Source organism: Pleurodeles waltl, chromosome 2_1, assembly GCF_031143425.1.
Source record: "Pleurodeles waltl isolate 20211129_DDA chromosome 2_1, aPleWal1.hap1.20221129, whole genome shotgun sequence".
Classification (NCBI taxonomy): Eukaryota; Metazoa; Chordata; class Amphibia; order Caudata; family Salamandridae; genus Pleurodeles; species Pleurodeles waltl.
Window position 1 is genome coordinate 246,458,341 of NC_090438.1, and position 144,179 is coordinate 246,602,519.

The following is a 144,179-nucleotide window of genomic DNA, read 5'->3' on the forward strand; positions in this document are numbered from 1 at the left end:
AATGTAACTAAGTCCCTAGCAAAGTGCACTACACGTGACTAGGGCCTATTAATTAAATGGGACTAGTGGCTTGCAGCACAGATTGCACTGATTGTGCTACCCACTGAAGTACCCACTTTAAACATGCCTCATACCATGTCGACATGAGAAAGTAAAGCTCATAACAGGCCAAAAGATGCACTGTATATAAAATGTTGGGCGTGTGCTTTTAAGTTTTACATGTACTGAAAATCTCTTAAAGGTGTATTTACTAATGCAGGGCCTACCTCTCCCATAGGATACCATTGGAGTTACTTCATTTCATTTAAAGTGTAATTACCAGTTAGGAGGAGATAATACCTTCACGTCTGGTGTATCTGGAATCACAATTTAAAACCCAACTTTATGGTGAAGTCAGATGTTAAATTGCAATTCTGAAAATGCCACTTTTAGTAAGTTTGCATTTTTTGTGTTAGCAATTTGGTTCCTGCTGCTGTGTCTGATCACCTGACTGGGTGTAGCACAGGGCTTTGTGTATTCCTCCTAGACAGCAACACACAATGGGAGATTAGGTGTGTCAATGTAGGCCATCACTGGCAAGAGGAGGAGCTGGGCACAGCCTCACTTACACCAGAATATGTTATGTCCTGCCTCTACGCAATGGGCTGCATACCCCCTGTATTTCATCGCGAGGCAGGAAAGGTAGGACATCTGTGCACTTTTAAGGAGGTCTTAACAGGTCTCCCCCACTGCAAAGGCAGCACCTCAGACACCAATGCTTCAATAAATTTGTGGACCTGTGGATTCTCTGCCAGGTAGGATTGCTGTGTTGCTGAGAGGACTTCCATTTTGCCGCACTGCCACTAAGAAGGAGATGCTGCCTTGCTGGGAGGAGATGCCACTGGATAATGATGGCATAATGAATGATGACAGGGCTAATTGTAATGTCAACAATGATACCTCTAATAATGGGCCTCCAGAAAAAAGGTGCAAAATTTCTCTTTCAGATTCAGTGTCCTGTGATTTTTTAGATCATTTATGGGAACCCATGTTTGACCCCACGTTAATCCATCATTCACATTCTTCCGAATGGCTCCCTTCTGATCATGTTTCAGATTATATTTAATTTTATTTAAGACACTCCCTAGTCCTCCAGAAATAAATTTAAATCAAAGTGTCCTCGCCTGTCCCTTTATAATAAGGTGGCTGATGCCCCCATGATTGATCCAAACATTAGCTTGTATAAGACACAAAGAAAGGCACTGCTGCTACCATTGTTGAGATCCATGGATTTGGTACAATGTCGCCCAGCCTATGTGTTTTTACAATCTGTGACAACTAGTTATATTTGTAACGTTATGTCTAATTTTTTATGGGCTATTTTAAGGTGTAGAAAGATGAGAAGGGGCCTGGTGGGAGTCTGGAGTGGCCTGGACACCAATGCGGCATGAGAGGTGGCCTGGGCCGGTAGTGCCCCTGACCGGGGAACCACAGAGAGATTGTGGCGATTGGAGAGGCTTCACCTTGGCTGCCGAGAGCAGAAAGGAGGATGCCTGGGTGAAGTCAACCGGAGAGGTCCATAAGTGAGCCGTACCGCGAGGGAGCTTGACAGAGGCCTGCTTGGCCTGCGGAAGGGCCGCAGCTGGGCTGTGAAGTGCACAGCACTGAGGGAGACAAAATGGGTGCGCCACTGGTGCTCAGCGCTGTTGCCTGAAAAGGGCTGTGCAGTGCCACAGCTGGTGAGAGACGTAGGCTGGGCCTGGAGGATAAGTGAAGTGGTCAGGCTGGTGACAGCGGGGTGTAGCCCACGCGGCCTGGGGTTGGTGGCGACACATGGCGGCCCCTGTCTGTGGGACAGAGGCCCGGGCACATGTGACTCTGCACGCTCCTTGTTAAGGTAAGGTGGGGAGCCCTTCTGGTCCTCTGCTGGAACCTGGTCGAGTTGTGGAGCATCTTGGGGTGTCCCATCAGGCATCAGTGGAGACAGGAGGAGAACTACAGACAGCGCCAACAGGACAGTGAGCTGCGCGGAGACTGGGTCTATTCCGGGTGGTGAGTTGCAGCAGTGGCGGCTAAAAATACAGCTGTCTGGTGATGGCAGGAGCCCTGTCCCACGGAAGTGGTGCAGAGGCCTTGGCGTGCAACCCGGAATATATTGGCACGGAGGACGCATCCTGAAGTAGTGCCTTTGGGAGAGTATAACCTGTGCGCCAACTAAGGCTCGAAACATGGGCAAGACGGACAAAAACCAAGCCATACTACAGTTTAACCAGCGCAAATCGCAGACCTCTGCAAGGGACCGCACAGTGGCCGGTGTATCTGGAGGAGCTGATATGCCATCGGGGAGGAACCGGAACTGAGACAAATATTAGCAGCAATGCAGCAAAGCCTGACCTACATAGACAGTAAAATAGACTCCCTCTTCTTCAGAATGGACAGAATGACGGAGCAGATGGATAGGCACGTGGAATGGCTAGAGTAGTCGGAGAGGCGTATTTCAAAGGTGGAGGACGGCCAGTCAACTATGTTCTCCGGACAGGCTAAGATGGGCAAATAGCTGGTGGCCCTGCAAACGGAAGAGAATGACTTGGAGGCCAGATCCCACAGGAATAACCTACATATAGTGGGTGTAGCTGAACCTACTGCTATAGATAACATGGAGGTTTACATAGAATGCCGGCTCATCCAGCTGCTGGAGCGCGACATGTTTTACAGTCTATTTGCAATAGAAAGAGTGCATCACTCACTGGCAGGCCGGCCACCCCCGGGTGCCTCGCCGTGCCCCATGATGGCCAGATTACTAAACTACAGAGACCATGATGCTGCCGTGCAACGAGCTAGAGAACTCAAAACCCTTCTGCATTTTTTTATTTTTTTATTACAGGGAAACGGCAGCTGTAGGATCTATGTTTGGAATACTGCATGTTATACCCGGCCAGGTTGCGAGTGATGGTGGATGGCATGCCACTCCCCTTTACAGACCATAAAATCCTTGCCCAATTCTTGAAGCGAAGGATGGTTGAGGGGAGAGGACGCAAAACGGTGAACACCCTCTTGCAAAATGGGTGTGACTAGAATTTGTGCAACCGCAGGTGCCAGTAGGAGAGATTTCCTGTGTACGCTGGACAAGGGTGATACAGGGCTGGAGACAAGGCATCAGGGATGAATACCGGTGGGGAGTGGAATGTTTTTAGTGGGGCACTGGCTGTCGGCAGTGGCGCAGCATAGTATGCTACAAAACAGATGACCAGTGGTCTTATGGTGTAAGATTCAAGTACTTAGCTAATTGACCCCTACAACACAGTAGGTGGACGGCACAAGAGAGACAAAGCATAGCTGGGGAACTTCCTCACGAGCGTGTGGAACACTTGTTGGCTTAAGAGAGGGTCACTTTGGTCCATGCAAGGGTGGGGGATGGGATGTATATCTGCAGACAGGCGGGTTGGGGCAATTCCTGTTGTGGGTGGGGGGTGGATTCACAGGGAGTTATATGTTCCAATGTTTTTTTTAGCAAAGCGATTGCAGACTCACATGCGCTGGTTGGCAGACTCAGGGTTCTAAGCATTTTGTAGCTAATGGCAAATAGTAATGCATAATCAGATACCAATAAGGGTGTGAATACCATATGCATAGTCACGTGGAATGTGAGAGGTTTAAATGATGCCAGAAAGGCATGTAAGTTAGTGGCACAGAGTGGACCTAGCTCTTTTGCAAGAAACTCACCTGGTTCCGGGTAGCCCTATGCTTACCCCTAGGAGGATGCGGGGTCCAATTTTGGCCGCGGAGTTCACGTCCTATTATCAGGGGGTGATGATTGGGGCATCGAGGACCTCCCGTTTCTGCCTTCAGAAGAACAAAACAGACCCTAATGGCAGGTTTATAGGGGCACGTTGCAGTAATGGGGATGTCACATATCTCCTAATTGGGCTCTATGGGCCTCATTTAGATAACCCCCAATTTCGACCTGGCAGACAGGGCGGGCACCTGTGGGAAGCTCACTCTGATTTGGAGAGGGGACTTTAATTGCACATTGGACCCTTCCCTAGACAGGTCGGGGCACACATAGGAAACCAGCTTTGGCGGCCAGAGCGGTGACTGGGGTGGCGGCGGAGTTGGGGCTGGTCAACATATAGCGATACAGGCAACCTGCTCCGGGGGGGTCCACACACTACTCGGCAGCACATGATTTATATACACGAATCGACCTTTGGCTAGTGTCCAAAAGTATGGTAGGTAACTTGCAGGTGGAGGCTCCCTGGCGCCAAACATAGTCAGATCATTCCCCAGTTCCATTGGAGATGGCATTGAAGCCCAGGCCGATTCCTCCATTTACATTATGATTTCCCCCATACTCGCTGCTCGACTCAGCATTTCGCGACGAGCTGGCTGATGCCATAAAAGATTTTTTTCAGATCAACATTGGCTCTGTAGATAGCATATGCACTGTGTGGGAGACATTTTAAGTGTACATACGTGGGATAAACATAGCAAAGCACGCTGAGGTTCTACAATCAATTCCAGGACGTCTGGACTTTTTGGAAAAAGAGCTTGCCCAGTTAGAGCGGGAGCACCTACGCAAGTCTGACAGTCAGATCTTGGGTCGCATAGGCACCAAATTGGTGGAATTTCAGGACGCATCACTCACTGAGGTACAACATATGGGGAAATATGCAACAGCACGCATTTATGGGGAGGGTGAACGACCAGGGGCAGTGCTGGCGAACCTGGCGTGTCCCAACAGAGAGAAAGACACTATTATGGTGGTGCAGGCTGAGGATGGCAGAGAGATCACAGATCCGCAACACATAGCAAATAGGCTCTGCGCGTATTATGAGGCACTCTACACATCCAAGATTGCCCCGAATAAGGAGGCAGCGCTAGATTACCTGCTGCATATAGATTTGCCATGGCTGACAGCAGCAGACAGAGAGTCCCTTATAGCGCCTCTGTTCCTAGAAGAGATGAGCAGGGCCCAAGAAGGTATGGCCGAGGGAAAGAACCCGGGGCCTGACGGGCTGACGGGCTGACAGTAAGGTTCTATAAGGCTTTTAAAGACATATTATTCCCACATCTGAGGGCAGTCTACGCAGCGATGGCAGAGGCTGGTGATATGCCATCTTCAATGCGAGAGGCAATGTTGATTGCACTTCTGAAGCCTGGCAAACTTTGAATGCAGTGCTCGTCCTACCGCCTGTTGTCATTAATAAATGTTGACACCAACATCTATACTAAGATCCTGGCAGACCGACCGGCCATACAAAATTAATTAAGCCTGAGCAATTGGGGTTTATTCCAGGCCGTAGTCTTAGTGTTAACCTCCGTACAGTCTTTGGGGCTATACAGAATGTGAATCCAGAGACGAAAGCTGTGGCTGTTTTCTTGGATGTGAAGAGGGCCTTTAAATTTGGTGGAGTGGCATTTTATGACAGGGGTTCTACGGCATTTGGGAGTGGGGACTGTCTTTCTACAACTAGTGACAACATTGTACGTAAAGCCTTTAGCCAGACTCAGAGTTAATGGCTTGTTTCAGACACCTTTCATATTACTGGGGGTACTAGGCAGGGATGTCTCCTGTCGCCCCTGCTGTATGCGATTGTTGCGGAGCCGCTGGCATGTGCATCGCTAGAATATCATGGTTATCTGGGTCTCCGTTTCCAGAACTATAATTTGGTGATCTCTGCATATGCAGATGACACCTTACTATATATCCAAGACCCACACCATAACGTAGCACCAATATTGAGAGAGATTATAAAATACGGCACCCGTTCTGGCCTAAGGATTAACTGGGATAAGTCCATAGTGTTCCCCCTGACACCAGCCACGACTCCAGTGGATGTGGATTTCCCCCTTAGGTGGGAAACGGGATCGGTTTGGTACCTAGGCATCCGAGTCCATACAGATCCTAAGACAATAACGGTGGATAACTATGAGGTCGCGATTAAAGCACTGGTAAGAGATGTGGAGAGATGGGTCAGACTGCCGCTCTCGTTGGTGGGTCGAATAGCCCTCATGAAAATGGTGGTGCTTCTGAGATTTTTGTTCCTTTTTCAGAATCTCCCTATGTCGTTACGAAGGGCATTTTTTGCGACCTTGAGGGCTCTGCTTGTTAAGCTAGCCTGGGCAGGAAAGCAGCCAAGAGCCAAATGGCAGACCCTGACCCTACGAGATGGGTGGGCTTAACGTGCCTGATCTGAGCTGTATTACAGAGTCGCCCATGCTATGTTTGCCCAAACCTGGATACATGGCTCCCAAGACTTGCCATTTCTAAAAATAGAACGTGAGGTGGCGGCCCCAGATCCTTTGCTGAGTAGGGTCTTTCATTCCTTGTTACGAAGATATGGGGAATTTGCTTCCTTGAACACTACCACACAGGCCTGGCATAGCCTGATGGGCTCGCAGGGGCTCACCTTGCTATATTCTCTGCACTTGCCTCTGAAGTGGTGTGCATGGTACGCGTTGCAGCAAGATAAAAGTGCGGAGGAGGCCATGCATTAGCTAAATATTATGCAACTCAGGATTTTTTCTAAGATGGTAGCATGTGTACATGGGACATGGCAATGGAGCGGGCGAGTGAGACGGCTACGCTTCTGCAATATCAGTTTTATAGAGCCAGGCATGCAATGGCTGCCCTTCTGGGTGAGGAGTTGCGTGAACCACCGGACATTCAGTCCCTCTCTGTGATTATTACAGATGAGCAACCCCGGCATTTGGTGTCTAAACTCTATGCCCAGCTATAGAAGGAGTGTGTGCATGAGCTGATAAAGGCTAGATTTGAATGGCAGAGAGATCTGGGGTTGCAGTTAACGGATGAACAGTGGCAATACTGCTGTTCTATAACCCACGCAGTCTAATTGAATGGCAGACACCGCTTGATACACTTTAAATACATAAATAGGGTATATTATACACCCCTCAAACTCTGTAGATATGGGTTGCATACAGAGGACACTTGTCCAAGATGTGGGGAAGACAACAGGCAGGTTTTTCCATATGTCATGGTCCTGTCCAGACATTCAGCCATTCTGGGGACAAGTATTCACAGAACTAGAAGGCATAGGAGGGCATCAGCTGGAACGCAAGCCACTCGTGGGGCTACTAGGCTGGGACAGGGGAGTACAGAAGTCGGTTCGGTGTTTAATAGCTATTGGGCTGCTGCTGACTAAGCGTCGCAAAGCAATGTGCTGGGATCGGGGTCCGTTGGCAAATATAGAGGAGTGGCACAAGAATATGGTGTACTGCAATACGCAAACTGACATATATAACAAATTATTTCCCCCAACCAACAGGCCTGCACAATATTAGGAAGTTTATAAAAAATACCTGATTGGCAAAGAAATGGGTGAGCTGGAAGGAGAGGGTCTTGAAGATGGGACGATCTCTAACCCCTTAATACATGCTGTTACAGTTTTGTGGTTCCTTGGGGCCCGTAGGAAGCTGCAACATGTTATTTTCCCATGTGGGTAGGTGTGGGGAGAGATGGGAGAGGGTCCAAGTTGAATGGGACTGCCATTTGTTGTATTTATTGCCAAAATAAGTGGAGGCTATGGAAGACAATATTTGACTGCGTGGGCTATGTGGATATCATGTTGCGCGATGGTGCAATTGCTTTCAGTATTCAGTGTTGAAAAGCATGAATAAAGAAATATACACATTTTTTTAAAAACTATTTATTATAGTCTTTTATCATGCACTTTTATGATTTTAACACAAAATTGAATAAAGCTGATTTTGATTTGATTTGATTAGATCCAAACATGTAACAGTTTTTTTCAAAAATTTGGAAGGACCACAATAAAGGAGTAGATAGAGCCTGATCTAACTTCCAAGATAGAATTTTGAACTTGGTGGGTCCCTTGATCAAGATAATAGATCTGGCCGAGGAGGCAAAGATGGAAATGGAACAAGTAGACCCTGAAACCCATTCTAATTGGGCACAACATGCAATTTGTATGGTGGGGAATACAAATGGCTACATTTCGTGAGAAAGACATAAGAGCTTTTTATTAAAAATAGACATGAAGCTCAGTAGAATGACAACTAAGGAGGAAGAACCTCAGGCTAATGGGCTCTTGTTTGAAGATTCTTTTATAAAAGAAATGTACAAATATGTCCCAACATTTGCAACCATGTACATAGACCAGTTTTGCATGAAAAATATTTTCTGTTCTCTGATTTTTGGCAGGACTGGCAAAGGAATGGGTCACTTTGCTGGCTGTTATTCCTCATGGGGTCATCCCCTTAAAGGCTTCTACAATCAAGGCCACCAACTAGACTGTTATCAAGAGTATAAACCCTGTGGATTCGAGAACAGGGGATACAGGGCCAAAGGCGACCAATCCTCAGGTAAGAAATTCCAATTTTGGCCTTCCTCCTGCAGGAGGAAGTTTGGTGTATTATCTGGATGCTTGGTTGTCTCTAATGTCAGATCATTGGGTGATTCAGCATATTCAGGGTTATTGCATGGAGCTATACCAAATTCCAATACCAGAGTCGTGTGTAAGGTAGAAAGTAATGGGTGCGTCATTATAAAGCCTTCCCTAACCAGGCATTAAAAATTATGCTAAAAATGGCACAGTGAAATGGAAAATTCACTGTGCCATTATAACATGCCTGCCTGCATGGCAAAGGCATAATGTGGCACAAGGGGTTAAAAAGTGGTGCAATGCATGCATTGTGCCACTCTGTAAATATGGTGAAGGAGAATGGCCTCCTTAACGTAACAGTCGCATTAAAATATTATGCAAGTTTGGCACTAAAAGGCGATAGGGCCTTGTAAACCTGGCCATCGATGTCTCCTCTTTCCATTATTCCTCTATAGTGGTTTATTTTCAGGTGAATAGATATTCCAAAACTAAATTATCATCAATCCATTACCCTGTTTTTCACTCTCAACCTAAATTGTGTATTGAAAATTGTTTGAAGACTTACGTTTCATGAACTGCAGATCTCAAAAGCTCCTCCTCTTCCCAACTCCTTATTTCCTTTAAAAAAAAACATAAACATGTGTTTGCTCCTACTTTGGCCCATTGAGTTAGGTGGTCATGACTTTGGCTGGCATTTCTACCTATTCTTTTGGCACTCATTCAGTCAAAGGGGCTATTTTACTGTAGGAAACAAAATTCCTAAGAAGCAGGAGGTCTCCTCAAATTTATTTTACCTGGCTCTACAAACATAACACTTGCATTCTGTTCTTTAATACCTTTTGTGAAACATATGCACTTAAAAAGTTCCTTGGCAGGTGCACAAAGTTGTTATATGCTATCTGTTATGACGTGGCGTGGTGAGGGACTTCAATAAACAATTTTGGTTTCACCGGTCATGGGCCATGCCATCCTTCCAAATTTAGCAATGTGTATTACATATGATACAAATAGGGGTACTGCTGACATCTTAAGCCACAGGGCAGATAACTGAGTGTATCTTAAATATTACCAGAACCTCAAAATATCTATATAACACCCTGTTGAACATGTTATGCTTTATGCATTTTTCATATAACATGTTTATTGAACAAGATTTAGCTTGAGAAACATGTTTTATTCAAACCACAGATAATAATAGGCAATGATTAGAATTAGAATGTTTAGGTTTTATTTAACTTTCATAAATAAATTGATGTACAGATAGAACTTGATGAGAAGAATGGATTTATGTGATTGGCATTTACTACATTATTCTGGATTCTACTCATATGTCACATCATTTCTGGCATAATTTGCAAATTTCATAAAAATATTTCCAGGACACAAATGTATGTATATATTAGTCCTCCATGCTGGACATTCATTGTAGACAAGACAATTGTTTATCACTTTACATATGCATTAAGAAATTACAATACCTTCAGATACACTAGTAAGAAGGCTTGCCCATTTCCAGTGCTTAGTAATAAAATGGTGCTCTGTGCATTTTATTTTCCTTGGGCAAAAAGGGCAAAAATCACTTTCATTGCAGACTACAAGAAAATCGTGTTTGTTGGAAAATTCGGACTTCATGTCTGTTCAGTTATTCTGCAATACCATTTAATAAAAAGAAAGTAGATTGTTATATATGCAAATATGCATTAGAATAACCATAATGATGAAATATCAGAACTGGAAAGTTATAGTGCTGGTGAACACTAAGGCCCTCATTACAACCCTGGCGGTAAATCCTGCTTACTGCCGTGCAGAAGACTGCCAACATACCGCTGCTGTCGCGGAATTTCGATACAGGTATTACGACCCACAGCCCGGAATCTGCCACAATACAGACACCCACACAAGTCCGCCACACCAAAGGTCAGTGATAAACTAAGGATAACAAAACCGACACCGTCACACCAACAAGAATACGCCCACACTATCACGACCCACGAATCAAGGCGGTGGTCTTTCAACTGCGGTAATCCATTGGCGGTACACACCGCCGCACTCAAAATACACACACATATACAAAACACAACCACATTGGACAATTCGAAATACACACACCTGATACACATACACACACCACACCCACGCACCCAATCCAATATAAAGCACAGACCCACATCACCCACACACCCTTACTACCTGAAATCTGAAAGGAGGCCAGAGAGAGGCACTACCTAAAACAACACCAGCATCCACAGACACACAACACCATCACTTACACAACATCCACGCACCTCAAACAACACACACCAACACACACCCTCACACATCACAACAGACACCACCTCGCACATCACCCCAGGTTTTCTGAGGAGGAGCTCAGGGTCATGGTGGAGGAAGTCATCTGGGTAGAGCCACAACTATTCGGATCACAGGTGCAGCAGACCTCCATAGCAAGGAACATGGAGCTATGGTACAGAATTGTCGACAGGGTAAATACAGTGGGACAACATCCAAGAGCTAGGGATGACATCAGAAAGAGGTGGAACGACCTACGGGGGAAGGTGCGTTCTGTGGTCTCCAGACACCAGATTTCTGTACAGAGGACTGGCGGTGGACCCCCACCTCCTCCCCCACAACTAACAACATGGGTGGAGCAAGTCTTGGCAATACTGCATCCTGAGGGCCTTGCAGGAGTAGCAGGAGGACTGGACTCTGGTAAGGCAAATCTTTACTACCTTATCCCCCCACCCCACCTGCATGCCATCACATACTCCCACCCTTACCCTCACACCCATCACCCCAACAACCCACAGATACCCCACCAACACAACCCACACATCCCAAAACCAAGCCCTGCATGTAACACCAATGCATGGACACCCATCACCCAAGCATTTCAACTACAGAGATTCACTCATGCCCCAAAATCACCAATCACACAAGGACCAAGCCAATAATGCAAGCACTGGAGTAGAGGGTCAACCACCCATTGCACACAATGGCACACACAGATACAATAATTATGCATTTACACCCCAACAGGACCCCTACCCAACGTCACCGGACAGGAGGTGCCAGACATATCCAGTCTCTCCACAGAAGAGGCCCACAGTGATGACAGCAGCTCTGCACGCCTGGATCAAGATGACCAGCCCGGCCCATCTGGGACCTCGGGACAGTCGATTCCCCTGACACTGTCACAAGCCACGACAGAGCCTCCCCCCTCAGGAAACACCAGCACAGCACCCACCCAGCGGGTCCATCCATCTGTCCCCAGGACACGTCAATCAGCAGTGTGTCCACTACTACAGGGAACCCAGGCTAACCCATCAACCCAAGGAAATCAGTGACCTGGGGACAGTGGGCACACGGTTCAGGGGACAGAGGCACAGGATAACTGGGAAACTGGGAGGACTGCTGTGCAACAGGGGGAGGACAGGCCCAGGGAACCCACTCTCCACGAGGCACTCTCCAACATCATGGGAGCTTACCATCATTCCCAGGAGATGATGGCAACGGTACTGGCCAAGTTTCAGGAGACCCAGCTGCTGCAGGAGGAACACTACCTTGGGATCAGAGAGGACTTGAAGTCCATTAACACCACCCTGGTCACCATTGCAGGGGTGCTGGCAGACATTGTCAACACCAGGAGGGAGAAAGTGGCACAACAAGGGGCCCCTGACACTAGCCTGGACGATGAACATTCCTCCACCTCTGCTGGCGCTAGTGGACAGGAGGCACTGCCACCGGAACAACAGGACACCAGCACCCTGCCCCCTGCAGATGGAGAGCTTGAGGGCATCACAGCAGCCACAAGGGGGTGAGTACACTCTCATTCAGCTGACTCTGCTCCAATTCCGAGGTGTCTGGGTGGGAGAGGTGGACAGTGGGTTCCTCTAGGCCAGGGCGAACTTGGTAGGCATGGTCCCTTGCAAGGCAGGCTATGTGGCACCCCAACCCCACCAGTGGTAAGAGCCATCTAACCTAGTCAGGCTCCTGTGAATTCCAGGTGTCCAGCAATTGGTCTTAGGCCTCATACCCCATGGTCAGCTGAAATTTCTAGGAACTGTTAGTGCATGGCGTAGTGCAGAGGGCTGCTCCATGTATGTTGTGTCCGCCAATGGTAGTGGTGTTGCATGCACTGAACATGTCTTTCTTTTATCTTTCCCCCCTTTTTGTGGTCTCCCTGTTCTTGTGTGCAATAGCATCATCAGGCGGAGGAGCATTGGCACCGGAGCAGGAGGGAGTTGCAACCCACTTGGCCCTGGAGGGCGAAACAACGGAATCTGAATCCACCAGTGAGGGGAGCTCCACGGCGGGGACAGGAGCAGACAGCAGTGACAGCGACTCCTCCTCTGATGGGAGCTCCCTTGCGGCGGCGGGCACCTCTGTGCCCACTGAATCAACAGGTACAGCCGCCACCCTCTACCAGCACCGCCCTCCCAGCAGACCCTCAGCGTGTGTCCCATGCCCGCTTACCCAGGAGGATGGCATCTCCTTCGCCCCAGGCACATCAGGCCCTGCCGCAGTCAGACCTGCTTCCCTCAGTGAGGAGGCTATTGACCTCCTGAGATCCCTCACTGTTGGGCAATCTACCATTGTGAATGCTATCCATGGTGTAGAGAGGCATTTGCAACAAACAAATGCATACTTGGAGGGCATTCATTCTGGGCAGGCAGCCCAACTTAGAGCATTTCAGGCTCTGACCTCAGCACTGATGGTAGCCATTGTCCCTGTGTCCAGCCTCCCCCCTCAAACTTCTTCCACCCAGACCCAATCCCCTGTACCTCAGCCTATCCCAAGCACACCATCAGTCCAGCATGCACACTCATCAACACACAAGAGTGGCTCAGGCAAACTTAAGCACCACACATCCCACAGGCACTCACACAAGCATCATCCCCATGCAGACACAGCAAAATCCACTGCCTCCACTGTGTTCTCCTCCTCCACGTCCTCCTCCTCCCTCCCTGTCTCATCTCCACTCACACCTGCATGCACTACATCCTCAGCCACTGCCTCCATCACCAGCACGCCCTTCACCACACACCGCTCACGTGCACTCACCACCCCCACTACCATTCACACATCCCCAGTGTCCTCTCCCAGTGTGTCAGTGAGCCCTCCTCCCAAAGTAAACAAACGCAGGCACACACCCAACCAACAGCCATCCACCTCACAAAAGCCTCCGGCCCATGCACCTTCATCCATATTCAGCAGACGTACACCTCCTACAACCACTACCTCTACCTCCACTCCCAAACCCCCTCCATCTTCTGGTCCCAGTGTGTCAAAAAAATGTTTCCTGGCAAACCTTGAACTCTTCCCTTCACCTCCCCCCCGTCCTTCCCCTAGGGCCAGGCATTCCAGGTCACAGCCCAGCACCTCAGCCACCAAATCCCCAGGCACAGTGGTGCTAGCAACTGCGGGGTTATTGAGTGCGCCACACATCAGGGCTGCCAGTGTGCCACGTAGCGAGGGCAAGGACATTCCGCCACCTGCCAAGGTGAAAAAGGTACCCACATCCCAGAGGGAGAAGCCAAAAGTACCAGCCACCAAGGGCTCAGCAAAAAGCAAAGGGGATAGTGGCAAGACAACTGCGGCACAATCAAAGCTGGGGAAGGGCCAAAAGCTGAAGAGCAGGTCAGGAGAGGGCATGGTGGCACCAACTGAGGGACCAGTGTCACACTTTCTGTTCACGACCACGCCAACCTGTACAGCAGCGAACACCGCTTGCTGCTCTGCCACCACAACCGCCACCTGCACCTCCACCTGCACCGCCACCTGCACCGCCTCCGGCACGTCTACAGCCTCAACGATAGTCCCCAGCCTCTTCCCCAGTGGGCAGCCGTCCGAGGCTGCAGGAGACATCCTGCTGTGTCCCCCAGCAGGTGCTGACCCATGCACCGCCGCCAGCACAGCACCAGCACCGCCGCAAGCACCGCCGCAACACACACCGCCACAAGCACCGTCACCTGCACCGCCCCGGGCGGTCTGAAGCACTCTGGGCACCAGGCTCCCTCCAGAACCAGTGGAGAAAGGCATCCACTACCTCAGTCCTTGGCAGGATGAAGCACTCTGGGCACCAGGCCCCCTACAGAACCAGTGGAGAAAGGCATCCACTACCTCAGTCCTTGGCAGGATGAAGCACTCTGGGCACAAACCCCCCTCCAGAACAAGTGGAGAGATACATCCACTACCTCAGTCCTTGGCAGGATGAAGCACTCTGGGCAAAAAGACCCCTCCAGAACCAGTGGAGAGATACATCCACTACCTCAGTCCTTGGCAGGATGAAGCACTCTGGGCACCAGCCCCCACCCAAGAACTAGTTGAGAAAGGCATCCACTACCTCAGTCCTTGGCAGGATGAAGCACTCTGGGCACAAATCCCTCTCCAGAACCAGTGGGGACTGTTATCCACTTGTGAGACTTTGTCTTTGCACTCCACAGGATAAAGCAGTGGGCAACCCACCCACTGGAGAGACTTGTGAGACTGTGGCTTTGCACTCCTCAGGATAAAGCAGTTGGCAAACCACCCACTGGAGAGACTTGTGAGACTGTGGCTTTGCACTCCCCAGGATAAAGCAGTGAACAACCCACCCACTGGAGAGACTTGAAACACTGTGGCTTTGCACTCCCCAGGATACATCAATGGGCATGGAGCCCCCTCGTGCAGCAGTGGCGTCGTGCGTTCGTCAGGCTGAGGTGCCACCCTCCCCCTCCCCTTGAGGTGCCTGTATATTTTTGATCTGATACCCCAGCAGTGTTCTCTCCGTTTCCAGTCAGGTATCATGTGTGGGCTTTGCCCATGCATTTTGGACCCAGTGGTCCACAAACAATGATTAGTACACTATCCGGACTTGTGTAGTTGGTGTACATATTTGTATATACTGAATTTTGACTTTTGACTAATGGATTTTTATTGATTACAATGGTTACAATCATTTCCTTTTGTCCTTGCGTTCCTCCAGGGGTTGGGGGTATATATGTAATGTTGCTGTATGTATTTGTGTGTATGTTGTTGTATGTGAGGGTGAGGGTGGAGGTGTTGCGTGTTGAGGGGCATATTTATACTCCGTTTGCGCCGAATTTGCGTCGTTTTTTTCGACGCAAATTCGGCGCAAAACTAACGCCATATTTATACTTTGGCGTTAGACACGTCTAGCGCCAAAGTATGAGGAAAGAGCGTCATTTTTTTGCGTGAACGCCTTCCTTGCGTTAATGAGATGCAAGGTAGGCGTTCCCGTCTAAAAAAATAACTGCGACGCAAATGCGTCGTGTTTATACTCCCGGGCAAAAATCACGCCTGGGAGTGGGCGGGGCAAAAAAAACCACATTTGCGCCGGGTTTTAGCGCCTGGGTCAGGGCAAGGCGTTAAGGGACCTGTGGGCTCAAAATGAGCCCACAGCTGCCCTCCCATGCCCCCAGGGACCCCCCCTGCCACCCTTGCCCACCCCAGGAGGACACCCAAGGATGGAGGGACCCATCCCAGGGACATTCAGGTAAGTTCAGGTAAGTATAATTTTTTATTTTTTTTATATTTTTTTTTGGCATAGGGGGGCCTGATTTGTGCCCCCCTACATGCCTCAATGCCCAATGACCATGCCCAGGGGACATAAGTCCCCTGGGCATGGCCATTGGGCAAGGGGGCATGACTCCTGTCTTTACTAAGACAGGAGTCATGTAAATGGCGTCTGGGCGTCGTTAAAAATGGCGCAAATTGGGTGGAGGCGATTTTTTGGCGTCAACCTGACTTGCACCATTTTAAGACGCCCTAACGCCATTTTCCCCAACGCCGGCGCTGCCTGGTGTACGTGGTTTTTTTCCACGCACACCAGGCAGCGCCGGTCTGCTAGCGCCGGCTAACGCCATTCAATAAATACGGCGCCCGCATGGCGCTTCAGAATGGCGTTAGCCGGCGCAAAACTTTTTGACGCTAAACTGCGTTAGCGCAGTTTAGCGTCAAAAAATATAAATACGGGCCTAAGTGTGTGTTTCACTCTCTTTCCTCCACCCCTCCCCTGTGTTGTAGTTGCAGTACTCACTGTGGTCACTGCCGCCACTGTTCGTACTCCTGGTAGAAGAGGAGGTAAACCAACATGGACAGTGCGTGTAGTTCGTGCTCCATGGCGTCCTTGTTCCTCGTTGGGTGTGAAGAGGTGAGCGTTTTCCCTTCTGTGTACTGTTTCCGCCGTGCTTTTGATATTGTTGGTTCCGCCCTGGAAAAGGTGGCAGATAGGCCTCTTGTGATACAGTGGGTGGTACTTTGTCTCCCGCCTGTCTGTTAGCGGTGTCCGCTGCGCTGTTTGTTTCTACCACTGTGGCGGTCGGAGTGTTAAAGTGGCTGTCTATGTTGGCGATTTCCGCCACGGTCGTAATCGCATTTTCTTTCCGCTGGCCTGTTGGCGGTATTACCGCCGATTTAACACCGACCGCCAGGGTTGTAATGAGGGCCTAAATGTACTAAACACTATACAAAATTAAAACAATTGATATTTAAATTGTTCCTATGCTGCCAGAAGATCATAACATAATACATCTGTACTCATACACCCACTACCTGCCTATTAACTACAGCTAGAGAAAGGCACCATTGACAATACACAAGTAACTGCTTCAAACATGCAGCAAAGCAATATTCCACAAGACAAAAACACACCAATCCTCGAACATATAAAACCTCTGATACTTTAACCCCTTCTGTGCCGCAGACGTAGTGGTTACGTCCTGCGGCACAGTGCTGCTGTGCCGAGGACGTAACCACTACGTCCTCGGCACACAGCCCAGAGGGAGCGCTCTCGCTCCCTCTGTGTGCTTCCCCCCACCCCCCCAAAGTCAGGGATGGAAGGGGAAGCCCTTCCCCTTCCACCCCCGACCCCCCCACCCCCCCATAATGACGTCAGCGCGCGATCGCGCGCTGACTTCATTATGGGGATTTCGCCGCACAGGAAGCCATTTGCTTCCTGTGCGGCGAACGGAGAAGAGGTGAGTTCCTCTTCCCGGTGGGTGGGGGGTTTGGGCTAAAGAGGCACCGGGGGAAAGGAAAGGCTTTTCCTTTCCCCCGGTGTTTCTTTGAGCATTCCTGCTGCCCGATCGCATTGCGATCGGGCAGCAGGAATGCCCACTAGACACCAGGGATTTTTTTTTTTGTTGTTCTTCACTGTTTCTTGTTTGCGGGGAGCGGCCCCTTGGGCAAGGGTCGCTCCCCTTGTGGGGGCAATTAGTTACGGTCATTTCTGCCCCCCTTGGGGGCAGATTGGCCTACTTTTTAGGCGGATCTGTCCCCAAGGGGGGCAGAAAACACTAGATCACCAGGGTTTTTGATTTGTATGTGTATTTATGTGGGGGGGGTGCCCCCTTGGGCAAGGGGCGCCCCCCCCCAAGGGGGCAGAGAACTGTTGGCCTTTTCTGCCCCCCTTGGGGGCAAATCGGCCTATTTTTTTTAGGTCCATCTGCCCCCAAGGGGGGCAGAAGCCACTTAGGCACCAGGGATTGTGTGTGTAGTGGATGGGGGGGCGCCCCCTTGGGCAAGAGTCGCTCCCCTTTGGGGGGCATGTCTTTTAGGGCCATTCTGCCCCCCTTGAGGGCAGATCAGCCTATTATTTTTAGGCTGATCTGCCCCCAAGGGGGGCAGAAACCACTAGAACGCCAGGGATTTTTTTTTATGTGTTTATTTTTGTGGGGGGGCGTCCCCTTGGTCACGGGCGCCCCCCCCAAGGGGGGCATTGACCTGTTGGCCATTTCTACACCCCCTGGGGGCAGATGGGCCTATTTTCTTAGGCCCACCTGCCCCCAAGGGGGCAGAAGCCACTTAGGCACCAGGGATAGTGTTGTGTGTGTTTTTTTTGTTTTTTTTTGTTTGAGGGCTGTCCCCTTTGGCAAGGGTCGCTCTCCATGGGGACACAGTACTAAAGGTATTTTTTGGCTTCCTTGGGGCAGACAGGCCTATTTTTTTAGTAGGCCCATCTGCCCCTATGGCAGAATCCACTTAGGCACCAATTTCTAAAATGTTTGATGGTGGGGTGTTTGTCAACTGAAGAAGTCTTTGCATTTGTGATAAAAAATGTTTTCCTCCTTTTTGTTCTAGTTCAAAGCTTTTGCTTTATTTGCTGTGGCTCCTTGCGGTTTTGGCGGTGGTTGACCTGCAGTTTGCACAGTTGCATGTTTTAGGTAAGTAAAAACAATTTACTCCAAAGGAGTATTGTTGCCATGCATGAATGACATGTTTGTAGGGGGTGTACTAAATGCAGGATTGTGTGTGAAATTGTCCTTAGGTTTGTGCACAATGATATTTGTTTTGTCTTATTTCTAATTTGCCTTTCTTTCTTTCTTTTTAGTGGGATATCATTGGTGATTGCTGTGTAGTTGCTGGTGAATCAAGCTTTTTCAGGCAAGTGAGCGGTATAGTTTTTGAGTTTGTAACTCTTACTAACAAAGCTACACTTTGTTACTTGTCTTACACAGTGCTGGTTGTTGGTGGTGAATTTGTCCAGTTAATTTTAGCAGGAGAGATCATGGCTAGCCGCAGGATGACCGCTCAGCAGGTGGTTGGTATGCTTTTTGAGTCACAGTCTGATCATGACTATGAGACGGACTCTGCATCTGAGGCAGAGGAGGAAGTCAGAGATTCTGGCAGTGATGTTTCTGTTGGAGGGAAATCTTCTGATGATGAAGCCACACTCAGTGCAGATGAAGGTTCTGTTTTAGAGGAGGACATTGATGTGCCAATAGTGCAGCAACCTGGGGCTGAAAGGTTTCCCGTTAGAAGACCTGATGTCTGGGTTGCCCCAAACATGGAGCAGCCAGAGTTGCCTGCCTTTACTGGTCTCCCGGGGTGTAACGCCAATACAGAGAACTTTATGCCTATCAATTTCTTTGAGTTATTCATGGATGATGTATTTTTGGAAGAGATTGTTGAGCAGACTAATTTGTATGCGGAGCAGCATTTGAGGGACAACGCTGCTAGACTTAGGCCACACTCTAGAGCTGCCCAGTGGATTCCCACAAATTTGGAGGAGATAAAAAAGTTTTTGGGTTTGACTTTTTTGATGGGGTTGATAAGGAAGCCGTCACTGGCTTCTTATTGGTCTACTAGTCCCTTGATGGCAACAGCTATATTTCCAGCTACCATGAGTCGTAATCGGTATTTGCTTCTTCTTAGGATGCTGCATTTTGTTGACAATGCATTAGCCTTGCCACGAGATCACCCAGATTTGGACCGTCTTTTTAAGATTAGGCCTGTCCTTGATCATTTTGTAGATCGGTTTTCGGAGGTCTAGGTTCCAGGCAAAGAGATAAGTGTGGACGAGTCTTTGGTCCTCTTCAAGGGTCGTTTGGTTTTTAGGCAGTACATTCCTAGCAAAAGGGCACGATATGGAATTAAATTGTATATGCTGTCTGAAAGTAGGACAGGATATGTGTATAGTTTCCGTGTGTACACTGGTAGGGATTCCAATATTGACCCCCCTGGTTGTCCTCCCACTTTTGGAGTTACTGAGAAAATTGTCTGGGATCTTGGTAGACGACTGTTCAACAAAGGTCACCATTTGTATGTAGATAATTTCTACACTGGTGTGCAGTTGTTCAAGGAATTGTTTAGAGTGGACACAATTGCTTGTGGCACAATCCGTTCTAACCGGAAAGGCTATCCAAGGGAGCTTGTCTGTAAAAAACTTGAGAGGGGACAGTGCTGTGCCTTGCGGAACGAGGAGCTGCTAGCTTTGAAATTTTCAGACAAGAGGGATGTCTACATGCTAAGTACCATCCATGATGAGAGTACTTCCCCTGTGACTGTTTGGGGCCAGGTTGCTGAAGTGCGCAAACCTGTGTGCATTTTAGATTATAATAAGCACATGGGAGGTGTAGATAGAGTTGACCAGAGGTTGGAACCTTATACTGCTATTCGTAAGTCTTATGTTTGGTATAAGAAGTTAGCACTTCACCTCTTCCACTTAGCAACCTTCAATGCTTTTATTGTGTTTAGGGATAGGTCTCCAGGCTCAAAGATGACATTTGTGAAATTTCAGGAGTCAGTGATAGAGAGCCTTATTGTGGTGGAACAGGCCAGAGTTCTTAGAGAAGCAGTGGTGGAGGATGTGGCTAGATTGAAAGATCGCCACTTTGCTGAGCACATTCCTCCCACACCCAAAAAAGACTTTCCAGCTAAGAAATGTAGAGTGTGTTTTCGAAGAGGTATCCGGAGGGAGTCTCGAATGTACCGCCCAGATTGTCCTTCAAAGCCTGGGCTGTGTGTTGGTGCTTGTTTTAAGAATTACCACACCCAGAAGAATTTCTGGGAACAACCATGAGTGTAAACTCATGTCTGTTTTGTATTTTCATGTGTTTAGTTTCATGGTTAGCATTTCTGTCATGTTCTTAGTTAGAGCTTTTGTGTTTGTTGTTTTGTAATTCTTTCTACTTAGTTAGGGGTTCCTCTGTTTAAAAAAAATAAATATATATGATGCCATTGTGTGTGGAGTGGGGCTTGGCTGAGACTGTACATATTGACTTGATGTTGGCTACTGCAACACACTGCCAGCCAAACACCAGTCCACACACTCCCATCAGCTGGTGTGATTGTTGTATCAGGCATGTGGGCGTATGTAAGTGATGGGCCCTTGAGTGGCGCTGTCTGTCGATGTGAGTGTTGTAATGTGCTGGGCCCGTGGCTGGCGGTGTGAATGGCCTTGTGTGTGTCATGTATGAAAGTTGTGTGAATGGGCTGTAAAGCGGTTGGTGCCTTGTCGCGGCTTTACAGCTCACGAGCTGTGAGTCATTGGTTCAGTTTTTTGCCTTTCAGTTACTAACAGTGCTTTTCATTTTTGTGAAAGCTCTTGTTAGTAAAATTTGATCCACTGAACCATCACTCACCCTCGTGCCAAATCCAACCAGTATGTGTGGTAAAAATGACCAAACCTGCTCCGCTGTAATCAGGCGTCGCAGCACACCTATGACACACTAGGTGCCTCAGGTGGGACCCCGATGATGAAGCATGCCACCAACTTGGTTGGTGGGTGAGGGGTCTTTTTCACATAACCTAAGTGTGTTTCTTTTCAAAAATGTTGTGTTTGGCACATCACGGACGTATGTGGGCACATCAAAACGATATATTACAAAACTACCTGTGTTTGGGGGGGGAGAGGGCACCTATGTTTTTGGTCCTGTGTGCGGCCTTCATCTAGGGAAACCTACCAAACCCAGACATTTTTTAAAACTAGACACCCCAAGGAGTCCAGGGAGGAGTGGCTTGCGTGGATCCCCCAACATTTTCTTACCCAGACTCCTCTGTAAACCTCAAAATGTGCTTAAAAAAAGCATATTTTCCTGACTTTTCTTCGTACGATCACCACTCCAGCACAAAATTCCTACTCCCCAGTGTTCCCCTCAGTCTCCCAAATAAAATGAAACCTCACGTATGTGGGTCCCCAAAGCAGAGTCAGTCTAAAGATGTATAAAAGAATATACTCGCAGTACTATCCCATGTATCTCTACAAGTTTTGGGCCTTATTCTGTTGGAGGCACCTGGCCCACCCACACAAGTGAGGTATCATTTTTATCGGGAGACTTGGGGGAACGCTGGGTGGAAGGAAATTTGTGGCTCCACTCAGATTCCAGAACTTTCTGTCACCGAAATGTGTGAAAAATGCATTTTTTTTAGCCAAAATTTGAGGTTTGGAAAGGATTCTGGGTAACAGAACCTGGTCAGAGCCCCTCAAGTCACCCCATCTTGGATTCCCCTAGGTCTCTAGTTTTCAGAAATGCACAGGTTTGGTAGGTTTGCCTAGGTGCTGGCTGAGCTACAGGCCAAAAACTACAGGTAGGCACTGTTTTCAATGAAAAAATGTGATGTGTCCACGCTGCGCTTTGGGGCGTTTCCTGTCGCGGGCGCTAGGCCTACCCACACAAGTGAGGTATCATTTTTATCAGGAGACGTGGGGGAACGCTGGGTGGAAGGACAGAACCTGGTCCGAGCCACACGAATCACCCCATCTTGGATTCCCCTAGGTCTCTAGTTTTCAGAAATGCACAGGTTTGGTAGGTTTCCCTAGGTGGCGGCTGAGCTAGAGGCCAAAATCTACAGGTAGGCACTTTGCTAAAAACAGGTCTATTTTCTGTGATGTGTCCACGTTGCGCTTTGGGGCGTTTCCTGTCGCGGGCGCTAGGCCTACCCACACAAGTGAGGTATCATTTTTATCGGGAGACGTGGGGGAACGCTGGGTGGAAGGAAATTTGTGGCTCCTCTCAGATTCCAGAACTTTCTGCCACAGAAATGTGAGGAACATGTGTTTTTTTTAGCCAATTTTTGAGCTTTGCAAAGGATTCTGGGTAACAGAACCTGGTCCGAGCCCCGCCAGTCACCCCTCCTTGGATTCCCCTAGGTCTCTAGTTTTCATAAATGTACAGGTTTGGTAGGTTTCCCTAGGTGCCGGCTGAGCTAGAGGCCAAAATCTACAGGTAGTCACTTCGCAAAAAACACCTCTGTTTTCTTCCAAAATTTTGGTGGTGTCCACGTTGCGCTTTGGGGCGTTTCCTGACGCGGGCGCTAGGCCTACCCACGCAAGTGAGGTATCATTTTTATCGGGAGACGTGGGGGAACGCTGCGTGCAAGGAAATTTGTGGCTCCTCTCAGATTCCAGAACTTTCTGCCACAGAAATGTGAGGAACATGTGTTTTTTTAGCCAAATTTTGAGGTTTGCAAAGGATTCTGGGTAACAGAACCTGGTCCGAGCCACACAAATCACCCCATCTTGGATTCTCCTAGGTCTCTAGTTTTCATTAATGCACAGGTTTGGTAGGTTTCCCTAGGTGGCGGCTGAGCTAGAGGCCAAAATCTACAGGTAGGCACTTTGCTAAAAACAGGTCTGTTTTCTGTGATGTGTCCACGTTGCGCTTTGGGGCATTTCCTGTCGCGGGCGCTAGGCCTACCCGCACAAGTGAGGTATCATTTTTATCGGGAGACGTGGGGGAACGCTGGGTGGAAGGAAATTTGTGGCTCCTCTCAGATTCCAGAACTTTCTGCCACAGAAATGTGAGGAACATGTGTTTTTTTAGCCAAATTTTGAGGTTTGCAAAGGATTCTGGGTAACAGAACCTGGTCCGAGCCACACAAATCACCCCATCTTGGATTCCCCTAGGTCTCTAGTTTTCAGAAATGCACAGGTTTGGTAGGTTTCCCTAGGTGGCGGCTGAGCTAGAGGCCAAAATCTACAGGTAGGCACTTTGCTAAAAACAGGTCTGTTTTCTGTGATGTGTCCACGTTGCGCTTTGGGGCGTTTCCTGTCGCGGGCGCTAGGCCTACCCACACAAGTGAGGTATCATTTTTATCAGGAGACGTGGGGGAACGCTGGGTGGAAGGAAATTTGTGGCTCCTCTCAGATTCCAGAACTTTCTGCCACAGAAATGTGAGGAACATGTGTTTTTTTAGCCAAATTTTGAGGTTTGCAAAGGATTCTGGGTAACAGGACCTGGTCCGAGCCACACAAATCACCCCATCTTGGATTCCCCTAGGTCTCTAGTTTTCAGAAATGCACAGGTTTGGTAGGTTTCCCTAGGTGGCGGCTGAGCTAGAGGCCAAAATCTACAGGTAGGCACTTTGCTAAAAACAGGTCTGTTTTCTGTGATGTGTCCACGTTGCGCTTTGGGGCGTTTCCTGTCGCGGGCGCTAGGCCTACCCACACAAGTGAGGTATCATTTTTATCGGGAGACTTGGGGGAACGCTGGGTGGAAGGAAATTTGTGGCTCCTCTCAGATTCCAGAACATTCTGCCACAGAAATGTGAGGAACATGTGTTTTTTTAGCCAAATTTTGAGGTTTGCAAAGGATTCTGGGTAACAGAACCTGGTCCGAGCCACACAAATCACCCCATCTTGGATTCCCCTAGGTCTCTAGTTTTCAGAAATGCACAGGTTTGGTAGGTTTCCCTAGGTGGCGGCTGAGCTAGAGGCCAAAATCTACAGGTAGGCACTTTGCTAAAAACAGGTCTGTTTTCTGTGATGTGTCCACGTTGCGCTTTGGGGCGTTTCCTGTCGCGGGCGCTAGGCCTACCCACACAAGTGAGGTATCATTTTTATCGGGATACGTGGGGGAACGCTGGGTAGAAGGAAATTTGTGGCTCCTCTCAGATTCCAGAACTTTCTGCCACAGAAATGTGAGGAACATGTGTTTTTTTAGCCAAATTTTGAGGTTTGCAAAGGATTCTGGGTAACAGAACCTGTTCCGAGCCACACAAATCACCCCATCTTGGATTCCCCTAGGTCTCTAGTTTTCAGAAATGCATAGGTTTGGTAGGTTTCCCTAGGTGGTGGCTGAGCTAGAGGCCAAAATCTACAGGTAGGCACTTTGCTTAAAACAGGTCTGTTTTCTGTGATGTGTCCACGTTGCGCTTTGGGGCGTTTCCTGTCGCGGGCGCTAGGCCTACCCACACAAGTGAGGTATCATTTTTATCGGGAGACTTGGGGGAACATAGAATAGCAAAACAAGTGTTATTGCCCCTTGTCTTTCTCTACATTTTTCCCTTCCAAATGTAAGACAGTGTGTAAAAAAGACGTCTATTTGAGAAATGCCCTGTAATTCACATGCTAGTATGGGCACCCCGGAATTCAGAGATGTGCAAATAACCACTGCTTCTCAACACCTTATCTTGTGCCCATTTTGGAAATACAAAGGTTTTCTTGATAGCTATTTTTTACTCTTTATATTTCAGCAAATTAATTGCTGTATACCCGGCATAGAATGAAAACCCACTGCAGGGTGCAGGTCATTTATTGGCTCTGGGTACCTAGAGTTCTTGATGAACCTACAAGCCCTATATATCCCCGCAACCAGAAGAGTCCAGCAGACGTAACGGTATATTGCTTTCGAAAATCTGACATTGCAGGAAAAAGTTACAGAGTAAAACTTAGAGAAAAATTGATGTTTTTTTCACCTCAATTTCAATATTTTTCTTTTTCAGTTGTTATTTTCTGTAGGAAACCCTTGTAGGATCTACACAAATTACCCCTTGCTGAATTCAGAATTTTGTCTACTTTTCAGAAATGTTGCGGTTTATGGGATCCAGCATTGGTTTCATGCCCATTTCTGTCACTGACTGGAAGAAGGCTGAAAGCACAAAAAATCGTAAAAATGGGGTATGTCCCAATAAAATGCCAAAATTGGGTTGAAAAATTGGGTTTTCTGATTCAAGTCTGCCTGTTCCTGAAAGCTGGGAAGCTGGTGATTTTATCACCGCAAACCCTTTGTTGATGCCCTTTTCAGGGAAAAAACCACAAGCCTTCTTCTGCAGCCCATTTTTCCATTTTTTTTTAAAAAAATGAAATTTTCACTGTTTTTTGGCTAATTTCTTGGCCTCCTTCTGGGGAACCCACAAAGTCTGGGTACCTCTAGAATCCCTAGGATGTTGGAAAAAAAGGACGCAAATTTGGCGTGGGTAGCTTACGTGAACAAAAAGTTATGAGGGCCTAAGCGCGAACTGCTCCAAATAGCCAAAAAAAGGCTCGGCACAGGAGGGGGAAAAGGCCTGGCAGCGAAGGGGTTAAAAGAGATACTTTAAAAGAATCCATGAAACCTTTAATTTGCCATCCTGATCAATCCTCATAAAATCATTTAGACAGTGGCAATTTTCATTGTTTTGTTAGATAGCTAAAGAAATATTAACCATACTGAAAGATCCTCACGTGCATGAAGGGGATATGTGTACTGTGAAGGGAGCAACCACAGTAATGATACCATTCATAGCACTGATGTTTTCACAGTGGGCGCAATGTTTAAAGCACCTACTCTGCAAATATTTTTGTTTTCAAGAAACAAAACTGCCATTATAACAAAATCATGGCCACGATACCAGGGATTTGCTCCCTGGCCACCTAGGCCATTATTACCTGTCCTTACACATGTCCACTGTACATCAGACAGTAGACAGAGGTATGGAAAATGAGTGATAGTCACACTGCATTCAATATTGCAGCATGACCATTACTCTAACCTAGTGGCTCCTTGGTTGATGGGCCACCAAGGGCCCCTCCACTTTTAGGGAGGTAGGAGCCGTCCAGATTTGCAGTGGTACTTCACAAGGAATCTGGGAGTTATATTGAGAAAAGTACAAATAAAGAGACAATAACATGGCCAGTGTAAGAAAGTAGAGGATAGATCTACGGTGCAGGGACTGAGGAATAGATACTGGCAGGGCATAAGGACCAATCAGATTCCCCCTCCCAGGCTACAGGATGGGATGGGCACTTCCAGGGAACCACTAGCTACAAGCAACTGGAATAACTTATTGGCAAGCAATATGGTTCCTAAGGTAAGGTTCCTGGTTCTCTTGTTTGCACCTCCATTCGTATTACATTCATTTATATGACATTTCATCTCACTGATGTTCTATGTGGCATTTACCTGCAGTGTGTCACCCTACTTTCTCCTGTCTTTCTCACTTGCTGACTTGGAGTGAGTGTCTTGGTAAGGTCTGTGGTATTCACAGTCACCACTTAGAGCTTATGGTAAATCTATTGTGTCATTAGAGGTGAAGGTTGTCATTCCTATTAAACCGCTAAAGAAATGTATACTCGTTTCTTTAAAGATTTTACCCTGCTGCTGGAAAGCACATTCCATCTCCCCAGTAGCATTCACCTGGTGAAGTTCCACAGACTAGGGTCTGCAACAGTTGTATTATCTCCCTCTTCTGTCGTATAACCCTTCTATTTCTTTCATAGTGTGTTTGTTCTCCAGATATACATGATGTGTATTATAATCACTATATAGCATCACTCTCCATATAATTAGTTTTCTATCTTCTTACAAGGCTCTTCATTCTGAAATTGAAGGAAAAAGACCAAATAAACCCAAGACATGCAACAATTTTTGCTACACAGTATTAGCTGTGATTGAGACACGCGGACAGCAACATTTGATTTGTTGAGTCCATTTCAGAGTACAAAGTTATAGCTGGCCCATGAAAACTCAACTGCAATCTCAAAGTTCAACTTGTAAAGCCTGTAGCTTCATCAATTTTGAAACATTAAAGGAATGTTTTAAGCATTTTAATTCAATTCTGATGTAGCTTACCAAGCCCCAATAGCACGAACTCGATGTTCATAGCCATATAATAGTAACGTGATAAGAGAGACAGCACATTAAATAACACCAAAACAGCATTAATTTAGTAAGTGAACAAACTGTTTTCATTTGCAGTTGATACATACAGACAAAAATGGCATTCCTATAGAAATGATTAATACTGGAAATTATGGAAATGATCCTCTATCTGCATTGTGTCTGCATACAGCTACAGAGAATGTGTAATACTTTTCTCCAAATACTAACACCTTTGTTTTGTCAATGTTAGTTATGTGATTATTCAACTACACAAAAATGACTGGAAGCTGTGATGTTGCTCTGTATTTTAAATAGTCTGAGACTGAATAATGCCAAAACATAAACATATAAAAACATACTTAAATAAAGAACATCTAATTTTTGGAGATGTGTTTGTGTTATTAGTCAACAGCGAAGGTCCATTAAGGACAAACAAGATAGGCTAATTTAGGACCCTACTTAGAGATGTTGTTTATTAGTCTCTTAGAATAAAGGGTCGCATGCCACAATACTGAACATGAAAACAGTGATAGATAAAAAATGTATACATGAAAAACCTTTACATCTAAAGAAAAGGCAAAGTATATTATGAGTTAATTATTGTAATGATTGATTATATATAGACTTAACCTAATAATTTATATATTTTTAAACAACTCAAATAAAAATATTTCTTACAATTCTAAGGTGGTCATTCTGAGTTTGGCAGGCGGTGGAGGCCGTCTGCCAAACTCAACCCATCACCTGACTGCTAGTGCCGCCAGGACACCGCTGGCCCTATTCCAAGTTCACTGCAGGGCCGCGGGCAGAAACAGTGTTGCGATGCGATGAAGAGGACCTTCACATTGACGCCAAAGTGGCAGTGTAGCGGGTGCAGCAGTAATTGGTGCAGTGAAATGCACGATCGGGCTGTGCATGGGGACCCCAGGCACCCCCATTCTACCAGATTTTCCACAGCAGTGTAAACCACCATGGAAAGGCTGGCAGAATGGAAGTCGTAATCGGAGGGCACCGCTGGGACCACCTGGCTGGAGGCTGACTGCAGCCTGGCGGTGTCAGCAGTTTGACCTTGGCGGTCCGAAGGCCACCCCGATAGCCACCCCGAGTTTGGCAGTCTCAAGATCCGCCAACTCGGAATGACCCCCTAAGTCTGCAAAAAATATCTCAAACTTAAAAATATGTTTCTTAAAAATCTGGAATATAGTTTTCTTTTAACATGAAAATTATTTCACATAACATGTTTTAATAATAAAATGATTTAGGTAGTGAAAAGCATAATATCAGTTGACAGGAATATGAATACATTAAATGAAATATATTAATTAAAAACTACATATGTATAACATCGTCAAGGATATTGTGGTCAGAATGGTCAGAAATCAATTAAAAAAGATTCATGATTGCCATCCTGGTGGTTGATGTTAAACAGATTCTGCAAATGCCTATCTCTATGTGGCTGTTTTGCACAAATTATTTTTCTTAAATACGCTTTCGTTTCTATAGACATAAGCGTGGACAAAAATGACGATATATTACTAATTGAATCATCTTGATATTTGAAGCATGGATGCCTATATTAGTAGGACGACTGAGGAAACATCACAGACTAAAATTAAATAGAGCTGTTTTTTTAGCACTCATAGGGGCTACATTGAGATAATAGTTACCATTAGCAAATATCATTCAGACTACTTCAGCTGGCTCTACTTATGAAGAAGTAGTTAATTTCTCTAATAAAACAAAGTTAGTTACTACCATAACTATTTGGTGCCTGCAGCCTTTTCCGCGTGTGACATTACTGGGTATAGTTGCCAGCTGGACTTCGTTTATTCCTCCCAGACAAACCCACAATAGACAAATCAGGTGAATCTGGATGGGCCATCAGCTGGAATGAAGGGGGAATGAACCTAGGCACAGCCACATTTGCAAATGAATGGACTGAGTCCTGCCTTTACATGAAGGTTGCGTCAATGCTGCATTGGTTAGGAAGCCAGCTTGAGGCAAGCACAGGGGAGGCAGGGAACTTCAAGGACTTCCAAGGGAATTCTCCAGAACCTTTTCCTACCTCAAAGTGGGCACCTTATATAAATATTGGACCCTCAGCCACCACTTTTCAGTGCACCTCTGCACTTCTGGAAGGTTCAAAAGGACTGCTGTGCTGCTCTGCAAGAAGGACGTCTACTCTGTTTCCCTGCTGGCCATGTGCCTGCTGCACTGCTATATGAGATAAGTGCGGAACCTGCATCTTGAACCCAGGACCACTGGAGTTAATCAAGGGGATAGTTGGATTGCCTTCTAATCAGAGCCTCAGAGACAGGAATGACCTTGAACCATGCACCTAAACTCTGCTTGCTGTGAGTCCTGCCCATCAAGTGAAGCCACCCTAGTCCTGGACATTTGGAAGCCGACCTGAATGTTCTCTACCAGCCCAGCTGTGATACCCATCGTAACCGACGTAACTAACGTAACTGACGTAAAAAGACTCAGAGAACTGCAAAGCCTCACTCTGGAGCTGTTAGCCTCATAGGAATCAACTCAAAGTGCTGCAAAGCTCCACAAAACCATCAGTGCACAGCTTCGTTGAAGGTGGCACCAGACAATGGGAAGCCCCACAAAGCAACACCACAAGGGCTGTGCACCAGAACTTAAAGTATTTTGCTCAGTCACCAGACAGTGCTACATTGTGGTCAAATGGTAACTCAATTTCAATTTCCATTACTTGTATCCATGTGTAATAGCACATTCCTTTCTTAGGTTCGATATCATCCCTTGTATTGCACTAATGTAGAGTGTATAGTGAGACCTAGTATTTTTTGTTGTATGAGTATACAAAACAGTTGATGTTCAGAAATTGTATTTCCAATCAAGGCGGGATTTGTATGAATCTTTATGAGCGACTTTAGTATTACAAGCTCCCAACAGGAATGTACCATGTAAAGATGTAAACAACCACATACATCTTAAGACAACAATCGTAACTCATGGAATGAATTAATCAGCCAAGAAAGTAGGAAGTCCAATGCAATTACAGGCAAAATATCACTATATGAAATAATCCCTACATTGTATGTTATCCGCACAATTCATCATGAATATGAATTATTAGCAAATCTGTGCCCATAAGCTATAACACTGCTGTGAGTCATCCTTAACATTATGAGATACCATAATGTTCGGTGTCAGGGCAGTATACCGCAGAACATTTGCTTTTTGAGAGCTTGTTTTACTCAATTATTCTTTACCCCCATGATAGTTGTCTGATATGCAAAGTTAGCTTAGCCTTCTACCAGTCAGTGCTTAATTTGAGCCATTGGTTACCACTGGGGGCCACCAGGAATTCGTTTTTGGGAACTGACACTTATTTTTAAGCATCATTCATTTCACAAGAGCAACAGAGGGAAAAACAAACAATGAGCATAGATGAAGGAAGAAAAAGCTGGAAAAACATCACAAAGGAGGAAAGCATGAGAGGCAAGAGTGAGATAAATGGGAAGGTATAAGTCTGGTAGTAGAACAAAGAGGCATCAAAAGTTTAAGACAACCAGCCTTGGTATTCCTACAAACTTTTAATTGTACCGGCCACAATCATCTGAGAAGAGCTATGGGCGCCGGCACTCAGTATTTCCCAAATTGAACATTGCTCCCAGTGTTATCATTACACCATCCTTAGGCCTTTCTGTACATCACCGCGCATCACTCTTCATGCAGCTGAAGTACATGCCTATTGTGTTCAGTAGGCCTACTTAATTACTCTGACTGAGTACTGCAGCCTTATCTTCTGTGTATGCCAGTGTAAGCATACTAACTTAACAACTAGAATGCCAAAGCTTTTCAACATCCTATATTATTTTTTCCTGAAATGTCTGTTTCATACACCATCATACACTTCATGCTCCTTTAACTAATTCTTGCATGTCTTTTTCAAATCTGCTTTCTCTCTTTCTCCCTGTTTCCTGTCTTGCTCTTTCTTTCTTATTGTTTACCCTTCACTCTGGGTCAAAGTCAAATTTTATTGTTTATCTCTTTGCCCCAAAAGAGGGTGGCTATATGTCCCACCTGATGCCAAAACCCAAAAGTAATCACTGATCAGCACATTGTAGTTTTGCTTTTACAAAGTGCCATTGATGGGACACATTTAGTGCATTAACATGTTACATAGAGAATACATTTGGAAGGTATTGGATAGTAAGTCAGCACTTCTGCCAGGATTGTGCCAGGATGAATGGTAAAACGTGCATGACAAGTGCCAAAAACCAATGATGTAATAGATTGAAGTGGATAGTTGATGAAAAACAGCCTCCCAGAATAAAAGAAGCTAAACATGGGTGTCACATGACATTAGAGGAAAGACTATAAATTGATCACCAAGCTATTTGAGATAGAAAAGGGACTGCTGCTGCATTATTGGATGCAAGGTCCATTAGGCTCATTGTTTGGTTGTTGCTCTGGGTTCTAGACTGACCTGTGGATTGTTTTTAATTAGCTTCTCTTACTTAATTTAAAACATTTACCAATCAAATTCTATAGCACACATAGAGAAACATGAATAGCTGTTTGTAACTAACAGTCTTGAGATGTAAATTGCATAACTGAAAATGTGAGGACTTGAGGCACAGTGTTAAAGAGAGGAAAGGTGGTTGTCTTTAGGCATGAAATTCCTTAATTTGTGGAAATAGAGATAGAGGAAGCTTTTATAGTAAAAATAAATGCATGTGGCCAGTACCAGGGTGAAAGAAAGTAAGGGTTATTTGTTTCTGAAGTGTGAAAAGCAACTGTGAATTTGTGGCATGTATCCTAAAAATCACCATGGTCATAAAAAAAGGACTTCATCACTGCCTCTCTGATTACAGGGCATTTTGCCTGCCAAAATTATATTAACAGTGCTTGGTTTAGTGGATAGCAGCTTGGATTAGCATACCTTTTGACCAGTGTTCAAACCTCACCTGGAGAAAAAAACGTTTTTTGAAGTTGTTTTTCATTTTTTTTTTTTAAGTTATCCAAATGAAAGAGGTCCCATTGTAAATTGACCCCTGGCACTGTCTGAACGATTTGTGACTTATTTAGTTATGGCAGTGCATGCTAGGAATTTGTGACATGCTATGGCATGTAGAAGGGGGTGCAAGGTTTGCAGTGAAAGAAATTCCTTGATCTGTGGAATTAGAGATAGAGGAAGCTTATATAGTAAAATTAAATGCATGGGGCCAGTACCAGGGTGAAAGAGAGTAAGGGTTATTTGTTTCTGAAATGTGAAAAGCAACTGTGAACTTGTGGCACGTACCGTAAAAATCGTAATGGAAATGAAAGAAGGACTTCATCACTGTCTCTATGGTTACAAGACCATCTGCCTTCTAAACTACATATAGCAGTGTTTTGTTTAGTGGTTATCAGCATGGACTTGAGTTGCTTTTTTGACCAGGGTTCAAACCTCACCCAGAGAAAAATCGTTTTTGAAGTTGTTTTGCATATTTTTTTTAAATGTTAGCCAAATAAAAGGAGGTACCATTGTAAATCACCCCCTGGCACTTACTGGACGATTTGTGGCCTATTTAGTCATGGGAGTGTATGCTTGAAATTTGTGACATGCTGTGGAATGTTGAAGGGGGAGCAAGGTTTACAATGAAAGAAATCTCTTAGTTTGTGGAATGAGAGATAGAGGAAGCTTGTATAATAAAAAAATAAATGCATGGGGACAGTGCCTGGGTGAAGGAGATGAAGAGTTATTTGTTTATTAAGCGTGGAAAGCAACTGTGAATTTGTGGCATGTAAGATAAACATTGCCATGGGATAAAAATGCTTAAGGTATGCAAACAGGTCCTTTGGGTAGTTGGAATAGAATAGTGGTTGATATCTAGTATAATGTGCCTTGTCTATTAAAGTTCAAACCTGACAGGCATAATACTTTTTTTATTTATTTTTTCCTTTTTTTTTGCTTTATTTAGTTTACCTAAGAGAAAAAGAGCCCTTTGGAAAACACACACTATCATTATCTGCAATTATTCATGAAAAAGCATGTCAGAAAACTATGACATGCTGTGGCATATCATTACACATGGAGAGAGGAGGAGGGAGAAGGAGGGACAAATGTGGAGGAACACACCGTACTTAGCTCCCTATAACTCAAAATACACAAGAAAGTACGGGGTTCTCTTAACGAGGGCGTCGCGGATATCAGCGTAGCCCTGGGTTGTATGTGTTCCTATTTGGAAGGGTAATGTCAGTGAAATGTCAGTAGGTAAATGCAGAGTGCATGCGCGGGGAGGAACAGCGGGGGAAGGAAATTCCTTTTACGGACTAGGTGGTCTCACACACTATATAGTGTCATGCTTCATCATTTGACCACCTAGACCCACCCAGGTAGGACAGTGCCACCTGGGCGGACTCAACCTCTCTGTTAAAGGAACAGGAGGGAGTGCGTAAATAAACTTGTTTCTGGAAAGATCGGGATCCAGCTAATCTACTGAAAAAATTAAAAACACCTAGGCAGACACCTGTGAGGAGTAACAAATTTAATAGTGGTATCTGACTGGTGTAGTTAAAACGGGGGTTGGGACACCTCTGTGAGGACAAGGACTCACAGGGTCACCTAACTAATAGCCAACATGTTTCTGCCCTCAGAAGTGAGCCAATGAAGGTCTCGGGCATTCGTCAGGGCCTAGGATCCCTACGTCTCACGTTGGAGGAAATTACTCTATGTGAAAGTCAAAGAGTGTGAAATAAAAGGTCTACCTTACCCAAGGAATTACCTTGAGGCGGCCTATGGGGGATAAACAAACAATTAGAACACTAGTGGCACAAGGCACTGCAAAACCAACTAACTGCACGCGTGTCAAGGGGATGCATTCATGCACGTAACACATATGTTCATAATAGGCAAAATACATGCGTGGAGTGACCAAGTGGGTATATCTATCTATACAAGTGGACAGTCCTACCACAGCAGGGAATTACAATTCTTACCCTTTTCATAGAGGCTGTTAGCCTCTGGTATCCAGGAGGGGGAGTGTCCCCTTATAGTCAAACACTAAGGGAAGACATTGAAAGAGACGGACACAAAGACAAAGTGAGGAAGGGGAGGGAATAGGAGTAGCCAGGAACGATACAGGGGGGCACTAGGGGGGTGGTTCCCACTAGGAACCCACTATCATTGCTAAAATAAAGAGATACTGCTTAATAGAAAAAGTAGTAACCCGAAGTGGCTATAGATAATAGTCATAAAAACAGGTAGAAAGTAAGATTAAAATTGAAGAGGGAAGGCTTATCTGTGCTGCCTGTGACCCGTGCAGCCACTCACTACATCAAAGGGGACGCTCGCTGTGCGCCTATATCGTCCTCTCCTTGGACCGCTTGTGACAAGTGGCTTAGGGAGAACGGTCTATTTATGGCTGTAAGATGTTCCAGGTGCACCCTGTTAACGCGGTAATTAGAGTTCAATTCAAGTCAATCACCGCCGCGGGCCTTTTTGCGTTTCTGACCTCGATATGGTCGCCGTAATGGCGGGCGCCCCAGCAGAGCCGGGGCGCCGGCATGAATGCGAGTGAGTGCTCGGGTGGGGCCCAGCCCGGAAGAGTTGTGGTATATGCCTCACACGAGTGGAACACGTGTCACATGGCAGACTCAGGCTTCAACCTCTGTGCCGGGCACATATGAAACGTAGCAGTATTTGCCATATCTTTATATTTAAAAAAAAAGTTATTTCTCTCCGGAACAGCTCACTCACTAATCGGTAGTGCTATCCTACCTTTCTAACCTTTTTGTCCTAGTGCTTTTACCGCTATACAGTGAAGGAACTAGTGGGGATGTTTACATAGCAACTGTTATTCTGAATGCCCGTATTTGCCATTTGCTCGCTTTTGTTTTTCGTTGCAGCTTTTCATACCAACTACTGTGCACGACCTATTACTCGATTGACATCTGCATCAACGAGATAATAGCTGTATCGTTTTCACGTCTGTTTTGAAATCTGCAGGACCTGGACAACGTTCAAATTCTTTCCCACCCATATTGAACTCAACATCCTGTCAAAAGGAGCAGGTGGCTCCTTAGGGTATATTTCAACACGCCAATCATTCTTACGTTAAGTGCACCCTCTCACCATTTTGTGATTATTTCCAGGTAATATAGCCAACTAAATATTCACAGTATAGTACAGAAGGGACTATTTGTCGTGACAACTTTGTTTCACTTAGTTTGGAAAGCATCTTCCATAAAGCACACGTATATGCTTGTTCAGACTTATCAGGGACTTGACTTTATTCTAAAGAAATGGGTCCCTTGGTGGCCTAATGATAGTGCTGCAATGTTTGAGTATAATGTGGTAGGGGTTTGATTCTCCTCAGGGTTACACTTTTTAATTTTTCAATAATACGAAATATCTGATGCTAAATTCTCTTTTAGACTTAAACTTTGGAGGGAACTATGATTCAATGAGATAGTTAATTAAGATCTAAAATAGAAAATGGTGATGTGAGAAAACAGGGCTGATTGCAGAGGTCCCCTCACTTTTTGCCCCCATTTTTCACTTTTGGCTGGTGTTTTCCTGACTCTGATGGTGCTCTGGGTACCTCTAGCCAGTCCCGGGGCCTGTGCTCTGTGTAAAATCAGTATGAAAATTAGGCTAATTATAATTGGCTAAGTCAACCTACCTATAAGTCCCTAGTATATGGTCGGGCATGTAGGTTTAGGGACCCTAGCATAGGTGGTGCTCCTATAGGTGCACTTCTGAGGTGCCCAGTGTCATTTCAAAGGCTGACCTGCCTTGCTGGCTGCTTTTAAATTAAAATTACATGCAAATTTGACTTTGGAATTAAGAATAGTTCCAAGGTCTTAAACTATCTTATTATTACATATGTCACCCCTAAGGTGTGCCCTATGTGCCCTTAGGGCTGGGTCCTTGTAACTATGAGCAGGGAACTTATAAAAGTAGTTGTATTAACCCTGGTGAGATAAAATCGCCAAATTTGTTTTTCTCTCATTTTAGTGAATGGCTTCCAGAGGCTAGAATGGGGAGACTTTTTTATAATTTATAAAGTCCCCTAAAGGAGAGATACCTCAAGTTTGGTATCAAATTAATTCTTATAATAAATCCCACAAGGCAAGACTGCCCTGATGACGTGTGAAGTAGCCTGAGCTGAACAACACCAAGGAATGAGCCTGTGGGAGGAGATCGTCCCTCAGCAGATGGGGAAGCAGGAAGGGGGAAAGGCTGCCAAACTGGTCTTAAAAGGCAGGGAAGGACATTTGGAGTAGCCCAGCACCTGCCTCACATTCTGAAAACCGAGACAATTAGGCCCCCCCCTGAATAGATTAGGAGGGGGGGTGTTTAGGATTTTTAGCCACACCAGTGGTCGGGCTCAGCCAGATGCAACCTCAAAAAATCATTTTCAGCCATGATGGATTTTTGAGGAATGTTGCTCCCTGGGATTGATTTTTGCCACACTTGTATTATAAGAGTCTGTGTGAATGGTTGTATGGGTGAGTTAGCAGATGTAATTGCTTGTATGGATGTGTGAATGGGTTCGTGAATGGTTGTTTGCATGTATGGATGTAAGTTCGTTAGCTCAGGTAACTATAACTGCTGAATTTCATTGGTTTATTTTGAGTGAAATGTGAGCTTAACTATGTCTCTGTAACTTTTGATTTTTTTTCAGTGAATTTCTAAGTTTTTTTTACTTATTTTCTAAATGTAACCTCTAACCTTTGACAGTGAGTGTGAGTGCCTAGGTGTCTCAGATGGCCTGTGAGTGGGTGCATGAGTGTCTGAGTCTCTAAGGGGATTTGTGAGTGTGAAAATCTGAGTAGGTCTGTGAGTGAGTACATGCGTATGAGTGTATGAGTATCTGAATGGGTCTGTGAGTGCATGAGTCTGAGTGGGTCTGTGTAGCTGTTTGAGCCTATGTGGGTCAGTGAGTGGGTGCATGAATGTATGAGTGGATCTGTGCTTGAGTACATGATCTACCCATGTATCCAACAAGAGTCCACAGTTTTGCACAAAATGTCTACCCAACTGAAGTACTTTTGACTGTTTAGTTAGTCCGACCCTTGTTGGGTAAATGTCCTGTGTGTTCCACACTACAGTTGCAAAATGGACCACAAGGAAATATCTCCAGTGACCTTGTGTGCATTTTGCAGTGTGATTGTTTCTCTGGCCTCTTTCTCAAGAATTCTGTGATACCATAAATCCTCCGATAGAGAGACCAACAAGACTACAAAGACATACATCTCCAACAAACCAGGGTCCTTTCTCTTTGCTTTATGATGTAAGTACCTCTTTGTTCGGTAGGGATAGCCTCCTATTCCTCAGCATCAAGAACACTCCACCAAAATCAACAGTAAGAGCACTGGGGTCCCCTTTGCTAAACTGTCCATCATCCTGCAAAAGGTGGGGCGATGTTTGCATACTACTAAGGTGTGTGGGCCAAGGGAGGTGGGGCTTTAAGGTGATTTGCATATTTACATACTTGTAACAATTTTAAGGGAGAACCATGTGCTCTGCTCTTACCAAGAGGGGACAAGGAAGAACCCATTTGTCACAGATTGCGCTCCAATAGATGCAAATTGATGAAAGAAATGTTTACCTTCATGAAGGATTTCAGATAATTTTTCAATATGCAGTTGTCAAGTGAACACGCTTGCTTTGCCTTTTTCAGGCAGATAGGATTATTTGTCCTTTGCAGAAGTGGAGCTCAAACTGGGGCACCTGCTTCATTTATATTTGTTATTGCTTCCTTTTGAGGTTTCATTTCTGCAAAATGACCATCATGGCAAGAACACCTCATCTGCATGTTTATCCAACAAGTGTCCACAGTTTTGCACTACATGTCTGACCAACTGGAGTACTTTCTACTGGTTAGTTAGTAAATGCTACCTCATTGGGTAAATGGCCAGTGTCCAGGAGGGGGACCATGTGGCCCTCCACCCCTGGCTCATTTCGTCCCTAGGGTCCCCATCCCACGGGGCCCAACATTATTCAATAGAGGGGGACTGCTTGGCCCTCCTCCACAGACTGATTTCAGCCACAGGTCCCCTGGGGCCCAGCCAAATTTCCTGGGTGCCCCCCCAGGGCACCCAGTGTACAATGGGACTGTGGGGGGGAACCTCAAGGCTCCTGCGGTTCCATCCAGCTCCAGGCTGCCTGTAGGAGCCAGCATTGCTTTTACACACAGGGAGCTGCTTAAGCATGCAGCTCCCAGTCTGCAAAAGCAATAATTTAATCTCTTTCCCTGCCTGCATGTCTGCAGGTAGGGAAAGAGATGCAACCTCTGCTTCCAGTGGATGAGAGCACCTTGCCTGCTGGAAGCAGAGTGTTTGCTCTGACTAGACAGGAGCTGTCAAAGCTCCCACCAAGTCAGAGCAAACAGCCATGTCCAGGGCTCAGCAACCAGGGACATAGCAAGAAATGGCCCAGGAGGACGGCGATCCCTAGGGCCATCTATGGCTCCTAGAGGGGGGCTGCATGGCCCCTTCCTTCAATCTTAGTCCAGGATAGGTGGTCGGCCTTCCAACTTAATTTGCTATTTAGTGCCAGGGAGGACACAGTCCTTGGCATTTAGCCCTGGAGTGGTGGTAGTCCCTGGTGCTGCAGGCGGGCTGCGTTGCCCCCCCCCAAATTTGTTTGCTATTTAGCCCCAGGAGGTGGTGGTCCCTGGGGCTGTGGGGGAGGCCGTATGGGCCTCCTCATTACAAATAATTTTGCCACACGGCCCCCAGCATATTTTTCATAATCTCCCCCAGGATGTGGTAGTCCCTGGGGCTCAATGAGCCTTAAGTCGGGGGCAATGTGTGTGTGTGTGTTAAAAAAATCAGCCTTGATGTTGTCTTCTCCTAGGCTGTTTGCCTACTTTGCCTCTCTTTTGTTGATCTATTTTGTTGGCCTTAGGACTCTGGGCACTTTACCACTGCTAATCAGTGCTAAAGTGCATGTACTACCTCATCTAGGGGCCAGATGTATCAAGGTTTTTTGCATTCGCAAACAGTGCGAAAGCCCAGTTCAGAATGTATGAAAGACATTCTGAACGCAATTTTAAGGAATCGCTAAAATAGCGATTCCTTAAAATTGCGACCCTGTTTAGAGAGTCGCAAATTGCGACTCTCTAAATAAGAAATCGCAAATAAGGATTCCTTATTTGCGTTTTCTTAGCACTAGTATGAAGCCATTTCTAAATGTGATTGGGGCATTTAGGAATCGTTATTTACCACTAGGTTGAACCTGGTGGTAACCATGTGCAAAATGTAAAACTGCTTTTTAAATGCATTTTTAAAATGTACGTGTAAAGCACACATGCCCTTTTGGCATAAACAACAAGTGATGGACGGAATGCTGAACAATGTCAAACATTCACCCCCAGTACAGAGATTTGGGCCTAAATCCATCGTTTTTTTGTTTTCCATGCCATTCCAGTTTGGACCCAGCCATATGCAAATCAGTCTTGACCCTGTTCCCCATGGGAACAGTCCAGCCCAAACTGCCAGGCCAGGTCTTCCCTGGACTAGAAACAAGCATCCTGGGACCGGTTTCAGGGTTTCACCCTCATCAGCCAGGCTAGCTTGAATCCAGTGGCATGAGAAGCACAGGACACACGTCTGGTCATACTCATCTAAAAACCATTGACAAGTCTTGAACACCTATTTCATTACATATCACCCATAAGGTAGGTCCAATGTAGCCAACAGGGCAGGCTGCCATGTAATTGCATGGCAGGATAAATATCTTTGTTTCACATGTCCTTGTAGTGAAACTACCAAATTTGTTTCACTACTGTGAAGCCTAGCCCTCTCATAGGATAGTATTAGAGATTCCATATTATTACATTTGATAAAGTGTAATTCCTGATTGAAAAGGAGTAGACCTATCATGTTCAGTACCTGAGGTTGTAATATGTCCTCTTTAATGGTAAAGTCAAATTTAGTATTATAATTTGGAAAATGCCGCTTTTATAAATATGGCATTTTCCTGCTCTTAGCCGTGCGTGCCTGCAGCCTGTCTTCAATACACGTCTGAGCTGGGCTGACTGCTGGTTTCTGCATTCCCTCTAGGCAACATCGCACAAGGGAAGGGTAGGTGTGAATGAGTGGCCATCTGCATGTTGATGGGTCATCCAGGCAGGATGTGAGGAAGTAGCTGACATAACACCTGAATATGATAATCAAAATGATAATCAAAACACAATAATCAATATTCGATGTGGGCGTTTGACAACGAAACTCAGTATTCATAACTTCAATGCCAAGCACACTCCGGATGACCTCTGGTGGATCATCCTAGAAGTTGTGCAGTCACCCACGAAAACACTTTGAAGAGTCGAACAACATTGAATGTTCAGATTGGGCACACACATTCTGGGGCTGAACGATGAGATACCCTGGTTAAGTGTTGCGGGGAGTTATAGATGATTATTATGTTGTCTAGGCTCTTGACTTTCCCTGACAGTTATGGGGTCAAATCCATTTCTGTAGTACATAACACTGGTTTTGGATTTCGATACCCTTGGCATTAAGGTGGCTACCATTTCTGTAGCACATATTATGACTTGGATCTCTACACCCCCGGCATCATGGCAGCTACTTTCTGCTGAGCTGCACCTTAAAGTGATGTTTGGTAATTACATGAGACCCCGCTATTCGAGAGACAACACACCAATTTTTATAAAATTATACCTTCCACTTTTTGCAGATTTGTGCCTGAAGAAGTAGTATTATTTTGTTGCTCTTTGGGTTTTTTCGTCACTTTTTTCAATTTTTTTCTTTTTTTTCGACTTGTGAGCCTGATAAAAATCCTTTTTAGCTAATTGAAATCCATAGTTACATCTCTTCCGTTAAGAATATACTCAGAAGAACCGCCTTTTCCAATTTCAAAAGTCGGAATAATCCTTCTTACCCCATGATAGTTTTGTCATATTAGCAGTATTTTTTTATCCTTTCCTGCCACGGAATCCACAGTCCCATTTTTTGTGTCAGTAACTTCGGTGGCGTGTGTACTTGTGGGGTCTTTTTTAGTCCTCTCTCTGTTTCCGTGATCTTCTGTCCTAGTTGGTCTGTGATTGGATGGCATAACCTAGCACGTCCTTCAAAATCGGAAAGACGGCGTCTTCCCTAGGCACAACAAATCACCGGAACTCCCTCAGAGGTAAAACACGACTTGTTTTTCCCATTCTGCGTATTTTCTTTGGTGTACTGCAACAGCAGTACCCCTGCGACCAGCAGCAGCATAGAACCTGCTTGGTGGGCAATACAGGTTGCATGTGCTGTACCTTTCCGGTTGCTTTTTTCGCTTTTTTGTGTGTTTGTGTCGGTAGTTAGCGTTCTAATGAACATTACTTTTACATTAGGTATGGGGTTTCTTTAAACTCCAGAACTAGAATCGATTACCTCGCACCACCTTCTGGTCTCACTGGTCTTTAAACGCAATATTGGTTTATATGTTTATTTACATAGATCTCATGCCTGCAGTAGGGTTTCACAAATAATAAGGTGAACGAGAGTCGGTTCCCCATGCTTGATTTAACGGAACCGATTGCTTGACTTGTGGAGATGGCATCTGTTTTTCCTTGGTGTATCTGACGTATGGAGATTTTGTGTTGATGCATGCTCCTTTTTGCCTTTAGAATGCCATTCTATGCGGATGATGTGCTAATGTGGCATTGTGTGAAAATGGAGAGTCTGAGATATTTCCAGGCTATTCCTGCTTAGGCATTTACGTACAATTAGCAACTTTCTCAATTGTTGTGGGCATATTTATCCCTTCCTTCAGGAAACATGGCAAATCACCAGGACTTCCTGACTTAAAAGATACTTTGCCCCCAGATGAGGTGGTAAGTTTGCATTAACATCCTATTTTCCTTTCTGTCATTCAATTGAAGCATATCAATTTCCTGTGTCTTCTTTATCTTGCATATTTACGTTTTAATTGTGTTGGTATTTAAAAATACTAGCATCATACTTCAATCATATTGTTTTTTGATTCCAGGCTTGGGAAATGGGCAGGAGCTCAATAAATAAGTAAGTGAGTACAATCTCACCTTTAGTTACCTGTGCAATATCATTAATTGTTCCATTTTTGATTGGAGAAGAGTAATGACAGTCCTGAAGAAGCGCCAATAGATCTGTTATGATGCAAGTAGGCGCAAAGCATGTTGACTTTTTGGTAGTGACAGAAACAGCACTACCAACCACATACTTTTGAAAGAGTAAAAGGCCATTATTTAAAATATTTTTTTGAGGAGAGTTGAGTCATTTTTAATTGCACATACATTTTGTATATTTTTCCTTTTCTCTCCACTGGTTTGTTTAAGTTAACTCAGAAGTTGGCTTGGTGACCCCGTTTAGGGTCCTGTCAGACATTGCAGCCTGATGATGAAACCTGAGGGCTCCTGCTTCTGAGAGGGCCTAGCTTCTGTAGCAATCCTATTCTCATTTTCTAAGGAATTGTTTGTTATGTCTTTTGCAACAGTGTACCTTTTTTGATTATCATGTTATGAGTAGGGAGGTCATACACTGGACCAATCAACCTCCCAGTCCCCCCCTCACTTTTTGTGAATAACACCTGAATAAGCAGTGTCCCGTTTCCACACAAAGAACTGACCAACCCACTACAGTGAGTCTGGCGACAGAACATTAACAGAAGACCTCTGTGCATTTCAAAGACCCCTCTTTGAAGTAACCCCCAGTTCAAAGGCACAACTGCATAAAAGAACTGAACATTTGACACTACCAGATTAGTATATTCTGCAGCTGTGGACACTCTGCCAAGAAGGACTGCTGTGCTTCTACAAGGACTTTTACTCTGATAGACAAGATCCCGCCACCCATGGACACCTCCACTTCTCTATCGCTGCCACTATCTCTCTGTTCAATCCTTGCCCACTTCTTCTTGAGAGCCAACTTCTCTGCCTCCAAAGCTTTGTGGGCTACCTGGGCCTCAAGTTCCCTTTTCCTGAGGTCAGTTCTGCTTCCTCTTGGTCTGATACCACAGACCCTCCATTCCCTCTAGCTCTGGATGAGGCCCTAGCTGTTGAGATTACAGTAAGGCAATTATCCTCCTCCTCCTGGAGGTTGGAGAGCACATCTTCCCTCTCCCTTCCTACCTCTGAAGCTTTATCTCTTTCTGCACTACCCAGGCATCAAGGGACTTAACCATCACAGCCTTCCTAAGGTTGTTAGCAACAGATAGTACACTCTTTAGCACATTTTCCCTCTCCCTTCCTACCTCTGAAGCTTTATCTCTTTCTGCACTACCCAGGCATCAAGGGACCTAACCATCACAGCCTTCCTAAGGTTGTTAGCAACAGATAGTACCCTATTTCTGCACAGCACACTAAGCTCAGCTGTAGTAAGTGTGGGTAGGCTTGCCAGATCAAACTCCATGGTCTCCCTTATGTTTTATGTTACTCTTAGAGAAAAGCTTTAGCACCAGTTGATCAGAACAATTTAGAAAAATAAAAAAATGATGTATAGTTAGCCCAATTTAAAAAATCAAAAATACTTTTGCTCTAGGTCAATTTAGAGGATTTTTAACTTATTTCACTTAACACTGAAGTGTGCTATTAAACCAGTACTGCATCCCACCATTGTGCACCAAAAATGTTGGAAAATTGATTATTGGTAAGGGCAGGTAAGTACCTGCACTTAGCAATAGGCCATTAATCTCCACTTAGGTCCAGTTAGGTCTCAATAAATTAAACCCAGCTCAACACTTGGCAAGGAGACTAATGTGTAAAGCATTTAAAAATCACAAAACAGTGAGGCCCATATTTATACTTTTTGACGCAAAACTGCGGTAACGCAGTTTTGGTTCAAAAAAATTAGCGCCGGCTAACGCCATTCTGAAGCGCCATGCGGGCGCCGTATTTAATCAATGACGTTAGCCGGCGTTAGCCGCCGGCGCTGCCTGGTGTGCGTGGAAAAAAACGACGTACACCAGGCAGCGCCGGTGTAGGGGGATATGGGGCTTGGGCGTCAAGAAATGGGGCAAGTCAGGTTGAGGCAAATTTTTCGCCTCAACCCGATTTGCGCCATTTTTTTCACTCCCAACCCCCATAGAAATGACTCCTGTCTTAGCAAAGACAGGAGTCATGCCCCCTTGCCCAATGGCCATGCCCAGGGGACTTCTGTCCCCTGGGCATGGTCATTGGGCATAGTGGCATGTAGGGGGGCACAAATCAGGCCCCCCTATGCCACAAAAAAAAAAAAAGACTTACCTGAACTTACCTTAATGTCCCTGGGATGGGTCCCTCCAGCCTTGGGTGTCCTCCTGGGGTGGGCAAGGGTGACAGGGGGTGTCCCTGGGGGCATGGGAGGGCACCTCTGGGCTCCTTCAGAGCCCACAGGTCCCTTAACGCCTGCCTTTTGCAGGCGCTAAAAAACGGCGCAAAAGCGGCCGTATGTCATTTTTTTTTACCCGCCCACTCCCGGGCGTGATATTTGCCCGGGAGTGTAAATACGGCACACATGCCTCAGAGTCACTTTTTTAGACGTGAACGCCTACCTTGCATCTCATTAACGCAAAGTAGGTGTCCACGTAAAAAAATGATGCAAACTCCATGGACTTTGGCGCTAGACGCGTCTAACGCCAAAGTATAAATATGGAGTTAGTTTTGCGTCGGAATTGGGTAAAAAAAAACGATGCAATTCCGGCGCAAACGGAGTATAAATATGCCCCCAAATAAGTAAAACACAATAAAAATCCAACTCTGATTTATTCGGATAAGGGGAACCGGAGATATGAATTTTTAAAGAATGAATGCTTTCTAGTTCATAGAAGCAAATAGCGCTCAGAGTTAAACAAAAAAAAAATACACTGGAAAGGAACAAAGCCCAGAGTTCAGGCCACCATGAGGTAACACTGTCACACTCACTTTCAGAAGTGTTTCTTGATTCAGGAAAGTGGTCCACAGTACCAGAGAAGGGTTCAGAGGCTGTGGTTTGCCTCTTGGGGTCTGGGACTAAACCTCCCACAATGCACCTCTTCAACTTATGGAGTTGCTCCAAATGTCTGGATCTTCTTCCAGAGGTCCTTTTTGGTTCCTTGATGTGTCCACAACTTGATCCAAGGTTCCAGAAGCTGAGTTGCTCCTTGGGAGTTGGGACTACAATTCCCAGAATGCACCTGCTCAGAATCCTCAAATGGCCACGGGGCGCTGGTCAGCTAGGCTCTGCTTGAAGGACTTGATGCAGGGGACTCTGGCCAGCTCCTTTGTACCTGTAGCAAACAGGGAGTACCTCTTGAAGCAGTAGAAGACAGTCCTTTTAATGGTGAAGCCCAAGTGTGTAGCTGGTGCGGTCCTTCAGAGTGCAGTGTCCAGGTGCAGGTCCCGGGGTCCAGCAGGGCTGTCTTTCTTCTTCTGATGTTCTTCCTTGTTGGGATATGGTAGGGAACTGAGGTGTGGGTGCAGCTCACTCATCCATCCTTGCTCCTGGGTGAAAACCAAGTGGGTTTTGGTTCTCCAATCAGGGACAGGGATCCCCCTGTGATGACCACTTCCTGGGTGTGGCAAAAATCAATCCCAGGGAGCAACATTCCTCAAAAATCAATCATGGCTGAAACTGATTTTTGGAGGTTACATCTGGCTGAGCTCACCCACTGGTGTGGCTAAACAGCTTAAACACACCCTTCTCCTACCCTCTCCTAATCTAAACAAAGGGGCACCTAATTGTCTGGGTGTGCAGGATGTGAGGGAGGTGCTAGGTTGCTCCAAATGTCCTTCCTGGCCTTTCAAGACCGGTTTGGCAGCCCTCCCCCCCACCTACTTCCCCATCTGCTATGGAAGATCTCCCACAAGTGCATTCCTTTTTGTTGTTCAGCCCAGACTACTTCACACCTCATCAAGGCAGCCTAACCAAGCTTCCAAAGGCTGGCCAATCAGAGAAAGCACTACAGGGCTGAAGTTGGCAACTTTTAGGTAAAATTAAATCCAACAATGGTAAGGTAAGGTAGTTTAAGGCTTTGGAACTACTTTTAATTCCAAAGTCGAATTTGCATGTAACCTTAATTTAAAAGCATCCAGCAAGGCAGGCCTGCCTTTAAAATGACACTGGGCACCTCAGCTGTGCAGCGCCTATGCTGGGGTACCTAAACCTACCTGCCCTACCATATACTACGGACTTTTAGGTAGGTTGACTTAGCCAATTATAATTAGCCTAATTTGCATACTGATTTTACAGAGCACAGGCCCTGGAACTGGTTAGCAGTACCCAGGCCACCAGCAGTTGGGAAAACACCTGCAAAAACTGAAAAATGGGGGTAAAACGTTAGGGGGCCTCTGCAATCAGCCCTGTTTTCTCTCATTAAATCTAATTACTGATCAGTAAATTATTTTTAATCTTTAGACCACTGGTAGGTTCTATTTAAGTGCTCCCAGAAGTTAGTTGAACCCACCTTGGCTTTTAGTGGCTGTGGTTGGACCTGCTGATGAAGCATGCCACTGCTAAAGTGGGTGAGGGTCACTAAAAAATATATATATATATATTTCGCAGTAAGGAACAATAAAAAAATCTAGCTTGACGTTTTAGCAGCGTAGGTTAATTTGGGGTCTAAGGGTACTCTGCAGAGTTGGGAGTGTGTATCCCTTAATTAACCCTGGGGTTTTCTCCCCAGATAGTCCTTCCTACCCCCTGGAGTGACAGGTCCAAGACCTTGATGTCTCAAACTCATTTCACCCTCATTTTGGAATTGGAAATGCACAAAACTCAACTGCAGAGCAATTCAGTCATGTGAGCCAGGATACTGGCCGAATGCACAAATGCTTGGGTCAGGAAAAGGCCACCTTTTGGTAACGGACACATTTTCAGAATTCTAAATTAAAATTTGACTTTATATGTTTAACAAATTTAATTGATTTGAGTGCAAACCGCATATGTCTATCTGCTTTCAATCTGATGTGATCACTTATTAAATGTAATAAGGTAACTCTTTATTAGTCAATAGGTGAGAGACCATCTAACAGAACAAATTGACTTTACCAGTTTTTCACTGACAGGACATGTAAAGCTTGAGCATACATGTTGTACTTTTTAAATACAGTGTGGCCTGCCTTAGGAACATTTAGGGCCTACATTTGTGGTGATATACAAGTATTAAAAATGAAGGTTTAGGCCTGGCAAAAGGTTTATTTTGCTAGGTCAACATGACATTTTAACCCCTTTGCTACCAGGCTTTTTCTCCCTCACATGCCAGGCCTTTATTGAGCTATTTGGGGCAGTTTTTGCTTAGGCCCTCATAACTTTTTGTACACATAAGCTACCCATGCCAAATTTCCGTCCTTTTTTTACAACATCTGAGGGATTCTAAAGGTACCCAGAGTTTGTGGGTTCCCCTGAAGTAGACCAAGAAATTAGCCAAAATATAGGAAAAATGTCATTAACAAAGGGTTTGTGGTGCTAAAATCACCAGCTTCCCACCATTCAGGAACAGGAAGACTTGAATCAGAAAGCAAATTTTTCAACACAATTTTGGCATTTTAATGGGACATACCCCACTTTTACTATTTTTGTGCTTTTCACCTCCTTCCAATTAGTGACAGAAATGGGTGTGAAACCAATGCTGGATCCCGGGAAGCTAAACATTTCTGAAAAGTAGACAAAATTATAAATTCAGCAAGGTGTGTCATTTGTGTAGCTCCTACAAGGATTTCCTTCAGAAAAAAAACAGCTGAAATAAGAAAAAAAATTACATTGATGTGAAAAAACAGCCATTTTTCTTCACATTTTCCTTAACTTTTACTGCAATGTCAGATTTTTTAAAGCAACACACCGTTACATCTGCTGGACTCTTTTCGTTGTGGGGATGTATAGGGCTTGTAGGTTCACCAAGAGCCAATAAATGAGCTGCACCTTACAATGCGTTTTCATTCAATACCAGGTATACAGCAATTCATTTGGTGAAATATAAAGAGTGAAAAATAGGTATCAAGAAAACCTTTGTATTTCCAGAATGGGCACACGATAAGGTGTTGAGAAGAAGTGGTTATTTGCACATCTCTGAATTCTGGGGTCCCCATACTAGCATGTGAATTACAGGGCATTTGTCAAATAGACGTCTTTTTTTACACACTGTCTTACATTTGGAAGGAAAAAATTTAGTAAAAGACAAGGGGCAAAAACACTTGTTCTGCTATTCTGTGTTCCCCCAAGTCTCCGGATAAAAATGGTACCTCACTTGCATAGGTAGGCCTAATGCCAACTAATGGAAACACAACATTGACACATCACATTTTCCCAAAGAAACTGACGTGTTTTTTGGAAAGTGCCTAGCTGTGGATTTTGGAATCTAGCTCAGCCAGCACCTACAAAAACATACCAAACCTGTGCATCTTTGAAAACTAGACACCTAGGGGAATCCAAGATGGGGGGACTTTTGGGGCTCTCACCATGTTTTGTTACCCAGAATTCTTTGCAAACCTCATACTTTGGCCAAAAAAACACCTTTTCCTCACATTTCAGTTACAAAGTTCTGGAATCTGAGAGTAGCCAGAAATGTCTACCACCCAGTGTTCCTCCAAGCCTCTCAATAAAAAAGATACCTCACTTATGTGGGTAGGCCTAGTGCCAGCAAAAGGGAATGCCCCAAAACACTATGAGGACACATCAAATTATCAAATACAAAAACTGTTTTTGCAGGGGGTGGGGACCTGCGATTTTGGTCCTGGGCTCAGCAGCCATCTAGGGAATCCTACCAAACCCTTCTGAAAACTATCCCCAATGTTTTCTTACCCAGATCCACAGCAAACCTCAAATTTAGCTGAAAAATCTAATTTGTCCCACATTTCTGTGTGGGATCACTGCACAGGACAAGTCTCCCGGTAAAAATGATACTTAATTTGTGTAGATCGGCCAAGTGCCTGTGACAGGGAAGAGCCAAAACATGTCGAAATTGTGGGAAAACCAAAGCCGGTCCAAAAGGGCAGTTTGAAAAAAAATGTTTTTAGGCTGACAAGTGGGACAGAATTTTAATTGGTATAGAGGCGACAATGCTGGATGGTAGGAATTTTGTGGATTCCTGCAGATTCCGAAAGGCAAAGTTGGAGGTTTGCAGGACATTGTAGGTAAGAAAATGGTGTGGGGTGCATGTGAAGCACACCACCCTGGAATCAAATAGTTGTTTAGTTTTCAAATGTGTCTAGGTCTTTTTTTTTCTACATGGCAGCTTCCCAAAGTCCAAAAAGTGCAGCCCTCACCATTCCAAGTGGGATGATTTTGAAAGTTAGCCAAGATCTCATGGCCCAAATGCAAAACCAAAACCCAAAATAATCATATGTCCTCTTGATTGCCGTGGGATAAGATGTTTTAGTGTGTGGGGGGAGAGCTGAACGACTGCTACCCACTTCAGTTGGGGTGGGTGCATAACAAGGCCCATACTGGTTGGTAGCCACCACCCAACTATTTTTTTTTAAATTCCATCTAGTATACTTTTCTGCCCCCCAACCTGGGGCAGAACAACTTTGGCCCCATTTATTTGGGGTCAGAGTATGGCCATACCCCCACCATCTTTGGAAAAAAAAACTTCCCTTGGGGGCAGATGGACCCTTCCAAAAATAGACCGATATGCCCCCAAGGGGGGAAGATATGGCCAACAGTAATGTTCCCCAATGGGGAGTGACCCTTCCCCAAGGGGCTGCCCCCCAAACAAAAACACACACACCAATCCCTGGCGCCTAAGTGGTTTATGCCCTCCTGGGTCAGATCGGCCCAAATACAAATAGGATAATCCCCGAGGGGAGCAGAAATGGCCTAAAATAAATTTCTCCCCAGTGAGTCAAATTGGCACAAGAAAAAAATCCCTGGGGCCTATTGGTTTCTGCCCCCAAGGGGCGGCGGATCAGCCTAATAAAAATAGGCCGATCTGCCCCCAATCCTAAAATAAATTTGCCACCCAGGGGAATGACCCTTACCTAAGGGGTCACTCCCCATTTCCCCCCGGGGGATGATCGGCCTAATCATAATAGGCCGATCTGCCCTCAGGGGCCTAAAAATGTTTTGTCCCCCTAATATTCAATAAGAAAAAATAAAAAAAAATCCTTGTGTCTAGTGCCATTTGTGCTACCCAGTCGCATCGCGTTTGGGCAGCAGAAATGCAGAGAGACATCAAAGGAAAGAAAGACATTTCCTTTCCTTTGATGCCTCTCTTGGCCCGTCCACATGATTGCAAAAGCATTTATCCTCTGATCTGTGCTGGAAGCTCTGATGAGGTCAGTGCAAGATCATCAGATGCCATGGGGTGTCAGCGAGGGATGGGGTGGAAGGGGAAGTGATTCCCCTTCCATCCCTGCCCAGGGGACGGGGGTGTGAGGCCCTTGGGGGAGAGCTTGCGCTTCCCTGAGGGCCCCTACTTTGATGTAAGGGTTACGTCCTGGGCACCTGAGCGGTGCTGCCCAGGACGTAACCGTTAAGTCGGAGGCACCAGCATGGTTACAATTGCAATACAGGCTGCAGGTGCAGACCTGAGACATGTTTAAAAGGCTGTTAGTGGGTGGCACAATGGCTGCTGCAGGCCAACTAATTGCATTTAATTCACAGGTCCAGGATACATGTAGTAAAATTTACCAGGGACCTGCGTGTAAATTGTATTCACCAATTAGGTGTAGTCCAATTTTACAATGTTTAAAGGACAGCCCAAGCACTTTAGAACTGGTTGGCAGTGGTAAAGTGGTGGTAGTTCTTAAGCAAACAAAAATGAATTCAGTAAATCAGGAGTGGCGTAGCCAAAACATTTGGGGGTATACTGCACCCAGGCTGCCAAGTCTAAAAAGTGCATTTTAATATATACTCGAGTTTGACTTGGTGAGTTTAAAAAGCTAAGTATATTTGGGTGGATGGTCCAAAATAAAAAAAATAAAAAAAAGAATAGGCCATCTGATTAGGATGGCCTTTTAAATACTGTGGACTGGGACAGTTTCCATGGTAGCAAGCAATCTGTTTTTGCTGGCCACAACGCATGAGAAAATACCTCAGCAGTCCCACTACTTGTTGGGGGCGACCAAGGACAATCCTGGGGGAAATAATATTTATATATCATACTTCGGTAAAAATATATGCCACAGGACCCAGCCCTCCCATGAGGAACTGCAGTACTTCCATGGTCTACCACTCTCATAACGGTGGGAGCAGATGCTTGGCTGCCTGCTGGGAGTTGGGCACAGACATGGCCAGCGGAGTTGGCTGGATGTGATTTAAAAAATAAAATTAATTATAATAATAATAATATTTGCACTGAAAATACCTAAGGCTAAATTGGCATCCTTTATACATTCGGTTAAAAAACAGATATTCAGTGAGAAAAAAACAAATGGCTCCGCTTATGTTTAAAAAAAAAAAAAAAAGGCACTGAAGAAACGAAGGTTAAAGTTATGTTACATTTACATGTTGAAAAAAGGTAAGTATTGTTTGTAGTTTGAGCTAACCATAATTCATGCTCTCAGGCACATGTTATATGAAACTTTGATGACATCAATAATGACATTGGGAGTTATGTATCAATGGCATTGAGGACAACAGACAGCTGAAGGAGTATAAGGAAGCACAATGGTCATTTAAATCAAAGCTGCTGCCTATGTTTGCAGCAAGGAAAATAAACCAAACTGGTGGGGTTGGAACAGTTTTTGGTGGATGTTGTGGTGATGGATTTGGAAATAAATCGTCTTTTGAGCTTTTTCTACAGGAAATATCAAAAGACATGGTTTTGTTGATTGAGAAGGTAAAGAGACCTTAATTAAAATGCAGGGTTTGGATGCGTGAAACAGGGCCTAGAGGTAAATTTGGTAGGTAAGCATCATTTATTACCTAGAATTGATTATATGTTGTGTGAACATGTGTATTTTAGCAACAAGCATGGTTTGTGGTTGAATTTCATAACAAACGAGACTCTGAAGCTCTGCATTGCTTGATCACTTTGAAGAATGTCTTTCTTTCCTTGCTTTGTTGAGAGAAAGGTTTCAAATTAAATATCAAGTGCCTGTATGGATGATTTGTTTCCTGCAGCTCATTACCATTTCTAGGAGGAGTTTTTTGCACCTTTCAGATAGTTGAATGCATCATTTTTTTGTAAAATTTCAGGCCTGTAGTTAATTTCTCCTTACTCGTGGGTCTTTCCCTAATGCACATATGTCTTGGTGTGTTTGATGGCACAATCACTTCAGTGGTGGCCTCTCGGTCATACAGTGTCACAGCAATGAGGCAGTACAAGATTGGCACTCCTCGTTTAGTGCTTGATGCAGATAGCCCTCATTGGCATGCCGGGGTTGCCAAATCACTCCTGAACATTGGCAATGACCCTATCACTGCACGGTTGTATCCTTACACCTCACAAAGGAAATCCTCAGTAGGGGTCCCCATTGGACCTCACTTCCTACAACTATCTCCTCTTCATCCTTGGGTGCAATGGTCTTGGCAAATATGATTTTGTGTCTTATATTTCATGTTGGGGATCTGCTTCTTTTGAAGTCTACACTTTTTGTTTCTCTTTCCTCTTCAAATGCTGACTGTCTTAGCATCTCTGAAACAGATACACCCACAACACAGGCCGCAGGAGTCCCCAAGGGGGCTTCCATGTAATGTACTATTGCAGACACATTTACACTCACTGTCCAGTACTGTCACCTCCATGTATTTTGCCACCACCAGGCACATACACAACCACTAGATAGTCACACTGTGTGCACTTCACAGTATTGTACCCTATCTGTATTGTACAATGGTGGGCTATTTGTGAACACACACACTGCTAGTACACACACTCACCATGCATACCGTTCAACATTAGATGCTTTGTGTATTGTACTTCTCGTAATCACACATATACCCAGCACACTTCATTTCTCAAAACAGTGCACAACACTACATCTCTCATGTTATGTATTCCTCACAGGCATACATACAATCACTATATGCAGTAACCACACCTGTACTGCACAGCACTGCTCTATCCCAGTAATCTTCCCATTCCAGGCACGCATACATCCAGCACAGATTCACTACTACTGTGCTGTGCAGCACTCTGCATGTACTTGATGTTGGCGCAAGGTTGAGGTTAGCTCACAGCAGTGGATCCTTAAAAAAACTGAGTGAGGCTGTAGACCTCAATCCAGTGAAACAGGGTAAAAAGGACCTGTTCAGTACTACTAATTAGTACACATTGTGCTGCCACCACCACGTTTGTGCTGCCTAACTCTTGGTGAAGGTGATAGCCTTACCCTGTTATGAGGGTAGCGCTTTGTGCATCCCACCTGGCTCAACAACACCTCAATCAGTGAGATGGGCCTTTGTCAAGGCACACATGGATGATTTGTGTTTGCATATGACAACATAATCTGCATTAAGGATCCAGCCAATAGTACTGTTGGACACTCAAGACAGGGGGTACATGCCTTATACCATGCAGAAGACATTACATCACAACAGGAGAGTACAGGTCATATATGGACTTCAGATTAGTTTTGAGAGTGATAATAAAAGTATTGTTGTCTAATGTAAGTGGGGAGGGTAGAGGATTGTTACTATTGTTTCTCCATAGAGACGTTCTTAAATGAATATTATCCATCCACGGTGCATTTTGTAAATGCTTACCTTTGCTTCTTGAATTGAAAAACTGTTGCTGAAGTTCCAAGACGGACTAGGATAGCAAACTATTTTAACTAGGCTATCTGCCTTGTTTTAGAGCATCAAATAGCCTGCCATGTGGTTTTAATCTAATTGAAAAGTTCATATGGGGACTTTGAAATATTAAGAATCCCTTTCATGTTTTTTGTAAAGTTTGATTGGCTTTCAAAGCCTCCATGATGAAACAGTTTTCTATTAATTACCACCGCAGAACTGGGCTGCAGTCTATTGATGGCATGTGACTTCTGACCTAATCTGACCTCTATTCAACCTCTAGATCATTTCTGACCTACCATAACCCTCTAACTCGATTCACTACCATTTTTCTTAGATGAAGCATAAATAAGGTATAGCACAAGGTACAAATCAATTAAATAAATATGTAAATGCATAAATAGAGATATAGTTAAATTAATAGAATTCCATTAAAATTCAGGTGCTACAAATCTTTTACCATTTACTTATTCGTTATATTTTAACTTTATCCAGATTGTGATTATTGACATTTACCAGTTCCAGTACCTCAGACAGGGTTAAGCATTTGAGGTTCATCCTGCGTTAGCTTCATGTAGTTGTTCTTTTAATATGTCATGAAATTATACTCACACAATATACTGTTTATTTGCATTCACATATGTCTTCATCGGCTGGGGTCCAGCTCCCACTTGGCAGAGTTCTACCTAGCACAGTGGGAATAGGATCCCAGTTTTAATGCTCAATTTACCCCACCAAGACAATATTTTTCCCGTGGAGAAGTATTTTTCCCTACACGGCAAGGAATCTGGAGATGGCCAGTTCCCTTTTCCACCCTGCAAAGACAGTTACTTCAGGCTGGGGTTAGAATAAATCCCTCAGTTCTTTGGGTGGGAAAGGGCTGGTTTGGGAATACTCACATACGTACATTGTTGTGGGCTTTTCCAATATTCAAGGCAAACCACTCCTGGAAGCGCTTCCATCCCAACCCTTGTGTCGGATTTATGAGTGCAGACTCCCGGTAGATATAAAAAAGAGTAACTTTGGTCATAAATATACGTTTGTTTACAATTTTGAAAATGGACCATGCAGCTTAATTCCTCTGAAGCATTTCTGCTAATGATTGGTCATAAAACGAAGGATGCATATTCTCTGTAGCTCGAGTTATGATCTATGTGGAATTTTATTCCACAAAGCATTAAGGGGCATATTTAAGAGGCCCTAGAGCAACCTTAGCCCTGCCATAGCATAATTTTTTTATGCTAAGGCGACGCTACAGGGGCTTTTTTCATGTACCATATTTACAAAGCGGCGCAAAGCATTGCACCACTTTGTAAAACTTTGCGCCATATTATGCCTACACCAGGCATAATGTATGCAAGGGGGTATTCTGCTGCTAGGAAGCCCACAAAAATGGCACAGTGAAAGTGAACAGATTTCACTGCGCCATTTTTAGCATCATTTTTAATGCCTACCCAGAGCAGGCATTGAAATGAGGCTCCCATAGAAATGTATGCTAGTGTAGCAAAGCCCCAAAATCGAATGAAAAATGTTGCCGCTATTGACCGCTATAATGTACTGTTTTATAATTACAGCGCAGTCATGTTGTCATTACATACCAGTGGGGGTGGGATGCAGAAAAGGTGGCACATAAATTCTGATGGTCCTAAAATATCTCTAGATTTTAATAACTTGCATTCAAAGTGCATCTGTCACATAACGCTTATCCACTTGAAATCTAACCTGAAGCAATTTAACCTTCAAAGGCGAAAATATCATCTTTATTACCATCATCAGGTTCTCATCAACTGGCAGGATTGCCAACATTCTAAATGGTAGCCTGTGGGTGAAACCAAAGGGTAACAAGGAAGGAGTAAAACGTTGGGAGAATAGCCCATTCTATTTTTTGAGAAGGGATGAGCAAGAGTGAATGTTGCATTATTTAACACAAGTAGTATGTAGTCAAATTATAACAAATCCCCTTCCCAAACTCACTCACATCCCTTCCCATTCTTACAGCCTGTCTCGTAAGAAACCAAGTCCGATACAACTTACCCCTCCCAGAATTACTCCTTGTTCTTTCTACCTCTCCCCCTCCTTCCTGTCTTCATAGTTTAGTCTGCTGAGACCCAGGTCCATCTGTAAAGCGCATCAACAACTCTAAGGAAAAAAGCCACGAACATCTTAAATAAAAAAAAAATCTCAAGTGAGAAGCTGCTGGCCGTTTAGTTTACAACACACAGCTTGCCTGGAAAAAAAAAGGAGGAACTAAATAACAGTCACAGAGGAAAGAAGTGATCCATTTGTCTGCCGTGTTGGAAACAATTTGTAACACTCACTCTTGGGTGATGTAGACACCTAGGTTGTCTTCACTTCGAAATACAACTTCGAGAAGTGAATCTGAATCAGCGAAACCCTGCTGGCCCCTGCATTTCTATCCTTCCTCTGAAGTAGTTTTGAAGCCAGGCAGAAAATGTCACAGTAGAAGAACCTAGAGATGGTTTCTTGCTAGGATCCCGCAACTGAAAAAAATGCCCATAGGTAATCTTCAGGGGTGGCTCCTTCGTAATGATGAAGGAGCGTTTCCCCCACCACCAGCTAAGTCAGGAGATGAAAGATAAAAAATATTTAATTTTCGTTCTATGTTTCATCTGCTGGCTCAACCAGCAACGTATGAAGGGAGGGTTTGGACGGGCCGTGGGAAGGGGGAGGAGGAGAGTGTACCTAAGTGTGCATGTGTGTTTGGCTGGCCGTCTCATGCTGGCCAAACACAGATGACTACTGAGGTTTCTCCAGCCGAGTTGGAGAAACAGCACAGACCCCAGGGCTGTGTCTGAGAGCTCTGAAAAATCCTGGTGCTACTTTCATGCTAGGTTTAGCATGAAAGCAGTGCCAGGATTGATGGTAAGCCTGTGCTGGTGTCCCAGCGAATTGAAGACCAGAGGAGCAACATGGCAGGAGGAGGCGACTGGAAAAAAGATTTTTTTATTATTATTATTATTATTATTCTTATATATATATATATTTTTTTTAACACCCCCCCCCCTTTGAAGATTCATGGGCAGTTGCTGTTGCTAATCTAGACGATATCCTTAAACTTATTTGATTTACATTGCAAAAAATATTTGCAGTGTCTTAATATGTCATGCACTGTCTCCAAGCATTAAGCTTTGTACAGCATTAGACATAAAGATAAAAGGATAACTATTGACTAAAAACTGCATGGCTTTTAAAGCACGGAGACAATGTGCCCAATACACAAAGGTATCAGTTTAAGTTTATGCCTAAATTCTAACTTGATTATGAGTAGAGTTAGAGATCTGGTCCAACTTTAGATGTTAGACTAAAGTTAGACCAAGAGTGTAAACTTAAACCAAAAGTCGAACTTTACTAAGAGTAAACTTAGACGTCAGGTCTAAACTTTTGGTTTAAGTTTACCTTTGTGAATTAGGCCCAATATGTTCCCTCTCCTGGTTCATCATCATCTTAGATTTTAACCACAACTGGATATGACCAATTACTAGATAATACAATGGGGTTGATTCACAAAGGAAAGTAGGAGTACATAAATAGGATTCCTGTAGCAGTATACTTTAACTTACTTTTACATGCCTTTGATAATTTGCCAGAAAACATAAAATGTGAGTAGTCATGTAATATTAGCACAAACAGGAAGGACTGTGTGCTCTGCACTTCTTCTTATAGGTAGTTGGATGTTTCCAGATGAAGTACCAAGCCATGTAGAGTACATAAAAGAATACTCCTCCTGGAGAGTATGACCTTAAATTGCTTTCCAGAATTATATTTTTCACTTGTGTTTTGTGGACAGAGCAGATGGTGAATTAGTCAGGGCCACTGAAATTGAGGCTGGGGAGGGCAAAACTATGCAGGAGGGTTATGCTTGGTAACCCTGCCAGGGCTTTAGTTGCACTTCATTGGTGTCGGAGGCTGACCCTCTTTGTAGTGTGCAAAAGGTGGTACACTGTACAGAGGGTTCGGGCAACCACAAGTTGGTTTACAGAGGTAAAAGGTGGCCCACTAATGCTCTAACTTTTATGGTAGCTTGGTCGAGCAGTTAGACAAATCTTGGAGAAGTGCAAAGCATTTGTTGCACTCACAGTATCACTAAATAAGCACACTGTTAGAAATGGGGTCTTTGGTTGACAGTCAGGTTACCCCCTGTTCAAGCAAGGACCCTCACTCTAGTCAGGGTAACAGAGAATCACCCTCAGCTAACCCCTGCTCACCCTCTTGGTAGCTTGGATGAGCAGGAGGCTTAACTTCAGAGTGCTAGGTGTAAAGTATTTGTACCAACACACACAGTAACTTAATGAAAACAGTACAAAATGACACAAAACCAGTTTCGAAAAATAGGAAATAGTTATCTAAACAAAATAAGACCGAAACGACAAAAATCCAACATACACAAGTCAAGTTATGAATTTTTAAAGTTTAAACACAAAAATTGTGCTTAGAAATACAAAATGCTTCAATGAGGTGTTAACACAGCGTCATGACGGAGTAGTTCCCAAAAAGCTGACACCAGCGCACTGGACACGGATTCGCGTAGACCCCCCAAGTACAGTACAATTGGTGAAGTGTGAAAACAAATCTATGTGCGAAGTCGGGGATTGCGGCGTCTGTGCGAAATGTTGAATCCGCACACTTTGAGCGGCGTCGGTCATGACGTGGTACAGTGATATCCACGGAGTCATGGACTTCAGCGGGGCTACAGAGGATTCAGCCTGCGAAGGTCGCCGCGTTCCAGCGAAGATCATAGAGTCAGATGCAGGTGGCTCACCGGATTCAGCAGCGTCGTCAGTCCGAAGTCGTCCGAAGTCGATTTACTTTGATTTCCACCAGATTTCTTTTCAAGGGCCCAGGAACTGGATAGGGCACCACTTGTCAGAGAAGGAGTCTCTCCAGAGACTCCAGGTGCTGGCAGAGAGAAGTCTTTGCTGTCCCTGAGACTTCAAACAACATGAGGCAAGCTCTAAATCAAGCCCTTGGAGATTTCTTCACAAGATGGAAGGCACACGAAGTCCAGTCTTTGCCCTCTTACTCAGGCAGAAGCAGCAACTGCAGGATAGCTCCACAAAGCACAGTCACAGGCAGGGCAGCACTTCTCCTCAGCTCTTCTGCTCTTCTCCAGGCAGATGTTCCTCTTGATGTCCAGAAGTGATCTAAAGTCTGTGGTTTTGTATGCCCTTCTTATACCCAATTTCTCTAGGCGTACTTCAAAGTAAAGTCTCTTTTGAATGTGAAATCCTGCCTTGCCCAGGCCAGGCCCCAGATACTCACCAGGGGGTCGGAGACTGCATTGTGTGAGGGCAGTCACAGCCCTTTCAGGTGTAAGTGACCAAACCTCTCCTCCATCCTAGCACAGATGGCTCATCAGGATATGCATGCTACAGCCCAGCTCCCTTTGTGTCACTGTCTAGTGTGAGGTGCAACCAGCCCAACTGTCAAACTGACCCAGACAGGGAATCCACATACAGGCAGAGTCACAGAAATGGTATAAGGAAGAAAATGCTCACTTTCTAAAAGTGGCATTTTCAAACACACAATCTTAAAACCAACTTTACTAAAAGATGTATTTTTAAATTGTGAGCTCAAAGACCCCAAACTCCCCATGTCCATCCGCTCCCAAAGGGGATCTACACTTTAATCAGAGTTAAAGGTAGTCCCCATGTTAACCTATGAGAGGGATCGGCCTTGCAACAGTGAAAATGAATTTAGCAATATTTCACTTTCAAGACATATAAAACACATTACTATATGTCCTACCTTAACCATACACTGCACCCTGCCCTTGGGGCTACCTAGGGCCTACCTTAGGGGTGTCGTACATGTAAGAAAAGGGAAGGTTTAGGCCTGGCAATTGGGTCCACTTGCCAAGTCGAATTTACAGTTAAAACTGCACACACAGACACTGCAGTGGCAGGTCTGAGGCATGATTACAGAGCTACTTATGTGGGTGGCACAACCAGTGCTGCAGGCCCACTAGTAGAATTTGATTTACAGGCCTTGGCACCTCTAGTGCACCTTACTAGGGGCTTACTAGTGAACCAAATATACTAATCATGGATAAGCCAATTACATACACATTTTGTAAAGGAGCACTTGCACTTTAGCACTGGTAAAGCAGTGGTAAAGTGCTCAGAGTAACAAAAACAGCAACATCACAGTCCAGCACACATCAACAACCTGGGGAACAGAGGCAAAACGTTAAGGGAGACCATGCCAAGGATGAAAAGTCTAACAACCACACACAAAAGAAAAACTCAAAACCAATTTACAAAAATACAGCAGATTTTTATTTTAAAATAAAATCAAGACCAAGATCACCAATATCATGTAAGTACTTTTTAAGTTATGAATTTTCAAAGTGTAGAAAATGTCTGTTCTTACATAATTCCGCACCACAGGAATCAATGGAGAAATACTTTAAAAATGAAAGTATAATCAGGCAATGTGTTTACCAATATCTTTTTGCAGCGAGGTCAAGGTCATTGGCGGGTCCTGTGGACCAGCTGGAGGAGTTAGGGGTGGGGAGAAGGTTCCTAGTTTCTGCGGGAGCAACTGCAGAAGGTTGTTGAAGTTGGTGCAAGGCCACTGCGGGGGAACACTTGTAAAAGCAATGCCCAGGTGGAGTTCAAGTTAGTACGGTGGGTCCCTTGGAGTGTTGAGCTCCCAAGGCGTAGGGACTCTTAGAACACAGGTGGATCTTGGTTGAACGGCACAGGGTGGGTAGGTGCAGAGCAAACCTGTGAGCAGGAGCAGTGATCAAAGGTGCCCTTGTAAGCAGGAGGTAGGTTGCTTTGAGGGTCACTTGCAGGTCAGCAGGGGCACTCTGATGGGAGGTCCTAGTATTTTCTGACGAGTCTTGACTGGGGATTCCTCCTGTTCCTTTGTCAGTCCAAAGTGGACTATCCTGGGTGTCTCACGTTGAGCGACCAGTACCTGGGTCTTTTGCATGGTTTGTCTACTGGAGCCTGCAGTGCCACTAAATGTGGCACACTGGTAAATTTGGTCCTTACGGTCTTGCAGGTTAATGTTGGTCTAGCTGCCATGTCCGGTTCTTTGGTATGCAACCGGTCAGTGAACTGGACTTCACTGTTCTTTTGGTCTTTGTTGCAGGAGAGTGATTCCTTCACTCTGAAGCAAGATCTTCAGTTACTTTTTTTTTGTCCAGATGCTCTGGGGGTTTGTAAAATCTATCAGATGTCCGAGCAACCCCCCCCCCCCCAGCAGCGATTGTCGAGTCCTTTGTGCAGCAGGCAGGGTTTGGTGCTGACTTCCTGGAGCAGCAGGACTTCAGTTCTCAAGGCTTGGGTCTTCTTTATTGCTGGTCTTCTCATGTCTTAGGAATCTGAATCTGTGGTCTAGGAGTACCCACAAAATACTGTTTTCAGTTGGCATTTAGGGGAGTACCTAGTAGTGACCAATGGGTCACCTTAGGGTGGTTACACCTACTAAGTGACCAATTCTTGTGGGCAGAGGTCACTTCCCTACAACTGATTGGCTATTTTTCTTCAGTGCAAGATGGCAAACGATTAAAAGGGGTCACCTCACATGAAACACCTTAGGGTTGGTGCAAGCTGGGGATGACCATTCCTCCTTTAATTTGTGTGTTTTCCCACCATTGCTCCCACCAAACGTGGGGGTTTGTAATGGGGGCAGCCATCTGCTGCTAGCAGCAGGCTTAGGGGGGGTCAAGTTTCAAAGGCTATAAGCCCTTTGAAGCACACTAGCAGGGCAGTGCACATTCATGAGGAGAGAGGTGTGACACCTCCACCCAGGAAGGGCTTTGTTCTGGGACCAAGAGATCAGGAGCTCTCACTTCAGGGTTCCAGAATCTTGTCTGGTGGTGATGGGCTGGTTGCGACCAGCTAGCAACCATGCCAATGTTATTTAGCTTTGTACGGGCCCTGGGGACATTTTGCAGTAAATCCAATACTGGTACCAATTTAGATTTATCATTTAGAGTGGCCATAATGTAACTGTGAATCTTGTACTGACCAGTGTCCATCATATGCATTTAAATTGGGTGCTCTGTTACCTTACTATGTCCTAGATTTGGCAAGGATACAAAAGAAGCATATTGCTAATGCATCTGTCTCCCACATACAATACAGTGCACCCTGCTTTAGAGCTGGAAGGCCTGCCAGAGGGGTGACTTAACTATTTTGCAGGCAGTGTGTAGTGGACAGGGCACACAGGCTGTGTGCCATGTCGAGTTTGCTTTTTACGATTACACCAGGACACTCTGGATGCATTGCCCTTGAGGATGGCACAATCTCGGCTGCTGGCTCAGTGACCTAGCTTTAGTACCCCATGCATGCCCTGAGTATGTAAGTACCATTTACTAGTGATTTATGGTGGCAGCTAAATTTGTTGCCAATTGTTCCAGTGTATCATAACAGTTTTGGGAAAGAGACCTGGCCCTGGGAACAGCTTTAAGACTAAATCAAATACCAGGCAAAAAGTGGGTGTCATGACCATGTAAATATAGCAATATGCCACAGAAAGATGACCAGTCAATCTTTGCAATGGCCTCCCAGTGCTCAGCAACATCACTGTTTTTAATAACTTATGAACTGTTTGAGCTAAAACAAAATATTTTTTCATATGTGGCAGATCAACAGCTATGCGAACATTTCCAATGGGCACACAATGTTATAATTCAAGTGGCCCTCTTAGAGTACGGTAGACAAGATTCTACTGTGGCTGTGCTAGGTAAGTTACACTGGTGGCAGTGCAATTTATCAAGACCTTTCTCAGGGTTCATGGACTGCAATTATGCTGGTTCAGCTTTCCAGTGATGTTTGCACTGTCACTCGTGCAAGTCAATATTTCCACTAACATATTGTGCAAAAACAATATTTTGCACAGAACCATACACATATATGTACAAATGGTGCAAAATTAAATGTATGATGCTGCAAACCATTTAATTTGACAGTGGGGGCCATATGGACAGAATTTAGAGATTGCGAGTTCCTAATTGCAATTCTTTGAGAATCGTAACTAGAAAATCGCAGTTGCTCATGTCCAAAAATATATTAGTTGGTAATATTGATTCCTAATGGTGTGGCAATAGACCTACATCATAAATATTAATAAGGTATGTTGCACCTTGTGAATAATTAGTAATTACAGCTATCACAGTGATGGTAGCCTGTGAATGTGTTTTTAAAAATCAAGCCAGTTTTCCTTAAGGGGAAAATGGTATTAGAAAAAGTCAAATGAAATGATTAAGTTACATTTGTTTTAAGAAAAGGCAGTAGTTCCCACCCTTGAGGTATAAGTAAAAAATGATTGTTTTGCTAAAGTAATTCATACATAGCATTGCAATTCGGTATTTGGAAGAGATGCCTTAAACATGCCCCTTCCAAATACGGAATTGCTAAACACAAATTGCTATTTGCTATTCTTAACAAATCGCAATTAGGAAAATGTAATTCCTTATGTAAGCAATCTTACAACTTCTAATTAGTGATTCCTAGTCGGTCACAAAATATTAATGAGGTAGGTTGCAATTTGTGATCCACTAGAAATTGCAGCCATCACAGGAATGGTGCTAGGGTTAGCAGACCACTGTCTGTGATTGCCTTTTAATAAAGCAGTTTTTTTAGATGCAACCTGTTCTCCTGAATGGACAGAAGGATGTGTAAAAAGAAAAAAATTAAACTTTTCTTTTTTTCCTACTCAATTTGGGAATAGGTTACCATCACTTTTATAATGGTGGTAAAGTATTACTTTTTCTGACCAAATTCCAGTGAGAAAACAGTAATATATACCATGTTGATACTATATTTGACAGGGACACCCAAAGCATGCTCCTTTCAAATACTGAATTGCAAATGCAAATTGTAATTCAGTAAAAAGTTACTGAATCATATTTTACATTTTTCTACATTTGAAAACAACTTTTTTTCTGGTCACAAACTGCTCAATTCACAGAATCATGTCATTTGTGACTGGAATAATGCTTTGTACATCTGGCCCTAAATTAGATTTTACAGGTCAGTTCTTGGTCAGAACCCTTCCGTCATCACTGGGGTAATTAATATGAAAGAGTTGCACACCTACTTTAAAAAAAAAAAACTCTGGTTAGCTCAGAATACAATACTTTAAGAATATTTTCTCAGCACATTGCAGCTATGGCACAAGCATTGAGCAATCACAAGAGACGTGTGTGGTATATTCTAGCAGTACTAACAATATTAAAGTAAATGAAATAAGACAAAAAAATCCCTAACCAATTTAGAAAAAAAAAAAAGTAAAGCATCAGTTATGTCATTGTATGTGGTCAGCAAGGTCCCTGGTAAGATTTGTCTGGTCTTGATGGAGGGAAGGCCAGATAAATCAAGTGGGTCATTCTGGTCAAAGTTTTTACTTTCAGAAGTAAACTCTGAAAAGGAATTCAGAATCTAACAATGGGGAAATGTCCAAGGTTGTGGGTGGAGATGGTCCTTCAATGTTGCGTACATTATTGAGCTGCCACTGAAGCCTTTAATTTTAGATGTAAAGCCTCCAAGTAGGACAAACCCATGATTTTGAGGCTTTGCATGTCCGAAAATGTGCTGCCTTTTCCAAGTCCAAAGTGTTACCTTCAGGCTCAGTCACTGTTTTCTAAGTCTAATTCCTCTGGTGTGGAAAGACTGAAAGCTGGTGCTGAACAGGGCTGAGAGGATGCACACACCTTCTATGGGAGGATCTGCTGAAACAGTTCTGCGTGGCAAAAAACTCTGACTGAAATGTTCTTGCTCTCTTTGGTTACAAAGTTCCTGCAAAAGGCTCAGCACATTTTCCTTCAAAGATGGAAACACATTACTAAATACTACTTTTCTCCACCTGCTGGGAAAGTCCCTTTTGATTAGTACTACAGTACCTGCTCTTAATGCATACCTAGGAGTCTGCCTTTATCTCTATAACCAGGCCTCATGCAGTGTCCAGCCTTCTGCAGTCAGCTGGTCCTTCTTGGAGTCAGAAGTCCTTCTCCTTTTATGTCCCTTGGCCTTTGGAGATTTGCTCTAGCTCCTGGGTTCTGTCACAATTTGGTATTACTTGAATCATGTGGAGAAGTCTGCTGAGGAGGTAGTGTTTGAGATAACAGATATATATCCTGTGCATTAGTCAGTGACTGAAGATACTATACCACCTAATACTAAATATTTCCCCAGGAGGCTTTGTTTTAAAATGGTCAAATATTTCTGCCACTAGACAGGCATGTCTTCAACTGATTAGTCACATCCCTATTAAGAAGAATTATTTTTCCACCTGACAGAGTAGAAATAATTCTTTCTCCTACTGTGGTTCAAGACTGGCTGTCTAGGACGGTCCTAGGAGTCAATAAGAGAAGTCCTTCCTAGCATCTCCAGGTCAAAACAGATAGAACAAAGGACACTTATCTCGGACAGCTGCATCTGTCCCATTTCCCAAAAGCTAATCATTAGAAATGGTAAGCAGTTACCATCCACCGGTTTTTCCTGGACTTCCAAACAGGCTCTTTACCTCAGACAGAATTTTTAACTCTGCCTGCTAAGGATGGGGGTGATCAAGCTCTGTAAGGGATGACTAGCAAAACAGGTTTTGGGCTACTTTTGGATCAGGCAGCACAAAGTCCATTTTTATTAAATTATTTTTCCATTCAAGTTAGCAACAATCAGATTTCACCATTCAATCAGTTTTTGAAAATTAAGTAAAAAATAACTTTGAAGGAGGTTGCTAGCATTTTCTCAAGTGGAAATATGACATGTGATATTTTAATCACACATAGGTTTATCAATGGAACATATAGGGCCTTATTACAACCTTGACGGAAGGGTTTCCTCCATCACAAATGTGGCAGATATCCCATCCACCGTGTTATGATCCCATTATACTCAATGAGGATCGAAATACGACGGATGGTATATCCATCACTTTCGTGATGGAGGAAACCCCTCCGTCAAGGTCGTAATAAGGCCCATAGTGGTTCTACTCCATGACAAATATTTTGGGCCTTCAGTCACGTTTAAGGTACATGTTGGACATGCAAACCTGAATATGCTCCAGATCCCACATCTGGCGTTTAGTAAAGTAAGCCCCTAAGTGAATCACCTGCCCTTGCATGGGCCAATGATTGTTGTTGCCTTTGAGAAATGTTTACTTGAGCCATTGCTTGTTTTTTGCCTTGTGTCGGAATCTGGGGCACATGTCAACTTGTTACCTGAGCTTGTGACATCCTCATGATTCAGACTGGGCATGTCCAGGTGACTCAGACTTGGCGTGGCCAGGTGACTCAGATTGGGCAAGGCCATGTGCAGCATGTATTTAAAGCTCACAAGTCATGAGGTGGTTCTTTGCTGTCAGAGGTCCTCAGATGCAGAGTGGGATTCTCTGCTACTCTGCACTTGTTAATGGGTCATCCATTCTACAGCACAGTGTCACGAATGCTGATCCTAAAAAAGAAGAGATCAAGAAGATTAGCATCATAAAAGCTCTGCACATGCTTGAAAGGCTTCTTACCGGTTATCTCTGATAGTTGATTGCCTGATGGTTAGTCTGGCAGCGTGCACTAGAAGGGCATGTAATCAATGTCCTTGCTCACTTGAATGCTTGCTGTCTGCCGAATAACTCTCATTGTTAGCTTGCAATGACAATAAAGATTTGAGTGTATATTAGACAATTTTTGTTTTAACGATGATCTATGGACATGTTTGTTAAAGTTGAGTTTTCTGTAGCATTTTTATGATGCCAATCGATGCATACGATGAACACTCAGTGCTTGGCACACGGTAATTTCAAAATGTCAATCAAAGTTCTGTTATTTTCATGTTCAATTGTCACTGTAATGTAACAGTGATGACACCAATTACATATGAATGTGAGTTTCAGTATGTTAACCCTATGCTCTCAGTGTGTTTAAAACACTGAGCTATGTTCTTTCCGATACTAACGCGCTGTGCTGATTAATCTCTGAAGATTTGAGAAATCTAAATACTTAAGAATTGATTTTCATTCTTTATCACCTGGTATGTCTGATTGTGAATGTGACTGTGTTGTAGAATGTCTCATCAAGACCCATCGAGCCAGACGTACACTGAATTTTTGGAACACTTTAGGAAGGTCCTCCGGTGGGGAAACATTGACTTGGGAAGAAGGTGGGCATACATGTAGATAGTATGGAAGGCTAAACATAATAGTTGATTGCAGCTTCCATACTGTTTCTTGAAGATCCGTAGAGAGATGGGAGGAGCCATCAAAAGCAGAAAAGGGGACTCTGAGCAGTACACCTAGTTTGTGGGAATTGGTGAAGAGTATTTTTAGTATATCGGTTACATGTAATGTTTAATTCATCATAGGAAATATCTGCTTTTCATATACCACTGCTAGCCATCCTGATCCTGCCTGGGTGACATCCATGTTTCGCGCTCTCTCTCTCGTGCTCTCTCTCTCTCTCGCGCTCTCTCTCTCGCACTCTCTCTCTCGCACTCTCTCTCTCGCGCTCTCTCTTTCACGCTCTCTTTCATCCCCTTTCCCCTGGAACATTCCTGTGCAAATGTCAGGCATGCAACATCTAGGTGGAGTTGGGAGCAAACATATTAGGTCAGCATTGTGTCTCCATGGGACGAACAGATTAGTGCTTAAAAGTATCATCTTCTTAAGTATGTAGTGTATCACATTTATACATTAGGCATTCTACCTTGTGGGCTTGATAGCCATTAGGGTGACTGATCAATATATAAGAATAAAAATATTTAAAAAAAGACTTTCCTACAGGCAAATTTACTTTCCCTTGCCATGTGATATAGCAGTGCATTTAAACAGCAATCCATTCAGAGCACACTGTTACTCCTCACAGTCCTATGCTTACCCACATATGTGGGTTGTATAAATATACACTGCAGCTGAACTGTATTTTCCAGTGTTTGTGCATTTTCTCCACCAATTGAAATGGCCTTACAGAAGAGTGAAAAAGACAAGTTAACTGAAACCAATTTTACCAGTACCATTTTAGGTCCAAAATGCACACAGTGGCATGGAATAACATTGTTGCAGTTCTTCGACCTGCGAAAAGAGTCCAAAAACCTTTTATGCAATTTCTTTTTGAAAAAAGTCTTACCATCCAAATAAGGACAGGCCCTAGATCATGTAAAGTAGATTTGTTGGGAAAAAAATGACTTATTTTATATGTCTGATAAAATGTCACTTAAGAACTACAAATCATGCTCAACCTTGGAACATTTGTGGCCAAGCAAGCACACTTTAACTGATGTATCTATTATTCATGAATGCAAGACTTATATTTGTATATTTTGACATAGCTATTACTTCCCCTCCTTTTTCTCCTCTGTATATTATTTCTGGATGTTGAAAATGAATGTGGGAGTTAACGGCCCTTTTTAAAAAAAAAACATTGGCCAATGTGCAAACAAGTCACAAACCAGTCTGTGATTTTTGCACAGACTGTTTACTACCTACCATTAACTTTGCAATGCAATTCATGTACAAATTAGTCACTTGCCAGTTAAAGGTGTGATGAAAGACAGGAGCCCTCTAGGAGCATTAACATAACCTGAATGAGCTGTTTTTATGTAAATTATTTACAAAAAAATCCTGTACCTTACAGAGACATAGGATGCTGTTAAAATCAATGTTGGAAGGATGCTTTCAAAAAATGTTGACAAATTACTCTTTCCAAATCAGTTACCACATCATGACAGATTTCCGTAACTAATTATTGATCAGTAAAGCCAACTCTGTGTTAGAAATGGGGTCTCTGGTTGGCAGTCAGTTTGCACTCTGTCCAAGCAGCGACACTCACTCTAGTCAGGGCAAGAGACTCACGCCTAGGATAACCCCTGCTCACCCCTTTGGATGCTTGGCACAAGCAGTCAGGCTTATCTTGGAGGCAATGTGTAAAAATATTTGTACCAACACACAGTAGCACAGAGAACACACTACAAAAGTGACACAATACCACTTTAGAACAATATCCAATATTTATCTAAATCAAGCAAGACCTAAACCACAAAAATCCAACATACACAAGCAAAGTTATGAATTTTTAAATTTAAGAGTGTTGATCCATAAAAAGCAATGGATGCAATGTTTTTACACAAAGCACCTGGTTTGCATGAAAAATAAAGCCGCAAGGTCAAATGTGCATCTGAAAAGTCAGCAATGTGTTAATTCCTTACTCGCAAGTGAGGCCGTGCGTCCGGGCAGGTTCACTGTAATTTTGAAGCCCAGTGATGATGGGTGTGAAATTCCAGTGCATGGTGGTTGTTAGAAATGGGCTTTCTGGTTGGCTAGGGTATGCACTTAAGCCAGGCAGAACCCACCCACTGTAGTCAGAGTGAGGGGGTTACACACTCATTACAACCCCTGCTCACCACCTTAGCACGAGCAGTCAGGTCTATCCCACAGACAATGTGTAAAGCAATCGCACAAAACACACACACACACAATCACACCACATGTGACACAATAAATACACCACAAAGGAAACACAACACCAAGTTTTATATAAAAATAAACTGTATTGCATAAAATGCCATTAGATCAACCACATGTCATTAATACTCTTCTACACAAACAGTTGTCAGGACATCAGTTACTAATACTCTGCAAAAGCAAGCAGTAGTCTCATAAACACGTAGGTTACGAGTTATCCTGCAACATAAGTAGAGAGTCAGGTTGCTGGTCCAGAAAACTGCCGCCCGTCAAATATTAGATCTTTCCCGTTCAGCCTCTGCTAGTGGCAGTCTGAAGCAGTTACATTGGCTTCCTCTTGGGAAGCGCATCATTTTCAAGACTCTTTGAAGTCCCTTCATTCGATAGGATCTGAATACCTTTGCTTTACTTTAGGCAGGTACATGCCTGGCCAGCAGCTTAGATCAGCAGGATCTCATTTGATCCATGTCCCTCATACTCGTAAGGCGAGATGGGGTGAAAAAGCATTTGTAGTGATTGCTGCTAAATACTGGAATACTCTCCCCCGACTATGAGGAAGGAATATAACTTTCTGGCCTTTAGGAAATAGTTGAATACATGGCTCTTTCTTCAGTAGTTCTGCTACTTCTTTGTGTCATGCTTTTCTATCACTCTCCTTACTGTTACTCAGCACTTCAATGATATGGCCTGAATGTGCTCAACATCATTAGAAATGCCAAGACATTACTCTGAATGTACATAGAAGGAAACATTACCGAAAAAATACTTCTGGCAAAGAAATCACATTAGCATGGAGGCCGTGACCTCCTCATGAAGCCCAGTTTCCCAAATGGTATAGGTCCCACACTGGCAAATCACGTATGCTGATGGTGACTGAGTTTGTACATGTCCTACCGTAGGAGATCCTGCACACCGATTGGGGGAAATGCAGGCCTCCAATGAGTGCCCATAACAATGAGGAGCTCGCGTGCACCTATTGCAACAAAAGTTGGCACCAGAGGAAAGGGTCTGGGCAGGCATGGGACCTCTGAAGGTCACCACTCTAGGCTCCTGGCTGGAAATCTGCTTAAATGGGGGCTGAGAACTAAACAGAGGGACATATCTTTTATCACCAGGATCCTCCACCTGGAGGTGCTCCACTCCTTATACTGGGGCCACCTCATCTCCTTAACCCTCAGCTGGACAGGAGCCTCCATTGAGGCGTCCTCCCTGTACAGTGAGGTACCACAAGGTGCCGGGCTCTGTCCTCTTGTGAGACTGCATGATGCACACAGGCGAGGGGCCTCAGCAGGTGAGCCTCCTGGCTTGAGATCCTACTTGGCCCTGCTGTCAGCTCTCAGGAACACTCTAACAAGCGACCCAGGCATGAGTCTATGGCCCAGAATGCTCCCTGGTGTCTGGACTGCGAGCTGATCTCCCTCTCCTCCTCCTCCGGGGGCTGCAGAGGTAAACCCACCTAAGCAGGTGCCTGCTAGTGCCCTAGGGGCACTTTCCACAGTGCTCCCGGCCACCGAGGGTACCACAAGCAGTGCGAGCGTGGCTCTGAGCTCTGCTCCCCCTGCGCTTGAGGAGAATCGGCAAAATGTGGCGCTTGGCTCAAAATAAATACCTCCAGCACTTCCCTTGTACTGGGAAATATGGAATGGCAAAAGCGACCTTCTTGCGCTAAATAAAACCACAAAATAGTGGTTGTTTTGCTTAGCTTCAAACTAAGCGGGAATGAAGCTAAGGAATGCAACACTCTTAATCTGAGTAATGAATTTATTATGGCACTTCCCAGGTCTCAAACAAGGGTATACAAAAATATTAACATGAGCATTTAACTGGAGCGCGCCAAAACATGTGCTGGTACTAAAACAATCACACCAGTTGAGTAATAATAAGCAGAAGAAGTGTGATATATCAACAATGAATATGCACACAGTAAAGCTAGATAATTAAGAATTAAAAATGCATCACTGTGGGGAAAGAACTCTTCATCTTTGCCAGCATCATTAAGCTGTGGAACCATGGACGGGTGAGGCAGGAGGTTTTCCCAACATGGGGTGTTTCCTGAACCATGCATCCACGTTCAAGCAAGCTCCTTCTACCTCATTGCCAAGCTTCCCACCATATAAAACTTAAACAATCCCAAGAGGATGATTCTGGTAACCTCCCCTCTCCGTTCATGTAAGTTGTGAAATTCAAGCGCTGGCTGTACTTGGTCTGTTTTGAACACACAAAATGTGGATTTCCAAGACAGAGCCATGCCCTTCTCTGCTATGACATTTTTCATGCTGGTACACTCTTTACACATTGCATCCCCCATCATACGTTCCCTTTTCTGCTGAGAAAAGCATAAACCTGTCCAATGTAGAAAACAAGCTGTGCCAGGAAAATACCTGTTCCACCAATGTGACAGCATTTGAAGCTAAGCATTAAATGGAGTCAGTGGTCAAGATGGAATCAGTGGTTAAATAAAGAAGCATTACAGTGGTCAAGGGCTCCTTTGCACTGTGAGGAAGAGAAAGCCACAGGGTGCACACCACCCAGTCCCTAGAGACAGCACAATATGGTACAGGGCGGCAGAGCCCCAGAAAGCAGGCCAGCACAACGTTTTTCAGGCAGTGGCAGTTCTGCTTAGTGGCCCAGCAGGTCACAAAGTAGCACAAACAAAGCAGTCCAAAGGTGGTTCCTGGTAAGTTCCTCCAATAGAATCCTGCATCCAGTTTAGTAGTCCATTAGTGTCTCTCTAATGGGGAAAACACCCTGTACTTATACTCAGTTTTGCACAACTTTTACAAAAAGTGGGAGAGAAGGTACCAAACATTATTAACTGGTTCTAGAAGTGTCCGTTCTCTCCTCCAGCAAGGCCGCAGACATCAGTGGGGGGTTAAACAAGCCCTTTGTTTGAGGACAGGGCACAGCCTTCACAAATGCATCTCTTCTTCTCTCAGCCCAGGAAGACCATTCAATATGCAGATGCACCTCTGTGACACCTCCGCCCTCCCTGTGTACAGCTGTCTGAAAAGTATGCACACAGTCGAGCAGTCTCTCCGCCCCAGACGTGGATCAGAGTCAAGCTGCAAAACACCAGAGTAGTAAGCACAGAGAAATGCTCACTTTGGAGAAGTGGCATTTCTATTATTGTAAAAAAAAATCCACCTATACCAGTAAGCAGCATTTCCCACTACCATTACAACCATACAAAACATGCCTACACTACTCCTCATACATCAGACAATACCACCTAGACATGAGGGAGGGCATTTCCAAAGCAATCCTATGAGCTAGGCAGCACTCACAGAAGTGACAAACCAAATAGGCTGTTCATCACTACCAGGACAGGCTACACAACCAGGCCCATGTCCTGCCTTTTACATACAGAGCACCCTGCCTATACAGCTAGTTAGGGCCTACCTTTGGGGTGACTCACACATAGTAAAAGGGATGTTCCAGGCCTGGCAAGTAAATTTAGATGCCAAATCCCTATGGCAGTAAACTGGGCACACAAGCCTACGCTAGCAGGCCTGAGACAGGTTTGAAAGGCTATGTCAGTGGGTGGCGCAATGTTAGACCTGACAGCCTTAGGGTGATCATCCCCCAACTTATTGCCTGCCTCCTTCAACTTTTCTGACACAGTTTCTGCTGGTTTTAGGACTCTAACCAGTGCTAATGTGCATATGCTCTCTCCCTTAAATATGGTAACATTGGTTAATACCCAATTAGCATAATTGATCTACTTGTAAGACCCTAGTAAAGTGCACTACATGTGCCCAGGGCCTCTAGATCGAATGCTACTAGTGGGCCTGCAGCACTGGTTGTACCACCAACATATATAACCCTTGAACCATGCCTCAGTCCATTGCACAGCCTGTGTGTGCAGTTTCACTGCTAATTCGACTTGCCATTTGAAAGTAATTGCCAAGCCTTAAACTCCCCTTTTTTCTAAACATATAAGTCACTCCTAAGGTAGGCCCCAGGTAACCCAGGGCAGGGTGCTATGTAGGTAAAAGGCAGGACAGGTACATGTGTGTTTCTATATGACCTGGTAGTGGAAAACCCCTAAGTTAATTTTTCACTACTGTGAGCCTGTTCCTTTTATAGGATAACATCAGGACTATCCTCATATACTGTCTGAGTGGTAGATTCTGATCAGAAAGGGTTAACCAGGTCATATTTACTATGGCTAGAATGGTAATCCAAAATCCTGCTTATTGGAGAGGTTGTATTTTATATTACTATTTTAGAACTGCCACTTCTAGAAAGTGAGCATTTCTCTGCACTTAAGATCCATTGGTGCCTTATAGCCTGTGTCCAATCTACCTCTGTGCTGGTTGACAGCTCCCTTGTGCATTTCACCCAGGTAACCACAAACACAGGATAGTCAGTCACACTTACACTCATCTTCATACTGAATGGGTCTTCCTGGGCTGTGAGGGTGGAGGGCCTGAAACTTACATTTCAAAGGCTAGTGGCCTGCCCTCACACAATCGACTTCCAAACCCCCCATTGGGACCCTGGCAGACAGACCTGTACTGAAAGGGGCCTTTGTGCACTTCAAAACCACTCTTTGAAGTCTCCCCCACTTCAAAGGCATTTTTGGGTTATGGCATGAGCCTTTGGCTTAAGCAGTTAGGCTAGCCTACGTGGAATTTGGAACCGGAAGCAGAGAGAGATGCACGGTGCAGTGCACGCTCCCTCAGGAATTCCTTGCAGCTTGCTGCTCCTCCCGTGGACCCCTACGGAAGCAGCCCGTTTGATCGGGTGCAGCTTGTTGGGGGTGAGCGGGCTGTAATTGCCACTGCTCCAGCTTCATCGTCGCATTTGCTGCGGTTCAATAGCCTCAGCAACAAACCTCCTGCATATCAGCACACCAGCACACCGGCACACCGGTAAGAAGAAGTGCTTAACGCATACATAACCTGCATACCTCCAAGCAGCATGCCATTTTCTGCTTTCTGCTTTCTGCTGCGGCCTGGAAACAGTATTTCGAGCCTCCACCGCCACCGCTGCCGGCTCCTGTGTCCACACCCGTGCCCCCGTACCTGTGACCTGCCCCCTGCCTCCTGGCATATTCTGTGCCTTGTTGTGGCCTGGGGGGTGCCACGCGCTTATGCCCAGGGGAGTGTAAGGTCAGGGTTGGTGCGGAATAAGAGGTGTAGCAAACTGTAAGAAGTAGCAGCAGCAGGAGTGGGCGTGGTAGAGCCAGTGCCATGAGAAGGACACCGTGGAAAAGCAGGAGAGCTAGTCGCCACTAAAGCACCATTAAAGCGAGAGTACCGTGAGAAAGTCATAGCGGGAGGAGTTTTTTGGTGGCGAGGAAGTCCATTCGCAAGGGATAAGAAGAGAAGGAATCCATTCTGAGCTCCATCTGTATATATAAGGAAACTCCTGGATATTGTGTATTGTGTATTGTATATTGTGGTGCATTTGGACAACGTGGATAGCTGTAGCTGCTCAATGGGTCCTGGCCTGCAGTTCAAGAGGAGCAAAGGCCACCTTGACGCCAATTTGAGGGCCCTGGAAACTCTGGGGGAGTAACAATAGAGCCAGTAGTGGCTCTAGCTGGCAGTTAGCTCCTGGTGGCGATGCGGAAGCGGCTGGTACTAGACCAGTGCGGTTTGCTACCCCCGGTGCTTAATTAGGAATTAAAAGAACCCCTACAGTGTAGCTCGTGGAGTGTGGAGTACTGTGAACTATTGTGGAATATTATCCAGTACATAGTACAGTACTGGAATACAGTATACAGTACACAGTATGCCGGTGAGCAAAGCTCGAGCATGTGGCATAAAAAAGGGATGAAAGACAGGTTTTAAATCAAAGGAGACTTTGGGGGTGCTTCAGCTTTCAGAGGTATTACATGGGAATTACGAATAAGGTGATGGAGGAAATATACCCCAGTTTTTGGATCAGGAGGATACCCAGAGAGACATTGAAGACAGCAGTGAAAAACCCTCAGGGACCCCACTGGGAGTATCAATCAGAGAGTTTGTTGGGAAACATTTAAAAAAGACTCATTATATATCACAGGCATCAGAGGGAAATAATGTCTTTGATTCTAATCAGAGTGAAATTGCTCGACCCAGAAGGAATGACTTTCAGATCTCACTCATTGCAGATAGAGGATTTGTTCCTAGAGGAGGCGAGTTGGCATAAGGTTTCATTGGAACTCTGGCAATCTTCATCCCCATGCCTCCCACCGCAAGCCAGGGGTGGTATAAGATTGGAAGAGGGACCCCCGTCCTGCCCTGGCTCTGAGAGAATTGAAGAGAGGGAGTGTCTTGTAGGAGGCTTGGGGGGACTTGGCAGAGAGGAGAGTGAAATAAGTGCACTTTTGCTGTCTTCCCCCTTGGGCAGACAGTCTGCATTTGCGTTAGATACCACTGCCGTACCCACCGAGTCACTAATATATGTAATGTTCCTAATGCAAAAGACCCTGCAAGCAATTTTAGAAGTGCTGACAGCAAATAATAGTTTGGGTAAAGTACATAAAAATAAATTGCAAGGGATAACAAATGAGCTGAAATGTATTAATAGTAGTATGCCAGCAGTAGTACGACCTGTATCGGAAAAAAGGGATCAAGGAATAAACACCCTTGATCCCCCTGAACAAAATAAAGAAGGAGGGGAAACAGCTATAATCCAGACGTCAAATCAACAGTCAGTATATGTTTCCAAACAAACAATGCTGGTGATAAAGAGGAATCGCAGATGGGGGAGAAAGGGACATGGTCCGCACAGTCTCCACAATAAACCCCAATGTAGGAAGCGAAGTAAGCAGGGTAACATTGGGAGCAAAACATCCATAGGGAGAGAGGGAAAGATAGTGCAGGTAGTTCAGGCTAACACCTTAAGGACTGACTGTGGCCAAGAGTGTGAAGTAGTAGCCCTAGAGCAATGTCACAAAAAATACCTAGTATACCCTACAGAGAAGTTCATCAGTGAGGAAAAAGAAAGGGTAGTCAAGAGGTAGAAGTGGAAGTGGAAGTAATGGAAGAATTAGAAGAAAGAGTGGAACGTAGTGGTTTAGAGGGAGAGAACAATGTTAAGAGATCAGTAAGAAGGAGGGGGTGCAGAGAATTAGATAATCCAATTTGCCCTGTGAAGAGTGGGGTTTTGTTTTCACCTAAAGGCCCTGAGAATAAAAGGGAGTGGGAAAGTCCTAGTGGAAGGAAATGTAGGTCAATATATTTGGAGCCTTGGGGAAGAGAGACTGGGAGGAAACAGCGAAGGAAGTTAAAACCCTCAAATCGTACCCGCCTTTTAGAAGTTATGGCCTTGTGCCCAAGCCTATGTGAGATTGAGTCAGATGATATAAAGCAAATAGGATTTATATTAAGCCCGGAGGGGGAAGAGGTGACTAAAGCACTCTTCTACTCTGATTATATTAGACGATTGGTACTGCAAGCAGAGGTGGAGCTAATGAATGAGGGTGTAAGATTAGTGCAGCAAAGTGAGTTAGAGGGTGAAACACAAGATAGAAGAGCCCTCATGTGTCATGCAGGTCTGTTCCCAAATCAAGTGCAGTGTAATTTGTTAGATAATAAAAATCACAGAAGGTGCGTGGATGGAAACAATGGCAGTTTAAGTGTAACCGTAGTTACGGAGTATAACGACCCACAGTGGAGGAATTATTATAAGCACTTTGTAAACCCCTGTGATAAGTATAGTAGGGGAGAATTGAGTGATGTGGACTAGGAATTAAGCCCCGCTCACAGCCATCTGATCTTATCCTGGAATTTGGGAAGTTATAATAAACACTTAAAACAAGATTTTTTAAAGGAGAGTTTGAAAAGTATGATATAATGTGCTTCCAGGAAACTTGGCTGTGCGACAAACCTGATCTAGTAGATGGTTTTAAGAGGCTTTTTAAGGGAGCAACATGGCAAGGGGTAGAACACCCATCAGGGGGCCTGATAACCCTAGCCTCAACTAGAATAGCGAATAAGTTCACAGAAATAAAAAACAAATGTCACTGGTTATTGGCAGGCCAGGTGATAATCAATGTCTATTTACAACCGTTCTATTTATGACTGACATCCAGCGGGGTCTGTTTGAGGAAGATTTGGAACTACCATGTATTGGTAAAACAGGTTATTTGACTCTAATGCTGGGAGATTTTTATCATAAACCTGATCCTAATAGCAGTGATAAATTGTTCAAGGAGCTATTGGTAGCTGCACAAATCCCTAACTGCATCTTTTCAAATGTAGAATGTTCTGCTCGTGATCTGTCCTTAGTGAGAAACTTAGGATCCTTAGATATGTTTTGTCTAAATGGACGTATGAAGATGGATCGTCCGACAAAACAGACTTTTTGCATAGGCAATCAGGTATGCCCTATTGATTATGCTTTCGTAAACTCCTGGCATTTTAGAGAAGTGCTGGACTTTGAAGTCGAGCATATAGAAGGCAGTGATCACTGGTCATTCCGCCTAATAATACAATCAGCCGATAAAACCCAAAAAGAAAGAGAAAAGGCATTGATAGTGCTTGTTGAGTACCCTCGTAGGATAACGACTCGGCTTACAGAAAGTAGTCTAGAAGCACTCACTGAATTGACAAGTAAACTATCCAAACCTTAGTATGAAAGAAGATCCAAAAGATATGTTTAAAGGCTATAATAGGGGCATTGCGTTAATGGTTGACTGCTTAAAAACCAAATCAAAAATACCGCAAGAGAAAATGATGAAGGGAGAATCATATCAGATGAATATTAGCAAAATATGGTTTAATTGGGAATGTAGGAGTAAAAAGCAAAAGATGCGAAGATTAGAAAAGGAATGTAAGATAAGACCCTCCTTTGATACAGAAGAAAAACTCCATCAGGCAAAACAAAGTTACAAAACAATTATAAGACAGAGGAAAAGGAAATATGTTAATAAAAATTGGGATAAAATGATTGAGGTGATAAGAACACGGAATATAAGGGGCTTTTGGCAGTTGGTGAGGAAGGGGAAAAAGTCAGGAACGATGCAGTGTTTGGTTGGGAGAAGAGGACTGGCATAAATATTTGTCTACTATGTACAAAGTTATTGATGATGACGAAGGTGATAGGGTTACTAGAAGTTTTGGTGAGAACACAAGATTAGCTTTTGTCCCACAAAAAATAAAAGAAACCATTGCAGCTTTGAAACTAACTAAAGCAGCAGGTCCAGACAATCTCCCACCAATAATAATAAAAAAGAACACTGATTGGTAGACAAAAAATGTTCACACTACGTTTTGTAAAATTTTGAATTATGGCCGTTTTCCAGAGAATTGGAAGGGTGCCATGATAAGACCGATTCATAAAAAGGAGGATCCAACACAACCAAAAAATTACCGGCTGATAAGCCTATTAGACCTAGGTGAAAAGGTATTTACGAAGATATTGCTGGGGTTAATTACAGAATGGGCAGAGGATAATGATTTGATACCAGAAGAACCAGGTGGATTTAAAGAAGGGCACTCGACCATTGACCACTGCTTTAGTCTGTTGGCACTAGCAAAAAAAATCAGTTGAAATGCGAGGAATCCTGTTTTGCTGTTTCGTTGATTTTCGTGCCGCTTTTGATTTGGTAGACAGGAAATAATTATGGGATTATGAGAAGTAGATCTGAAGTATTTAGACAGCAAAATGTCAACAGTATGGTAGGCGGTTGGAGGAATCTGGGAATCTTTCCCTATATAGAGGCTCTACCCAACCCAAGATTAAGGGACTTAGGGCCTGATTACAACTTTGGCGGAGGGGGTTTAATCCGTCCCAAATGTGACGGATATCCCACCTGCCATATTACGAGTTCCATAGGATATAATGGACTCGTAATACGGTGGGCGGGAAATCCGTCACATTTGGGACAGATTTACCCCCTCCGCCAAAGTTGTAATCAGGCCCTTAGTGTTACAGTTCCGAATTGGGTTGAATCCAGGGTATAGGGATCCTAAAGTAAAAGCATTTCTTCAGGATACCCATGGCCTATGCACATGTTGCTTACAACAGAAATATAGTATGGCACACCTACTTTTGGATTGTTACTGGTTTTTAGAAGTGCGTAACAAGGATTTAAAACCAATTTTGAAGAAATATAATATTATTAACCGGGATCAAGCGCTGAGGTTACTTATAGACATGAGATTTTTTAATGTAACCTGCGTGCTGGGCCTATTTTTAAATGGTTTAAGAGGGGTTTCAACCTGACTTATAGGGTCTGGCATAATGTAGGAAGCAAAGGGGAATGGAGAGTTTTAACCACTATAATTGATTATTTTAAAATTATATTGGTGGATGATATTATAGAAGATTTGCCATGTTATAGCGAAGTGAAATGCTGAGCACTTTGTATTGGAAATTTCACTCTATGAAATTGTAAGAACCTGAGTCTTATCAAATTGTATGTGGGATAATTTGGTTAGCACATTGCACTTTACGAAATTGTAAGGAACTGAGTCCTGTTAGAATTATATGCGGGATAACTTGGTTGGCATGGTGCGTCCGGAAGAATTAGTCGGGAAATGAAATTGGTTTAAGGGTGGAAAAATGTAATGAATTATGTAAGTAGAAGGGGTTAACAAGAATTAGATTGAATCAAGAATTTTGTATTTTTAAATGAATGTGTACACTCTATTGTTTTTACACTTTTAAGGTTAATGCCAAATAAAAGGGTTTTATTATTGCGGATATTATTGCGTGTATAAACCCACCACCAAATCAGACACTTCTGGACCAGAACCTGCAACCTGTCAAGAGGAACGTCCTGGCTGCCCAAGGGACTGCTTTGCTGTGAAGGACTGCTCCTTGCTGGCCTCTGAGTTTGCTCACAAGTGCTCTCCAGGGGCTTGGATTGAGCTTGCCTCCTGTTTGTGAAGTCTCAGGGCCAAAAAGACTTCATCGCTTCAAGGAAACTCTTTGTGCACCAAAAATCAATGCACATCCTCCCAGAAACGATGCACAGCCTGCCCTGCATTGAGAAAATTGCCACATTGCTGAACCGGAAAGATACAGCCTGACTTCCCAAGCGAAGATCAACAGCGCATGCGTTGCAACCGGAAATTCAATGTACAGACCTACTGGATCAATGCACAGCCGAGCTGGAACGATGCAGCATGACTTCCTGAGTGAAGAATCGACAAAGCTCCTGCCAGGCAACAGAAAATTAAAAGCATCGCCTACTGGATCGACACAAACCCTGTGACTTATTCCTGCACACCCAGGAGTTGTCCCCGCATTGTCGCTGGACACCAAAAGATCCCGAATCACAGTGAGGAACCAAGGCTCTGCGCTGGAAATCGAGGCAAAGCCCCTTGCAGATTGGAAAGAAACAATGCATCGCCTCTGCCACGCCGGACGATCTGACGCACAGCTTATTTGTTCCACACACCTCCTCCTCTGCAGTCTCCATGCATGGTAATTTTTATGCAAACCAGATACTTTGTGCAAACAAGAGAGAACTGTTGACTTCTAAGAGTTAAGACTCTTCTAATCTGCAAAACAGATTTTTCAAATTGTGCTTATTGAATCTTTATCATTTTTTACCTTAATTCAACCAGATAAATATTCTATATATTTCTAAACATGACTGGCATATTTTTGTAGTTATTTCACTGTTACTGTAAGATTTCTTGCACAAAAACTTTACACATTGCCTTTCAAGTTAAGCCTGACTGCTCAATGCCTAGCTACCAGAGGGTGGACTCTGGATGAGATGGAGTGTTTGCGACTTACCCTGACTAGGATTGGGGTCCCTGTTTGCACAAAGGTGAAAACCTCTGCCAACTAGAGACCCCATTTCTAACATGGGTGGTCATCGGTGAGAATAGGACCTGTGTTTGTGCAATGACATACAATAACTACGTGTATACTACCCACACTAAAAGGTCAATTTGTTTTTTTTTCTTCTCTTTTTGCTGCAATTATTTTTCTTGCATGACATTTTTAATTTAAATCCTAACCAGCATGTCTCTGCCTAGGTCTCAAGGAGGAGCTGGCGAGTTGGACCTAGCTAAGCTGGAGACATAAACTGTCAGCCAGATGAAAGGGTTCTGCAAGGGGATGGAAGTACCTACCTGGGGTGTCTCTAGGAAGGAGGAGTACCAAAAGGTGCTGAGGGCCTCGGCAGAAGCCCATTCACAAGAGAATGTTGAGGTGGAGGGGTCAAAAGAAGGCTCATCCGAGGATTCACCAATAGCAGTGGGGGGTGACACCCCTGAATTTTTGAGCCCCTGCAAAGCTAGGGAGCAGTGTCTCAAGTCACGGCTTGTTTGCAGAGGAAAGGAGGGAGGAGAGAGTTTCAACTACCGTTGGCCAGATTAAACATGGAGGCAGTGGAGAGGAAAGCGGAAAGAAAGGCTGAGAGCACCCAAACAGGCCTTGGCTGAAAATAAACTTCTTCTGGCTCAAACTGAGTCTTAGAGCTGGACCACAAGTTTAGGCAGTCTGAGTCCAGCAGTAATGGTAGCAGCATACATACAGGTCCTGTTAGAGATGAAAGGTTTGTTTACCCAAAGATGTGGTACCAAGTTATGTGGTGGCAGATGACATTGACAAATGGTTTGCTGCCTATGCAGTTGCACTAAGGGCCCGTTGGTTTGCTGAAGATCAATGGGTGGCAGGCGTGTAGAAACATGTACCAGCAATTGGGAGGGGCACACTTATCACACTAGAAGAGAAGGACCAGAACACATACCTGCTCATGAAAGCCATTTGAATCACCAAGTTTGGACGGACCCCTGAAAAGTATCACCAGAGATTCATGGATACTTGCCAGAAATTCATGGACAGTACCAAACTCTCCACACAAACTTGAGCAGACTTTTTTGATGTTTCTAGTAAGGCACTGAATGGATGGGTGCGGGGTAGTAAAGTAGATGATTATATGATTTGACCCTGCGAGAGCAAATGCTCAGTATTTTCTACTGATTGACAGCAAGCTGACTGATCCCTTAGGTGGTGGGCAAACGGCGGGCCTAAGGACTAGCACCAGATTGTCCAGAAATGTATCTGGGGGTACACCCACAATGGTGGTTAGGGGTCCCACCAGAAGAAAGAGGGGGTGAAAAACTTAAGAATAAGTTCTCAAAAGGCCCCCAAAATAATTCCCAAGGGGATAGAGGTAAACAGTCCCAACCTGATTCTGCAACTAAATCACTATTCATTGACTGTAAGAAAGGGAGGCTTTGTACCCCAATGCATAGAGTGCACTAAGTATGGTTACTCTTAGGGTGACTCTAAGAGTCCCAAAAGGGCACTGACTCCTGAGTTGGCTAGTGCAGCGCTCAGGGAGAAGGAAGTCCCAGTTATCTTTAGGGACAGATTGAGGTGATCTAGTGTCCCTGGGAGATGAGAAAATGGTACCAAAAGCCCACATGTCTGCTAATACTCCCAAGTATAGGCAGTGGGTCACCATTAATGGGCAAAGGGTAGAGGCTCTGCATGACACAGGAGCCAGTATGACTACTGTAAGGGATAAGCTGGTGTCAGCAGAGCAGGTCATCCCCAATACATTCCACCAGGTCATTGACTCTGACAATTGTGAGAGCGACCTACCGGTAGCTCTGGTTCCCTTTGAGTGAGGGGGTCTTGGTACTCTGAAAGTAGCTGTGAGTCCTGCCATGCCTGTAGATTCTCTTAGCCAACGACCTCAAGCATACTTCCTGGCAGGAGATAGAGCTAAGGTCTCACCTGGAGACGTTAGGTTTGCCTAAGTAGGTCTGCATGACCACAAGTTCCATGGCTGCCCGGGAAGGGAGTCAAGGGTGTCTGGAGCCTGGAACAATGTCCTAGGCAGCTGCCAAGGAGAGGGGCAAGAGGCACAAGAAACTGGTCTCAGAAGTTCCCACGGTGGTTGACTGGGTCCATGAGGAGGAAGCCCCTGACACTACTGGGGAGGACATTGCTGCCCTAGGTAACCTATCTGAGTTTGCTGGCTGGCAAGTTGAGGGTGGGCCAACCAAGGAGGAATTCTTCCAAGCGCAGAAGGAATGACCCACTCTTGAAAGTCTGTGTCAACACCAGGGCATTGCGTGCTCTATTGGCGACTAGAATGCAAAAACCCAGCACTCTCAAAACAACGTAATTTATGCATTGTCTTGATATGTTGTTGTTTAACCTTTTGCATTGCAGAGTTTAATCCTGAAGACTTATTTTTAATGTGTTTACAAATACTGTTAATTTGTAATGTATTGCTGCAGGCTTTCAGAGTGTGTTAGGGTGTGGTCCCTTTCCAGGGCCTTCCAGAGACTTTCCCTGCAGCATGCCTGGGTGTGGTTGTGGGCTGGGCCAAGACTCTATAAAAGGGAGCCAGCCCAGCTCCAAGTGCTCACTATTCAGAGGTCCTGGTGCAGAGCAGCAGCTACTTCCTGAGCTCCTGTCCCGGTGACCTATTTGATCTTCCAGTCTTCTGCCCTTCATTCTTCATTGGTGATCCTTGTTCTGGGTGGTAAGAAGGTGGTTGGGCTGGCCTCCTGACGCTGTTATCGAGACCTTTCACATTCTTGGAGTAATTCTGATTAACAGATTCCTATGCGCGTTACCATTTCTTGACATTTGTATGGTGGCTTACGAACCGGCAAGACGCGCGATTCGTTTCATGCTGATTTAATCTTGTTATTCATTGCGTGCTACCATTCCTTGACATTTGTATGGTGGCTTGCGAATCGGCAAGACACGTGATTCGTTTCATGGTGCTTTAACCTTGTTGTTCATTGCGCGCTACCAATTCTTGACATTTGCTTGGTGGCTTAAGAATCGGAAAGACGCATGATTCGTTTCATGGTGCTTTAACCTTGTTGTTCATTGCGCGCTACCATTTCTTGACATTTATATGGTGGCTTAAGAATCGGCAAAAGACGCGCTATTCCTTTCATTGTACTTTGATCTTGTTATTCATTGTGAGCTGTTATTTCTTGGCATTTACATCGTGGTTTACGAATCGGTAAGACGCGCGATTCGTTTAATGATCATTTGACTTTGATATTCATTGCGTACTAGCATTTCTTGGCTTTTTACATGGTGACACTTGAATCGGCAAGACGCACGATTCTCTCCTCGAGTTTAATTCATGTTGTTTATTGTATGCCACTATTCTAAGATATTTATCATGTAATATTCGAGTTGACAAGTTATGTGATTTGTTTTTCCTGAATCTATATTGTGTTATTCATGGTGCACAATCCTTTTATGGTGCTTAGTATATATATATATATATATATAAATCTACAATATGCACAATTTGTGTTGAAACATTTTAAGAGTACACAGAAGATCAGAGTTTCTAGATGCAATATTGTATGGTCCTAGTATGCATTATCAAAAAAGGATTTATATGACTGGTTTAAAATTTAGTCAGAATGTTTTTCTGATTCTCATGTAAAGGAAAGTATTTGAATAAGAACGTTTTCATTTAATCCATCTTGATTCCCTTACAGGTATCCGGCCATCTTGAAACTTAGTCATATTAAACTTAATTCTTTGATTGTTCATGTTTTCAGAATGACTATGCTTAGAATCATAGTCTAGCATTGATTTCAGGAGATATAATTTTCATATTGTGTGTTCTAACCTTTTTCTTACTACAGGTTTCCTTCCCAGCTGTTTCCCTTCCTAATCCCCTCTTCCCCTCTTGAACTCTCTTAGTCTCTGTGATTTATCTATCAGAGTCTTGGAGCTGTTCAGTGGTGGACGTGTTGGGAACGTGCACAGACCCTGAGGATCTGGTGACTCTGACAGTCTGAGGCAACAGGCTTCAGCCCTTGCAGTAGGTGAAGCCTCTGGCGATCACCATATCTATTGAGGGAATAATTTCTTCTACAGTGAGCCTAAGGTGCTAGAGGCTGGGGCAACATGTGTGCTGGTCGTTCCCCAGTGGCGCTACCGGGGCATCCTACTGGATCAGGCTCACAACATCCTCCTGGCAGGATATTTGGGGCAGGACAAGATCTTCGCCAGGCTTGTCACCCACTTTTATTTGCCCTGAATGCCGGTGGCTGCAGATGTATTCTATAGTCCTGCTCAACCTGCCAGGCTAGTGGGAAGACTGGGAAAAGGCTCAAAGCCCCCTAATCCTACTGCCCATCGTAGGCACCTTCTTTGAAAGGTGGGCATCAATGTCATTGGTCCCTTGGACCCCAAGACTGCCTTAGGCAACAAGTTTATCCTGGTTTTGGTGGACCATGCCACCCGCTACTCAGAGGCAATCCCTCTGAGGACAGTGACTGCACCGGTAGTGACCAGAGTTCTGATGGGGATATTTACCCATGTGGCATTCCCAAAGGAGGTTGTGTCTGACATAGGCACCAGCTTCATGTCTGTGTACATGAAGTCTATTTGGGATGCATTTGGGGCGACCTAACGATTCACCACATCTTACCATCCTCAATCCAATGGTTTTGTGGAGAGGTTCAATAAGACCATAAAAGGCATGATCAAAGGTGTCCCAAAGGCCATGAGGCAAAAGTGGAATGTCCTCTTGCCATGCCTTCTCTTTGCTTATAGAGAGATGCCCCAGAAAGGGGTGAGGTTCAGCCCCTTTGAAATTCTTTATTTGTCACCTGTCAGGGGACCCTTAAGAATAGTAAAAGAGGGGTGGGAGAAAGCTTCCAGGAACCCCCTGCAGGATGCGGTCAGTTACATGCTGGCCCTCTGCAACCAGGTGCAGCACTTCTGGAAGAAGGCCAAGAGCAACCTCAAGGCCAGACAAGAGGTTATGAAACAATAGTATGACCAGAAGGCCACCCTGGTAGTTTCAACCTGGCGACAAAGTTTGGGTGATGAAGCCAGTAGAGTCTAGGGTCCTCCAGGACAGCTGAACTGGCCCATTTGAAATCAAGGAGTGAAAGGGGGAGGCCAGTTTCCTTGAAAATCTCAAGTCCCCTAGAAACCCCTCAAAGTTGCTCCAACGAACTGACTGAAGCCTTATTATGAGAGGCCTGAGGTCAGCATGCTTCTGGTGACAGATGAGTGTTTGGAAGAGGAGAGTGAACCTCTACATGACCTCCTTTCTGCCAATGAAGGTGATGGGTCAGTGGAGGGTGTCAATCTCTCTGATCCTGAATCAGAGAGGGGACTGCTACCAGTTATTGGAACAGCTCTCCTCCCTGTGTTCCCTCACCGCTCACACACTTGTGTGTCCCTGATATCGACATGGGAGACAGTCCCCCCATAAAGAACAAAATTTACAGGTTGTTAGACAAAATGAGGACTAGCATCAAGGAAGAAGTTGCCAAGCTGCTTGGTCTTGGGGTGATTGAGAAATGCAGAAGTCCCTGGTCCAGCCCAGTGCGCTGGTTCCTAAGGCTGCTGCTCCCGGAGCCAAGCCAGAATGTAGGTTCTGTGTGGACTACCGGGGTCTCAACTCTGTCACGAAGACAGATGCACACCCATCCCTGAGCTGATGAGCTTGTAGACAGACTAGGTGCTGGCAAATTCCTCAGTACCTTTGATCTCACATTAGAGTACTGGTAGCTCACCTTGTCTGAGGGGGCCAAAGAGCGATCTGCTTTTCCTACTCCTGAGGAACATTACCAGTTCAGAGTAATGCCCTTTGGATTGAAAAGTGCCCCGCTACCTTCCAACAGTTGGTTATCGGGGTCCCAGCAGGCAAGGATGCGTTCTGTGCAGCCTACTTAGACGACATTGCTATCTACAGTTCCAGCTGGGAGAAACACCTGCTCCACCTCGGAGATGCTTCAGGCTAAAACAGAAAGGCCTGACCATCAAGGCCAGCAAGTGCCAGATTGGGCAGGTTTCTCTGGTGTACCTGGGACACCTAGTAGGTGGTGGCAAGGTGCAGCCCCTCCAGGCCAAGATTGAGAAAAACAAGGCCTGGCAACCACCTAGAACCCAGAGTGAGGTGAGAGCCTTCTTGGGTCTCACCGGTTGCTACCGCAGATTTGTTATGGGCTATGGAACCATAGTTACCCCCTTAAAACAACTCACATCTAATAAGCAACCTATTTTGTTGAATTGGACCGAGGCTTGTCAAAAAGCATTTGACTCTCTCAAGAAAGCCATGTGTACGGTACCCATGCTCAGGGCCCCTGACTACTCCAAGGAGCTAATCATGCAGACAGATGCTTCAGAGCATGGCAGTTATAGTACAGCTGAATGAGGAGGGCCTAGACCAACCAGTAGTCTTCATTATCAGATGACTATTAGCACGGGACCAGAGGTGGAGTACCAAAGAAAGAGAAGCATTTGCTGTAGTCTGGGTACTAAAAAAGCTAAGGGCCAGATGTATCAAAGGGTTTTTCCGATTCTGTGTCAATGGGAAAATCTGTTCGTAGTTATGGCCCTAAAAACCTACATGTTTAGGACTCACTTTCAGGTTCAGACAGACCACAGGCCCCTCAGATGGCTCTTGCAGATGAGGGGTGAAAATCCTAAACTCTTGTGGTGGTCTATTTCCCTAGAGGGGATGGAATTTACAGCTGGAGTATTGCCCGGGGACTAACCACACCAATGCTGATGGTCTCTCCAGATACTTCCGCCATAGCGATGCGAGCTCCCAAGGGCTTGGCTAGCTCTCCCCACTTTCAGCTGGGGGGGTCACATGTTAGACCTGACAGCCTTAGGGTAGTCATCACCCAACTTTTTGCCTCTCTCCCTCCACATTTCTGACACTGTTCTTAGGACTAACCAGTGCTAAACTGCATATGCTCTCTCCCTTAAACATGGTAACATTGGTTCATCCCCACTTGGCATATTTGATTTACGTACAAGTCCCTAGTAAAATGCTCAACATGTGCCCAGGGCCTGTAGATTGAATGCTACTAGTGGGCCTGCAGCCCTTTTTTGTGCCACCCACATAAGTAGCCCCTTAACCATGCCTCAGGTGTGCCATTGCAAGGCCTCTGTGTGCAGTTTCATTGCCATTTCGACTTGGCATTTAGAAGTACTTACAAAGCCTTAAACTCCCCTTTTCCTACCTATGTCACCCCAAAGCTAGGCCCTAGGTAACCCGTAGGGCAGGGTGCTAAACTGGTAAAATGCAGGGCAGGTACATGTGTGTTTTATATGTCCTTGTAGTGGAAAACTCCTAAATTAAATTTCCACTACTGTTAGGCCTGTTCCTTCCTGAGGATGACATTTGGGCTACACTTGTATACTGTTTGAGTGGTAGATTCTGATCAGAAAGGGGTAACCTGGTCATATGTAGTATGGCCAGAATGGTAATAGAAAATCCTGCTTATAGGTGAGGTTCGATTTTATATTACTATTTTAGAAATGCACTTTTAGAAAGTGAGCATTTCTCAGCAGTTAAAAACCATCTGTGCCTTACAGGCTGTCCCCAATCCACGGCTGGGCTGGTTGAAAAGGTCCCTTGTGCATTTCACCCAGACAATCACAAACACAGGATACTCCATCACACCTGCACTCATCTGCATAATGAATGGGTCTTCTTGGGCTGGAAGGGTGGAGGGGCTTGACACTTACATTTCAAAGGCTAGTGGCCTGTCCTCACATAATAGACTTCCAAACCGCCTACTGAGACCCTGGCAGACACAGACCTGTACTTAAAGGGGACCTTGTTCACTTCATAACCACTCTATGAAGTCCCCCCCTACTTCAAAGGCATTTTTGTGTACATAAACTGGGTACCAGACCCCACCAAATCAGACACTTCTGGACCTCAACCTGCAATCTGTCAAGAGGAGCTGCCTGGCTGGCCAAAGGGGTCATTTGGACTGCTTTGCTGAGAAGGATTGCTATCCTGCTGCCTTGCTGGCCTCTGACTTTGCTGAAAAGTGCTCTCCAAGGGCTTGGATTGAAGTTGCCTCCTGTTTTCTGAAGTCTCAGGGCGAAAAAGACTTCGGGCCTGATTCTTACCTTGGCGGTCGGCGGAGAGGCGGCGGTCGGACCGCGAACAGACCGGCGGTCCAAAAAATGGCATCCTGACCGCGGCGGTCACCGCCGCGATCGACCGCCACTTCCCCACTCCGACCGCCACGGCGGTCATGACCGACGGGCTGGAGTTCGCACACTCCGGCCCGGCGGTCGACCCAAGACCGCCAACCGTATCATGACCCTGCTTACCGCCGCGGTTTTTGGCGGTCGGGAACCGCCATGCGAACCATGGCGGTAGGCACTATCGGGGCCAGGGAATTCCTTCCCTGGCACTGATAGGGGTCTCCCCCACCCCCCACTGCCCCCCACGAGTCCTCCCCCCACCCCCTCCACCCCCCAGAGGTGGTACGAACCCCCTGCCCCCCCCACCCCGACATGCACATACACGCACCCCGACATGCACGCACCCCCAACATGCACATATGCACACCCCCTACACACACACATACACAACGGGGGCACATACCCGCACACATACATGCCGACATGCACACCCGCCGAACTACACACATTGCCCAAAGGCACAGCAGCACCCCCCGCCCGCATGCACGCACTCACACACCCCCTCTACACACCCCCATGCACGCACACATCACACAACACCCCCCCACCCCCTCCCCTCACGGACGATCAACTTACCTTGTGCGTTGGTCCTCCGGGAGGCGACGGGAGCCATAGGGACGTGACCGCCAACAGAAGACCGCCAACAGAAGACCGCCTGCACCGAAAATCGATTCACAGCCTACCGTGTGACAAGAAAATCTCTGCACAGGCGAACTGGAATGACTCATTCTGACTTCTTGAGTGAAGATCAACAGCGCCTCCGTTGCAACTGGGAATTCGACACACAGCCCTACCGGATCGAAGCACAGCTGAGCCGGAATGACGCAGCATGACTTCTTGAGGGAACTGATGCAGTGCCTACCATGAAATAGAAAATTCAATGCGTCGCCTACCGTATCAACGCCACACCTGTGACTTATTCCTGCATGCCCAGGAGATTTCCCTGTTTCATCCCTAGGTGCCAAAAGATCCCCGTATCGCAGTGAGAAACCAAAACTGCACACCAGAAATTGGCGAAAAGCCCCTTGCAACGTGGAAAGAAATAACACATCGTCTGTGCTGCGTCTGAAGTTCATACATACACCTTATTTTTTCCACACATTTCCTCTTCTGTCTCTGTGCGCGGTAATTTGGATGCAAACCAGGTACTTTGTGCAAACAAAAGACAACTGTTGAGAGTCAAGACTGTTCTTAATCCTGCAAAACCGATATTTCAACTTGTGCTTATTGAATCTTTATAGTTTTTTTACCTTAATTTAATCAGATAAATATCCTATGTATTTTTGTGGTGATTTCACTGTGTTACTGTATTATTTATTGCACATTGCCTTCTAAGTTAAGCCTGACTGCTTAGTGCCAAGCTACCAGAGGGTGGACCCTGGATTATTTGTAGTGTGTGCTACTTACCCTGACTTGGATTTGTTTCCCTATTTTGACAAAGTTGAATACCCCTGCCAACTAGAGACCCCATTTCTAACACGCAAGCTGTGCTGCAGGCCCACTAGTAGCATCTACTTTACAGGTCCTGTATATAGGCATACTACTGTACAAGGGACCTGTAGATTAATTAAGGGGCATATTTATACTCCGTCTGTGCCGATTGTGCGTCAAAATTTTTGACGCACAATCAGCGCAAACGTTGCCCCGTATTTCAACTTTGATGCCCGCGGACGACAAAATTATGCCGTGTGCGTCATTTTTGGGATGCGGCAACCCGCCTTGCGTTAATTATATGCAAGGTAGGAGTTCCCGTCCCAAAAATGGCTTAAACGGCCGTGCGTCGTATTTATGCTTTCGGACAAAATTTATGCACAGTCGGGAGGCGGAGCCAGAAAATGACACACAGCCCGATTTGCGCCAAAATTTAACGCCTGGGTCAGGGCAGGCGTTAAAATGGGGCAAACACACCTGTATTTAATCAGAACACACAGAACAAACAGCAGAGCAGCAGAGCAGCAACAGGGAGCCATAGAGGTGATTCTAATCCAGCATGCACGCAGATGCAGAGCCCAGCAACAACAACAGCAGCTGCAACAACACTAGCAGGGACCCCAAAGGCAGCGCAGAAGGCAGGAGAGGATATTCTGCCCAAGAACAACCCTTCAGGGCCTCAGGGAACACAACATCATACAGAAGTACCAGTTGAACTGGCAGGCCATTCAGAAGCTGCTGCGAAACTTTGAACAGCAGTTGGCCCCCACTTTGGTGACCCCCAGCACCATCCCAACAGAAACAAAGCTGCTTGCCGTACTTCATATGCTGGCCAATGGCTCTTTTCAAATAACTGGTGCCCTGGTTGGTGGAATATCACAACCATCATTCCCCGCCTTTTTGCCCAAAGTACTGGACGCCATCATTCGACTGACACCCCGCCACATCTGCTTCCCTAACACACTGCAGAAGCAGCAGGAAACTAAAGAGGGGTTCTGCGCAATCAGTGGCTTCCCACACGTCCTTGGTGCAATAAACTGCACACATGTACGCCTTTTGCCACCTGCTGCAACTGAACACCTCTACCACAACAGGAAGCACACACATTCCATCAACGTGCAGGCCATTGTCGATCACTGGGGATTGATCACCAACATCGTGGCTAAATATCCTGGGAGTGTACATGACTCATACATCTTCCGTCACTGCACCATCAATGAACACTTCCAGGATGGACGGTATGGCAATGGACTACTTGTTGGTAAGTACAAAAACCTACATATATATATATATATATATATATATATATATATACACTGCACAGCAACCCTCTAGGACACACAACACATACACCACAACAGCAACATGTCGACAGGAACACACTGAGGTCGTGACATCACAAGCCATGTTTCTTAAGTCACCATTGAACCTGTCACACATTGGAATTTAATGTACAGCCTAATGTGAAGACGTCAATGAGTGTGGTTGCCTAAATGTCACCTTGCAAATTGTAAAGGTCCCAATGACCTTTACATTAATACATTTCCTAAGTCTAAAGGTATGGGATGTCCAGGGTACTTTGATATGAACGTGTTAACAACACTTTCAATTTTAACTGGTCATGGAACTATCATCTCACCCCCAGGGAAGACACACGGACACCTGTATCACAAGTCATAATGCTAGGGAGGGCACACTGTACTGCAAATCCCAAAACATACTGCTGATAAACGGTTAGCAGACAAACACTTGTTCAGCCAAGGAAACAACACAATGCAGATGGTATAGCCTACAAGCATAGGATGTCACATTAGTGCACAAAAGAGTCACAGACAACACAAGACAACTACTGCCATTAAAGGTCTTTTCAATAGTGCCATCTACATCAACATGATCCCAATCATTTTCTCTTGCAGCTGATCAGGGGTATGGCATCCAGCCATGGATTATGACACCATTTGGCAACCCGAGTACAGCTGCAGAGCGTGCATACAACGAGGCCCGTAGGAGGACATGCAGCATTGTCGAGAGGACCTTTGGCATCCTCAAGTCAAGGTTCCACTGCCTCGACATCACTGGTAGTAGCCTCCTATACTCCCCTGAGATGGTCTGTAGGATCATCCTCACATGTGCAATATTGCACAACATTTGCATCAGAAGAAACATTCCCCTCCTGGAACCAGAGCCACACATGTCTGAAGAGGAGGAAGAGGAGGATGCTGGCCTGCAACAGGAGGGGGAACTACAGAACACAGCTGCTGGTATACGCATGCGGCAACAGATTGTAAATAATTTCTTCTGAATATGATCACCTTCACCACTTTAGTTAACTAATTTAAATAAACACCTATTATAATCACCATATCATGGTCTGGCTATTCCCTTTTATACACCTTCATCTCCACTTGTCAGAATAAGAGTTTTGCCTCATGGAGCATTGCTGTGATACTGAGAAGGACACGGAACATCCCAGAGCTTATGTGATGCTTAACATACAATGATCACATACACACACACTCTTAATGACATATATCATGTACATATCTACTTTGAAAGCCTACAGCAGAGGACCACAACTATTTCACACATACATGTTGAAAGCAAGGTCCAACACAGCATATGGCACACAACTATGACACCATCACTCAATAAGGGGAAAACAAGCCTCATACATGAGGCAGTCAATGTGCTTTGGCATCACTAACAGGAATGTTCTGCAAGACCCTTGACAGCAGTTAGTCAAACTGCATCCAATATTTGCAAGGAATATCTGTGACTAGAGTTCCATAGAAGCAGAACATAGACAGCACAAGTGCCACACATATGACATGCATTGCGCACATGACATTCCATGCACATGTCAGCCCATTTCCTAACTCCTGACACACCCATGCACCTGGTCACAACCTACCTGTCGGAAGAGGTCCCTGGAATACTAAGATGTGTACCCTGATAATACCTCCTCTACACACACAGACCAACATTAGCAAACCAGTGTGCTACACCCTTTCCTAAGGTATGCCATTGTCATAGAACATCTGACTGCATGGACATCAGGTCAATTTATACACTGTCTTCTAGTTTCAAAGCCCTGTTAGCACATGTAGATTGCTTCCCCTTGTGAAACAATCTGTTGGCCCTTAGATTGCAAGTCTCACCTACAGGACTGGTGAGAAACAGATGCAGCCCACACCTGTGATCACCTACATGCACACCACCCATTACAAAAAGCACTGCCCCTGATGATGCCTGGAACAGCATAGGAGTCGCCATTATGTCAAATACACTGTCAACCATTGATGGTAATTAAGCCATGTAACACAGCCCTTGGGTTCATTTGTCACCTTCAAAAACACAGGACATACACAGATTGACATGTCAACTGTCCAGTTTGTCCTCCAAACAGTCTTAGTCAGATCATTGATTATATAACTTTTCCAGTAGCTGGCTCCTGAATCATCTTGCATTCTGTCAGCCTGACTGGCAACTGTCTGTGCATCACACTAAAGTATCCCTGTGTCTACATATGTGCCACACTTGCGTTAGCAAACCTCTCATTCATCAGGGGGCATTGGGCATGGGCTTCTTCCATGCATACACAAATACATTGTATAGCATCATCTGCCTTTTAACTGTACCATTTGTGTTAAATCCTCTTGGAAATGCAAAATTAATTGCCCATCCCTTGTCTGGGTTGCATATATGCATGAATGACAAAGTGTGACAGTGTCCCAGGGTCATAGGCAGGGATTGGATACGGGGCTTTCAGCACAACCAGCAACCTCTGATAATGTACCTGACTAATACACAAATGTCAGAACCATGACAGTTCACACACAGCATCACAGTGTGCACAACATAGTGATGGGCCGTGTGTGGTGAATAGCTGCGAGAATAAACAGCACAGAGGCTATGATGTTCCCAGATGCAGTGGGAAGTGCAGAGGCCAACCTGTGTACAAATGTTGTAATGACACCTGCCGGAACATGACAATTGAGACATTATCTCACTCAGCACACCAAGGTTGCGCTGTTGACTGTCTCATTACACGTCTTTAGTGACAGGGTGGGACCATCCACATGTTGGTTCACATGTCCACATCTAATTTACTCACATTGATCAACAAAGGATACTCACTAGTTACAGGAATAGCTGCCACTGACTCATGATGAGTCCTGGTCCGAACTGTGACAAATTACACCCCAAACAATCTACAGGATCATCATTGGACCACACACATGAACAAGACACCTAGGTGCAATTGATCACTGGAAATATGTGGACACGTGCTGTCTTGTATGCTGGTCCACCACAGCCACTTGATAGTTGGGGCTTACTTCTATGGCCTCAACTGTAGTGTCATCATACATATGAGATTGACCCTTGTCTATCTGTGCAAACAACATGGTACCCACTTCCTCAATGCATGTGTATGACTCACTGTGGGATTCATCAACTAGTGCCTAGGAAGCTGTTACCAATACTCTAGGACATAGGATGTAGAAATTGTGGACCTTTGACATGAACATGCGTCTGCCATCCATCTGGTGCATGCTATGTCACACGTGACCCTAAAACTTGGAAGTATACTTTGCGGGTGTTGTTACATGTATGACTAACACATGCCCTTGCTCATTCCAATTTTTACTTGCTTCTTATGGTTGGACACATGGACGTCACATTCATACAACCAAATGTAAATAATGCTTCATGTGATGTACACACACACACTTGGTCAACCAACATATTAGTTGTCAAAGCACACACTTTGAGCCAAAGCAATTAGGTATTGTACATATGTGTGTCACATTGCTATCCTCTCCTTATGGCAAACATGCACAATTTGTGCCACACATATATGTAGGGCACACTTATGACCATCTATGACGTCAGCCAACTGTAAACATACTGTGAAGGGTGTAGTGGATGATGTTCCGCTGCAGTATGATGTCACACATGTGAACATACACCATCAACACCATAATGTCTTCAATTAGCCAATCTCTGATGTATTCCAAATGTAAAATAACCTAATAAGAAGTAAAAATGCCCCAAACCAGTTAATGCACTGTAATTTTGACGTCCCTAGCGGTGTGCGTCATTTTTTGTTGACCAAAACTGTATTTGCGTCATTTTTTTGGACGCACAGGAGTGAAATTTAGCCCGCATCCAGATATTTGTACAGTCCATGTATCATTATGTGGATGCGGGTTAATATTCACGTCTGTGTGTAAAAAAAATGACGCAAATACAGTTTTGTGCAACAACAAATGACGCATAACGCAAAAAAGGCGGGACTTTCCATACAGGAAGTGATGTAATAGGATATCCTGTTTACAGATCATGTACATTGGGTGTACTTTCACTTTCACTTTGCAGTCTATGATCCTTCTAGACTGTGTGGCTGTGTAGAGAGTGTTGTCCTGAGATTTTGTGCTGTATTTGTCCTGTGTGCTATCGGTATAGTCCTTTTGTGAAATAAATATTGTTTGTGTATACTGTAGTACTGTGTTTTGTCTACATTTGTCCATTTATCTTGTGTATTTCTTGTTTGTGGGAGTCTGTTGTGGGTAGTGTTAGTTTGGGGATAGTTGGGCTCTTTTAGTGTTTAGGTTTACTTTTTTTCTGTCTTTTTACCCCTACTTTCACCCATTTCCCCTTTCTTTTACTTTTACCCCTATTCCTTCTCTTCAATTATAAGTATGTCTGGTAGACCACATCTTGGCAGGATGGGGGAAGAGGAGATGGGAGGCTTCATCTGGCTGGTGACACATTTCTTGCCACTCATGATCCAGGCAGGTGGCAGGGTCATACAGGGGTACCCGACAGAGGCGTGCAGAATCCGGTGGGGAAAGGTGCTGCATCACCTGCAGCGTGTGTATGCCAGCCAGAGGAATGACCACCAGCTGAAGCACCGGTGGGCTGACCTCATCACCAGGGAGCAGGATCTCTTGGACCACCTGGGAATCATGATTGGTGGCACTGTTGGTGAGTACGACTATTGTTATTGTGCACGATTAAATGCTCTGTAGTGACATCAGTGGATTAGTGCAATGTCTGCCAGCTAACTTGATGACTGTGTGTAATTTTGGGGAAATATAAGGGGATCATTGATGCACTATGGCAAGGATCACAATTGCTAGCTGTCAGGTAGCACGTGCTCAGCAAACTTACAGGTAACTTTACCATGAAGGAAATTGGTGCTGCCTTTTTGTCGGCACAGCTATAAAAATAGGAGCCAATCATGTCTGTATAGGGTATTATTGACAGAGAAGTACAGATGTACCAACATTTAGGCCAACAATGTTGACGCAATTGCTAGACTGACTTTAGAATCACTACATGATGCTGAAAATGAGTGCTGCCTTCACGTCAATTGATAATAGCAAAGTGGCTCAAACATTGGTCTCATGTTAGTCTGGTGAGTGTGGAAGGAAAGCGTTCACAGAAGTACTATGAATGTGTGGGATTATTGTGTTTCCTGATCTTTTTGTCAGTTAATGATTTGAAAACATTGTGAAAAGGTGTAAGGTGCCCTCAGCTAACATTTTAAGATGTTTGTTGGAATCGGTTGAGCCACAATCCAAATATGGATGGCAGTCCAAGTGTATGCACATGGCTTTACATCTCCATGGTTGGTGCAAATCACCATAGCTGGGCCACATCAATTGACTATACTGTAACAACAGGATGGCTTACAGGAGTCCCTGCGCATCCCTCTGTACATTGGGCCTATGTGCACTAAATGTGTCATGGCCACAAGGCATGTTTGACTGGTAATGCAGTCCTCAAGTAACCAGGCGTTGGATGTTTCTCTTGGATGCACATGATGAGACGATTACACTCCAAATTTTTAGTGCTCACCAATTATGGGGCACGTTTGCAACCACATGATAGTTAGGGCCAATGTATGTGTGCAGATATGTGTGTAACTGTCACAGGAGACCCATGCTATGTACAAGTTGACCGTGAAATATCAGATGCAGTACCATCATGTCTGAATGGCTGCCATGTCCTTATTCAGCCTACACATTGTATATGTTTATGAAATTGTTGCGCTGTGCACAGATTTTGAGCACATTTCTTCCTTCCATACCTTACAGGTGGACCGGCGCCCTACACTGTGGGAGAGGTGGTGACATTTGAGGACACCGACCACTACAGTAAGTGTAGATATGTCTATTATGTGTTGTGATGCTGGTTATGGACTTGTGTGAGTTGGACGCATAGCAAGGTGTGATGTGTTGGGCAAGTTTTTCACTTGTTCCATGAGTGGGAATGCAGTTCTCACATGTTTTGAGTTAGCCAATGCGTATCCAATGGTATCATGTAGGAATTGTAGGGCATGTTATGTTATGTCTCTGACACTTGTATCACCAAGAGTCGCAATGGAAGTCAGCCACTATTTAGTCTGCCTGTCAGACCCACATTCTCTAAGATTGGTGGAGCTAATAGCTTCCCAATAGACATCTGCTTCACTATTTACCTACGTAATTTTGAAACAGTAGGTAGAATCTCCTAGCAACATGAACTTCCACATGTAGTGCATCAAGTCTGTGGAACCTGAGTGTAATGGCCTAGGTGTACATGCAATTCATGATCATGGGTTTTCTACCAACTCTGTGTCTGATGTAAGTCAGACCTCACTGGAAGTATATGTTGTGTACTAAGTTCTGATTTTCCTGACATGTCTGACCCTATGAGTGCTCTAGGGTTTGCTGACTCCAAATTGTAGATATACCTTACCTGTGGTGTGTCTGTAGAGACAAACATGTGTGGATTAGCCTATACACTCCTCGGTGTACATGTTGTTGGCAAATTATAGTTGTGTATCCACCGCCCCCCCCCAAACACGGCCATGGGTTTGTGAATGGGGTACCTAGTATTGATGCTACCAGTATGTTACACATACCTGTGAATAAGTGACGGTTTGGTTGCATAGTAGTATACACACTCAGGTTTGGCACTTGGTACCATACTGGACAGTTCAGTTACAACTTGCAGACCATGTGGCTTTAGTTTTGCTTTCCGTAGACTGACATTTGTAGCCCAGCTCTTGGTGGAGGATATGCAGCATGATTCTTAGATGTTAACTGTCAGAACTCAGATTGCAAGTCAAGGCCAGTTGTTACCCATCTTGAGGGTTATGAATGTGCTTTGTATGATGTGACCTTTGTTGTCTGGCCTGTTGTTAGAAGTACAGTAGAAGTAATGTCTGATTAACTTGCTGTGCCATTTCACGCAATGCAGTTACTAATGTGGCATATCTGCATTTGTCTTCACAGCAGCTAACATGACTCCAGACCAGGTCCGTGAATTTCAGCGTCGGGCCATGCGATACCAGCACATCCTGCTGGTGGAGTCGGGGTTCCGGAGGATGGCCCGGCGATATCGCCATGAACGTGCCTCCGGGGCATGGCGAGCCTTCCCACAGGGTGGGTCTACTGTGCCCACCACAGCCACCACAGAAACAACCACCAATGAGAGCCAGGTGGCCCCACCCACAGCTGCCTCTGTTGATTCTACATCTGCTGGACTTCCTGACCCCAGCATTGCCACCGGTGCAAGACAGCCCACACAGACCTCCTCCAGCGGTACCCAGACTGCCACTGCTCCAGCTGTTGACCCTGTAGCCTTCAATAGACTTGAACACAAGATCGACAAAGTGCTGCACAAGGTGAGCCACCTGAGCCGGGACGTGCAGCACATTAAACGGCGGGTCAAGGATATAAAGAGGACCCTCCGAAGGGCCAACCTCTAGACAGTTGAATAGATGGACATTATACCCTCCCCTCCCTCCTCTTTCCTTGTTCTTATAGTTAGTGGGCTTAGGCCCATATTTATACTTTTTGACGCACAACTGCACCAACGCAGTTGTGCGTCAAAAATGTTAACGCCGGCTAACGACATTCCAAAGCTCCATGCAGGCGCCTTATTTATTGAATGACGTTAGCCGACGCAGCTGACTGGTGTGCGTCAAAAAAAATGACTCACACCAGGCAGCGCCGGCGTAGGGGAAAATGGAGCTTGGGCATCAAAAAATGGGGCAAGTCAGGTCTGAGGCAAAATTTTGGGCTCAACCCGATTTGCGCCATTTTTTTTGACGCCCAACCCCCATTGAAATGACTCCTGTCTTAGCAAAGACAGGAGTCATGCCCCCTTGCCCAATGGCCATGCCCAGGGGACTTATGTCCCCTGGGCATGGACATTGGGCATAGTGGCATGTAGGTGGGCACAAATCAGGCCCCCCTATGCCACAAAACAAATAAGAAAATAATACTTACCTGAACTCACCTTAACTTCCCTGGGATGGGTCCCTCCATCCTTGGGTGTCCTCCTGGGGTGGGCAAGGGTGGCAGGGGGTGTCCTTCGGGGCATGGGAGGCCACCTCTGGGCTCCTTCTGAGCCCACAGGTCCCTTAACGCCTGCCCTGACCCAGGCGTTAAAAAACGGCGCCCATCAGGCTGGGCGCCGTTTTTTCAGGCCTGCCCCCTCCTGTGCATCAAAATGACGTCACAGTAAAAATAAGGCGCACAGGCCTTCAAGTCATTTTTTGGAAGGGAACGCCTACCTTGCATATAATTAACGCAAGGCTGGTTCCCCCTTCTAAAAAATTACGCGCATGGTGGAACTATGACGCCCTCGGGGTCGGACGTCAAAGTATAAATATGGGGCAGTGTTTGCACCGATTGTGCGTCAAAAATGTTGACGCACATTCGGCGCAAAGAGAGTATAAATATGCCCCTTAGTGTTAGGTTAGTAAAGGCTGTTAGTTTAGTCAGTGTTAGTGGGTGGGGGGTAGGGGGTCCTGCTTGTTTCTTTTTTGACTTATTACATGTGTGGGTGGGGGGCTATGTTGGGGTTCTTGTGTGTAAAAAAAAAAACAAATACCAAAAAAAGAAAAAAAAATAATACCAAAAAAATATTTATTTGTTTAGGATAGTATAGTATGTGTTTAGGTTAGTATGTGTTTTCCTCAATGTGTCCCATTTCATAAGGGGGCGGGGGGTAGATGTTTAGAACATTTCATTACATGTGATAAGTAAGTGTAGCTTAGGTTAGTTAGGGACAGTTGTGGGTAATGTGTAGTCAGGGTAGATTAGGGTAGGTAAGATTTTTCCTTCAGTTTCCTCATCTATGGTTAGCTTCTAATAAATATTTTGTTACCCCTTAATAGTATGTGTTGAATGGTACTTGATTGTAAGTTTGGATTCCGTGTACATCTCTTTTGTACTATAACATCTGTGTCCAATGCTACAAACAAATCCCAACTGAGCTGTACGATTGGCAGCTTACCCAGAGCTACCTTGCAAAGTGTCTACCCTTTGTTGCAACCACCAATCACAGTTAATATGGATCCCAATGTGTTTCTGTTGATAAGTGTGTTTTCAAAGTCACTAACAGTGCTTCCAGACTTGATATTGGGGAAACAGTTTTAGGTTTGACTGCAGTGTGATGATCATGCACACCCTTATAAGATGAGTTCTCATTGGCAATCTTCATTTGTGCAGTTTTTTTTTTATTTACTTAGATTAGTGTGGCATGTTTATTCTGTTAATTTTGCATGTTGACAACATTTAGCAGGCACTATTTGATGACTTAGTTATCCCCTGAGGAAGCATTCTTCTGTCCAACACAGCATGGTGTATGGTTTCTCACTTCATCAGATTATTCCCTCAGGATGGGCAGAGTATGATGCAATCATGGTCTCTGTGCAGATTTCTCTAACTCCATAATATCTGGACAGTTGTATTGACAAGCTACGTTATTTGACAGTAGGGACATTTCAATTAATATTACTGCGCAGTTGATATGTCACATTACCCAGAGACAGATTTGTTGTGTAAGTGCTATTTATTGAAAAGTGCTGTAGTGCTATCTGTACATTGTCCATGATTGTGAGTCCATTATAATGATATGTTCCAGTGTGATCCAACACAAGGGTTTACCAAAATGCTTTTGTCATGCTGGGGTTGCTGTTTCAGACAGTGCAGAGGGAAGACTTAGCCAATGAGTAGGAGAAAGACAATCACTGGGCTGGGGGACAAGATATACAGTGGTTAGCAGAACAGTGCTTGAGTACAGTTGTTGTAAGACTGTCATGTTTCAAGACGCAGGACTTTGGTAATAGTTGGCCATGTGGCAGGGACTAGTGCTTCCGGGTACTTTTCCTTGTGAATGTGATCTGTTCCATGTCTTCTTCTTCTGATGTGTGTGTTGCCTGCTTTGTCCTTGTTGTTGTTGGTTGTGAAGGGGCAACACACACCTCAGTGTTGGAAGACGTGGAGTCAGACATCCCGGTCGCTGCTCCCTGTGAAGGTATTAAGTACTGCTGTAAGGAGGGCCTGCTGGTTCTTGAGAATAGCAGCCACATCACGATGGTAGGCAGCCAGGTCGGCCCTGAGGGGTTCAATGTTGCATTTGTGCACGCATTGACAGGATTGCTGTTGTAGGTGTTGGGTCAACTGTATTACAGCTGTGCTGATTTCCTTCTGGGTTTTCTGCAGTTCCTGCGAGATAGATGTTATGGCTTGCATAGCTGCTGCCTGATCTGCAGATTACATCATGCACAAACGCATCCCCTCAAGGCTGGCTGCCATATTTTGCATCCCCACCTGCTCCTCCTTGGCCAGCTCCCGATGTACTCCAACTACAGTTCTCTTAAAGCTGGTGCCAGTGTCGTCTGAGTCCTCAGCTGTATTGGAGCTGGCAGGTCTTACAATTGGGGTGGTGGGTGGTTCCTCTGCGATGGCTGCTTGTTCTGTGCTCCTCCTTGTGACTGAAGGTGGGGTCTGGAGGGTTTAAAGGACCTTTTCGATAGTCTCCTGGGGAATGTTTATCGGCTCGTCATCCATGTCATCAGGGAAATCTGGGACAGGCATATCAGCAGGAGATCCATCTTCCTCTGCAATGAAACAGGGTACAATTAGTGTGTCTGTGTTGTGACAATTTTGACGTGACGTGCCTGCCTTTTGATGAATTCACTTTGTGATCTTGTTTTGTGTTAATATCTGCAGTCCTTCAGATGGGCATTGTTTCAGGCCTATGGCCCACCTGTGTGTCACATGTAAGTTATTGAGTTATCAGACTTGTCAGCCTCATCGCCTCCTGGTGTTGGTTTATGCCAAATAGAGAATTGCCACCTTCTTGTCCTACTCGACCCTCCGTGTATGTCCATTCTCATGGTGGGACCTTTCACTGGCTGTGGGTGTTCTGATGGCCCTGGCAGCACACTTAACAATCTGGACCTGCCCCAATCCCTGATTGTTCATATAGACTTAAATGTGATTGACATGTTGCATATCCTATGCATGGCAATGTTATGATCTGATATGGATGTTGACATTGTTAATGGGTCCTGCTGATGTTGGGTAATGTGTGTTACATTGGATTGCCCTGATAGTCGTATCAGTGTCCTATTTCGTCCTCTGACTGTGCAGGTGTATTTCAGTGACCAGTTACATGTGTCCCCTCCTCAATGCTGTTGTCTGAGCAGTATGACATTTGGGATGTTGCCTTGTTACCCAGGCACAGGATGGACTCTGACATATGCAGCATGGGTGTGTCCTTAGTGCTGTGTCGCTCCTATTGTTGTTTACTTTGGCTGATGTTTGTGACAACTTTGGGCATTGACATTTGAGTGTACTGGGGCCTTTGTCTTGTTTCAGGGGATTGTTGCAGATGTCATCCTCACCCCCTAATTAGGTGTGTATGTTCCATGGGGAGGTTACTGCCATTGGCTATTTGAGCTGCACACAGATCAGAGGTGGTAGTGGCAACTGTTGTCGAAGTTACATTGCAGTTGTCGGTTTGTCTAGAGGATTGCTAATAGGGCCCTAGTTAATGTAGGAGGTATGTTGGCTGATGAGTGCCAGGATGTAAGTTTGACGTAGTGGCCTTCCCTCCTGTTGTGGCTTTCCCTTTGCTCCATCGTTGGCATGACAGCATGCCCCCATGGGACTGTTGTTGGTGTTGTGTAATGGTGTGTCCCATGTCTTCTCAGAATGGACCATACTCCCATGCCGTGCCCCTTTACCCATGCCAGTCCTTTTATTAGATGGCTTCCATGCATTTAGTGGTCAGTATCCCCCCCATGCTCACAGTTGACATTATTGCATTATGATTCCCCATGCGACTTACCCTGCATGTGCGTTGTGTCCTAGTAGTCTGTGCTGTTCTGTCCTTGAATCCCTGTGACGATCTCCTCAGGGATGATGGCTGCGACCATCTCCTCCATGGGGTCCAGGGCCTCCTGGTGTGCTGGACTCCCCCCTCCAGTCTGCAGTGCTGCCTTCCTGTTCCTGGCCATCTTTTCCTTGGTCCTGCGTTTGCAGTCATGCCAGCGTTTCTTGCACTCGATAACTGTTCTGCGTACTTCAGCCACACTGTTAATCTTGTCGACAATTTGTTGCCATATAGCCTCTCTCCTACTGATTGGCAACTTTGATGTGCCAAACAGTTGGTGCTGGTGTTCCGTCACCTCTTTAACCAGGATTTCCTGCTCCTCTGCACTGAAGCAACACTTTCTTTTCTTCTTAAAAGTGTCCTGGTTCTTGTGTGGGTCCTCCTGGCTGGTTCCTGGTCTGCTGTCATCTTCCTAGGGACTGTAGTGGCATCTGGGATCCATTTTGGCAATCCTCTGGTGAAATGGCTGTGTTCACTGTGTTTTTTGATGCTATTGCGTAAAAAAAAACGGCGCATATCCGGTTTGCGGTGTCGTAAATCGAACCACAGTCATTTCTGGCGCGTTAACGTCGTTTTCCTTTACGACTTGACGCTGCGGTGTGTGTCAAAAATAATGACTCCCACCTGTTGTTTGCGCCGCCGTGCGTCAAAGTATAAATATGAGGCCCGCACGGCGCACCAAAATGCCGTTAGCCGGCGGTAATATTTTTGAGGCAAAACTGTGCCAGCACAGTTTTGCGTCAAAAAGTATAAATATGGGCCTCAATGTGTAAGGCAATCATACCAACTTTATAGGGGATAGCACCTGCACTTTAGCACTGATCAGCAGAGATAGAGTGCACAGAGTTCTACAGCCAACAACAAGAGGTCAGAAACAAATAGGTGGAAGGCAAAAAGATTGGGAATGATCCTATATTAAGGGCCAGGTCCAACAGTAGTGAAGAGCCATTCTGTATGAATGAGGTATAAATTTCAGCAGCTGCAAGTGGGTGTTGCAACGATTTTTGTACTTTTTTTTTTTATTTATTCCCCCCCAGCTGCCAGGCGTGATGCAGGTGGTGGTTTGATTTTTTTTTTCTCCCGCATTGCTCCTGTGAGTGGATTTCAACCTTGGTTCCACCAGCTTCTCCTTTCAAGGGCCCAGAAACAGGATTAGGTGCCACTTGGCAGGGTAGTAGTCTCAGCAAGAGAGTTCAGGTGGTGGCAGAGGAAGTCTTTGATGACCCTGAGACTTCAGAAGAGGGGTCAAGCTCAGTCTAAACCCTTGTAGAAACTTTACAAGTTCGATACACAGAAAAGTCCAGTCTTTGTCCTCTCAAAGGCAGAAGTAGCAACTGCAGGCCAACCCAGCAAAGCACACTCACAGGCAAAGGGGCATACTCCTACAGCTTGTTAGCTCCTCTCCTTGGCAGAAGTTCCTCTTAATCAAGAAGTAATCTAAAAATGTGGGGTTTTAGGTCCACTACTTATACCCCTTTCTGCCTTTGAGGTAGACAAACTTCAAAGGAAAGTCTGTTCACAATATCCTGCCTTTCCTAGGCCTGGCCTCAGACACTCAGCAGGGGGTTGGAGACTGCATTGTGTGAGGACAGATGTCAGCTACTTTCTCTCCACTCTAGCCCGGGAGATTCATCAGGATATGCAGGCTACATCCCAGCTCTATTTGTATCACCCTCTAGATGGAATTCACAAACAGCGCAACTGTTGATCTGACACAGACATGAATTCCACAAGCAAGCAGAGGCACAGAAGAGTGAAGGAAGAAAATGCCCACTTTCTAAAAGTGGCATTTTCAAGCAGACATGTTAAAAATCAACTTTACCAAAAGGTGTATTTTTAAATTGTGAGTTCAGAGACCCCAAACTCCATAGCTCAATCTGCTCCCAATGGGAAACTACTCTTAACATATATTTAAAGGGTGTCCCCATGTTAATCTATGAGAGAGATGCCTTGCAACCCAGATTTTGCAGTATTTCATTGTGAGGACATGTAAAACACATCAGTACCTGTCCTACCTTTAACATACATTGCACCATGCTCATGGGGCTATGTAGGGCCCACCTTATGGTTGCCTTACATGTATAAAAAGGGAAGGTTTAGGCCTTTCAAGGGGGTACACTTGCCAGTACGAATTGGCTGTGCAAGACTGCACCCACAGACACTGTAGTGGCAGGTCTGAGCAATGTTTGCAGTGCTACTCATGTTGGTGCATGCCCACTAATAGCATTTGCTATACAGGCCCTGGGAACCTCTAGTGAACTTTTCCAGGGACTTACTAGTAAATCAAATATGCCAATCACGCAAAACCCAATTATACATGTAGTTTACACACAGAGCAATTGCACTTTAGCACTGGTCAGCAGTGGTAAAGTGCCCAGAGTACCAAAACCAGTAAAAAACAAAGTCCAGCACATTCAAAAATACAAGATGCAGAGGCAAAAAGACAGGGGAAACCATGCCAAAGATGCCAGGTCTAACACTCTGATGGGGAAGAGGATTCCCCTTTTATGTCAACTTCTTTTTGCAATTGAGAATGAGTCAACATCTTTAGTACATTATATTTTGTGCTCACAAAGCGTGTTATTTTTCAAACCATATGCTTTGCAAGTACAAGCACATAGTTATTCATGAACTTGAGGGTGAATCATGTATGGCACTTGTCATTCAGTGTTTTGAGTGCGTGTATAGACATGATCAAAATAAAAAGAAAGGGCTCCAAGACTAATGCAAGTCTCATTGAAGGCCAATAGAAGAGACCTCTTGCTGCCCACAAATGGTGGTAGAAGGCAGGAGGAAGAGTGTTTTGAGAGAAGGACTTGCATGATACCCATGTTTAAGATGGTTTAAGCACAGAAAATTCACTTTTTAGGGTTTTTCCCACAGTAGCGGTAACAAAAATGTATATATTTTTTTAAGCACGCTTGCATAACGCTTACAACTTGATGTTTCCCCCCTCGTAGAACACATATATTTGGAAAATGTACATATTGGAATACTCCATAATATTGATGTCTCTCTTAAAGGTTCCGCAGTACTACGTGGAAGATTGTGAAAGTATTAAATGTCTGCTCCCAACACTGGAGAAATGTGTGGGAGAATATTTCTGACTTTGTAATGTGAAATGGCCACGGTGCTTTTCCCAGGAGAAATTAAATTGCTTATTTTGTGTAAGAATTGCTAGTTGATGTATAAATTGAATTAATATATATGAAATATAATGCAGCATAGAAACAATGTGATTAGTTCATTTTCCCCGATCATGTTAGAGCAATTTGCCTAATAGCATATGCGGATTCTGGTTGACATACTTAGAGTGCGTACTACACCACTGCAGGAGATTGATGTGGTAGTTGACTTGCGCCACTGTCAGAGTCCAGGATGGAAAAATGAAAAAGTACTGATAAACAAGCATCAACAGAGGATGCTCCTTAACAAGCAGGCAATATGATTGCTTCAATACCCTCATGTAAGAGTCTTCAGATTATTCTTAAATCCAGCAGCTTTTTTTCGGCTCATAGTGACCACTCTGGAAGGCTTCAACAGTGAACTGGCAGGATCTTGGTGAGGTAACACTTATAAGTGGGTTTCTGTCTCCGGACATTTGCATCATGTGTAGGGTGTGCTGAAGATTGAAAATTCAAGTCTTCTCCACACTCACCTCTTTGTTTTATTCCCTGCACCAGTGAGTGTTTCCTGCTTTTTTCTTGCTCACCATATGCTGCAGCTCTGTGGCTCCTGGCCCCTAAGGTACAGAGGGAGGAAGGCTGTGCTGTTTTTTATATTTTTTATTTATCTAAGTGCTTATTATTATATTTAAATTGTAAACTCACTTGAAAGACCACTTCATATGGAAGAAAGAATGGTGAAAATAGTACACCTAACACAATGACCACAGCATGTCCAGTTGGAGTGGCAACCTTGTGGCAAAATCAAAGATTAGATGGTGAGGCACATCAGCCTTGTCTGCTGACTCTTCAAATTAAGGATTTAGCTAATCTCTGTTGTGCATTTTTAAGCTGTTCAGTTGCCTGAGCTCCTTACAGCTATGAAGAGAGAAGGAATGAGGACGAAGTAATATATTCGCCACAGATCCCTCCCTGGGTACAATCAAGACTATTGGCTCCTTATAGCCTTCACTATCCTCAAAGGGTATTCTTAGTGCCCTCTCCCCTTTGTATCAGGAGAAGTCACCTTGAAGTGGTAATGGAGGGTGAGGGAGCAGGGCCTGGCTCTAGCTCTGGTGGTGCCCAGTGTGACACTGTTTGTTGGTGCCCCCAATAACCACATCCGCCACTGATTCCCTCACTACCACCCTTCAACAGTGCCTCTCAAGTCTCCATAACCACTCTCTCTCAAATGCATTTAATTAGCATTATAGCACCACTCATAGCAATGTAGGGTGGCAGTGAACTTGACATCACACTCCCATTACACAGAAACAATCACTAACAAATGTGTAAATCAATGTATAGAAAATGTTACATAAAACAATTAGGACTACAAGATGTAGGAGTCACGCCATCCATACTGGTAGGCTATATAGTTTGAGCGCTTGGTCTGGAGAACACCAAACTCAGAACTTGAACTTTAACACCATGGTTAGGGGTTCCCTTTAACAATAAGAATTGATTTCTACCCAAATTAACCTGTTTTGCAGCATTAGGATGATGAAAGACTGGGGTAAAATTATAACACTCTTATCTATACCTTAAAGTTTGCATGCAGCTCTTTGATGACAGTTAATAGTTCTCTGTTCTGTACTGGGATATTAACTTATATACTGCAAGTAACAAAAGCATCTCTCTGACAAAAGCAGTAACCCACTGACCTATTCATGTTACATGTCTGCATGGTACACGTTCTCTGCAGCAAGCATATTTACCTTCTGGTCTACCAAAAAAAGTCAAATAGACAAAACTTTGATCTCTCTCCAGAGAGAACTTTAATAACCAGAGTTATAATGACATTTTTATTGTTGGCTGAAAATAGCTTGAGGCGAAAAACAAGGCAGCAGGTGTTTTAAAACCAGAATTGATTTGCAATCACAGTGCCCCCACCCAAAGTCAGTTCCCAGTGCAGTGGGACCAGTCGCACCGCCCTACAGCCGGCCCTGTGAGGGAGAAGAAACTAAACAGCTGCTTGATCTTAGACGGACACTTTCAAACATAGCTATGCCTCTGCAGCTTCACCAAATATGTTCCAATAAATTACCCCACATATGTCCCCCCTCCTGCAACTCATATTTACCAACCAGGGACAAAGAAGCTTGTTCATGTGATGCATCTTTCAATTGAGAAGAAATGGGGAACTTGCTAAGTCTTCCAGGTATTAACAGAGTGCTGTTGTTTTTGGCACTTCTGTTTTTTAGCTTTTTTTTGTAAATATAGCGCTAAAAGCTAGACTTGCATTTTGCATAATTATGCAAAGGCAAATTATGCAAATACTTAACACCACTGTTCATAGACCCATCAGCCACAAAGCAGTCAATCAGTGCTTCTTTTTGCATCACAGAAGTTAGAGGTTAATAAAAGTGGTGATCAAAACCCCAATAGTCTCCAAAGAGCCATGACCAATAACTAGTACAGCTCACATACATATACATGATCAGAGAAAAAGAAAAAGGCTACAATTGCAAAATTATGTCCCTTTACTAAGGTTCATTATGCCACTTATTTTCTAGACAAAAATTTTGCACTTTCCTATACGTTTAATGTTGACCTTAATCTTTTGACCTACTGCTTACATATCCAAAAAATTAAACTGATAGATAAATTGGGGCCATATGTACAAAAGCACTTTTGCAGTCTGTAATGGCCCGATTCACATAAATAGGCTGGTTCCAACTGCAAAAATGCATATGTGTAGAGCAGAAATTGGGATTCAGTAATGTGATAAAGCCACCCTTTAACATGTTCACCCAAATGTTTCTGGCTGATACTGGTGGTAACTGAAACTGACTATGCCCTGGGCTGTGCTAAACCGGCCCAGGGCCAGTTCTCTGAATAAAAGGTATATGGTAAAATGGTACAATTAGCAATGACAGACTCCTGTAAGTCACTAGTAGATAATAGGCAAGGGGGATTCAAATTAGCTATAACTCCCTAGTATAGAATAGGACATGGACATTTAGGTCAATAGATTTACTGCACTGGAGTGTGCACTGCTGTGTTGCTAATGTCACTTTTAGTGCCTTGCAGACCATCTTTAAAAAGTAAAATATGTGCAAATTCGACAGGAATTAAAGGTACTTTCAAAGTGATGATCAATCCTATTTTTACATATAAGGCACCCTTAAGGTCTCCCCTGGAATTAAAGGTACTTTCAAAGTGATGATCAATCCTATTTTTACATATAAGCCACCCTTTAGGTCTCCCCTTGATGCCCCAAGGGTGGGGTACTAAGTATCTAAAAGCAGGGACATTATAAAAGATGTTTTATATGCCCTGGTGAGGGGGGAAACTGCACTTTTCATTTTCCCTCATTGTAGGTACTTAGGCCCATATTTATACTTTTTTAGTGCTGCATTTGTTTTACGCAAAAGCGGTGTAAACTTGCAAAATACAATTGTATGTTGTAAGTTTGCACCATTTTTGCATCAAAAAGTGGCGCAAATGCGGCTCTAAAAAAGTATAAATATGGGCCTTAGCTCCTTAAGTTAACATTGGAATGCTTTTCAGAAGGAGCTAAATGTGTCAAGAAGCTCATCGAACAAGGGTGTTCCCGTCCTGCTTGTCACCCAAGATGAATGAATAAAGGTGGCTGATATACATTGCAACTCAGATATGTTGCCTGAAACCACAAGAAGGGCTGCCCTGCTGGGACCCACAGGACTGCACTCTGAGGTTCTGCTCCTGTTGCACACTAGAAAAGCAGCCCTAAGGACTTTGCCTTGCTTCAAAACAAACTCAGGGGTAGACTCTCTAAAAGTAACAGGTTAGTTTGCCTGCACCAACTATCACAAAATTCCCCAGCCTGAGTGCATTTGGTGGAATTTTAGGGATAGTGCATTGTGGGAACTGTAGTCCTAAACTTCCAAGGACCACATCAGAGTTTCTAGACCCTTTAATTTGTGTTTGGGACACTTTGAACCCCTGAGGAACTTTGGGATGAGGTTCCAGAAGTTTGGAGAAGATACAAATAACTTTTGGAAAAAGCTTTACAAGTGGACGGACCATGTTGGGAGTCAAGCTGATTACCTTCAACCATGACCCACCCTGGATTTTTAGCTAAAAGCTCCGGCGCGCTAGACTTCCAGGATTTGACCCAGTGGAAAAGCATTCCAAAGACGTCACATTGAAATCAGCTTGCTGAAGAGGACTGCACAATGTTGAGTGAGAAAAGCTCCAGAAAGGTTTCTAAGAATGAAGGTGAAATTTTGACCAAGGCCTCCTGCTCGGTGTAACTGAGCAGGGCTCCTTCGCAGTCAGCCTCAAACGTTGACTTTGTCCTGGTCAAGCATGACAAAATGTCCCTGGATGGCGCTATTGAATTCTAAGCACAAGAAAGCTCATTTTCGGTATTTTAATGTAATTTTAAAGATAAACATAATCACTAGTTTTTTTTATTGGTGTGGTTTTTTTTCTGTTGTCTTACTTATTTATTGTTTTGGGGTATTGAAATGCTTTACATTCCTATTTCCTAAGTTAAACCTGCCTGCTTGTTGCCAAGCTACCAGGGGTTGAGCCTGGGGCTTATGTTTTGAGACCTTGACTGGACATAACATCCTCTTGGGGGCATTACTGCTAGTGGAAGGTGTGTACTTACCTCTACTAATAAACTCCAACAGGTAATGTTACTGAATTGCAATTTGTATTTAGAGATACAGGATTTGGAAGGGTCCCTTCCCAATACCGAATCACAGTGGTATGTATGAATGTTTTGCAACTGAATTACCCTTTGTGGATGTTGAAACCAATACTTTTCTGAGCAGGCAGTGGTGTAAGGGCCATTGCCTGCTCTTAAAAAAACAGGAATTTCAAAGATTCATATTTTCTTTTTAAGCACATCCTGTTTTTGTTTAAGGAAACTGGGCTACAATTTTTTTTTTTTAAAGGTCTGATTTAATAGAAAGCAATCCCATACAAGGTGTTCTGCTGACCACAGGAGGCCACCATCCTTGTGATGGCTGTGATTTCAAATGGGTCACAAATTGCAACCAATCTCCTTTTCCAGAGATGGGTTGATTGCAATCATATTAATAATCACTTACTGAAATTCAATGTTTTTCTTTTTTTATATATATTAGCAATTACAATTCCCAAATAATCTTAATTATGAAATAGCAATCCCTAAAATGTGTACATATGACCCAAAATTCAAATTATGGTGATGGTCAGACACTTATGTTTAACAGAGATATATAAACACACATTACACCATGCAACTATATTGTATATAAACTGTGGAATACAAATTACCTTGTATGGTCACGTTTGTCTTTAGCTTCAAATCTCTTTACACCAGTAAAGTCTTTTTTATAGTTGAAAACAGTTTAACTGAAAGAAGAGGCAAGTGAACGTATATTAATTAATCTTTTGTAATATGAGCTTGTTTCGTGTATCAGTAGCTAAAACAAAGCAAAACTGTTTACATCTTCTTAATAAATAATTCAGGACTGATGACTAGGCCCTCTCTGCAGGGTTACCCCAAATAATTGTCTTCACCCTCCTTTTTTTTCTTCATTTGTTTTTGTTTGCAGTAGGACTTTGTGAACTTTACCGTTGCTAATCAGTTGTAAGTGCTTGTGCTCACTCCCTAATACATGGCAACATTGGTTTATATCTGATTGACCTATTTAATTAATTTATAAGTTCCTGGTAAAGAGATAAGCAAATTAATCCAGGACCTGCAAATTAAATGCTGCTAGTGCGGCTGCAGCACTTAGTGTGCCATCCACTTATATGCCACCTTCAAACATGTCCCAGATCTGTATTGCAGACTGAAAGCAGTTTTAAACAGCCAAATCAACTTGATAAAATAACCCCCTTTCCAAGCCTTAAACTCCCCTTTTATCACATATGTCACCCCCAAGGAGCCACATGACAAGGTGTACTGTTTAACAGGCTTCAAATGTTCATTTTACTTTTACATGTCCTGCTAGTAAGAAACACACAAAATTATTTTTCACTACTTTAGGCAAATAATATTGTTTTGCCTTATTACATTTAATAAGACTTAACTTTTAATTGGGAGCAGGTAAGGAATTCATGTTTGGTGTCTGAGAAATTGTAAGTTAAACCACTCTTTAATTTGAAAGTCAGATTTTAAGTTACAAGTTTGAAACTGCCACTTTTAGAAAGTTAGAATTTTTCTGCCCTAGCTATGTGGTGCTTGTATTCTTCATTCATGACACATAACTGGGAGTAGTTGACAGTGAGACTTTGTTTATTCCTTCCAAACATCACAAAATAGAGGGATGAGGTGTACGTGGATGGGCCATCACTGGCAGGATGGGTAGGGCAGAGCTGGGCTTACCCATTTGTAATTCAATAGGCTGTGCTTTGCCTTCACACAAATGACTTAATACTAGTGCATTGTGTCTGCATCCAGGCTAGGGCAAGGACAGGTAACATCAAACGGTCAGGGCTGGGTATCTAAACAATCATTTCTAGAAACAACATGCATATTCCTGGAAGAGGTTAATTGAAAACAGATGTCTAGTGTTTGCAAACATCCTGCACTTAGGCATATCCAAGCAGGAAGGAAACTATGTAAATTGCAGAGCTTGAGCTCACTATGTGGAGTCCCTACATGTACCACCACTTGGAAGTCCAAATAGCTGTCTCAATCAGTACAATAAAGGCAACCTAAGGAAGTGTAACTAATTATCTCTAATTCTTTTATTGCCTCAGTCTTTAGGCCAATGGATAACTTCTATCATACCAAAACATGCTGAGTGGCCCCATAAGTGTGGTAAAAAACAGCTATTGGCAAAAGGAAGCCTTGGCTGTGCCAGAATCCCAAATATTATAGGGCAAATTGGAAAAATAAAGGTGCCAGGACTTGCTTTCAGCCTTGTATGAATCTGATAGTGTCCATTGGGCACAAAATATCATTAAAATGCTTATTAATTCATTAATTCAGGTCTTGACACTGCCCCAATTTGCCTCCTGGGTATTGTGAATCCGGTAGCAGAAGCAAATATGCAGCTCTCTGGCACAGCCAGTACAATTAGGGGCCTCTGTTTAAATCAACAGAAAGAGAAAGAAGAAGAAGCTGGAGACAATCTGAGGAACTCTAACATAGTCAATTCAAGTGAGAAGCTACAGGCCAAGCTAATAAGTTGGAAAAGGGAGAACAGGAAAAAAATATTTTTTACTGTCTGCTGCTGGTTCTACTTCTGTCTCCGGGGTTCAATTTAGGCAGTTTGGAGGAACACCGTGAGAATGAGTCCACATTTAAAGAAACAAAGGGAAGGAAGGGATGGGAGAGGAGCATGGGCTACTGGACATGTATGTCCTTGCCCCCCATTACCTATTATTCTCCAATGAAGGCTCTTCCTTTCTCACCAATTTAAGCTCTCCCTCATGAGTAGAGGAAGCAACAGAGGAGCTGGAAATAGTAGAGAGGAGAGGGATATCCAAGGATCAAATGGAATACAAATAGAAGGCAAAAGATTCTGAATATGTAAGAGTACGACGATCTGGTGATTTGAGTCCACACAATCCAGCAGGTGAAGGAGTTAGACTTAAGAACTAAGGCCGGATTTAGTGAATGAGTTACTCCATGACACACATGTTGGATATCATGTCAACCCTATTACAAGAGCCATAGTACATATAATGCACTTGTAATAAGGTGGAATAAGGTGGACAGGATATTTGTCAGGTTTGTGCCAGAGTACTCTGAGCATCAAACTCTAAATTGAGCCTTTAGCATTGAGGGAGATAGTATGAAAGGGAAGCCCAACAAGGAGGTAGGAACCATGGAAGTACTACAGGATGTTTAAATCAAGAAGAATGTATTGGAAGAAGTCACAACTCATTAAGTCCTACACGCTACTCTGGCACGGAATCAAGAGTCCATATGAAAAAGCACAAGCATACATGGTCTCCCTTAAACTCGCCTGCAAATACAGGCAGGATATCTTAAACAGATGTATGACTGGAGAAGGACACAAGCTAAGAGGTAGCCTTGGGCAGAAAGTTCTTGATGAACTGGAGAAGAATAAGTAGGTACTCTAAACCACCTAACAGAGTTGTTAGGAGGTTCAATTACCATCAGAAGCATTACTAATTAATTGTTTTTCACCAATAAAGGAAAATACATTTGATCCAGAGAAACATGTCAGTATAAAATAATTAAGAAGTTATACTTACCTAATTATGTAGGCATCTCATCAACTGTCATCCCTAGAAGACAAATAGGTTGATTCCTAGGAATCTGAATGGAACCCCTTTGACCAGCTCAAACCATCTCTGTAGCCCACTGATGAGGAGATCTGATATGGTAGTAGGGATTGAGACCATAATTACCAAGAAACCAAAGTGTTGCACACATTTTACAATGATACTCCAGTGCTGCTACAGCATATTCTCACAACGGTATAAAATTCCAGTGTGCTGCAAGAAAATAAAGATATAAGATAAGGACCATATAACGTTCTCTAGAAGATATAGACCAAAGATTGAGAATTCATCAAAGAGCATCACTGGCATTGATGATAAAGTAAAATCTTTGGAAGAGCAACAGTGTAGTAGAAAAATGACTAATGTGGCATTGAGAAAGCTACAATGAAAAAAGAAGTCAAAGAAGAATTTGTGGTATTCGCGACAAACTCTGGAAAAAATATCCAAATGGAAGAATATCTACACAAGTTATTAAAATAAAAGCTACAGCCTGAATATTCTGTAGCTAAATGGGATCTAGTCATTCTCAGGGCTCATACATTTTAACTTAGAAAAGCCTAATTATAGAAGCCAGGAAGTGTGCACTATTATGTTCTTTTTACTGGACTAGAGAGTAAAGGAGCTGGTATTAATAAACAAAAATGTGCTATTAGATGCATCCAAGAGGGCATATGTATACTCCCCTAGCATCCCCTTCCACCACATTAATGTCATTATTTTTGACCATGTGGCCCAATGAGGCCCAAATACCGGTGCAGTGCTTACAGGGTGGTGCAATGCATTCATTGTGCCACCCCGTAGCCCTTTGCGCTACATCATGCCAGCACCAGGCATAATATATGCAAAGGGGGCGTTCCCCCATTAGGGGAGCTGGAAAAATGGCATAAGGAAATCTATGAGATTTCCTTATGCCATATTTATGGCACTTTTAATGCCTGCTCAAGAGCAGGTGTTAAAAGCGGGCTTCCATTCTTTAGAATGGGGCCCTATGTAATCTGCAGGAGTAGTTCCAATATTTTTACGCTACTCCTGCAGAGTACATAAATAGCATCATGAGAAATGACGCTATTGCCCCCTACCCTGCGCCATGGTACACCGTATTTTAAATACAGTGCACACGTGTGGCATTAGGGGGATGCTAAGGGGTGCAGGGAAAGTGGTGCTGCACTCGGTGCAGTGCCACTTTCCAAAAATCTGCCCCCAAGTCCCTTGTAGCAATTCTTTCTGAGTCTTCAAAATGTTACCTATTGAGACTACATCAACAAGGGGAAAGGAATGCAAGTCTATTAATGAGTTTAACACAGCAGGAGCTCCAACCAAAATACCCCAGCAATCCAAATAAAAGTCTTATGGTAAGATCATTTCAGGATTTTAGAAGGAGTTCAAGAAGCACAGGCTGTTCTGCAACAAATATGTGCAGAGAAAAGACAATTGTGATATTTTGTCCTATAACTGGGAAAAGCGCTACCCTAAATGGAATTCAGTAGGATTTAAGGGGTGATCACAAAACAAGGATTATATACTTGATGGCTTACCTTCTCACTTTGTTTATTTCCCTTTCTTGTTATTTCTTCGCTATCGGTTCTTTCTGTGTTGTAAATAGGTAATTACTAAATAAACAATGTGAAGTACATATTTTACCGTTGGCTAATGTGCATATATACATACAATAAATTACTAATCATATCAGAAAAACACTTGAATAAGTGCAAATCGTTCCACAATTCTGTTTGTGAGTTAGAAACCATGCAGGCAGTCAGCAAACCATATTACTGTTTGGAATGCCAAAGGGTGCATACCCACGGGCCAGAGTTGGAAGCACGTCTGTAATCTCGTGAGAGCCTGGAAGCACACAATTAAGGGTAAGATAACCGAAAGGAAAAGGAAGTGGGGTAATAAAAGAAAATATGACATACATATGGTTTAGGAAAAAAAGTTGATAAATGCATGATACTTTTGCACAATTTAGAAGTATGGTTTGAACTGCAAGTCAATGGCTAATGAATGGATGAAAACAATGTCTATGAAAGTAAATGCGATATCAGTGAGTGGAAAATGTAACCTGAGTATCAGTTGGTTGACGAGGCAGAAGGCTGGAATACTAATTTTGCAGGCGACTCATTTTACATCAGCAAAACAAGCATTCCACCACTGTCCCCTTTTGCAGCGTTACAATAACAATCAGAAGACATTTAGGCATCTGGGGTTGCTGGGCGGTAAAGGATAAGTCTGCTCAGAGGCTGCTATTAGAAGTTTACTTGACAGATATTTATATTTGTACTTATAAACTACTATGGCCCAAACCAAGGCAACCTCAGTGTAGTGAAAGAAATTAGTCTAGGACTGGCTAATTTCTTGGACTCTGTAATTTTAACCAGTATTTCACTGGAACCGACAGACTATAGCTCAGCCGGCAGGCATCTAGCCAAGAGGATTCAAGCAGGAAAAGCTCATAAATTGCACTCGCCAGGCTCAGAAAAGATTGTTTTCCTCTGCGTTTTGCACCAGATCCTCAGACAGAGGAAGATTTTACCTACTGTAGTCAACAATTCTAATTTCAAATAGATTTGATTATCTCCTATAGCAGTGGTTCCCAACCTTTTGACTTCTGTGGACCCCTGGTTTATGATTAGTGGAACCCGGGGACCCCCATTGACTTGTTCTTGGAGTCCGGGGACCCCCCACTAAGTCATTACTGAAAGCTGGGGACCTATTCTTTTAATATTTTTTTATTATCTAAGCAGTCGCGGACCCCCTGAGGAGGCTTTGCGGACCCCCAGGGGTCATCGGACCACAGGTTGGGAACCACTGTCCTATAGGACATGATGTTGCATTACAAAATATTCCAAGGAAGCGTGACAAGGCTCTTTTAATATCTATTCCATTGGTTCGATGGATGTCTAGAATGATGAGCAAGTACCTAGCAGAGAAATAGTGTAGGACATATTTAAAGCCTTTTTAGAGGGATAGCAATTCAGCACATGGACAAAGAAGGGAAAAAGAGACTAAGGGGGTTATTACAACTTTGGAGGAGGTGTTAATCCGTCCCAACAGTGACAGTAAAGTGACGGATATACCACCGGCCGTATTACGAGTCCATTATATCCTATGGAACTCGTAATACGGCCGGTGGTATATCCGTCACTTTACCGCCACTTTTGGGACGGATTAACACCTCCTCCAAAGTTGTAATAACCCTCTAAGTTTTTCCCAGAGGCTCAAGGAATGTAGGCGTGATAAGTGACTCCTCAAACCCTATTCTGGAGCCTCAACATTAAAGCAGAGATGACAAGAAGTAGAGATGCTCCAACATAGCTTGATGAGGCAGAAAAGTATTTAGTGCTGTTGAGCCAAGTTTGTAAGTTAATTGAAGCAGAAAATTGAGAGAGAGATTGACTAATTTTCTAGTTGTACGACGGATGGCATGATAAGCTGTCCTCTCTTCTTTAGAATATTTCTGAAAGTCCTTCTCAAGACTACCTTGTTTCAATTTGTTGATTAGGAGCAGAAAAAAACATGTGGGGGAACAATCATAACAGGAGATTTGAGATGCTCTTGGCTCCATGTGAAACTGCGAGATTACTGGGTCAGTTGCTTTACAAAATAAGTTTTATAGACCTTTTAGGCTCCGTATGTTTCCAAAGTTTATTTTGACAATGGGCAGCATAGATATTTTCCCCAAACCTTGTGTCAGACCTTGAAAGGTGTTCTTCTTAAAGACTAATTAGTGATTTAAACTCAGACTACAAAGGCCTGATGAAGATCCTCACTAAAAGTTTAACTTAATTATTCCCAACAACATAGATCAAGAACAAACCGGGTTCATACCAAAAGCTGCTGTCACTCTTACCAAGAAGAGATTGCAGGCTGCCCTGAAAATAGTAGGACACATTTGAAATGGTGAACTGGAATTTTCCGATTACCGCATGTAGGAGGCTGGACTGGCTTGTAGTGAGTACCAAGGGGTACTTGCACCTTGCACCTATGTGACCTTGTAGAGGGTCGCTGGGACTATTTAGAAAATAGTGAGAGTTAGAAAAATAACCCTCCCCAAGACCCTGAAAAGTGAGTGCAAAGTGCACCAAAGTTCCCCTAAGGACAAAATAGTCGTGTTAGAGGGAAAATGCAAGGAAAACACAAATCAGCAATGCAACAACGATGGATTCCTGACTGAGGGTACCTGTGGAACAAGGGGACCAAGTCCAAAAGTCACAAGCAGCTCGGAGATGGGCAGATGTCCAAGAAATGCCAGCGGTTGGTGCAAAGAAGCTCTTACTAGGCTGAAGAACTGTGAATACTGCAGGAACGACAAGGGCTAGAGACTTCCCCTTTGGAGGATGGATCCCCCACGCCTTGGAGAGTCGTGCAGAAGTGTTTTCCCGCCGGATGGATGCCAACAAGCCTTGCTACACGCAAATCGTGCGTTTGGCGTTTTTGGACGCTGCTGGGGCCCAGGAGGGACCAGGAGGTCGCAAATTGGACCTGCAGAGAGAGGGGACGTCGAGCAAGACAAAGAGCCCTCACTGAAGCAGGTAGCACCCGGAGAAGTGCCAGAAACAGGCACTACAAGGATGCATGAAACGGTGCTCGCCGAAGTTGCACAAAGGAGTCCCACGTCGCCGGAGACCAACTTAGAAAGTCGTGCAATGCAGGTTAGAGTGCCGTGGACCCAGGCTTGGCTGTGCACGAAGGATTTCCGCCGGAAGTGCACAGGGGCCGGAGTAGCTTGCAAAGTCGCGGTTCCCAGCTATGCAGCCCAGCGAGGTGAGGCAAGGACTTACCTCCACCAAACTTGGACTGAAGAGTCACTGGACTGTGGGGGTCACTTGGACAGTGTCGCTGGATTCGAGGGACCTCGCTCGTCGTGCTGAGAGGAGACCCAAGGGACCGGTAATGCAGCTTTTTGGTGCCTGCGGTTGCAGGGGGAAGATTCCGTCGACCCACGGGAGATTTCTTCGGAGCTTCTGGTGCAGAGAGGAGGCAGACTACCCCCACAGCATGCACAAGCAGGAAAACAGTCGAGAAGGCTGCAGGATCAGCGTTACAGAGTTGCAGTAGTCGTCTTTGCTACTATGTTGCAGGTTTGCAGGCTTCCAGCGCGGTCAGCGGTCGTTTCCTTATCAGAAGGTGAAGAGAGAGATGCAGAGGAACTCGGCTGAGCTCATGCATTCGTTATCTAAAGTTTCCCCAGAGACAGAGACCCTAAATAGCCAGAAAAGAGGGTTTGGCTACCTAGGAGAGAGGAAAGGCTACTAACACCTGAAGGAGCCTATCAGCAGGAGTCTCTGACGTCACCTGGTGGCACTGGCCACTCAGAGCAGTCCAGTGTGCCAGCAGCACCTCTGTTTCCAAGATGGCAGAGGTCTGGAGCACACTGGAGGAGCTCTGGACACCTCCCAGGGGAGGTGCAGGTCAGGGGAGTGGTCACTCCCCTTTCCTTTGTCCAGTTTCGCGCCAGAGCAGGGGCTAAGGGGTCCCTGAACCGGTGTAGACTGGCTTATGCAGAATTGGGCACATCTGTGCCCAACAAAGCATTTCCAGAGGCTGGGGGAGGCTACTCCTCCCCTGCCTTCACACCATTTTCCTAAGGGAGAGGGTGTCACACCCTCTCTCAGAGGAAGTTCTTTCGTCTGCCATCCTGGGCCAGGCCTGGCTGGACCCCAGGAGGGCAGCTGCCTGTCTGAGGGGTTGGCAGCAGCAGCAGCTGCAGTGAAACCCCAGGAAGGGCAGTCTGGCAGTACCAGGGTCTGTGCTACAGACCACTGGGATCATGGAATTGTACCAACAATGCCAGGATGGCATAGAGGGGGCAATTCCATGATCATAGACATGTTACATGGCCATATTCGGAGTTACCATGGTGAAGCTACATATAGGTAGTGACCTATATGTAGTGCACGTGTGTAATGGTGTCCCCGCACTCACAAAGTTCAGTGAATTGGCTCTGAACAATGTGGGGGCACCTTGGCTAGTGCCAGGGTGCCCTCACACTAAGTAACTTTGCACCTAACCTTTACCAGGTAAAGGTTAGACATATAGGTGACTTATAAGTTACTTAAGTGCAGTGTAAAATGGCTGTGAAATAACGTGGACGTTATTTCACTCAGGCTGCAGTGGCAGGCCTGTGTAAGAATTGTCAGAGCTCCCTATGGGTGGCAAAAGAAATGCTGCAGCCCATAGGGATCTCCTGGAACCCCAATACCCTGGGTACCTCAGTACCATATACTAGGGAATTATAAGGGTGTTCCAGTAAGCCAATGTAAATTGGTAAAATTGGTCACTAGCCTGTTAGTGACAATTTGAAAGTAATGAGAGAGCATAACCACTGAGGTTCTGGTTAGCAGAGCCTCAGTGAGACAGTTAGGCACCACACAGGGAACATATACATGCACACCTATGAGCACTGGGGCCCTGTGTGACAGGGTCCCAGTGACACATACATATAGGCCACAAACCTATGAGCACTGGGGTCCTGACCAGCAGGATCCCAGTGACACATAACAACCATACTGAAAACATAGTGTTTTCACCATGAGCACTGGGGCCTAGCCATCAGGATCCCAGTGAGACAGTGAAAACAGTGACAAACATCCTGACATACACTCACAAACAGGCCAAAAGTGGGGGTAACAAGGCTAGAAAGAGGCTACCTTCTCACACCGCAACCAAGCTTTTCCCTTCCCATTTCACCAGGTTGCTTTGTTTTTTGTAAGAAAGTATCACCTGTCATGTAATCCAAGAGGGGCAGGTTTATGATAACATTCATATTCAATAAAAAAAGACTGTTGCAATTAGGTTCTGCCCATACAGCATGTCCAGATTTTTTGCTTTTTGAATTATCCAGTATTGCATTTTTTACTGTGGGTGGGCCTCAATACATGTTTCTCACCCACGATAATCACATGGCAAATGGACTGCTGTGATGCAATAAGGATAAATGGCACTTGCATGGTTACATGTGAACACATGCCTGTACACATGTGTGCAGGCTGCTAATGTGAGAGTACAGTTGTGCACAGCCTGGTACCCTGGTGCAGTGGGGACTCTGCAGGCTTAGATATTGACCTGGGGCAGGCCTTAAAATGTTAGTGTACACTAATAGGGAAAGTCAGTGTGATTTACTGTTTTGTCTGTAGTGACACTATATTATGCAGCACACTTAAAAAGAGGAATATGCCTCTAGGGATAGCTTTTGTGCACAACAGTGCTCCCTTCCTGCACAAACATGATCCAGACTGTAATGCAGGCACCCTTGCTCCATGGTGCAAGTGTGCTTGTATTAGCCATATGCAGTTAATTGTGCACCAGCACTTGCAAAGGACAGGAATGCACCATATCTTGATAGATATGACAAATGCCTGCCCTCTTTCTTTCAGGCAGAGCAGCAAAGTGTCTTACTGCATTTCGCTGAATGAAAATTTGATAAATCTGGTCCATAGTCTATCGCAGAGTACAGGAGCATCCCTCACTCTGTCTCTAAGCACATGCTTCAATTTATAAAGTAGTATCATTTCATCAATCTCAAAAATAATTCCCAATCTGGAATTGCCAATAAACGTACACTGCTTTTTAGGGCAAGGACCAACTTGTCCAATAGTTCCTGGCCCTGAGGCCTGCACAAGCTGCCTGCATGTGGCATTATATTCCACAAAAGAACAAAAGTTGTCTCTCTATAGAAGAACCTTTCCTGCAGAAGAGGGACATTAAGCCTTGGGACCCCACAGAGAGTGTCCAGGCACAAAGACTTAGGGCCTGATGTAGATTTTGGCAGGACTCCCATCATCCCTCTGTGGTGGAGTTTACAAGTACTTCACCAAGCTGACAGAATTCTGACCACTGTATTTAGATGTGTGGCAGGTGAATCTGCGGAAGTGGCAGACTCTGATGCTGGCTAGCATTACTTCATCGCCATCACAGTGGTCGGATTGCGCCAAGCATATTTATATTTCATGGTTGTGAAGGCATTGCTCTAGCTGTGGATTCCTGATGGTAGGATTCCGCTGAGGGATCCATTTATAATAGTACTACGTCTGTGGCTATTGGAAGGATGCTAGCAGCACACACCTGATGTATTTTGGCTAATTGATTACACCTGTATACCACACTATAAAACACTCTCCAATTCAGACCATGATCCTTTGTCATTCCGCTGAGGAACACAATTTTAGAGCACAAAGTGCCACATAGAAGTCACATTTTTTTTGCTGCCTCCTTTTACTGTTCATTAGCATTTCTTTTTATTTGTTAGCTTGGGGTTCCTCTATTTAATTTACTTTTATTTACTCATACTGGCAGGGAGGAGAAATCCCTGTTTAACAGAGGGAGATTTGTCAGTCATGGTTAATGAAATCATCAGAGTGGAGACCCAATTGTTTGGAGCCAAGTTTAAAATACAACCATAGCTCAAAAAAGGCAACTTTGGGCCAGAATAGTTAACAGAGTTAATGCTGTAGCAAAGAACCTGCACACAAAGGAGGAAATTAGGAAGAGGTGGAGAACGTGTTCCTTGTCTGCAAAACATCACCTGAAGGCCCAGACAACCGGTGTTGCATCTCCCAGCCCCCTTTACAACTTTCTCCAGAAAGGAGCTGGTCTTGCAGATCCTACATTCTGAAGGCTTAACAGGAATCTCTGGTGGAGTGGAAACTGGTAAGTTAGCCTTTTGAATGTGTCACTAAACATAAGTGTAATTTCTGCTTTTCATTTAGCTGTTTTGCTCCTTGTTCAATATGCAAATTTTTTTCCTGGCTTTTTTGATGTATTTTGCCTTGTTTGTTTGAATGTATTTTGTTGTAGTTACTATAACAGGTTCCAATCTCCACTGTATTACACATGAAGATATGGTGCTTGTGAGTTTCTTTCACCTAAGAAACTACTTCATATGGTTTTATATTGTAAATGTCTCTTCATCTTCGCTGCATATATTTTATCAGGTATGTTCAACTTACAATTTTGCTAGTGTTGTTAATGTATAATTGAATTGACTACAAACACCAAGATGCCTTGTTTTTGTATTTTAAAAATAGTGCAATGTGATGTTGGTCATTCTTTTTTCATATATATATATATACATATATATATATATATATATATATATATATATATATATATATATATATATATATATATATATACACACACACAAGTGTTGTGTATGTCTCAATCTTTATGTTATGCTTTGGATTAAAATGCCATTATTTTATTTCATTTTGTATGTTGTCACATACTTGTTATTTCATTGAATCGATGTAATTTGTTTTCCGAATCAAGGTATGTTGACATAAAGATTTACAGACATGTTATGTGTATATAACTCTGACAAAAGTAGAGAGAAAGTCAACAAAGCAGCAGAAAAGCTTGTCATTTGGTTCTTATAGCTCCCCATAATACAAAGTAATCATATACTGTAAAATAATTTTGCCAAAAACCACTCTGCTCTTTTGGAGTGAGGATCAACTCAAAACACAATGATACAATTCTGATTAATTCTGCACACACTGAAGCCTGTTTTGGCATCACCTCTGCATGCCGAGGCTAATATACCTCCTTTTTCTAGCCCATTCTAAAATAACATTTTCTCCAGTCCCAAACCTTTCCTGTTAACCATATTTATTACCCCAGGGTAGGCCCTAAACAGTCCAGAGGCAAGGTGCAGTGTATTTAATAAGTTGGGCACATATATTTAAATTTTACATGTCTCAGTATTGAAGAACTCCTAAACTCATTTTTCCTTACTGAAAGTCCTGCCTCTCCCATAGAATAATACTGGAGTCATCTTATCACATTTTATAAGCTGTAACTTCCAATGGAAAGCAGGTAGACAGGTTGGGTTCAGTGTCTCAAAAAATAGAATTCAAAGCCCTCTTTAATGGTAAAGTAAGATTTTTAGTCACTAGTCTGAAAATGACTCTTTTAGAAAGTTAACATTTGCTGCAGCCTGATCCTGGATCACATGACTCTGTGTATCTGGCTGTTGGTCTTTGTATATTGCTCTCATATAGTGAGAAAAAGGGAAGGTAGGGTATGAGAGGATAGACCAGTCTGAGTTAGCAATGGGGAGGACATGTCACCTACTACACTTGCACATCATAAAGGCTCTACCTGAGCACTCTCACACAGGATTTGACACTGGTCTTTTTGATCCCACGCAAGCTGGGGCCAGAGCAGCGAGGGAGAGGATGCCTGACACCTCAGGGGGATAGAAACCTTTAAGTGCTTCATCTACTACAGGATGCCCTGTTGTGCTGATCTTCTGCCATATTGCCATGCTGCCCTCCTGCCCTCCTGCCTCGATGACAAAGAATGTGTTTTGTAGCCATTTTAGTTATAGCTCCATGCATGTTATTTGCACACACTAGGCCACTGTGCACTTTCACCTAGATATATTTTATTCAGCTTCGCTTTATTATTAGTACAATAACAATTTTTACGGTCTTGTTTTATTTTAATCTATCTAACTGTTTTTGTCTAAGCCAGCACTCTGTTCTCAAACAAGACATTCTTGATCCCCCTGTGTTTCATTCAAGGCTGCAGCTCGATACATTGCCGGTGAACGTGGTAGAAGTTTAGTCTCCAACATTCGTAGAAAATACATATCCTTATGTAGGGACATTTTCTCCGAACATCAGCTGTGTTATTATATAAAGACTTCCTTGTCCCTTACACGTTAGAGGGAGATTCCAGCCAGGGAACCACAACTGTATGCTGATTGCTGAATGCTTCGCTACAGATGTTAATGCAGACCACAGGCCTTTGCTCAGGTATGGGGGTTGATGTCTTCCCAGGGGAACCTGAAAGGCAGAATTAGAGCTTAACATGCTGTGCTCAAGTTACAACCTAGATAGGAAATAGTCCATCGATCATAGTGACAATATGATAGCGTTGTTTTTATGCTTCACTCTTCATGTTATGTTGTGTCGTCCTGGTTATTGCAGCTCACGCTTTTCTATCTAAGATGCAGTTGTTTATTAAACTCATTATTAAAACATGTACTGACTCTGTTTGTCATTTATATATGAGACTGAATTGTAATTGAGAGAACCGGATCCGACCACAACTTCCCTGAGAAGCCTAGTATGTCATGCGTTCGGCTGCCCAATCATCACTATCCTTTGGTAGAGATGAGGCACTGCTAGTTAGCAGAACCTGGATTGGAGTGACAGGTGTCACCCGCAGTGGGTTGGACTCAGTCTCCCAAACCGTGGGTGAATCTGCCACTCAAAATCCAGTAGTCTCATTAGAATAATGAGAGCCTACGTGACAAATGGACCTCCAACTCTATAACCAAGAACCCATAGTGACTCCAAGGGCTAGTGGGCTGACCTTCTGATCAGAAGCTTCAGGGATGTGACTGAAAAACTTCAACCTTGCACCTGGACTCTGTCATCTGTGTGTTCCCTCTTCCCAAGTGGTACCACCCCAGTCCTGGACCCTTGGAAGTTGGCTTGAAGGTGCTCTGCCAGCCCATCTGTGGATTCACCAGAACCAACTTACATCCTCTGCAGCATGGCACATCTCACATATCTAGTTTCTGGTTGTGTCCTGCTTTCCTCTCACCCCAGTCCCTTTTTCTTCTATGTATGTGCTAAAGAGATGACTGCTTTGGACATGTCTCAGAGACCAGTGTTTTGATTCCTTGACATGCACTTGTAATTACTCATAAGACTGTCTGAAATTGGAGCCCAGTGCAAATATGAAGAATTAGAGAGCTGTGTGCTTGGTGTTTCAGGCCTAACATGTGCAGAGATATTAAAAATAATATACATTAATAGGAGAAAAATGTAAACACTGCCAGATATGGTAAGTAATGTGTGGAATTTCCATGCTGGATGTTATATGCCATAAATGTTTTGCCTTCCAACAGGCAAGTGATGGCAAAACTCACATAAATGTTGTAAATTATTATTTTTGTCTTGTAATGACATGCTACCTTAAATTGAATTTTCACTTTCAAGATCTTTTCATACACCATTCCCAGTAATTCACTGTGTGATCAGATGGGTCACTGTAAGTAAATCAACACACCACTGGGCTTTTTGTCCAGATCTGACCATGTACTGAAGCTGCTGATTGAGAGTGGATGCTTTCAGCTATTGCAATGTGTAGCATTTCTGCTCTTGTTAAGGTGCACTAAAAGGTGTAATTAAATGCACTTGAATTTGTTCAATTTGTTTTTCATGTATTGGCTATTCGATTGTAATGCATTTCACTGGTGGTGTTTGCTCATCGAGCACCAGACATCTTCAGATCAATGGCAAATGTGGTGGGGCTGTTAATTGGTGCCTTCCTCGGAAATCTTTGAAAGAAGAAGTTTTGTTTAAAAACCAGGAGGGAAACAACCATTAAAGATCAGTCATTACTGTGCATGCCATTACCACGCATACCATTAACATAAATATATTATTACCAACTATGCCTTTACAACAAATTTAATTCTAAAGACATGAATAGGAAAGGCATATGCGTGGTTAAGGTTTTAAAGGTAAGTATTATTTTTTAAATTTTGTAAAGGCATGAGTAGTAAAGGCATATGCGTGGTGAAGGTTTAACAGGTAAGTACAGGTAATGTGTTTTTATATATATATATATATATATATATATATATATATATATATTGTAGGGGTTAGGGTGGGTACTGGTTTTCTGAGGGTAGGATTTTTAGGGTTCAGGGTGGGTATGTGATTTAAAGTGGTCTAGGTATTTTTAGGGTTTAGGGTGGCCATAGGTTTTTGGGTGTTACAGGACTTTTTAGGTGTTAAGGTGGGTGTTGATTTTTGGGTGGGAAGGGCATTTTGAGGTTTTAAGGGTAGGTATGGGGTTTGGGTGGTGGGGCAATTTTATGTTTTAAGGTTGATATGGACTTTTGGTTGGTAAGGGTTGTTCAAGGTTTTCGGTGGGTGTGAATTTTTGCGTGGTAAGGGCATTTTTAGGTTTCAGGGTGGGTATAGATTTTTGGGTGTTTTTAGGTTTTAAGTGTGGCTATGGGTTTTTTGAAGTGGTAAGGGTATTTTTAGGTTTTAGGGAGTATGGGTTTTTGGGGTGATAAGGGGATTTTAGGGTTTTGAGTGGGTGTAGGATTTGGAGTAGTAATGTCTTTTTATGGTTTAGAGTGGGTATCTGATTTAGGGTTGTAAGGGTATTTTTAGGGGGTTATGGTAGGTATGGGTTTTGTATGGTAAGGGCATCTTTAGGTTTATGGTGGGTATGGGTATGAGTTTTTGGGTGGCAAGGGGTATTTAGGGTTAGGGTGGGTGTAGGTTTTTTGGTGTGAGGGCAATTTTAGGTTTGAAATTGGGTATGGTTTTTCGGTGGTAAGGGCATTTTTAGAGTTTACAGTGGGTAGGGTTTTTTTGGTTGATAGGCATGTGCGTGTATGTGTGTGTGTATATATAGGGAATTTATAGTTAGGTTCTGGATGTACTCGTACGCAACCATTGTGCAAGTTATACTTACCTTATGGTGAAAGTTATAGTTACTTGAAAGACCTCTAGCTATAACTGCTGAATTTCTATGGTTTTCTACTAGTAAATTCAGAACATGAACTATAATGTCCCTGTAACTTTTGTTTTTTATTTTTTCCAGTGAATTTGTATGGTTTTTTTTAAACGTAAAGTAATTTTCATTACTATGTGTTATTCCAACCCCTGACGTGCACAACCTTTGACAGCCAGGCATTGCAGCCAAGCCCTTTGGCCGTGCACAGCGAAGTTTGGCCAAAGGGTCTGTTTCTGTCAGTGGATGTGTGAATGGGTGCATGAGTGTCGGAGTGTGTCTAAAAGTGGGTGTATGAGTCTGAGTGAGTGAATGAATGGGCGCCTGTGCCTCTGCATGCTTGTATGAATGAGCCTGTGGATTTTCTTTCGACTGTTTCAATAATTATGAATATTTTGCAAACAATTGGTGGAAATTCACACAAATTTGTGAATTTTTTGTGAATATTGCAGACTGTGATACAAAATTATATTTAACTTGTAATTTGCCCCTAAACCACACCTATATCACACCCCTGGGATAAGGACCCCATATGCCACTTTCAGTTTGAATTTTCACCCCCGGGGATGGTGTCCTGTGAGATAAAAAGCAAAACCAATCTCTTGTGTTATTGATGTTAACCCTATGTTCGGAGAGTGGTGCAAACATTGCACTGTGATCTTTTAGTATTAGTCCTATATTTCCAGAGTGATGCAAGCATTGGACCGTAATCTTTTGATATCAACCCAATGTTTTCAGTGTGACCAAAAGACACTGAATGTAAGTTCCTTGCAATTCTAAGTACAGTGCGTGAATTAACCCATGAATGTCTGAAAACCCTATTACCTGAGAATTTGTTGTCGTTATTTGTTACCTATTAAATTTGTCTATGGAGTAGAGTGAGTCAGCATCTTAGTACATCTCAGCATCTTAGGTCATCAAACAAGATATCCACGGAACCTCAAGTACATTTAGGTAGGCATTAATTATAGTAACTTGGTAACAATTTGGGGTCACAGTGGGAGTAGTCATAGATACCATAGGAGGTCCAAGGTTCTTATTTAATTACAGGTAATCCACATAATTTCCCAAAAATTCCTAAAGAGAGGGATTGCCATCTAAAGCAGGAAAGGGGAACCAAACAGGTACACCTAGCTTGCACATTGTAGTCAGAGACTAGTATATACATGGTTACGAGTTATGAGCTGTTTGACTGATATGTAATGTCTCATAGGAAATTGCAGCTCCTCAAGGACCATCACCAGCCATTCAGATCCAGACCTGTGGCTCCAGTGTCTCTCTCTCTCTTTCATCCATCTCCTTCCCCGGTGCATTCAGATGCCGATCATGTGCATTTAAAAGGGTGTCAAGTAACGTCTAGGAGGAATTGGGATTAAGCAACTTGGTCAAGATTGTGCCTCCGTGGGACAAACAGGATGGTGCTTGACAGAAACACGTAAATATATATGTATGTGTGGATATATTTATATATATATATATATATATATATATATATATATATATATATATTATACTTACCACTTTCACTTTACTTTTTACCATGCATATGCCTTGCCTTTACAGCCAAATATTTGTGTTAACTGCATGCGTGATAAAGGCATATGCGTAGTAAACACTTTTCTTGTAAATATATTCATGGCATTGGGAAGGTGTGCAGGGTACTTGCATGTGTTGCCCCATCATACAACTGGCAAGTAAAGTGTTTCATGTTGAAACTTGGGCTTTAAACTGAGTTTAGGCAGGAGAGAAATTGGCTATTAACAGGGTGCAGGGGGAGATGTGGGTGATTACCAATTTATAGTGGCACTATGCCCCTTTGTAATGAGACTGGAGAGCAACAGATCAGAGATCAACTTAGCCTCCTTCCTTGAAAAGAAGAGTTTACTTTAAATTGATACAGTGAGGTACCAGGAATCATCCTAATGTGTAAGCTACAGCTGTCTGTGTCACATAGCTGCATGGGAAGTATGATAGGCCGGATGTGTATCAGCAGTCAGACCAGAAATCCACTACTCATGGAATACTGCAGAATCTTGTGGAGTTTTCAGATAGCTCTGTAGAAGTCCTTGTGACATTGTCTCGGTCCGGTGCGACCAGGTAACCACAGTTCACGCTCACTACTGTTGGGCACTATTTCAACTTAAATCTTCAAATCTGCATATTCTGGTTCTACTGATTGGATTTTTGTTATTTTGGTGTTGAGTTATTTATTAAAAATCACTCTGTTTTTAAATTGGTGTGGATTTTTCTTGTGTTGTTTTTAATTTAGTACTCTTTGTATGCTTCATGAATGCTTTACACATTGCCTCTAAGTTAAGCCTCACTGCTCTGTGCCAAACTACCAGTGTTGAGCATGGGTTAGTTAATGTTTGCTCACAACTTTTCTTTGACAAGGATTATTGTATCTTCTTGAGTAGATTTCACCCCTTCAACCACTATCCTAATTTTCCACAAACACTAACCAGTGATTGAAGGGGTAACTAGTTTGTGGACTGCTACTACATTCTGCATTACATGGTAAATGTTGCACATCCAAAATACATATACATGGCTTACATCAGAGAGTAGACCAATAAGGAGCATGTTTACTACTCTTTTAGGTCCTGTTTTGCTGTAGAAACTTTAGAAGTGCAGTTAGTAAATAGCAAGGGGCTTCAAATGATTGATGCTCTCTTCTCAGGTCCTCACAGCAAGGGTCTAGGGCCGCAAGCCTTGAAGGGGAGGGGCTTCCCTTTCCCCATTGATTCAGAGCTATGAGGTCCAGGGTAGGAGGGTGCTTTTCCCTGGGCCTAACCACTGTGGTCCTATACCTTTGTACCTTTGTGTGACATCCTTACTCTAGTGCTGCAAGGCCCCTGAAGGGAATCTCATTGCCCTGGTCCTTGTATCCAGGGTCTAACACTGAGAGGCCCAGGGGAGGAGAATTTCCTTCCCTGATCCTCACCCATACAAGAAAGCACTGTGAGGTCCAGTCTAGTCTATCCATGGTCTAGTGCTGCCATACCCAAGTAGTGATGTCAATTTCCATTATCACTTTGTGCCCATGATGGCACGTGCATGAGGAGTCATGGGAAGATATTTGTTGGGAAACAAGTGGACTATGAATTGTGTGGAGCCTTTTCAGTGATTTGTTCTTAACCCCCCTCCTCTAAAGCAGGCAATCTTAAGGGATAGCTTGGCTGGTGGTCAAGTGTATCAAGTGTGATAAGTATTTATGATATATTTGAGCTGACATCCTTCTACCATCTCCTGGAGTCAGTGTTCATTGTTAACTATTGCAAATTTTGAGAGACAAGCTGAGAAAACAAAAACTCTTGCATCCATATGAAGCTTTGTCATGTCAGTAATATATATGGGTATTTACCAAGCATGTTGCCCAGTAACTACTCACTTCCACAAGACATGGTCCAGTGTGTTATTTTTGCTATGGAACTAAGATATTTGACAGCTAATCTCAACTTTGGCACTTCATGTAAACATAACAGAACTAAACATTGTATTGTAAAGCTTGGCAGGGCCCACAACACAGTGACAGTTCACCAGGAAGGGCAGCCTCTTGGCCTTGCAATCAGAATCAATGCTAGCCCAGTTGTGGTCTAGAGGACTACTTGGAAACGCGGAACCAGGAGACATGGTTTTTAATCCTGGCCTCTCATTAGGCAAAATAGTGTGTTCCTAGGAGTATTTTGAAATAGACATTAGCTGTAGAAATAAATATCAAGTGTGTACTCCCAGACCAGGGGTTGTATTACACAAAGTTCCATGGGGGTGCAACTGACATATGTGCCCACTTTGCACTCAGCCATGCCACTTTGGTATTACAAAAAGGGTCACAGCCACTTGTGGATACCTTTCCATAATACAGATACCACTAGTGCACACATATAGCAGCAGCGCTATCACCAGAGGGTGTTCCCACATTTGTATGGGAATAACCCATGCACATGAAGGAATACCTTTGCTTCTGTAACTGCACTATATTATAGACATGGGTGCAGAGGCAAAGAAGCTGTCAGGAGGCACACTGACAGTACACCACCAAAAAGAAGGCACACTGTCAGTGCACCCCCTGCTGACAGCCCTTTGTAGTGGGGAGGAGAGGTCATATGGACCTCCCCAAGACATCACCTTGCAGGCAAGTGCAGTCACTCACTGCAACCTCCTGCAAACAGATCTCTAATTCCTGTCAAAAGGGCAGACGGGTTGCCAACTGCACAATGAAACACAGAACGACTATTTCAAAGATGCTCCATTGTTCACTTGAATGTGCACTCACCAGGGCAGCATGAGTTGGCGGCTACAATGGGGCAGCACATTCAATATAATAGGGCACACTTTCTCTATTTGCACCTGGTGCACCTGTTTTAAGGTGTGCCCTGATGCAAATAGAGAAAGTATGCTCTATGTAAAATAGGGCACCAGGGACTCAGTATGGATTTTTGTTCAGACATACAGGGAAATTTACAGGTAGGTGGATGGACTTGCATCTTAATAGAGGTTGCTACTGAAGCTGCTATGTTCAGGCCCCCACCTGTGCTGCAGCTCCTCCCTTACAGGCACCAACACACACCTTTTTACAGCTCATAAAGGACTGGAAGAGTAAGGGTTCCATGTCATTTGAGTGGATTAGAAGTGGTGTAGCACCAAAATGCAGGGCAATGGCCATCTTTCAGTGCCTTTTTATTGGCAAAGGGACAGGAGTCCTAATTGCAAACCTGCAAAATGCAGGTGGCCACCACAGGCCCACCTGTGTTGGTGGACTGTGTGTGGTTCTCTGAGAGCTGCCCATATCAAACACTAGCTCTGCCTCTTATATTAGAAAAAAAGAATATTACATCCTGTAGCTTTATAAAATATGTCCATATAATCAATAAAAATTAATACAATTAGCATTGGATCCGTTAACCACTGTGTGCACCATGTTAACACAGCCCCTATCTGTACAATACTGTGTGTTTACCTCATTTAGAAAGGCATACTCATACACCACACACACTGAATGCATACGTGCATACCACACACACTGCAGAAGGAGCATGCATGCTCATTTAGTTCATGTAATCCATGCTGAGCAGCTAACATGACAGGTACCAGTGCACAAACCCACCGCAGGGAACTGATTTACTGAAGTGCCATGCAACAGTGCAGAAGCCGAAAATGCTGCGCAGCACTGCATGACAGGAAGGGAGCAGGTGAGTGCCATATCTACAGAGATAAGACCCTCCTCCCCTCTCCCTAGTGCCATTCCACAATTCTACTGCCATGTGCCACACACACACACACACACACACCTTTGCGCCATTGTGCGTGGGTGGTTGCATCGGAATGAACATGTAAAGCCCCTTTGATGCTAAGTAAGGCAAAGCAGCGCTACAAACTGCTGTGTGTTACTTTTAGTCAATTTCCTGTGCAAAACTTGTTTCGAGCTGGAAAGTAAATATAAAAAAATGTTTTAAGATGAAAACCAAGTGCAAAATGTTAGTAAATCATCCCTTGGATGTGTTAAAGCATAAACTACACTTAGGGCCCAGACGTGTCCAAACCCAGTAGGTAAGATAGATATTGTTGCAGGCCTTTTCTTGAACAATTTCTTGCCCTTAATAAACTAATTTATTCCACCTGCTTGCTTTCACAATAAAAGCTGTTAACCCTCCTCTTCCACACCTCCAAGGCACCCTCATTGCTTCTGTCTATTATTTATGGTCAAAAAGAGTAATTGTATTCTTGCTAGGGAAAATTATGGAACAAGTTGGCTGTCTACTTATATTACTTATAAATTACTATCACATGTATTATTAAAGCCCCTTGAAGTACCTTACTTCCTCTCATCATCACACAGCTCAATGTCCAATGTGTGATATAAAAGTTAAAAGTGGGGATAATCTACTAATGTAATTTGTGTAATCTTGTGAAATCTTATAAACAAAGTTCTTTGATCTACTCAATTCCCTTCAAGTTATCTATTGTTCACTGGTTATAAGATCACTTATAAAGTGACTCTGCTTTCAGATTCTGACATTTCGTTTAGAAACATTGGAACTATAGAAAAATGGGGGCTTCCAGAGAGGTTTTACGGCATGCACAAAATGGGCGGTTGCCTAGGGCCCCACCTTCCAGGAGGCCCACTGCAAAGGTGACCATTTCCTCCATTACATCTTGGTCTCTTCTACTTCAGTATACCAACAGCTCTCCTTCTCATTACCTGCCTTTACTTCTGATTCTGGCTCAAGGACTTTGGAGGACTGGACAAGATGCAGGAAAGAACCCTCTTTTTGCCATGGTTACCCCCATTTTCTGCCTGATTTCAGTGTGCTTGACTGTGTTCACTGGGATCCTGCTAACCAGGCCCCCAGTGATTATGCTCTCTCTCCTCTAAATTTGATTGTTGCATACTGGGAACCCAATATTTCACCCACAATTGGCATACTGGTGCCCCCTTGTAAGTCCTTAGTAAATGGTACTTAGGTATCCAGGGCATTGAGGTTTCAGGGGTCCCAATGGGCTGCAGCGTATCTTTTGCCACCTATAGGGAGCCCAGGCATGGCTTCTGCAGGACTGCCATTGCAGCCTGCCTGAAAGGTGCATGCACCCTTTTACTGCCATTTACTCTGTACCACGTCACTTATAAGTCACCCCTATAGCAGGCTCTCCAGCCCTGAGGACAGGGTGCAAAGTACCTGTGTGTGATGGCACCCCTGAACTAGCAGAGGGGTCCCCACGACCTCCAAGACAATTTTCCTGGACTTCGTGAGTGTGGGGATGTCATTTTACGTGTGTAATGGACATAGGTCACCACCTATGTCCAGCTACATAATGGTAACTCCAAATAATGGCATGTCTCATATCAAACATGTTGGTATCAAACTCCCATGCTTTTGCAAGCATTGGTTGTATGATCCCATGCACTCTGGTGGCTCCTTAGAGGACCTCTAGTACTATCATTACAGACTTCTGAGGCTTTCCAGACAGCCCCAGCCGCTGCCACCTTGAGGACAGTTTTCTGCCCTCCTGTTGCTTGAAAAGCTCAAGCACAGGAAGGCAGAACAAAGGATTTCCTTTGGGAGAGGGGTGTTACACCCTCTCCCTTTGGAAATATATGTTACCGGGGGATGGGTAGCCTCCCCAAGCCATTCAAGATGCTTTAAAGGGCAGATTTGGTGCCCTCCGTGCATGATCCAGTCTACACTGGTTCAGAGACCCCCGGTCCTTGCTCTGGCATGAAACTGGACAAAAGAAAGGGGAGTGGCCACTCCCCTGTCCATCATCACCCCTGGGGTGGTGCTCAGAGCTCCTGCAGAGGATCCCTGGGTTTTGCCATTTTGGATTCCAAGTTGGCAGGAAACTCTGGGATCATCTGAGTGCCAAATGCCAGCAGGTGACGTTAGAGCACTCCCCTGATAGGTGCTTACCTGGATAGCTAACCAATCCCCTGTTCAGGGCTATTTAGGGTCTCTCCTTTGGGTGGTTCTTTAAATTCAGATTGCAACACTCCAGCAGGAATCCTCTGCATCCTCCACTTCAACTTCTCACCAAAGAAACTGCACCTGGACCCTCCAGGAACTCTACAAACTGCAACAAAGAAGCAAGATGCTTTCTGCAACATTGTATCTTCAGCTCCTGCCAGCAACTACAACTATTTCCTGGTTGTGCATCCTCTGAGGACAGCCTGCACCAAAAGAGTGAAGGAATCTCCCTTGGGGTGAAGGAGTCACTCCCCTGCTTCAGCAGGCACCTACTGCAATGATGACTGGCTGCGTTGATCCCCTCTCCTGCTGAGCTGCGGAGATCCTGCATCAAGGGTGATGGTCTGAAGTGGTCCCGACCGTCGTGACATTCGACTGTCCAACTTTGGTGGAGGTAAGAGCTTGCCTCCCCATGCTAGACAGTAACCCAGTGCACCACATGTTATGCAGTTGCCAAGGCTTGTTGGTATCCTTCCATGAAGTTCTTTGTGCATCTTGTATCTCTGGCCCCCAGCACTCTATCCTGCGACGCTCAGCTTTCTGATTGGTTGGCTGGTGGAGTGGGAGTCTTTGTCATAGTGCAGTGTGGGCCTCCTTTTCACCTTCCTTTGTACCCATGCTGTGGGACTCCTGTGCATGCTGCCTGGTCTTCTGTGGGGTCTCCAACTTACTGAGAGCCCACTTTGACTCCCACTCCTTGGTAGAGTCCACTAGGTTCTTCCTTGTCCTGGGCAGCACTATTTTCCGCTAACCACAAGCTTTGCATGTGCCAAGACTTGTTGGCGGACTCCAGTGACGCAAACCCGACTGCAATTCTCCATCTGATGTGGGACTTCACTTGTACCAACCAGGAACCCAACTCCGTCTTCTTGGGTGCAATACTGACTATTCTTCTTCACCGGTAGTGCTTCTTTTCCACCTTCATCCAGGTTAGCAGGGGCTCCTGTTCCCCAAGGACTCCTCTGTTCTTCTTGGACTTGGCCCCTTTCTTCCACAGGTCTTCAGCTCCAGTAATCCACTTTTGGTGCCTTGCAGTCTCTTCTGGTTCTTGCATAATTTTTGTTCTCGTTTCTCTGTGTGTTCTGGGAAAGTTACTGTGTTTTACTCCTGCTTTCCTGGGCACTGGGGTGGGTTCTAGTACTTACCTTTGGGGTTTTCTAGTACTCCCAGCTCCTCTCTACTCACTACACTTGCCTAGGTGAGAAACCGACATTTGCATTCCACTTTCTTAGTATATGGTTTGTTTTCCCCCTAGGCTCATTTCTAACTAACTGCACTGTTTTCTAATTGTTTTTACATCTGTTTTTGCTTACTAGTGTATATAATGTGTGCTTTACTTACCTCATAAGGGAGTATAGTCTCCATGGTATTTTTGGCATTCGTGTCACCAAAATAAAGTACCTTTATTTTTGTAACCGTGAGTATTTTCCTTCATGTGTGGGTACTCTGTGACTACAGTGGTATTGCATGTCTCCTAGATGAGCCCACACACTGCCTACACACTGCCTACATTTCACTAAAAAGGGATAGCTGGACCTTTTATAAGGTGTAAGTACTATAGGTGCCACTACAAACCAGGCCGGCTTCCTACACAAGACAAATGTCAACTGTTTTTGTATGATCCTGTTTATCAAATGTTATCCCTTTTTCAGTAATGTTTGGGATGATGCAGACTTAAAATAGTTAGAAATGAGTAATAAAATTCAAAGTTGTTGTGAACAAGTTGACACCAAATATATATCTTGCTCTGGACCCACAAAACCTTAAAACAACACTGAGAGGTTCCGAGTAGTAGGAAGGGATACCTTTAATCACCATATTAAAAGTGACAGTTATCCCGCCCCCCGGAAGTGATGTCATTTCCGGTGGCTGGGACTTCCGGTGTCCCTGAAAGCCCTCCCCGGAAGTGCCATGTGTGTAGGGTGTGTCACGTGGTCTGTGACCTCGTGGTGTTGCAGAGTAGAGCCCACCCTTTTTGAAATGTTGCTTATAAGGAGCTGGTTAGAACCGGCTGTCAAACCGTGAACCAATGCTGAAACAGCTTGTCAAGGCGCCATGAAGAGATACAATCCGATCGCCAGAAAAGCCGCCTCCTCTGGGGCCCTGAACACTATTGGTAGATATTACCGGACCCTAACACCTCTTACGATGGATGAGAATGCACAACAGGCTGTCCCTGACGCCCAGGATACCGATGTTACCGGTTTTCAAGAAGAACTTTGCCAGCGGCTTGAAAAGCTCAACCTCAAGGATGTGTCGACCCTGATATTCCCTATTAAGGGGGACAGCAGTGACAGCGATGCCTCGAAAGATGAATTAAGTGTTGCATCTAACTTCATCGACATTGAAGATGTTGAAGAATGTGTAGCACCACCGAATTCGCCCATCTATGAAGACATGGGATTCCAGGAGGACCCCGAGTCAGAGGCCGTTGTTGTACAGCTGTCAGTTGTAAGCTCCGACGATGTTTCTACCCCGATGGACCTCTGCGACTCCCAAGATTTCAGAGGAGCCTCTGAGTGTCGCGAGAATGTTGAGGTTAGTAAAGACATTTTCTTCTTTTTTTTTATGCATGTATACTCATAAGAAATGTGTTTGCACCTACACTAGCCACGATTTTGAAAAGGAAACTCCGGGCGTACCCTATAACGCCATATGGCCAGTTAAAGGTTTTGCAGCGACCGTTGTGAGCACGTGTGTTAAACAGGATTATTATGACCTTTGTTACGGGCATAAAATTAATGAACCTCAGCAGGAGGCTCACGAATGTCTATACGAGGCGTACACTGCAAGAACAATTCGCCACATTTGTAGCCGGCTAGACCCTCACCGGGTATATAATTTGTTAAGGGTGGTGTACGGGCTGTCAGCTGTGAAGAAAGGTGTCCACGGTGATATGATTAAGGTCCTGGCTGCGGCTGTCAATGAGATCCGATACGCTGCTGAGCCCTGCTCAAAACTCGACTGTATGCACGGGATGTGTCCCCACTTTGACAAAAGTATGATAGAAAGGGTTTAAGAAAGACAAATGTGTGACATTTATTATAAAAACAGAAGAATGAAGTCTTTAGCCCCACGAAAGCTGTTTAAAAAAAAGTAGACCATAAATGTGTTACTTAACGCTCCATACTTACTCACTTTTAGGCGGGGAATCCGAGTGTCGAGATGCAAGATGTCTATGAGTTACACCCGGGCTACATCTGTATCGGGAGATTGATATTTGTGCTGGTTAAAGAAAGAATAGCTGAAATACAACCTATGACTCTGCGGTATCTGAACATTTCGGAACCTTCGGCCTTGTTGCAATGTCATGTGTGTATCGCCAAGTGGTGTATCAATGGCAGGCTAAACGCATCTGTTAAATGCCGGAACTCGAACAAAGATCACGATCGCGAGTTAAGACTTTCACCAGTGACTGGGATACATGGGGCTTTGGAGCGCATGACTGAAGATTATCTCACAAATAAAGGTTCTGCATTGTCCTACCTAGAACTGTATGAACTGTTGAATTCTGTCAGTATCCTGAGCGTTCAGAGTTATAGGCGTGGGGAGCGGGAAGTCATGTCTAGAGCTATTGAGAGTATAGCTATAAAAATATCAAAGTTCGTGACGCTTAGTGTTTGTAAAAGGACCTGCTCTGAGTAACATGTGTAATGGGTGTTGTACTATGTATACAATTGTAAAAAGGCTGCAGCGGGCCATCGTTTTGACATCTATAAGCTATGTATCACAAAATGTCAAATACACACTGGTTGTGTAGCCCAGCCACACTTTTATGTTTTTTATGTTTAATAAAATGACCTTACACAAAACAGGCGTCTTTCATTTCGTGGTAATGGTGGGTGACAGCATGACAGGTGCGGCTTTAAGGAAGCTTTATTACAATAAACAGGGGGTTGGAAGCTTCGGAGGCTCCGAAGCTCTATTTAGAAGGGCTCGAGCTGAAAATGAATCTGTAAAACGTGCCAGTGTGAAGACATGGTTAGCTGGGGAAGAGGCTTATTCGCTCCACAAACCGGCCAGGAGACGCTTTAAGAGGAGGGCCACCGTTGTTAACGCACAGCTCGATTATCAGTGGCAAGCTGACATAATCAGCCTCCAAGATCTAGCAAAACATAACGATGGCTCCATGTATATATTAACCGTCATAGATGTCTTGTCCAAGTACGCCTATGCAGAGTCATTAAACGATAAAAGTGGTACCAGCGTCACAGCTGCTTTTAAAGACATCTTCGCTAGCGGTCACGTGCCTCAGAAACTACAAACAGACGCCGGAAAGGAATTTTTAAACAAACCTTTCCAAAAATTATTAAACCAGCACGCTGTTCAACATTTTGTAATGCACACAGAGGTAAAGGCTGTTGTTGTAGAGCGTTTTAACCGTACTTTAAAGTCAAAGATGTGGCGATATTTCACCGCCAACAACACCTACAGATATGTGGATGTTCTACAGGCTTTTATAGATGTTTATAACGCCACCTACCACAGGACAATCAAAATGGCCCCCGTTGAGGTAAGGAGGGATAATTCGTTAATGGTGTGGAGAACGGTGTACGGTGGGCGTCTCACGCCAAAGGTCAAGAAACCGTCTTTAAAAGAAGGGGATCATGTCAGGGTTTCAAAGTTGAAAGGTGTCTTCACCAAAAGTTACCAACAGACATTCAGCAATGAGATATTCATAGTGGAAAGTGTTGAGTTTAAAGAGGGGGTATATTTTTACAGGTTAAAGGACTACGATGGTGAAAAGGTAGCAGGTGTCTTTTACAACAAAGAGTTACAGAAGGTTCCCTATGATGGGAGTGTGGTGTACAGGGTCGAAAAGGTTCTGAAACGGAAAGGGAGCGGTGCCAGGAGACAGGCACTGGTCAAATAGCGAGGGTGGCCCGAGAAATTTAACAGTTGGGTTCTGGCCAGCTCGCTGCACGGTCTGTGAGGTCAAGCTGTAAGCGCCAAGATGGAGAACTCACCTTTTTATATCACGCTACCATCCAATGCTTCGAAGGACATGTTCCCAGACAATCAGATTTCGAGTTATACAGTGAAACTGGCAAAGCCAGTGGATTTGAAAGGACCCTGGGAGGTGGCACTAATGGAAATACAGTACCCTAGAACTTGGAATACATTTACAAAGTCCGAGGTTAAATTTCCTATAAAGCGCCCTCACGATGCCCTGACCTTTCCCCTGACTTTCCCACACGGCTATTACCCAACCGTAGCGTCAGTGATCGAGGCCATCAACAAATCTATAAGCATCGTTGAAGAGTATGCAAATATATATCTGGTATTGGATTACATTAGAAGAAAAGTCTTTCTTAAAGCCCCTGAGTATGATACTAGGTTTAAATGTACTGGTAAATTACAACGGATTTTAGGGACCGTGCAACATGTGCAAAGGCAGGTGGATCCAGAACCTACATGCCCCGATATTAACAGCGGATTTTATACACTCTACGTTTATAGCGATATTGTAGAACCGCAGAGGGTCGGGGACAGTTATTCACCTTTGTTGAGATGGGTCCCGGTGCAGGGCGAAAATAACACAATGGTTAATATGCAACATCACAAACTCGACTATGTGGCAATTTCTAAAAAACATTTTGACACTATAACCATCATGGTGTACAACGATCAGTCAGAGCCGGTTGCCTTTAAATACGGGAAAGTTATTGTTAAGCTTCATTTAAGACCCCGGCGCGAAGGTGACTATTAGGCTGCTGCGATGGTCATCATGAAAACCTACGGGGATCCCTCTATGTACAGGGACTATTATAGAGTTCAGGCTGGGTATGGAGGCCACCCGCCCTACTTTCAAGGGGCTCCGGTTATGTACGGGGTAGGATTAGGGGGTTTCTTCCGGAGCATGTTTAGGCGAGCCATGCCCTTTTTGAGAAGAGGGTTTGAAATTGCAAAACCTCATGTTAAAGCGGCTGCTACGAACATAGCCCAGGATGTCGTGGGTAGTGTAACGTCTGCGGTCGCCAAGCGTATGAACAGACAGCCCCAAGGAGGAGCTGGGATGATGTACAAAGCGCTTGCTGGTGTTAAAAGGAAGCGAAGGGCTTCGAGGCGTAGGGGTCTACCAATGCCCTATAAGAAGCGTAGGACTACTTCAAAAGGCCCTCACAAAAGAAGAGCCGTAAGACGGAAGAGATCGACCAAGAAGAAGAAGAGAAATCGTTCTAGTGCGAATATTTTTTAAAGCATTGATGATGGCCTTCGTACACTGTGCATCGGGTGAATGCGCCAAATCTGAGTTAGATCTGTTTTCTCTCAAACCCACACAGACCAGCATTGAAAACAGATTTTTCATGGAAGTGTCGCCTATGGCCGCTCTGACACCACTTGCACCAATAGAGTTTTATGTGTCGGGGTCCACGGATGTGTACCTTGATCTCAACAGCACTCTTCTGCACCTCGTCTGTAAAATAACCAAAGCGAATTGTGCCTACATCGAGGCTGATGCTAGAGTGGCCCCGATCGCCTACCCCATCGCAACAATGTTTAATCAAGTGGACATTAACCTAGGCGATCGCCTCGTCACACAGAGTGATAACATGTATGCCTACAGGGCCTACATAGAGAGTATTCTAAATTATAGTCGCGACGCGCTGGACACACATCTTTCAGCGGGGCTCTTCTACAGAGATACCAAAGCGCATTTGGAGAACACGGCTTTGGACGGGGACAACAAGGGTTTTAAAAAAAGAGCCAGCTTCGTCGCCGGCAGTAGGAAGTTTGACCTCCTGGGGCGTGTACATTCAGACCTTTTCTTCCAAGACAAACTGTTAGTCAATGGTATAGATCTTAAGATCAAACCCAATCATAACAAGGACGCTTTCTGTCTCATCAGCGGTGATGCAGAGCAGTATAAACTGGTTATATTGTCCGCAAGCCTGTTTGTAAAGAGAGTGAAAGTGTCCCCGAGTGTCAGACTGGCCCATGCTGAAGCTTTACAATTATTGAACACCAAGTATGCCATTCGAAGAGTTGCTCTGAAGATATTCAGCATCCCCGCCGGAACCCGATTAACGCAGCAGCAGAATCTATTTCTGTGGCAATTACCGAAACTCATCATCATAGGGTTTGTGGACAATACAGCTTTTAGCGGCCTCTACAACTCAAACCCTTTCAACTTCAAACACTACGATATCAACTATGCCGCTTTGGTTCAAGAGGGCGCCGTGATACCCGAAAAACCTTTCACGCCGAATTTTGGAACATCAAATTTCGTCAGGGAATATCTTGGTCTGGTCTCGATAACGGGGAAACAGCTGCGGGACTCGGGAGTAGTTGTTTCAAGAGAAGGGTATGCGGCCGGCTACACGCCGTTTGCGTTCGACCTGACGCCTGACATGGAAAACGGTGACCACTACAACCTGATCAAAAACGGAAATCTAAAAGCAGAAATATGTTTTGCACAGGCGCTGGCGGCCAATGTGAACATGGTTGTGTTCTCGGTATTCGACAGCGTTATCCAGATCAACCACGCCCATCAGCTTATGTTTGACTACCATTAAAAGAGTGTAAAATAAAAAATACAAATTTAAAATAAAAAATGGACACTTCGGAGATATGGGACTTCTTAAGTAGACATAAATATGCTAAGAAATACTTTCTAGGTGTATTCCCTAGTGATGGACTACCTGAAAAGATAGGTCCAGAAAGACCCCGCACCCTCGTCTTTAACACCGATCCCCATTACAAGGCTGGTACACATTGGGCGGCTCTGTTTCTGGATGTGGACACAGTTATAGTGTTTGATAGTTTAGCCGAGTTCCCTGAGCATAGTATTTATACAAAGGCGATATTCAAATATGTAAAAAAAGCATCACCCACGGTTGAGTATAACAAACTACGTGTGCAGGATCCTGTGGCCATCACATGTGGGGAACATTGTATATACTTTATTAGTAAAATGTCTGAAGGTATGACATTTAGAATTTTTTTAAATCTGTACTCAGCTGA

At 44.3% G+C, this 144,179-nt stretch overlaps 1 long non-coding RNA gene across 1 annotated transcript; it reads left to right on the forward strand.

The window, feature by feature from the left end:
• The first annotated feature begins 41,445 nt into the window (after window positions 1-41,445).
• On the forward strand, window positions 41,446-42,632 carry LOC138258669 (uncharacterized). The gene is made up of 3 exons (XR_011198493.1): window positions 41,446-41,549; window positions 42,174-42,234; window positions 42,390-42,632. It is a non-coding gene; the product is annotated as an uncharacterized lncRNA (long non-coding RNA).
• Window positions 42,633-144,179: the final 101,547 nt, after the last annotated feature.